Genomic DNA, 118,853 nt, shown 5'->3' with positions numbered 1-118,853 from the left:
GGTGTCCCTGGGAAGGGTGGGTGGGGGGGGCCGTGCTGCCTCGCTGTGGGGGGTCCCGTCCCGTCCCGTCCCGTCCCGTCCCAGGGCGGCGGGATGCTGCGGCAGCGCTGCGGGCGGCTCCTGGCCCGGCTGGAGCAGGCGCTGCAGCTGCTGGAGCTCGGCGGCAGCGTGGAGGAAGGTGGGTGCGAGCAGCCCCTCGGCCTGGGGCACCCCGGGACCCCCGTCTCTGCTGCCAGCAGGGGGCTGGGGGCCACCCCCCATCCCGGCTGGTCACCCACTTGTGTTGCCCCCAGACTACATCCAGATAGCTCAGTGCTTCGAGGCGACGCGCCAGAGATGTTGCCGCCTGGAGCGGGACGGGCGGTGGGCCCGGGAGCAGCTGGCTCGCGTGGAGGCCGAGCGAGCAGCGCTGGAGGTGAAGCTCAAACATGCCCGCAACCAGGTGGAGGTGGAGATGAAGAAGCGGCACCGGGCAGAGGCTGAGCTGGAGAAGCAGGTCGGGGGGCTGGCCACAGGGGTACCCTGTGGGGCTGGCTGTGGAGCCCTCAGCCCGCTCACTGCTGCCCTGTTTCGCTTGCAGGAGCGCAAACTTCAGCTGGTCTTCGAGTCCCTGATGCGGGAGCCATGGGGCAGCGGGGTGTTGAGCGGGGAGCAGTGCTCTGTCCTCAGCGCCCTGGCCGGCCGGCGCCTCGGGGCGGCCCTGGCGCCAGGCAGGAGGTGAGCAGGGCTGGTGGTCCTTGCCCCAGCCCCTTGGGCAGCCCTGGGCTCAGCTGTGGCCCTTTCCCCCTTGCCTCTGCTCGGGCTCAAGGGGCTGGCTGGGGGTGGGGGTGCTCGGGGTCCACAGAGGTGACAGCTCTGGGCTCCTGGGAGCGGCTGTACGAGTAGGTGCTGGCCAGTGGGGGGTTTGCCCCAGCTGGGCTAAGAGCCAGCTTGCTCCGCAGGTCATCTGCAGTGGATGAGTCGTGCCAGTCCCTCCTGTCCCACTCGGACATCAGCTATGACCGCACCGAAGACGATGTGGTAAGGAGCGACCTACTGCAAGTCCCATGGCTCAGCTTCTCCCCATCAGCAAGGGGGTGGTTTTGTCGCATTCCTGCAGTGGGGCAATCCCTTTGCATGGCAGTGGTTAGGGGAGAGCTGCCCCGGGCTGCCACCGGAGCACAGATGCTGGCGGTGCCGCTGGCACCGTGCAGCTCTGCCAGCCCCCAGCCTCCCCGCTGCCTTCCAGGATGTCGACATGACGGTGGTGCGGACCCTGAAGCGCAAAGCCAGGAGAGGCAGGTACGAGGGAAATGCTGGGATGCAGCAGCCCGTGGGGGCTGGTGTTGGAGGTGGGGTCTGTGCCGCTGTGTGGGTGAGGGTCTTCTGGGTCTGCTCTGCTGTCCTGCACTGTGGCTGTGGGATCCTCTGCCCACACAGGTCCCAGTGTGCAGCCCAGGCTGGGGCACTGGCCCTGAGCCACGTGGGGTTAGGGCATCCAGATACTTCTCCATCCCAGCACGGGAGGCTGCAAGGAGCCTGGCAGGGGGTTTAATTTATTGATGCTGGGCTGGGAGCGTCATCTCTCAGCAAACCTCCCACGATCAATAGAAACTCCATTACCCTCCACCATGGCCTAGCCGGGCTCCTCAATAATTCATCCCCACGTGCGGGCATCCCGCTCTGCTCATGCCTCTGCATTGCAGGCCTGGACTGGCCTCCCCCAGCCCTAGGGCTGGCTCTGACCCAGGTGCGGGGCTTGGGTCCCCATGGTGCCTGGTGTGGGGCAGGCAATGCCAGGGGTCAGGGTGAGACTGGGTCCTTTAGTGGGGCTGAGGCCACTTGGCTTGGGTGCACTGGGGTGGGGGGCAGCTGGGGAGGGAGTCCCTGCCTACCCTTCACCCCATCTGCTCTGTCCCCAGCGCGTGTCCCTGGCCCCTCAGATCGGCCCTGTGGTGGTGGCGAAGCGGCACCGTTCTTCTGTGGCACCCCATAACGCCGTGAGTAGGGACCCCAGCACACCCCGGGCAGGGACGGGGTGCGTGGGCTGCCCCAGTGCCAGAAGGCAACGCTGCAACCTTCAGCCCTGTGGGTGCTGTGGGGTCTGGGGGTGCCCAGCTGTCCCCTCGGGGTGCCTGTGCCCTACAGTCTGTATTCCCCCTGGTACCGGTGGGGAGGGTGTGCTGGACCAGTGCCCTGAAGCCTGTATCCCGCTGTGCCCATGGTGACAGCATCCCCGGCTGTGCAGGACGGCAGGGCGGGGGAGCAGGCAGAGCAGAGCTCATGGGGAGACACTGGAGCACCGGGGGGCTGTGGCCAGGCATGTTCTCACTGCCCCCCACCCCAGCAGGTGAGTGTACCCCCCGCACCCCCTCCGGATGAGGCCCCAGGCCCTGCAGGCAGCCTCCTGCCCGCCACTCTGGTGCCGCGACGCCGCTCTCACCAGGGACACCGTGTCTCCACGCGTGCAGGTCACGGGAAGGGCTGGGGAGGGGGCTCATGGGTGGTGCAGGACCAGCTTCGGGGTGCTGCCATCATGGGGGAGGGAGGGGATCTGCTGAGGATGCTTATCCCTACCATGGGGGTACCGGGGTCCTCTGGACATGCCAGGTGCCACAGCCCCAGGGCAGCTGGGATGCTGCAGGGACTCACTGGGAGGTGGGAAGCCTCCCCCTGTCCCAGCTGAGAGCTGGGGCGGTTTGCCTTTCGGGGCCCCCTCCACTGCCTCCTCTCTCTGCAGAGCTGACCACGGTGGGGGGCACCGGCGAGGACCTGGGCTGCCGTGCCCCGGGGCAGGAGAGCCACACCGAGGGCAACTCGGCGAGGCAGCCAGCACCAGCCCCCTTCCCCTCGCCTCCACCGGGCCTCCCGCCACGCCAGCACCAGTTCACCTCCAAAACGGTGTGTGCCCCACCCTCTCTCCCTCCTCTTTGCTGCTATGGAGAAGGGAGCTGGGCAGGGGGAGCAGATCCGGGTGGGCAAAGCTCTCCTACACACACATACCCCAGCTCTGCCCACATGGGGGATGGATGGAGGCGGTGGGGGCTGGTTTGGGGGGAACAAAGGAGTGGTACTGGGTATCTGCAAGAAGGGGTGGTCCTGACCCTGCGCACCCTTCTCCAGGTGATCCGCCCTGAGCCATGTGGTGTCTGCGGCTCCCGCATCCGCTTCGGGAAGGCTGCCGTCAAGTGCCGCCAGTGCCAGCTGCTGCTGCACCCCAAGTGCCGGGAGCAGTGCCCCAGCCCCTGTGCGCCCCGGCCTCGCCACCATGCCTGGCCCCGCGAGGTGAGGCGGGGGACATGGTGGTGCTTGGGGGCTGCTCCGTGTCCCCATGCTGGCCTATCGGCCCTGGGATGCCGGGGCTCTGCCCACCCTGGCCGCTGGGTGCAGAGCGGCTCGGTGTTCTCCCCAGGGCGTGCTGGCTGACTTCGCTCCCCCCACACCGCCCCTGGTGCCTGCGCTGGTGGTGCAGTGTGTGACCGAGGTGGAGACGCGAGGTTTGACGGAGGTAGGGGCCGGGGCGGTGGGGGCGGCGATGCCGTGGTCCCTGCGGGGCTGAGCCCCTCTCCCTGCGCACCAGACAGGGCTGTACCGGGTGCCGGGGGCAGAGCAGCTGGTGCGGGAGTGGAAGCGGAGGCTGCTGCGGGCCGGGGGCACGCTGCCCGCCCTTGGCAGCGTGGCTGACATCCACGTGGTGTGCGGGGTGCTCAAGGACTTTCTGCGGGGCCTCAAGGAGCCACTGGTCACCTTCAGCCTCCACCCTGCCTTCCTGCAGGCTGCTGGTAAGTGGGGGTCCTGAGGCGGGGGGTGGGAAGGGGCTGCTCCTCCCTTAACACCCGTCCCCGGTGCCGCCACAGACATCGCGGATGATGCCGCCTGCAGCACAGCCCTGTGCCACGTGGTGAGCAAGCTGCCCCCAGCCAACAGGGACACCCTGGCCTTCCTCATGCTGCACCTGCTCAGGTGAGGGGCTCATCCTGGCACGGGCTCCCATGGGTCTGTCCCCATGTCCCGGCGCTCTGCCCCTCACACAGGCTCCACGCCATAGAGCAGGGATGCCAGGCTGAGGATGAGGGTGCCCTTGGCAGGGGCAGCGTGCTCACGCCATCTGTCCCACCTCACAGGGTGTCACGCAGCCTCGACTGCAAGATGGACGTCCTCAACTTGTCCCGTGTGTTTGGTCCCACACTGGTGGGACACAGCTCGGCCAACCCTACGCCACTTGCCATCATGGAGGACACGCCACGGCAGTGCAAGGTGAGGGGGTCCCTGAGGTGTGGGCTGTGCCCCAGCTGCTGCCAGCATCCCCATCCTCCATCCCTCCCTGCCCAGGTGGTGGCTCAGCTCCTCTCGCTGCCACCCGACTTCTGGAGAGGCTTCCTGGGGCCAGAGCAGGAGAACCTGGTGCCACCACCAGCCCCGCAGGATGAACGTGGTGAGGCACAGGAGCCCTGACCCCCCCCTCCCTGTCCTTGCCCTGTGACTGCTGAATGGTCCTGGGTGCCCGTGGCTGGGTTGGCACATGATAAGTATCCCCTCCTCTGTCCCACAGAGCCATTCTTCCACCCTATCACCTCCCCAGAGCCCAAGCCGGGCCAGCTGAGCCCAGCTGGCACCTGCTGCCTTCCCAGCACTCTGCGGAGCTGCGTGGGCACGGCGCCCCGGCCCCCGTGAGTGCTGCTGGTGGTGGGTGGGGGGCCCAAGGGAGCTTGCTTTGCACCCCTGACTCATTTCTCCCCACACAGGCAGGGGCTGGCCCCGAGGAAGGTGGGTCGGTTCTTCCCTTCTCCGGTGTAGCCTGCGGCAGCGGCTCCTTGGGGCCATGGAGCTGGCATTGTGAGGACGAGCAAAGCCTGCGGGACCAGGCAGCTGCCCATGGGCTGGCAGTGCTGAGCTCCAAGCCCCGTTCCATGCCCCTGGGGCGTGGGGAGCAGGGCTGGCTCTGCCCAGCCATGGTGGAGGGGATGCTGCCCCAACGCTGTACCTAAGGGCTGGTTTGTATTAAATGTTTGCAGCAAGACAAGCCTGGCTGTGGTTGCTGTCTGTCCTTCCCTGCTGCTTGTCTATCCCCTGCCTGGGTTTGGGGCTCACTGGCATGATCGAGCCTGGCTGGGCAGCAGACAAGAGCTGTACTGACAGCAAGGGTAAGCGGCGCTCCCCAAAACCCCTGCTTTTGCTGGGCAGGGAGGGGAGGGCAGGCAGAGCCTCTTCCCGCCCTCGCTGAAGCCCTCCTCCCCCTGCCCTGGAGCCCGGGAGGTGAGAGGCCCCTCTTGCAGCCCAGATGTTGGCCTCAAGTAATCAGAGCTGCTGCTGCGCAAGGCAGGACAACCTGAAAGCATTTCCAGACTTCCTGGCACCTCAGCAGAGGCCCCCTTAACCCCTTCCTCCTCTCCAGCCCCGAAGCTGGAGCTGCAAAAGCCCAAGCAGGGCCCCAGATGCACGACTCTCCTCCTCCACGAGGGGGAAGCTGGATGAGGCTGTAATGGAGCAAGGGCCCAGGAAGGGCTTGTGCCCCCAACAACTCGGTACAAAGGGAATTTAGGGAAAAGGGGCCTTACACAACAGGGCTGAGAACTGCCCCAGGACCATGTCCAGTAGCTGAGGAACCTTTGCCCATACTAAAAACCCAGGCCAGATGTGGGACATACATAGAATTCATGTACGATCCTGAAAGCAAGTGCTTTGGCTCCATTTCCCCCAGTGCAGGGGTGCTCACCAGTTGGCAAGGGAATTAGCACATCCAAGGCAGAGGCAAAACTGAAGGAATTTAATGTGCTTAAAGCTGGGGAACAGCTACTCCCTGCCCAGGACCACAAGAGAACAGGCACAGGAAGGCACAGGGCTGGGAGCAAGGATTTACTGCAACTCCATCAAGCTGGGGTGGTACCAGATGGATAGAGAATCTCTAATGCAGCACCTTGCTGAAGGTGAGAGGCGTGATGGGGGCCTCAGCAGAGCACAGATCTTGACAACCAGAGGAGAAGACAGGGAGGTAAGTGGATAAAGGGCAGTGCTGGTTATCATAGACAGAGCATGCCAGGATCAGCAGGGAGCTGCCTTCAGTAAAAACAGGGTTTCTTTGAGACACAGCAAGGCAGACTTCTGCCACCTGCATACATGGAAGTTGACTGCTCCAGTGCCCTGTGGACATGGCTGGTGGGAGGAGAGACATACAGCCAGCCCTCCAAGCTACACCCAGGCTGGTGCAAAGGAAGCTGTTGGCCCACCAGGGTGGCCCACTGCCGTCACCCTGAGCCCTGCCTTGGCAGCCTGCGCAGGTCTCAGCCTGACGGGAGCTGGCTCGGCAGGGCTGGCAGCTCTCCTGGCTCATACCGAGCCCTTGGGGGCGGAGGTGGTGCTGGGGGAAGGGGTGCTTTTGCAGCTCCCTCCAGGGCCAGGAGCCTGCCAGTCCAACCCAGCCCTCATATGCCAGTGCCCTTAGGACAGCCTGGTGCTGCTCCATTTTCCCAATGGTAGGGAGGAGCCCAGCTGAAGCTGTTGCAATCACACAGCTGAAACTAGGAACCTCTCACAACTGGCTCCTGCAGGGCCGGTTGCCTATACAGGACAGGTACATTCAAAGCTCCCCAGCATCTGAGGTGGGCCAAGACCTGTCAGGGAGTTGCTGACAGCAACTTTTGCAGAACAGGGAGAGCCTGGTGAGGAGGGAAAGACCGTGCTGGCAGTGCCCTTTGGTGGAGAAACACCCAAGGCTCAGGACCCGAGATGCTGCAGGCAGCAAGTGCTCCCTCAACAGCTTCAGCCCAGGGCTCTCTGCACAGGCATAGAGCCTGGTGCCAGGGCCAGGCGCCATCCCCAAAGCCTTCACCCTGCCCCAGGGCTCATCCCTGGGCTGCAAGAGAAGCAGCATGCGAGGCTGATGCTCACCAGCTTTAATGTCTGTCTGGAGGAAGAGTGAGGCACTTGCAGGGCTCCTGGCCTGCACCTACCCCTCTTGGGGGTGCTGGGAACCTCCCAGCTGTGGCTCTTGCTGTGGGGCACAGCGGGGGGGGGGGTGGCACTGGCTCCCCTCACCCCATCCCAGCAAGCAGCTGACTCACAGGATAATCTGGTTCTTGTAGCTGCGGCTCAGCTCCTTGTGAGGAAGGACGATGGAGTTGAGAATAACGACCTCAGCGGGGATAGTGACACTGCAGCCTGGGGGGAGAGTGTGAGCGGGTTAGCGGGAGCGGGGAGACTCTGCCCCACTGCGTGGGGCTGGGGCAGCTGGGTGCAGGTAGGACGTACCCAGGATTGTGATGGATGGTGTGAGGCGCCCATCCCGGAAGAGGGTCTCGCTGTCGATCTTGGCATAGGGATCATTGGGGTTAGGGTCACTGGGCGTTCCTTCAACCCGGGCCCAGCGCCCAATGGTACTGTCCCAGCCCACAATAGTATTGAGGACACAGGTGTGGTCCTGGGGTGAAAGACAGGGGAGTGAAGGGTGCTGCTGCCTCCCTGCAAGGGATGGGAGTTGACACCCCCACCCTCAGGCAAGCCCTACTTACATGGAGTGAGGCACCATGCAGAACAATGGACTCTCGCACGCGCACACCAGCTCCCACAGTCACGCCTTCCCCAATGGAGACGTTGGGGCCCAGCTATGAGGACAGAGGGAGGCGATAAGGTCAAGGACAACAGCATCCCAGAGCATTGCCCTGCTGCAGGGTCCCCCAGGCCTGCACTCACCACCGCAGTGCTGTCAATGGAGGCTGTTGGGTGGATGTACACATTCCCTGCAACACAAGGCAGCTGCCATCAGGAGAGGCAGCTTGGATCAGGGCAGGTCCTGCCCATGGGTTCCACTTCCTCCCAAGGCAGCTCTATCCCCACATGGGGCAGCCCCCAAGGCAGTGAGGGGTGGCAGAAGGGTACCTCGGATGACAGGGCCTCCAGGCTTGTTCTGGGCCAGTCTCTCTGGGTGACTCTTGCTGTACTGGTTCAGATAAAGGCGGCTAGCATAGATAGCAGAGCTGAGGAAGGAAAAACAAATGATTGTTGTTATCACTCTGGTACTACGAGGGCAGAGGAGGGTCTGAATCCAGCAGCCCCCACCCAGCCCCAGGGCCTTGACTGGGCACCCTCCTCCCCCATGCCTGGTACGGTGGCCCTGCTGTGCCAGCTCTAGCCCCAGCCCTTACCCTGCTGATTTGATCTGGCTCCAGAAGCCATCAGTTTTGTAGACATAGAGTTTGCCGCTCCCAGCCAGTGCCGTGAAAACGTCCTGCTCTAGCCGGATCACTTCTGCACGCTGCCAGCCATTGGAGCTCTCCTCTCTGCAAGGGAGACGCCCGTTAGACACCCACCCCAGTCACAGCCTCAGCAAGGGACCCCAGCAGCTTCCCTCCCCAAATCTGGGGGCTCTGGTGATCCTGTATGCCTTCCTAGCTGTACATTTCTCAAAGGTGGAGACAGCCCCAGCTGTCAAGCTAGGCTTGCCCAGCCCCATTGAGTCCCAGAGCAGCAGCAGGCTGGGGCTCTGCCAGCTGAAACAAGCTCTTAGCCAGAAGTTGATGGTGCAAGAACCCCACCCAGTCCAAGGGGGGTACAAGCAATGGATCCTGCCCCCGCTCCAGAGCCCTGCACAGCTGGATTTTTGCTTGGGTGGTGTCGGAGGTGCCAGGTGCCAGGCTGCTGGTGGAGAGAGCTGGAGGCGGGAGCAGAACACTCCCAGCTGAAAGGCTTGCTCAGCCCCATGTCTGGAGCTCAGTGAAGATGGGGTGGGACGACAGAAAGGGAGAGGAGGGATTCTCAAGCTGGCCAGGAGGGAAGCAGAGGAAAGAGTAGCCTTGCAGAGTGTCTTGGAACAGGAAGGAAAGCATGCGTTATTGCTAGGGACGATCCAGCCCGGAGAGCAGCCAGTGCAGACACAGAGGGAAACTTACCCAAGGTAAGGACAGCTGGTGCAGGACCAGGAAACAAGTGAGTGATGGCAGAGGAGGAGACAAGATAGAGAAAGAATGGAAGATGAGCGTGCCGCTGCAGCCCTGGGCAACAGTGGGGTGGGAGGGACGTGGGGCAGAGGCACTCACAGCACTAGCTCCTGCTGGTTCCTCTGGAAGACCTCACCGATGTGCTGGAAGATGGTGGGTGTGAACAGGTAGATGCCACAGTTAATGATCTCACTGACAAATGTGCTGGGCTTCTCCACGTAGTGCTGGACCTGGAGGCAAGGGAAGAGACGTGAGTCCTGGGGCACAGCCCACGCAGCTGGCATGACACCGGGAACACACGCCCACACAAGGAGGCACAGCACCTGTTGCCCATGCTGTGCTCGGCTCCCCAAAACCCTTCAGTACCTCCTGTGTGTCCGTGTTTGCCACGATACAGCCATAATTCAGCGCCTGCGTCCTGTTGGCCTGTGAAGTGAGGATATGTTAGCAGTGGTGGAGCAGCAGTCATGCAGACACAAAGCAGATGAGACCTGGAGCTTGCACCCAGAGACCCATCCACCACAGGAGCCACTAGCTTCTAGACAAGCCCACGGCAGAGCACTGCCACTCACTGTGGTACCCAGAATGACAAAGCTGTGCATGTCCCCGTGCTGCTGCCGAAACTCCAGCATCTCTTGCAAGGGGAACTCTGAGCACACATCTGCGTTGAGGACAAAGAAGGCCTCAGCACCACCCGACAGGATCTGGTCTCGGAAGTGATAGATGCCACCACCCGTGCCCAGCGCTGCATACTCCTGGAGATACCTGCAAGCCAAGCAAGGAAAAGTGAGGGCTTAGGGAAGCAGGGGTCTGGTGGCACTGCCTGGCAGTGGGGCAGGGAAGGGCCGGCAGGGACTGGAGAGACATAATCCTGCCATGCAGCAATGGGGCTCACATGGACGCTGGCTATGGGAAGGAAGCAGTGGTGGCTTGGACCAGTGCTAGAGAGGCATCTTTGGAGCAGGAATCAGCCAGGGCAGGGACAAGGGCAAGGGAAATTTGGCAAAAACTAACGTGGGAGACCAGCTGTGCCCACCCGTGGTGGGACAGGGCCCACCTGCCCAACGCCTGGGCCCTGGCTGGCAGCTGCCCCCCCAGGGGAGGCGGGTGAGGGGCTGAGCCAGGCCGTGCCACCGTGGGTACCCGAGGGTGCTCCTACCCACCTGATGGGGATCTTGAACTCCTGCTGCGCCGACACCAGGAAGCGGCTGAGGGCCTCGTGGGGCTGATAGAAGCCCATCAGCAGGATCTCCTTCATGCCGGGCACCTGGGGAGGGAGGGGGCAGAGTGGAGAGGGCGGCCCCGGCCCGGGTCTCAGCCCTGGCCCCCCCCGCCCCGCCGTACCTTGGCGCAGGCCTCGATGTGGTGCTGTACCATGGGCACCCCGGCCACGGGGAAGAGCGGCTTGGGCACCTCGAAGGACAGCGGCCGGAACCGGGTCCCTGCGGAGCAGAGGGGGGTCGGCGGGGCCCGGCGCCGGCGGGACGCCCCCCGAGCCCGGCGCACTTACCCTTCTGCGGGCCCCCGATGAGGATCACCGCCTTCAGCGGCATCGCGGCTCCGCTCCGCCACCGCTCTCTCCTCCGCCCGGCCCAGCCCTCCGCTTCCGCACACGTGGCTGTGACACGTCAGCCCGCAGGGGGCTCGCCCCCTCAATGCGTCACCGCGCCGGACGGGGGTGCCGGCGACGCCCGCCGACCGCCAGGGGGCGCCAGAGCGGCGGGAGGAAAGGAGTGCGCCTGCGCGTGCCCGCCCCCTTGTGCAAGGCGTGGGGCCGGCCCGGGGGCGCGCGAGGGGGCGCGCGAGGGGGCGCGCGAGGGGGCGCGCGAGGGGGCGCGCGAGGGGGCGCGCGAGGGGGCGCGCGAGGGGGCGCGCGAGGGGGCGCGGAGAGGCAGTGCGTGTGTGCAAGGGGTCGGCTTTGCACGTGCACGTGCAGGTGCAAGGGCGCCGCTGAGTGCGCGTGGCAGACGTGCAAAGCAGCCGCTGGGGGGGGGGGGGTGTGGTTGCCCGCGCGTGCGTGTGCGCGGGAGCGACCCCGCATGCGGGCGTGCACACGGGAGCGTTGGCGTCAGCACGCCAGGGAGCCCCCGTGCGTGTTGTGCGCGTTGCCCCGGTGAGCGCAAGCGCGAGTGCGCCACGCGCGCACGCGTGCGCCCGCCGCGCTGCGCTCGGGGACGCGCGGGTGCGCGCGCCGGGGGGCAGGCAGGGGGCGGGCCGGGCCAGCCTGTAACCGCAGCGGCCCCGCCCGCGCCGCCGGCCCGGCCTCATATGGGCAGCGGGTATTTATAGCCGGTGGCGGGTCCCCGCCGCCGGGCGCCCCTCACCTGCGCCCGCCGTGTCACTCGCAGGAGCGCGGCCGCCGCCGGGCCCGCCAGCAGCCGGTATTTTCGCTCCATGACGCGAGCGCCCCGTCAGACAGCGGCCCCCCCCCTCCCCGCCCCAGCGCTTCTGGCTCCTGCCCCCGGTTCCCGACGCCCCGCTCAGCCCCCCCCCCCGGAAGCATTCCTGGCTTCGGCACCCTGGATTTCGGGACAGGACCCTCCCGAGGTGCCGGGGGCTGCTCTGCCTACCCCCCCGTCCCCTCCCAGCGAGGCACGGAGGCGGGAGCGGCTGCTCAGGGTCTTTATTGCTGCTCTGGCACGTTGCTTGCTCCAAACCACGGGGACGTTGGCAGCTCCGGGGCCCGGCAGAGAGGCGGGGGCAGGGGTGGGCAGAGGTCTTCTCCCCAGAGTCAATAAATAAAGCCCTATCGCTTCAGCAGCATCTAGAAGGCGGGTGCCCAACCACTGGTCCCCGGCCCCCCCGCCCAGGGCACCCCGGCCATGCCGGAGGGTCCTGCTGCCAGCCAGGGAGGGGGCACGGGGCTGGGCAAGGCATCCGTGGGGCTGCGCCATGGCACCGGGGGGTTGGGTGGAGATGGCACGGGAAGGTGCATGGAGGGGCCCTGGGCACCGGCTGGCAGCAGGGCGCAGGGCGAGGGCCGGAGCCGGGCAGGCAGAGCACGAGCAGCGTGGGCCTGAGCAGGCGCAGGAGGTTTGGGTGGCACGTAGGTGCCCCTTTGCAAAGAGGGGGCGATGCTGGCCAGCCCCCCGCCCTGACGCGAGGCGCAGCTGGCAGCCTCACCGAAGGCACCGGCGTCGGTCCTGGGGCTGCAAACCCACTTGCCAGGACCGGGGCTGGGAGGAGCGGAAGGTGGGGGGCTGGCGGCCCCCGCTCCCAGCCGTGAGGACCGGGCCGCGGGGGGCTGTGAGCAGGCCTCTCTCTGTAGGAACCACTGGAGCAGCCTCAGTCCTCGGGCGCTGGCGTGCGAATCGGGGGGAGCGCAGGGGCCCCCGCGCCGTGGCCAGGGGCAGCTGCAGGCTGCAGCGTAAGGCACACGGCTGACTGGACCCACGTGCCTAGGTCTGGCCGGCGTGCTGGCGGCGATCCCGCTCCCGTGCGGGGCTTCCCTCGCCACCCCCATCCCCATCCTTCCCCTGACCCTCTACCACTTTCTCCGTTCCTCCCACCAAGGCTTCCCGCCACCTGCCCGCTGCTGGACCCCGTGGCTGGGCCAGCTGGGGCAGCACCTCCCCTCTCCCTCAGCACCGCCAAAATGATGCTGGCTGCCAGCATCCCCGGCAGTGGCACGTGAGGTCCATGGGCTTGTCCCGGCACATCCCGGCTCCTCCTTGGCCGACCCATCCCGCGGCCCCTGGAATGTTCCTCTGGCAACTCGGCCCCTCGTGGCCATGGCCGAGGTGCTGGCTACTGCGGCCCTGGCGGCTGGCCGCCCTGGTAGGAGCGGAGTAAGACCTTGTGTTTGGTGACGGCCTCTCCGCGGCGCCGCTGGTGCTCCACCAGGAACTCCTTGAGGCGGTTGGTGGTGAAGGTCAGGGTCTGGCGGCGCAGCTTCATCAGGTAGGCGTCCTGGAGCCAGGCATTAGCAAAGCAGTCCTTCACCGTGGGGCGGCTCCTGGGGCAGGGGTGGCTCCACGTCAGGGGCCACAGGGTGCTCACCGCCACTGCACCCCCTAAACCTGGCCACCACCCCTGCCCTGCAAGACCCAGGGGGTCCCAGCCCTCACTGAGAGCAGCAATGGACCCCGGGGTCATGGGCTCAGGAGATCCCAGCCCTGTCCAGGAGCAGGGGTGGACCCCAGGGGTCCCACTGATGATGTTCTGAGGGTGCCTGTGGGGCAGGGAGCTGCCCCTCTGGCCTGGTCATGGGCACAGCCTGGGGCCATGTGTCCTCCCTGGCTGGGCTGGGCACTCACCAGGGGTGGACAGCGAGGACCTTGCGGATGAAGAGGGCAGCGCTCTGTGAGACGTTGGGGTACAGCTTGAAGGCATCAAAGCGCCCTGCCAGGATGCGGTTCTCTGTCTCGATGGGGTCCAGTTCGAAAAAAGGTGACCGCCCGCTGAGCCTGTGAGGATGGAGGGGGTGACATGGGATGGGGGTGCTGGTAGGAGGGCACCCAGACCCCCTACCCACCCATCCTTGGTTTGGAACAGCCACAGGGTCTTGATCCCTGTGTCCAGCTGGGAAGGATCTGCAGGGCTACAGCATCCCCCAGTCCACCACCAGCCTGGTGTCCCCCATGGCACGGAAGCCTGGGTGGGGCTGCCTACACCTCAGAGCACTTGTCCCCCCAGCCCCTTCTCTTACATGATGTAGGTGAGGACGCCAACGCCCCAGACATCTGCTGCAGAGCCCACCGGGTCGCCCTTCACCACCTCCGGCGCTGCGGGCAGGGGAGCAGGGCTGTCACATACACTGGGGGCCCAGCCCCAGCACCCACAGCATCCACTGCACCCCACCATTACACCCTCCCGCACCCCTCCGTGACACCCCAAATACCCTGACAGAGCCCAGCACCTCCAGGGTTACCCCAGCTGCCCCACAGCACCCAAGCTCTCCCACTGAGCTCAGCAACCCTACAGAAACCCTCAGCAGACACCCCCAGCACCACAAAGACCCCCCAGCTTCCCCAAGGACACCTCACCTCCTCCCCAGTCCCAAGACCCAATGCACGGGCACACATGCACACCTCGGGCACACAAGTGTCCCCATCCACATGCCACCGCACCCCCAGTGCCCCACTCACACATGTACTCCAGGGTGCCGATGCGCCGCCCCAGCTGCCGCAGCACGAGGGGGTTGTAGGTCTGGGCGCTGCCAAAATCGATGATCTTGAGGGCGTTCATGCCTGAGACGATGACGTTGTCTGGCTTGATGTCGAGGTGCACGATGCGGCGGCCATGCAGGTACTCGAGGCCCTGCAGGAGCTGCAGCACGTAGCTCACCACGTCGTCCTCCGAGTAGCGAAACCTGGGGGCAAGCGGCATCAGCGGGCGGCCCTGTGCCGGTGGCTGTTGCCGGTGGCCCTGCGCCCGCCTGTACCTGTCCACGATGCTGTAGAGGATCTCCTTGCCGGCACAGTTCTCGCAGATGAGCACCAGGTAGCGGGGAGTGATGTACGCCTCGTGCAGGGCCATGATGCGCTCATGGTGCAGCGCCTTGAGGATCTCGTACTCCTGCAGCACGCTCTGCTTCCTCTCCGCCTCGTAGGGCACGATCTTGGCCATGAAGTGCTTCCCCGTGGCGTTCTCCTTGCACAGCCGGATCACCCCGAAGCGGCCCCTGCGGCACAGGGCGGCGCTCAGCAACCCCCATGTGGGGTGCTGGTGGAGGGACACCCCCGGCAGAGCATCCCGTCCCACCGCTACTCACCTCGCCTTCTCGTCCAGGAAGGTGTAGGGCTTTTGGGGGATGCCCTGCCGCAGCGCCGTGCCGTCCTTAGCCCCTGGGACCCCGCTCTCGGCCGGGGGCTCCTTGGAGGACGGGGCGGTGGGAGGGGGCTCCTGCACAGGGGATGATGCGGGGGGCATGGAGACGAAGGAGGTGACCATGTAGGGGGGCATCTTCCGCGTGGGTGCGGCATTGGGAGTGGGGGCCAGTGTGGGGGCTGAGCCGGGGGTGGTCGACACTGGGGAAACGGGGGAGAACTTGGAAGGAGACGGAGCCCGGGGTGGGGGAGATGTGTCCGTGGGGGGCACAGGGGAACCCCGAGTAGGGGTGTCTGTGTGGGGCAAGGCGGCAGTCCGAGGCGGGGTGAATATCAGCTCTGGGGGCACACAGACAGTGATGTTGGGCGGGAGCTCGGGGTCTGGCCGCGGCCCCTCCTCGTGGGGCGTGGGGGGCTGGAGGACCCTGGGGGGGACGCCCGCCTGCGCCGCCCCATCTGCCTTCTGCACCGCTCCCTTGTGCTTGCGGGGAGGCGTGGCGGGGGGGGGCCCCGCGGCCGGCGGCTCCAGCTGCCCCACAGGCGTCTGGGTCGACCGGCTGGAAGCCACCTTCTCGGGGACGGGGACAGGGATGGCGATGTCCTTCGCTGGGGCAGCTTGGGCATCTGCGGGGAGCAAAGGGAGGTGTGAGCCAGGCGGAGGGAGGCCAGGAGCAGGGTGCAAGAGGCACCCTGTTCCCCAAAGCCCTGAGGGGGAGATCCCCCAGGACTCAAGGGCCCCCAGAGCATCCTGGAGGCCACAGCCCCACACCCAGCCCCACGGCTGCCTCACGCCCCACGGGACAGGGCTCGCTCACCTGCCGCCTCGAGGTGCACCTTCCCCGAGGGGGTGCTGTAGGGCCCCTGCCCGGCCTTGTTGACACAGGCCACCCGAAACTTGGCGGCACTCCCGGGGGGCAGCTCCGTCACGTTGAAGTAGCAGTCGACGATGCCGGTGCTGACGATCTTCCACTCGTGCTCCCCTGCCGGCGCGGGGGCAAGGTGAGGCGGGGGCAGGCCGGGGACAGGGGGCAGGTTCCTGTCCCCCACCGCTGACCTGGGACCCTGCTGAGCCCCGAGGGACAGAGCACGGACTTTGGGCACTTTTGTCCTGGCTTCGTGTCCCCATGTGAGCCCATCTCTCCAGCTGCAGCTCCCGGGGGGATGGGAGGCAGCCCCACGTACCGTCCAGCCTGCGCTCCAGCGTGTAGGTGCAGGGGGCTTTGCTCTCTGCGGGCTTCCACAGCACCAGCACCGTGTTCTTGTACTTCTGGGGGATCTCTGGGGTGCCCGGCCGCCCGGGGAGCCCTGCGAGGGGACAGAGAGGGAGGGCTGGGTGCCCGGGCAGGGGCAGGGCAGGGCAGAGCTGCTGCAGGGCAGGGGTAGCACAACACGTGGGCTCGGAGATGCTGGAGGTGCCCATGCCAAACCAGCCTGTCCCCCCTCAAAAGTCCCAGTCTCCTGCAGATGCGGAGAGCGGAGCTCAAGTGACCTGCTCCAACCGGTCCCCAGTCCCGGGGCGCATGCCTGGCGCGTGCTCTCTCGCCGTGGGGCAGCACCTCCATCCCCCAAGGTCCGCCCTCCCCATCCTTACGTGCCACAGCCAGCGTGCAGGAGCTGATGGCAGTGCCCAGGGCGTTGGCGGCTGCACACTCGTACAGCCCCGCGTCCTTCCTGGAGACCTTGGCGATGGTGAGCATCTGCCGGCCGTCCTTGCAGGAGACGATGTTCAGCGCACTGTCCGGCTGCAGGGACCTCTTGTCTGCGGGGGGGAGCAGAGGAGAGGGATGCTGCAGTGCTCCCCCCGGCACTCATCCCCCGAGGCAGCGCAGGCAGCCCCCCACCTTTCATCCAGATGATCCTGGGGGTCGGGCTGCCGGCGGGCAGGCAGCAGAGGGTCAGCGCCTCGCCCTCCAGTAGCACCTGGTCCTTCAGCTTGATGTGGAAAACAGGGGGGAAATCTGGAAAGCAGATGGGGGGTCAGGCTGGGGCAGCGATGGGCACCCACCATCCCATCCCAGGGCTGCACCTACCCGACTCGCTGGGCGCGTGTGGCCAGCCGGCGGCGGGTCCCTCCTCCCGCAGCAGGCTGGAGGGGATGCTGGGCTGCGAGGCCACCTTCTCCTTCTTGCCCCGCGAGAGCCCCCAGCGCTCCCAGCGAGACCGCTTCTGGCTCTCACCCCCAGCTGTGGGCACCCAGGGCAGCTGAGAGGGGGCCAAGCCAGGCAGCCATGCCCGCCGTGCCCAGGGCAGCTGGGCCACGAGGTGCCAGTGGGACCCCCCCTCACCACTCACCTTTGGCGGAGGCGGAGGAGCGGGTGCTGCCGTCCGAGCGCAGGGACTCAGAAGAGGGTGCGGGTGCCGGGGGTGGCCCTGGTCGCAGGCTCTCCCCCTCGGAGCTGGCACGGCGGAGCTCCCTGGGCCCCTCGCCCTCCGGCCGCTCATCCGACAGGCTGCGCAGCCGTGCAGAGACCCGCTCCACTGTGGCGCTGATCTTCCTCCGCACAGCCACCACCGGCGACTCGCTCTCCCCGCCACCCCCAGCCTCCGACTTGAGGCTCTCTGAGTCCCTCCGCTCCTTGGAGCCACCCAGGGCCATGCTCCAGGAGAAGCGGCGCCCGCTGGATGGGGTCTCTCCACCCCCGTCCTCCCCCCTACTCTTCTTCCTCTCGGCAGGTGGGGTCCGCTTGAGGAGCACGGACATCCTCCGTAGGAAGCCCCTGTCCTTCTCCACCTCGTGCAGGTCCTGCACTGACTTGGACTTGGCTGCCAGCCCGGCGGGCCGGTCCCTGCGCAGTTCCAGGGGCACCCCGGCCGGCGTGGGACGGTAGATGCCCTCGTCAGGGGCCGGGGGACCAGCCAGGTGCCGGTCCTCAGAGCGGGAGCGGGTGAGGAGCTTCAGCCCCCGGCTGAGTGACGACTCCCGGCCCCGCTTGAACTTGGCCTCGAAGACCTCCTCCGAGTCGATGTCCTGGATGAGCAGGGAGCTGGAGGAGCCGGTGGGCTTCACCTCCCTCCCTGATGCCGGTGTGGGTGCTGGCACGGGGGGCTCAGTGGAGGGGGCTGGTGAGGGCCGGGGGCTTCCTCGGTGGCTGGTTCCTCGCCTTGCACGGCTCCCATGGCTTGCATGACCTTGGCATACGAAGATGTTTTGAGGGCTTGGGTGCTGGGAGCTGGGGGCTGTGGTGGGGCGGGTCCTCCCGCCTTGGCAGCCCCCTCCCCGCTGGCTCCAGCGGCCTCGGTGGGCATCTTTTCTTGCTGCCCCCCAGCTGTGGTCTTCTTCCCCATGGCGGCAGCAGCTGGGCTGGCCCCGGGCTGGCTGCTGTCTTCAGGGACATGCCTCCTCCCCAGGGCAGCCTTGGCGGTGGGTGCTCGGGGGACGGTGGTCTCCACCATGAGGGGTGTCAGTGGGCTGGGGGCATCCGGTGGAGCTGGGGGCCGGGCATCAGAGAGGGCTGAGAGCGATGGGGACTCCTTGAGCCGCTGGGCCTCCAGGTGGGCCACCGGGATCTCCAGGGGTGCGCCGGAGCGGCGGTGCCGGACAACGGGCTCAGCATCGCCATGGCTGAAGGAACTGCTCTTCTGCAGCTGGTGCTCAGCGGGGAGGAGGCGTGGTGAGGTGGCCTCACTGGAGGCTGCCCGCACCAGCCGCGGCACCGCTGGCGCCGGCGGCTCCAACCGGGTTGGCCGTGGGACCTTCTTGTCAGGGCCGACCCCCAGGGTCTCCAGGAGGGGACCCCGCAGGCCGCTGACCTTCCCGTCCCCCGGGCCGCCCCGCAGCAGCCGCTGGCGCATCAGCTCCAGGCGCTGGGTGTGATCGTCCTCTCCCCAGACCCCCTTCCGCCGTGGCAGCTCCATGGAGGCTGCCTTGGTCAGGGCCCGGCGGGGGTCCCGGCCCCCCTCCGCCCCCTCCTCAGCCCCCAGGGGCTGGTGGAGCAGCAGGGCGCTGTCGGCTGAGCCGCCCCTCTTCAGCTCGCCCCGCCGGGCGCTCCCCGGGGACTCCAGGCTGGAGCCCTTCCTCATGGCTTTGCGGGGGTACTCTGGCCGCTTCTGGGCTTCGGGGGCTTCTTCGTCAGAGGAGCCGGGAGCCTCTGCCTCCATGCATGGCCGCCGCGGCCCAGCGCCCCTCGGCCGCTTCCCCAGAGCCACCCCAGGCTTCCCCGTGCCCTGGCTCTGCCACTCCATGGCGGAGACGTCCCCCGGCGCGACCCCCTCCGGCCACGGCCCCTCGGATGGCCCAATGGCCTCGTCATCCGTGGGAATCTCGTTGAGCGACATGCGGGAGCCGGAGAACTCCACCTGGTGCGGCATGGGGATGAAGGGCAGCTCGTCCAGGTCATCCGAGTCCGAGGAGGATGACAGCGCCGGCGACTCCTTGAGGTGCCGGGGCACAGCAATGGAGAGGTGGTTGGACGTGTCCTCCAGCAGCTCTGGGATCGGTCGCAGCACCATGTTGCACTTGTAGCTGATCTGCGAGCGCTGCAGCCGACAGAGAGTGCTGGATCAGGCCCCGGCTGGTGGCATGGCATCATCCCGCCCAGCGCACATCACCCCATCCTGCTCCCCTCCCGCCCCAGCTCCTGCCTTCACCTGCCATTTCCGACGGGAGAGGAAGAGCTTTAGGTGGTCAGTGCTGATGACCTTCCCCTTGGCCAGCGTCTGTGGGGTGAGGGGCCAGCAGTGTCCCACGGAGCCTGCAGCAGGCTCAGGGGAACCCTGCTGCTGCCAGGCACCAGGTCCCTGTCCAGGCTCACCTTGAACCAGGGATGCTCCAGGGTCTGCTCCGCATTGGGTCTCCTGTGAACCGACACCGCCGGGTGAGAACCGCCCGGGCTGGGGGGTTTGGCCAGCTCGGGGAAGGGCAGGAGGGTCAGTGCAGCCCTCGGGCCCCCTGATGGACGGGGGTCCCTGCCCTCCCTCGAGCACAAGGCTCACGCCGGAGGGGTGAGCACTCACAGCCTGTCGTTGACCAGCACTTTGATCACGAAGCCCTTGGCTTCCCGCGTGAGCCCCTGGAACATCCTCTCCTCGAATGCCACATTGTAGTTGCGGATGTTCATCAGCGTCGTCTTGTCGTTCTCCCCCACGAAGGGGGAGATGCCCGTCAGGCTGCCGAGGAGGGGACACTGTCATCAGTCCGGGGGGACATGGGGAGCAGCATGGCAAGGATGGGGCCCTGGACCCCAGCCGCTGTGCCATGGGCAGGAGCAGCCACAGAGGAGGCCGAGTCTGCAAGGAGCCACGTGCATGGCCGCAGCCCCAGCACTGTAACCGGCAAGGGGGCCAGAAGGGGCTCCCTCCTGGGGGGTCCCACCCGGGGGGGTCCCACCCGGGCACTTACCAGAGATAGGCGATGACCCCCACAGGCCTGCGGACAGGAGAGCGTGGTTACTGCACAGCACCAGCCCCCCGGGGCACCCAGTCCCTCCCGGCATAGTGGGGAGCCCACCGTCCACCCCAGGGCCACCCTTACCAGATGTCGGTGACGCTGGAGACGGGGCTCTGGTTGACGATCTCGGGGCCCACGAACTCGGGGTGCCATACTTGCAGTACTGCGGCTCCTCGGGCGTCAGCTCCTGCGCGTTGCCGAAGTCGCAGATCCGGACCTGCTCGCTGCTCGAATCCGCCATGAGGAGGTTTTCTGGCTACAGGACAGCGCGGGGCAGAGGGGAGCTTGGCAGGAGGCAGGGGCTCCCCCCAGGGAAGGGACGGCCCCCGTCAGCAGGACCGAGCCCCCCGCCGCGTGGCAGGAGCCCGTCCGTGCGGGCGTGGGGCGGGAGGGGGTGGGAGACCCCCACACTCACTTTGATGTCCAGGTGCAGGACGCTGTGCTGGTGCAGGTAGCAGATCCCCTCCAGGACCTGCCGCATGTAGGACCGGACCTGCGAGCGAGCAGAGGGAGGGTGGGCACCCCGAGCGTGGGTCAGCCCCACGCCGGCCCTGTGCAGAGGAAGGCGGGGGCTGCAGCCCCCTCTGCAGCCTGATGCAACGAGCGTTGCATGTCCCCGGGCTGGCAGAGCCCCCGGTGTCCCCAGCCTCCCTCCCTCCTCCATCACTTTGCCCCCCAAGGGTTCACCCACCTCGGACTCGCACACCGAGGGCTTCCTCGCCATCCTGTCCAGCAGCTCTTCCTCAGCACAGCTGGGCCCCGGTCAAGGAGCACAGAAACGCCGCGCCCCCCCTCCTGCGCACGCAGCTCCTGCCCGCCCCCCAAAAGCCGCCCCTCATCCCCCACGCCGCGCGCTCCCAGATGGGATACAGCTCCATGACCATGATGACGGCGTTCTTCTTCTCGAAGGCGTCGTGGAAGAAGACAATGCGCTCGTGGTCCAGCTGCGAGAGGATGTGCAGCTCCCGGCGCGCCGACTGTTTGGCCTTGGTCCTCCCGGGGACAAACTTGGCAGCAAAGTCCAGCTGGCTGCTCTTCTCCGTCACCCTCCGCAGGTAGGAGAAAGCCCCCCTGCAACATGGCAATAAGGGCAAGGGGGGACAAGAAGGTGGTGGAGCAGGAGACCTCCCCTTCCCCAAGCAGCTGGGGCAGGTGCCTGCTCCACGGGGAGCTGCCTGCAGCCCCCGCGTCCCTCCAGGACTGTCCTTGGAGAGACCCCAGGCCTGGCTTTGCCTCGGCCACCCCAGCTCCCCACCGTGAGCTGGCACCAGAGCATCCATCAGCGGCTGAGAGCAGCCACAGCACATCAGGGTCTGGCATACCATGGAGCTCAGTCCCTGGGGAGAGAGCCCCAGGGTGCAGCCTGACTCCAGCACCCCTGTCCCTGCGGTGCCCGGGGTGCCCCGCTGCCCACCGTGCTGGCGGCCCCGTACCTCCCGATCTCCTCGTGCACGTCATAGTAGTCGGTCAGGCGCCGCGCCTTGTGCAGCGCCTCCTCCTCCATGGTGGCATCGGCAGCGGGCTGGGCTGGGGGAAGGAAAAGCGCTGGCGGGGGGCAAGCCAGGCACCCAGGGTCTGCCCCCCGGGGCCGGGGGGCCGGCCGGCCGTACCTGCCCGCACCACCAGCTCCGCCTTGCAGGAGACCTCTCCAGCCAGGTTCTTGGCCGTGCAGGTGTAGACGCCGCTGTCGGGCTCAGCGGCGCCCAGCACCACCAGCGAGCACTCGTTGTCCTCGTACACGAAGCTCAGGTGGCTGCTCTCCTCCAGCAGCTCCCCGTCCTGGGGGTGCCAGGGGTGTCAGGGGGGTCCCATCCAGTCCTGGACCAGCTCCTGCCACCCTTTCCCCGTGGATGGGGTATGGGACACATCCTGCCTCACTGGGGGTGAACACAACCCCAAAGCCCCAACACAGCAACCCAGGCGAGGTAGTGGAGGGTGTGGGTCTGGGAGGGCTGTGGGTCAGGAGTGGGGGGGTGTCCCAGCCCACCTTGTACCACATGATGTCCGGCAGTGGTTTCCCTTCCACCACCACAGCGAAGCGTGGCGTCTCCCCTTCCTGGGCATCAATGTCCTCCATGATGGACTCAAAGCGCGGTGCCTCTGCCGAGAGACGGGGCGTGGGGCACCGTGGGGCAGTGTCACCCCCCTGCCACTGGCACGGGGTGTATGGCTGTGGGGCACTGCAAGGAAGTGCCAGCCCATGGTATAGGGGCATGGAGCACCATAGGGCAGTGCCACCCCAGTGCACATGGGAGTGGGACACTATGGGGCAGGCCACCGACGGCATGTGCCTGCAGCACCATGGGGCAGTCACGCATTGGTGTGGGGCTCCATGGGGCAGTGCCACTCATGGCACATGGGCAGGGGGCACTGTGGATTTGCATCTCCCCGTTACATAGGGATGTTGGGTACTGTAGGGCAGTGCCACCTCTGTGGGGCATTGTGGAGGTGTCCCTCATGGCTCTTGGCCATAGGGCACTGTGGGGCAGTGCCACCCTATTATACACAAGTATGGGACACTCTGCAGCAGTGATAGCCATGGCACATGGGTGAGGGACTCCATGGGGCAGTGCCACCCCATGCACACAGTCACGGGGCACATAGGACACTTCTACCCAAGCCAGGTATGGGTATAGCACACCAGGCAGAAGTATCAACGCATGGTTCATGGGTTTTCAGCCCCATGGGGCATTGCCACCCTATAGAGCAGCATCCCCATGGCATATGGGTATGGAGCACTGAGGAGCAGTGCTGTGCTATGGGGCAGTGCCCCCATGGCACATGGGCACGGGGCACTGTGGAGCAGTGCCACCCTACGGGGCAATGCCCACCCCCATGGCACACAGGCTTGGAGCAGCGTAGGGCGATGCCACCCCCCGGCAGAGGGGCACGGCCCCCCGGCGCGGGGGCACCTACCTGCGAGGCGGAGGCGGAGGGTGCAGCGGGCAGCGCCGTGGCGGTTGCTCACCTCGCAGGCCAGCGGCCCCGCCGCCCCCCGGCCCACGCGCAGCAGCCGCAGGCAGTGCTGGTCGTCGTCCGGCATCATCACCTCGCACGTGCCCTCCTGCTCCCCCAGCACCTGCCCGCCCCTGCGGGCACACCAGCTGCCACATCACAGCCTCACGGGCAGCCCCAGACCCACTGCCCCATCGATAGCTCCCACCCCACAGCCCCATGGCTACCTCCTGGAACACAGACAGCCCTGGCCCCATCTCCCACCCTGCAGCCCCCGCAAACAGCTCGCGCCCCATTGCTAGCGCCGAATGGCTCTCAACCCTTAGCACCCCACAGACAACACTCCCTCCGCAAAAATCCCCACCCATGCGGTTCTGCACAGCCCTGGACATCACCCTTGGGTGCACGCCCAGCCCAGCCCCAGGGGAGGACCCCCCACCCACCGTGGGCTGCCCGGGGAGCTGGTGCAGGAGCCCCCTCCTTGTGCACCCTGTGCGGTGATGCTGGCCGTGGGGCAGGCAACGGGCACAGCGCCATGTCCTACCTCCTCCAGCTGACGGTGGCCTCCACGTGGTTGATGGTGATGGTGATGGAGGCTGGCTGACCCTCCACCACGTACACCACATCTGGCTTGTCCAGGATGACCGGGGCTTCTTCCAAGTAGGGACCTGCCACACGCATCATCACCACCTCTGGATCCCACGCCGCCCAGCTTACCACCCCACCATGGATAGAGACCCCTTCACCCCAGCCACCTGTCCTCTCCCCACTGCTCCTCTCACCCCGGTCCAGGAGCTGCACGGGCCCCACAGGCGGGGAGGGCTTGCTGTTGGTCTTGGGGGTGGCAGTGATGACACGGAAGAGGTACTGGGCACCCTTGGTCAGCCTGTGCACCGTGTAGGTTGTGTCCCGCACGCCAGCCACCAGCACCAGCCACTGCGTCGTGCCCAGCACTTGCATTTGCACCACGTAGGTCACCGAGTTGGGGTCTGCAGGGGGAGAGGGTCAGTGCAGAGCCCCTGGCATCGGGCTGGCCCATGCGCTCCGTCACGGCATTGCCCAGCCCCTGCCCAGCCCTGGCCCCCTCACCTATGGCGGTGTCCAGCCACTTGGGCTTGTTCCAGGTCAGCGTGATGGCTCTGCCGGTCACCGAGGCCACGGTGGGGGGCCCGTCCGGGGGGGTCGGCACCACATCTGCATGGGGAGGCGGGCAGGGGTGTGAGCATGGCCACTGCCACCGTTCCTCGGGGCATCTGCCTTATGCCCGGGAGAGGCGGGCTGGAGGGGACGGATGGGGCCAGTGACCCTCACTGGTTCCCCAGCGAGGGCTCAGCCTGGCAGCCCCTGTGTGGCTGCTGCTGCCAGCAAGTCCCACGTGGGCCCTGAGGGTCCAGGGATGGGTCCTGACCCCGCAAAGTGAGGGCTGCACAGCTGACCCCGCCTTGAGGTTGGGTTAGAGACCTCCTGAGGTCCCCTCCAACCTGAACTGCCCTGCAGTCCTATCACCCTAGGACCTCGCTACAGGACCGCTGACGCCCAGCCCCGGGGCACAGCCTGGCAGGGCGGCAGCGAGCGGCCGCACATCCCCGGTGGTGCCCGCCGCTGCTTACCGGTGACGTAGAGGTGCGCGTAGCATGTGGCCTTCCCCACTTTGTTGGCGATGACGCTTTTATAGACGCCAGCATGTGCGTGGCTGACGGCCGTGAACACCAGGCGATGGACATCCTTATCTGGGGGGGACAGGGGGACGTGGGTAAGACCCCGCCAGCAAAGCGGCAGAGAGCTCCCCTCCCTGCCTCACAGGGTGTGAAGGTCTGGGGGGTCATGCCTCCTCCTGGGATGTCCCCCCTTCCTCTGCCCCGGGTGGAGGGACCCCAAGGGGCTGGGGAGGGCAGTGGGGATCCCTACACTGCATCATCTTGCGGTCATCGGTGCTGTCGATGCGGGAGCCGTTGTGGAACCAGGTGATGGAGGGGTAGGGCAGCCCAGCCACCTGGCACTCCAGCACGGCCTCCTTCGACTCCACCACGTCCAAGTTGTGCAGTGGCTTCAGGAAATCAGGCATGGTGAAGCACTCCGCCTCCGTCTCCGCCTGCTCCGGCTCCTCCGGGATGGATGGCATCTTCTCCAGCTTGGAGCTGCAAGAGCCCACACATGCTCACGGTGGGAGCACAGCGCCCCCAGCCCCAAACCCAGGCTTTGCACAAGCCTATTGTCCCCCAAATCCCAGGGGGGAGCAAGCAGGGGGGATACAGACCCAGGAGACCCCTGACTCTTACATCTGGGAGGCAGCAGATGGCCGCGGCTCCTCCACGTAGAGCTCGGCAGAGCACTCCACGTGGCCATGGGCATTCCTGGCGGTCACTGTGTACTGCCCCTCGTCCTCGCTGCCCACGTGCACGATGACCAGAGAGTGCAGCCCCCCGTCCTGCTGAATCCGCACGTTCTCCCCCTCCTGCACCAGCTGGCCTGCACGGAGACACACACTAGCATCAGCACCCCTCCCAGCCCAGGCTGGGCACAAGTCCTTGGGTGCAGCCCCCAAGGGGTTGGGGATTGGTCCCTGGGCAAGCTCTCCGGGCTTGGGAGTTACCAAAATGGGTCCAGGTGACCACGGGTGGGGGAGTCCCACTGATCATGCAGTCGAAACGCGCCGTCCGCCCTTCCACCACGTCCACGTCCTCCAGCTTGCGGGTGAAGAGCGGCTGCACGGAGGCTGCACCGTCAGCCGGGCACTGCAGGTCAGCTCATCTGCAGGGAGAGTGGGTAGGGGTGAGCCCCGCGCGGCATGTGTGACCCCCCCGGCTGCAGCCCCAGCAGCCAACGTGGCTGCAGCTGAGCGTGCCCCACGGCCGGTGGGGCTGAGCCCGGGTGTGCTGGGTGCCAGGCTCTGTCCCTGCACGGGGCAGGGGGCTACAAGTGTGTGTAAGGTGCCCAGGGCTGGGGCTCTGCTGGCAGCGGGGTGCGTCTTTCCTCCCCTCAGAGCAGTACAGATGCCAGCAGCAGGGTGAGGTGGGAGGATGCCCTCTCCTCCCCATAGGGCAGGGGGTCACAGCTGGCCTAGCCCCCTGGGGACAGGGCGGTGATGCTGAAGTAGGCAGCGCCAGCACAACGGCACCCAGGGGCAGCACGGGGATGGGTGCAGGACATGCTCCAGATGAGGGGGGTTTGCAGTGGGGACCGCTTTGCAATGATGGTGTCATCACCCACCCCAGGCAGGGATTGACACCATGCTGAGGCACGGCCTCGCCTCCCTGCACCCAAAACTGCTGCTGCCCTCAAATCCCCTGCAGCCTCCTCCATGGAGCGGGGCAGAGGCATGAGCCGCAGGGTGCTGGGAATGCCGCTGCCCCCCACACCCACTGCAGCCTGGGTTACTGCTGAGGGGCTGCCCAGGGGGGCTGGGGAACAGGAAAGGGACCTGGTCACTCCCCGCTGCGGGGCACAGAGGCTGCGTGCAGCATGCGCAGGCACAGGGCGGTGTAGGAGCCATGGGACAGAGGCCGGGTCCTGCTGCTCTTCCTCAGCTGCCACCAGTGATGGCTTGGTGGGAGAGGGTGGGCGGCCCTGACCCGCTGCCCATTGCCCCTGCCACCCCTCCCAGGCCAGGAGGGACAGTTTGGTACTGGAGCCGCGTTCCCAGAGGCTCTGGAGCCAGGGGACAGGGACAGCTGGGCTCCAGGGCTGCATCCACCTAGTGCAGCCACTGTAAACGTGCATCTCCCTGCGTCTCATGGAGATGCATGAACGCCGGCAGAGGAGCTGAGTGGGGAGGGACAGGGCTGCAGGGGTCAGGGTGCCGGACCCCAAGGGTCTGATGCACACCAAGTTTCCAGCCAGGGAAAGCTCCCCAGCTCCTGGGGCTGCAACCCCTGGCTCCCACCTCCAGCACTCACGGCTACACCCCGGAGGGACCAGAGCCCCAAAACCACAGGCGGGGGTGCTGCCCACTCCCAGCACACCCATAGGGCCAAGCACAGAGCAAGACCCCCGCCCGGGGAGCTGCGTGACCACCGCTTACCTTTGGCAGTGCTGAGCTTGCAGGTGTAGATCCCGCTGTCGTCCTCGTGCACGGAGGTGAGCAGCAGCTTGCACTTGCGCCCGTCAAAATGCATCTTGCATTTGAGCAGGGCGGGCTGGAGCAGCCGGCCCCGGGACAGCCAGTCCACGTCCATGTCTGGCGGGCCAGCCACCAGGCACTCAAAGAGAGCCAGCTCCCCCGCCCCGACCACCACATCCTGGAGGGGAACCACGATGGCCAGGGACTGGCACTCGGGGCGAGCTGCCCGGGAAGGGGGGAGAGAGAGAGAGAGAGAAAGAGAGACGCGTCTCAGCAACTGAAAAGCAACCATGAGAGGTGGCAGGGATGGAGGGGAACATGCGGGGCAGGGTGGGGGGCATGCGGGGAAGGAGCCCGGTGCGGCGGGCAGGGAGTGCAGCGGGGAAGGTCAGGAGGAGGGGGGCGAGATGTGGAAAGCGGAGCTGAGCTGGGGAGGGGGCTGGGGGTGAGGGGAGGTGTCCGTGCCAGGAACACACCACACAGCGCTTTACCAAACAGATTTTATTAGAGCTACAAAAAAAAAAAAAAAAAAAAAAAAGGGTCACGGCCTCGCAGCCCGCCCCCCCCACCGAGCCCCCTCCCCAGGGAGAAGAGACCCAGAGCCAGGAGGTGCTCTGGGCGGACCCCGAGCCCTGGGGCTGCGAGGGATGTCTCACGGTGGCCAGGCAGGTGCCTGGGTGGCCGCCACGAAGCCCAAGGGGCCGATGCTGTCCCTCCCTGCTGTGGCTGGGACAGGGTACTCCCCTGCTGAGGGTCCCTTGGGTCTCCTGTCCCCCATGCTCCGAGGTGACTGTTGCAGAGCTGCCACTGTGCCGCAGCCCCTTCCCTACAGCCCCGGCCGGCATGGGAGCGACCGTGGGCTCAGCTCCCTGCTCCCCTTCCCTGGGCAGCAAGGAGGGAAGTGGCAGGACACGCAGACAGGGACAAAGGGACGGAGCGAGAGACAAGACAGCATCATATAGCTGCCCTGGCCCGGCTGTGGGGGTGCCTGGGGCTCCCCTGCCGCTCCCCTCATCCCGCCTCAGTTACGCCTCCCCCGGCCATCCGGCGAGCCCCTGCCCACAGTCGAGGGCCCGCGCGTCCCCGCGGTGCATCCAGGACGAGGCGGCGGATGGAGCAGAAGGTAATAACACAAGGTGAGGTCCACTGCCTAAGAGGTGTCCAACTAAGAGCCCCGCGGCCGCGGCTCTGAGAGATGCACCCCCTTATCGTACTCCCCCTGCGTACAGACAAAAACCGCAGTCAGCAAGCAGAAGGGTTAGTGCAGCAGCAACGGGGCCGGCACGCACGCACGCACACACACGCCAGCGCCGGCACGAGGGGTGCAAGCGCGTGCCAAGGCGTCGAGCCACCCACTGAGTCCCCCGAGAGGGGCCGGGGCTTGGGCCCTCATCCCCGCAGCCTGGCTCCTGCCGGCCGTGGGGCACACGGGGCTGGCTGCTGCTCCCACCCCTGTGCCGCCGCGCTTTGCCAGAGGCTGGGAGCGGGGTCCCAGCAGGGTACAAGCAGTGCAGCCAAGGCTGGGGTGGGATGGGCGCAGCCCGGGGGGCTCAGGCAGCTGTCAGCGGCGAGGGCTGGGGGGAGCAGGGCACACACAGCAAAGGGCAAGAGGAGGGAGACAGCACCACTCGTCCCCACAGGCTCCTTCCCTGGCCTCGGGAGCCACCAGGCAGAGCCTGGCCCTCGATCCCGAGCACCCCCCCCCATTTGTACACATATATTGGTGTCCTAGGAGGACCACAGCAGGGCTGGGGTGGGACGGCAAGGGAAGGGGGCTGGACAGCCCAGTTCCGTGCATACGGGCTGTCGCTGTAAACAGGCAAGGTGGGGGACGTCTCCAAGCTGCCCTGTGCCTGGCACACAGCTTGCAGGCTGCCTGGGCCAGGGAGGGAGGGAGCTGTGGCACAGCAGAGCCGTGGGCAGATGGCCCCTGCAGGGCCACCAAGGGCAAAAGCCCTCCCTGTGCAGCCAGGGGCAGCGCCCGGCCCCAGCAGTGGGTGCGTCGGGGGCAGGGGCCATGGGGTGAAGCTTGGCTGCGGGGAGCAGCAGGCTCTGGGTCGGGCCAGCAGGCACCCTGGCACAGCTGGGTGGTGGGACCCAGGGCTGTGGGGTGGCACATCTGGATGGGGCAGCAGGGCCACCTGCCTTTTGCTGCAGGGCCAGCCTCTGCGGGCAGCCCCGGGCACGCAGCTCCATTTTCCTGCTCCCGGCTTGCGCCTGCCTGCGCAGCAGCAGGAAAGGGCAGGCTGCCTCGTCTCCTTCTCCTGCAGCACCGCTGAGGAGGGGTCTGCAGTAGCCCCTTCCCCACACAGCTCATGCAGGGCACTGGAGCCAGCTGGCACCTCGGGGCCGGGGCGGGGGACGCGCCTGGGGAGCCTTACCTCTGACCTCCAGCTTGCCCTCGCACTGCTTGGTGCCGTACTCGTTGACAGCCTTGCAGGTGTAGAAGCCAGTGTCGGTACGCTCCACCGCCAGGATATGCAGCGTGAAGAGCCCCCGTGCCCCCTCTGCCTCCTCTGCGTGGTGCCGGCGGCCATACTTCACCGGCTGCCGGTTCCTCAGCCTGCTCGGGATATGGGCAGATCGGCACGGTCACACCTGGCCCCGCATGCTCAGTCTGGCTGTCCCCAAAATCTCCCCTCTCCTCCACCCCCAGTCCTGTTTGGGACTAGAGCTCCAAGCTGGCTGTCTCCAAATGAGGAGGTCACTCTTCCCATCCCCTTCTTCCCTGTCCAGCTGTGACCCAGTGAGCACTGGTACTCACCAGTAAATGATGGGCTTGGGCTCCCCACGGACACGGACACTCATGCTGACATCCTGCCCCTCCAGCACCGACTGGTCCGACAGGGCCACCTGGGGAAGCAGGGTCAGCGAGCACCCACCTGTGCCCGGGGCCACGCGTCCCCACCACTGCACTCAGGGCCATGTGTTCCCTGTCACAACAGCAGCCCTGGAGCACAGTAAGGTGCTGGGCCTGCTGGGGGAGCTGGTGGGGTGCAGGCTGCCCGGGTACTGGGAGCACCACAGATCAGGCGGTAGGAAGGCACTGGGGACCGCAGGGCTGCAGTAACAGGGCACTCCTTCTGCCAGGGAGGTTATCAGCTCACCTCAAAAGTGGGTGCAGCCTTGAAGGTGCTCTCTGGGGAGCCGTGGGCAGCCCCATGCTCGGCTCTAGGCTGCAGCTTCATGGCTGGTCGGTGCTGGGGGGTGCCGGACTCAGGGAACTCTTCCAGAGGGCTCAGATACTCCTCGTCCGAGGTGATGGGGCTGGCCTGCCCGAGGGGGGGTGCCAAGTTCCCATGCCGCTCCACGGCGGGGGCTAGCACAGGAGAGGCTAGATAAGGAGCTGGCAAACAGCCAGAGACCCGCAGGCGGCTCAGGGCACCCCCTCCCCACCGCCCCGCACCCCAGGGGTGCCCGGGGACACCATCCCACGGCACATCCCAGCCCGGCCGCAGCCAGCAGCGAAGGGGTGCGGGGCCGCGCAGGGGGGAGGGGGTGAGAAGCACTCCACGGGACGATAAGGGGACGCGATATCCCGCAAGGCGACAGCAAGGGCTCAAGTGGCTCTTACGCAGCAGCCCGCGCTCCCATCCTTAAGCCGCCCGGATTCCCGGGATGGCTGCCCTGCCCCGAGCCGGCGAGGGCTGAAGGTGACATTGGCAGCGGCGCTGCCCCAGCAGCCCGGCCCGCCGCCTGCCCGCGCCCCCGGGGGGCCGGACCCACCGGCCGGGGCCGGGATGGGGGGACCTGCGGGGCGCAGGAGGCGCCGGGTGGGGAGCGGCGAGCGGCGCAGGGTGCCGGCAGAGCCCCGCCGCCGCGCTGGGGGTGCTGCCCCCCTCCAGCAGGGCTGCCGGAGCGCCCTCTCCCCGCCCCCCCTTACCGGGGGCAGGCGGGCGGGCTGCCCGGTTCAGGACGAGGGCTGTGCCCCCCGCTCTGCGGGCAGCCCCAGGGCGGAGAGAAGGGGGAGGCTCGACCCTGAGCTCCCCCCATGCCCGCCCTCCCGCGTCCCCCCCCGTCGCACTCACCGCGGGGGGCACAGCCTGGGTAGCCCCCGCCCCGACCCGGGCCGCTCCGCCGAGCCGCCGCTGCCGCTGCCGCTGCCGGGGCCGGGGCCGGGGCCGGGGCCGGTGCGGCGGGGCCAGGCGCTCCTCCAGGCCGCAGCGCCGGGGGCCTCCTGCGCCCTCCCCGCCCCGGCGCCGCCCGGCCCCCGGGGCTGGGCCAGCAGCGCGGGGGAGGGCCCGCCGCGGGGCCGGGGGCTGCCGGGCCCCTCCCGGCCCCCCGCCGCTGTGGCCCCGGCTGGCCCTGGCTGAGCCGCCCCGCGGCACCACGCAGCGGGGGGGGCGAGGGTTGGGCACTTCCAGCCCCCAGGGCAGCTCCGAGCCTCTGCAGGCTGCCCAGGGAGTCTCTGGGGATGGGGAGCACCTTGGGGCTGCAGCGGGCTGGGTATCCCCACAGCCAGTGGGGCAGAGGCTGGGCTGGGTAGCCCCCAGCTAGTAGCTTGCTGGACCCCACAGCTAATAGCTTGTGGGGCAGTGGTATCCCCACGGCTAGCAGGTTGGAGGGCAGGCGGGAGTACCCCATGGTTTCCAAGTTGGAGGGCAGGCAGGGGTATCCCCACAATTTGCAGGCTGGAGGCAGGGGTACCCCCACAGTTTGCGGGTTGGAGGGCAGGCAGGGGTATACCCATGTCTAGTGGGGCGCAGGGCAGGTGTGGGGGAGGCCAGACACGGGGCTGCTTGCTGGGCGCCGGGGGATGCTGACGGCCTGACCCCGCTCCCCCCCACGTCAGGGTCCCTCAGTGCTTGCCGGGAGCACGTCAGCTGCTTTGGTTCAGACAGAGCCTTGTAGGGTAAGGAAGCCGGTTTCTTCCCAGGGACAGCAGCGGCCGAGCTGGCAGCCAGCCTGCCGCGGCTTGGGCCTTCCCACCGCCGGCCATGCTCCCACCACCCAGCCGCTGGCACTCACCGGGCCGCACGCTGAGGATGGCACTGCAGCAGGTCGCCCCCACCTCGTTGGCCGCCGTGACGGTGTAGAGGCCAGCGTCAGCTACCCGGGCGCTCCTGACCAGCAGAGTATGACGCTCGCCCTCTGCCTTGATGGGCCGCGTCGTGCTGCTCCGCAGCGGGACCCCGTCCTTCCTCCAGGACACTGCCGGCAGAGGCGAGGGTCACTCGTGGGCTGGAGAGCCCAAGCTTTCCCCGGGGGTCTGTGCAGGGTCCCGGCGAGGCCAGGGGCTCCTCTGCCTGGCCAGCCCTTTGCCTTGGGGAGCAGCCCCGTGTTCCCACGGCCCCTGACAGAGAGCGCGGGGCTGGCCCCTCACCGATTCCTGGCATCCTCCTGCCCTCCAGTGGAGGCTGGAGGAGGGAATCAAAGCCGCTTCGCCCCTGCCTGGCTCTGTCGGCTGGTACCCACCCTGGCTGCCCAGCTGCCCCAGCCCACGTCCTGGCTACAGCATGCCCGGAGCCCATCAGCCCTGAGCCAGGCACCGGAGCTCTGCCCCCGGGAAACCACCGCAGCTGTCCCAAGAGCACCCCAGAGCATCACCCCTCTCTGTCCACGCAGCCTCCCGGCCCTTCTCCTGCTCTCCCAGCAGCCCAGCCCAGCACGAGGGAACGGCAGACACCCTGCCCGAACCCTGCCCTCTGCACCCTGTCCTGGCAGGCAGTGCCCAAGCACTTCACTGCTGCCTCGGGGGAAGCAGGGCCAAAGGGGTGCTCCCAGGGTGGGCACATCACCTCCCCGAGACATCTGGCTTGGGGCTGCATGTCCCACTCCGCACAGCTCAGGTGGCCCCACGGGACGGCTCAGCGGGTGAGACGGGGACATGCAGAAAGCCCCTCTGCCACGCTTGCACCCCCAACCCCCCCGACTCCCCAGCCCCACGGCCGCTCACCTTCTGGCTGGGGGTTGGCTGTAACAATGCACTTGAGCAGCACCTCTGCCCCCACGGCCACCGCCATGTCCTGGATGGGGATCTCAAAGACGGGGGCTTCCAGGGGGTCTTCACCCGCTGAGACATAGGAGTCATCAGAGGACTCTGGACAGGGAGAGATGAGTCCCGTGGCTGTCAGTGGGGTGGAGCGAGCAGGTCCTGTGCCCATCCCTGCCACCACATGCCCCAAACCCTCTCTGGGTGGCATTAGCAGGTCCCCAGGCCATACAGTGGAGGAGAGGGCCACCTCAGGGGCCACCACGGCACAGTGTCTGCAGTGGGACGAGGCGGGAGACCTTGGGGGCAGGGAGCATACAGCTTGCTGTACATCTCCATACAGCATAAGGGATGAGGTGACAGCCTCCAGAAGGAGGAGGGTTGCACAGCCCCTGCAGCCCCCGCTCCAAACTCTCCCCAGCCCCCACGGGGTGCTGGCTGCTCTGCTCTGCCACAGCAGCACCAGTCTTCCAGCTCCGTCCCCTGCCGTGGCCCCAGCACATGGGCAAAGGTCCTGGGGCTGCGCCAGGAGCCTCAGGCACGTGGGCCTGGCACTGCTCCAGCCAGAGCAGAGCCTGGAAGGAGCTCCCGGCGTGGGTGCAGTCTGGTCTCACCCCTGTGTGCTGGAATGGGCAGGGCACCTCTCCCCCGGCCAAGCCGCCGCAGCATCCCCTGGGGATGCTTGGGCTGCACGCCCTGCCTGGACCACCGAGCATGGTCCAGCTGGGACAAGCTGCAACGGGTGCCCTGTGCCTCAGGGGCCCGGACCAGCCCAGGGCTGGGTGCCAGGGGTCAGCACCCTGCGTCCTTCCTGTGCCAGGCAGGAGGGACAGAGATGTCAGCAAGTGTCATGACCTCAAGGGCCAGCAAACTGCTACCCAGGCTGGTCTGGTTGATGCCAACATCCCCAGCCTGCACAGCCATGTCCTCCCACCCCACCCTGTGCTCTCTTGCACAGCCTGGGCTCCCCACACCTCCCAGGGGCAGGCTGGGGGTCCCCCATCCCGCTCAGGGGCTGGCTGGGCCAGCTCTGTGCCTGCAGGAGGGCAGAAAGCCATGCCCCTACCTAGCTCCGGAGAGGTGGGCCTGGGTCGGCGCCCCTTCCCCTTGCTCCGCGTGCTCCTGCCTTCTTGAGCCGTCCGGCCACTCTCTTTCTTCTCTGACACTTTCGGCTGCCTTCTCTCCACCTCCCTGCCCACGCCGTGCTGCCCTGCCCAACTCCTCTCCAGGCGAGCCTCCTGCTCCATCCCCGGCTTCGCCCAGGGCAGGAACCGCACCTCCACGGGCACCTCTGGCCGCCGGTACAGCCCATGGGGCACGGCCAGCCGGGCGGCCAGGGCTTCGCTCACCACCCCGGGGGCACGGGCTCCACCGGCGGGGCCCCCATCCGGGCTCGGGCTGCCTTCGGGGGGACCCGCCTGTGAAAGGGCTGCCCGTCCCTGCGGGGTGACTTGTGCTAACGGCCACTGCTCCTTCTTCTTCACTTCCCCAGTGCCTTCTTGCTGTGGACCCTTCCTGGTGCCTGCATCCTCTGCCTCGGGGGACTGACTGGCCACTGCACCGCCCCGCGCCGGGGCTTTCCTCCCGCGCTGCCCCTCCAGCTCTAGATCCCCATCGGGTCCCACCAACGCCACGCTGGAAAGTGCCAGGTGCTGTATGACGTGCGTGCTCTCCGGCAGCGGGAAGGTCTTCGGCGGCAGCGCCTTGCGCCCACCGGCGCCCTGTGAGGAGGGGGTGCGGGGGGCAGCGGGCTCGCCGGCTGCCGGGGGCGAGGGTGCCGGGGGCAGCCCGGCTTTGCACAGCTCCTGGGAGCGCCGCAGCTGCTGCTTGGAGACCGTCCGCTTGATGCGGGTCAGCTCCTCCGTGAACTTGTGCTCGATGGCGTAGACACGGCCGGCGAACTTGCCCCGCTCGTCAAAGGATGCAGCTTTCTGCCGGAAGGCCAAACGCCGGCACGCCGCTGTGCCGCCCGGCTCCCAGCGGCCGCCTTCCCGCACGTCCTCCCGCGAGCCGCCCAGCATGCCGGCACGGTGCGAGCTGGAGCCGGGCTGGTCGAAGGAGCGCGTCTTGCGCAGGGGCAGGCAGGGGTGTGCGGGCAAGGGGCTGTCTGCCTGCTCCAGGCTCCTCCGCCGCTCCTCGAAGTACTGCAGCCTCTCGAAGATCTTGGAGCCGGCGCGCACCAGCTTGGGGGATGCCCGGACGGAGACGCGGCCGGAGGCGTCGCTCATGGGTGTCTGGGGACGGGACTCTTGCGTGCTGCCCTGTGAGTACCCCGAGGACTTGGGCTTCTTGATCTTCTCCTCATACTCCTCGGGGACGGTGTCCTGGTACTCGACTGGCACCGAAGACTTCTTGCGGGGTGTCACGGGCGTGAAGGAGGGGACGCCAGGGCCACGGGCGGCAGACTGGGACGCAGTGCCCGCAGGCGGCGGCAGGCACGGGCTGGTGCGGGGAGATGGCGAGCTGAGGATGGGTGGCTTGGCGGTCAGCGGCAGAGCAGCGGGGGACCTCGGGGGCTCAGCGCCAGGCTTCGGAGAGACGGGGCCGCTGTGGGGGTCATCTCTCCGGTAGCCCCCCTGGGGGATGCTGCTGCAAGGGGAGAGACAGAGGAACGCGGTTCAGAGCCCACCCTCACCGCCTGGCTGCATCCCTGCTCCCAGCCCGCACCACAGTGCCCAATGGGGCACGGCAAGGGGGGCAAGCGGCCAGGGCAGCCCTGGGGCCAGGATCCTCGAGGGGCCCAGCGAGTGAATCTGGCCACCCAGAGACTAGTGGGAGCCGGCTGGTTTGGCTTAGAGTCCTGGGCTGCTGTGACACAGCAGTGTCCCCTTGCCCAGGGGTACCCGTGTGGGACAGCGGGGTGATGCTGGGACACCCAGCAAGTCCCCTCCCCAGGGCCACCATGCAGGCAGGACAGGGGCTGGAGTGTGCCCCAGTTTGCCGGGGTGTCCTGGTATGCTGGGGCAGCATGGCACAGGCCAGTTCTTCCTCAAGGTGGAGGGGGTCCCCAAGGCTACAAGCCTCCCCCCTTAACCTGCTGCTGCAGGTGTGTCCCCCCCACCCCGCTGCCCCCGGAGGGGTCTCAGCATTTGTGGTGCAGAAATCATAAGATGGAGATGAGGTTCTGGTGGAACAAGCAGCCTCGAACTAAAAAAGGGCGTGATGGAGGTCGAAGGAACAGGCCTGCAGGGATGGGGACCAAAGGCGGTGGGGAGGAACGGGGGCTCTGAGCACGTTGGCAGATCCTGGGGAGGCAGCATGTCCCAGAGCCCGCACAGCTTGGCAGGACAGAGGGACACTGACGGCACAGCCTGCGGGTGGGATGCTCTGGCTCGTGCAGCGGCGCAGGGGTTACCCCCAGCCCATCCTGGCCATGGCAGAAAAGGACCCCACTCCATGTCCTCCCCACTCACCCAAGGGCCTGTACCTCCCCCGCCCAGGTTGCTCCCACCTCCTCACCGGGAACAGGCTGCCTACTGCTCAGAGCCCCTGTTCCTCATCCGGGCATGGCGAAGGCAAAGAAAACCCCGGCAGAGGGGAGGAGATGGCTGCGGGGGTTGGAAGGAGATGGCCCCAGCGCGATGTCCCCTCCGCGCGCTTCCCACGGCTACTTACACGTGGAGCGAGAGCGCCCGTCCTCGGTACAGGCTGAAGGCGCTGCCGTACGGGTCGCTGGCCACTGAAAGGCTATCCTCCGACCCCCAGCTCGTGCCCACCAGATTAGCCCGTGATGCCCGCACCAGCGGCTCCACGCCCAGGTGCCGGACCTCGGCGCTGCGCGGGGCCGGCGCATTTGCTTGCCTTGGGGTTCCCTGCGGCTGCTGCCAGGCAGCGGGGCGGAGGTAGGGTCCCCGTGCGGGGAGGTTGGCATCTGTCTCCTTCTCCACCACGGTCTGCTGGCTGCCCGACCAGCTGGAGCGCTCCTCCGCCTGCGACAGGGCCAGCACTGAGGTCGGTGTCGTGTTCATGGAGGTGTCCACAAGGGTGTCGGACCCACCTGGAAGGAGAGGGGTGAGCCGACACTGGGTGCCCACAGGGACAAGCCCAGCACCCTGCTCAGTGAGGGCTGAGCCACCACGGGGTGTCCCAGGGTGTCCTGAGCAGGCTGCCCCGAGCCCTCTCCCCTTTGCACGGGTGGACCACAGCTCCCACCCGCCATGGAGACCCCCAAAGCTGGGCTAGCAGAGCCTGGCAGCGGGTGCCGAGGCTCGGTGCCAGCCGGGTGCCCCTGCTCACCCGTGGGGGTGCTGAAGGCCGTTTCATCCTGGAGCTCGCTGCGCTGCGTCACCTGGGGGTCGCTGGGCTCATCCTCACCCGTCTCCGAGTCTGGGGGTTGGGAGGGGAAGAGCGGGGGGTGAGGGGACAAGGGGACAGCAGGCCAGGCTGGCGCTGCCCCTTGCAGACCCACCGGCTCCAGGGGCAGGAGAGCAGCGCCCGGGCAGCGCCGGGAGGAGGCAGCGCCGGGGCGGGGGCATGACTGTGACCTGCGGGAACATGCTGCCAGCAGGGAAAGGCAGGACCAGGGGTGAGAAGGTCCATCAGGGCAAGGGCAGGCAGGGGAGGGCAGGCAAAGCGGGCAGGAGTAGCGTTCGGTGATGGGAGGAAGGGGTGCCAGACTGGCGGTGGGAAAGCGGCTGGCAGAGGCAGCGTGGGGACAGGGAGGCAGAGCAGGGGCAGGGCGGCAGGCTGGGGCACAGGGCCTGCTCTGGGGACGGGGCTGGCATCAGGCAGGGGTCTTCCTACCGTAGCTTTGTTTCCTGCAGGAGCGGAAAACTTCGCTTCCATAGGGGCAGCAAGAGAGAGAGAGACATCAACACCCGGTTATCGGCCCGGCCTGCGGAGACGCGGGGGGCAGCGGGGAGCGACCTTGGCCCCAGCATCTCCCCACGCTGCCGTGGGGCAGGGACCCGCCTGGGCAGCGCCCAGGTGGGCCGTGCTGGCTCAGAGAGCCTGGCACCCTGTGCCGGACTTCAGGTCCAGGCATGGGGCCAGGACCGGGTGTTTGCCCATCTCAGGGTCCCACAAGGAGCACCCCATGACTTGCCTGGCCCTATGGCCGGGGCCAGGCGCCCATGGGGCATGCAAACAGGTCTGGCTCCCCCAGACTTCCCCTCCATGTCTCCACTCAGTACCCATGCTCGGTGCGTTGCCGCTCTGGCGCTGCACACAGACCCTCCTTGCACACAGACCGTCCTGCCTGCGCAGTGCACGGCACCATCCCCTCCCCGTGCCACGGCCACACGCTGCCCAGCAGGATAGCCACCTCCCGTCCCCGGAGCTGCCCCATGGGCTGGCCTCACCGCCACAGAACCAGCACATCCCCGCGGTCTGCAGGCCATCGTAGCTTGGGGCCGGACCCGCCAGCCCGTGCCCCAGCTGGGTGCTCCTGGGGGTGCTGGGGCACGCGGACATCTGTGTCCATGTGCAAGCATCCTCCCTCTGGCACGCACACGTGCATACCCTACCCCACCCATGGCAAGTGCTGCATGATACAGCCATGCCCCACAGCACGGCCCCGGTTGGTAAAGCAGAGGTGCTCAGGGCAGAGCATCAGTGAGAGCCTCCCCACGGGCAGGATGCAGCCAGGCCAGGTCAATGCCACCCTTGTGTCCTGTCCAGCAAAGCTGACGCCATGCAGCCAGAGAGGACCAGCCTTTCCTCCTTGCCCCTGCCCGAGACCTTGCAAGCCGCTGCAACAGACCCCTGTGGCAAGGGACGTGTCCCCTGCCCCACCACCGCTGCCCTCCACTGCACTGCCACGGCGCGGTGGGGGGCCACGCTGCTCCCCCCGGCTCCAAACCACCCCTCCGCACGCTGTCACGCCTCCAGCTGCCCCGTGCGCTGCCACCGCACCAGGCTCCCCAGCCTGGCCAGGGCAGCTTGGCAACCCCTGAGGAACCGCAGCTGCAGGGGCAGGAGCAGCCTGGCCTTGTGGGGGACAGCGGGAGCCCTCGTTTGACTGGGACCCTGTTTTGGGGCTAGCAAGCTGCAGCCCATCCTTGCCCAGCCTCTGCTCGCTGCCCCCCTGCGGCGCGGCAGTGGGGCCGGACCCCATCCCAGCGCACTCAGGGCAGCGGGGGGAGCTGGGTCCTGGTAACTCAACGCACCATGCGTGAAGCGCCCGAAGCGCCGCGAGTGGCCAGTCTTCTGCAAAGGAAAAGAGAAGAGAGCGTTACCCACGGCATGGTGCCACGCGCCTGCTCACGCATTCACGCACACTGCTGCCGCGGCACACCCGCACGCACACACCCCGGCATGACACCTGCGGCACCGCTCACACACACCCACAGCCGCTCACATGGACACGCACACTGGTACAGCACACGTGGTGCCGCTCACACCCTCCCGCTGGCAGGGCACACCCGGCACCACTCACATGCACGCTCACACGCACGCCCCCGGCTGCACGCCCATGGGGTACCCACAGGCACACACCCCCGCGCTCACAGCCGTGGACGGGTGTAGGTGGACACGTGTAGCGCGTGCCCAGCCGTGCACAGACACGATCGCACGCACCTGCGTGAGCACACACGTGCGTACTCACACACACACCCCCCTGCCTCGGCGATGGCACTGTGCACCCCAGCCCTGCGCCGCATCCTGTGCCCCAGGAGCGACAGCCGTGGGCAGCGTGGCTGCCCGGGCACCCCTGCCTGCAGCCAGCACCGCCTGCAGCCAGGTCTTTGTCCAGGCAGGTGCCCAAACGCTCCGCAGTCCCTTCGAAGCCACTGCCCACGCCAGAGTGGGGACCAGGCCAGCAAAGCGTCTTCCAGGCGCTGGCCCAGACACCGCCACGGGCACTGGCCCAGCGCGGGGACAGCATCCCCCATCCCTGGCGGAGGCTGTGCCAGCTGCGAGAGAGGCTGCCTGGCAGAAGCGGCATGGGACCGGCCTGTCTGCGCGGGGCTGGAGGCGTGGGAGCCACGCTCACCCGCGCCGTCTGGGCAGGCAGGCGGGACCCGAGCACGGGGCGGCGGCGCCGGGAGCTCCCTGCCAGCTTGGCTGCCCCCTGCGCCGCAGCCCAGGGCCAGGCACCCGCTTGCCAAGGGAGGGACCGGCCGAGGGCAACGCGGCTGCCAGGCCCGGCGTGCTCCCGCGCCACCTCCCAGGGAAGCAGAGGGATGGGGTGATCTCCAAGGCAGGCGGGAGCGGGGATGCGGTGTGCAGACGGGCAGGGTTGGGCTGCCAGGACTGAGCATCCTTCCCAGCCAGTCTGGGTGACGGGGCCTCCCCAGGACACTGACGCCCCGTGCCCTGTCTCCCTTGCGTGGAGTCCCGGGCTGGACAGCCAGCTTTCTTGAAGCCCTTTGCTCTGTCAGCCCCTCATGCCTCCCCACAGCTCCCAGGCAGGGTCACGGACAGATGGACAGACGGCCCCCAGAGCCAGCTAGCCCCAGGGGACAGCCAGCCAAGCGCGGCCAGCAGTTAGCTGCCCTTGGAAGGGCAGCAGGCTTATTTCACACGCCCCAAAGCTGCTGCCACTGCAGCGGCAGCCCCTGCTCGTGGGCAGCGCCGGGGGGCTCCCACCAGCCCCGCCTGCCTGCACGCGGTGCTGGTCAGAGGACCCCGGCTGCACGAGACACATTTGTATTCAGGCTGAGCCAGGCTTCACCTCTCCTCCTCGACTGACTGTGCTGGTTCTGGCTGGCAGCCCGTCTTCCAGGCCAGGGAAAGATAGATGAGTGATTAACTGCACCATCGGCGGATAATTCCCCCATTAAAAAATGAAAATGCAATTGAGTGCCATTATCGGGTGCTCTTGTGGCTTCCCCAGGGACTGGCGCCATCAGCTCCCCATCAAATATGGTCACTGCACCCAGCGGCCTGGGCTGGGCTCCATTGCCTAGAGCCATGGGGTGGCTGAGCCCCCTCCCCTCTGCTCCACAACGGGTCCCTGCGGGATTGGGGCACCCTGCAGCCCAGCCCCTGCGTTGGGTGCAGCACCCACCGGCAGCTCGGCAGGGAGCAAGCACTGGGTGATGCAGGGCCACCCTCGAGCAATGAGGTGGAAAGGGGGCAGAAGCAGCTCGGGGCTCGCTGCCAGGCCAGGGGGCAAGCTGGAGAGGGGGGTGTGGTGTGCTCCCTGCCTGGGATTTCATTTGCACCCTGGGAAAACCCGTGGGGGAGTCCCAGGAGCCCACTCTGTGCCCACCCATCCTGATGTAGGGAGAAGGTCTGGCTGGGATCAGCAGCCGGCTTCAGCCCTGGCCCACGGGGCAGCTGGGTGAGACCTGGCACTGCCTCCTTCTGCCGTGCCAGGCACAGACCCTCCATGCCCAGGCTGGGGCCTGCCCTGGCCCTGGCATGGGGCATCCCTAGCCATGGCCATGGGGCCAAAAGGAGTCACGGGGGAGAAGGGGCTCCTGGGGCCATGCAGCACAGCCCGTGCAGCCTGCCACCGCATGGCATGTGCAGCCCAGCACCACACAGCACTGGTGCCACTGGTGCAGGACAGGTGGGCAGGGAGCAGGGATGGGGTGAGGGGGGAGGCAGTGGGGGAGGGATGGCCTCTGTGGATGTACCGGTACCCCCCATGCTCAGCTAGCAGAGCAGGACCCTGCCCCAGCACACGGGCAAGCCCCTGGGCTTGCTGCCCCCAAGGGCAGATGGGGCAGCCAGGCAGTGCCATCCTGGCCCCGGAGGGACGCCCCCACCTGGCTGCCAGCATCCCTGGGGACCTGTGTCCCCCGGAACGTCCCACAACCTGGGAAAGGGCTGTGGGTGACAGCCCCTCCCCAGCCCCTGCTGGGCCACCAGGCAGGGTGACAGTGGGGAGGCTAGGCACCCGCGCTGGGTGGAGTAGCAGGGTGGGCTTGTGCACCCTAGGGGAGCTGGGGGCGGGGGCTTCCTGGAAGGATGCTCCCCATCCTCCACCCCCCACCTAGGCCAAGTGACGTCCTTGTTCCTTGCTTGGCGGCGGAGTGTGCGTCGGGGCCCGCGGAGGAGCCGTGCCTGTGCCAGGCATGCTCCTGACGCGGAGGGGATGACGCATGCAAAGCCTCGTCTCCAGCTCCGTGACCACCGGCAGCAGGGCTGGGGGGAGCCATGAAGAAGCTTCCATTTGCCACCCCGGGCTCCGGAGAGCAGAGAGGGGAGAGGGTGGCGTGGGTGGAAGCCCCTGGCAGGGGTCCCAGCCCCACTGCTGGCACAGGCGCTGCTGAGCACCTGCCCTGTGGCCCTCCTGCCCGGGCTGGCGAGGAAAGGCGGGCAGCTGGCAGCTCTGCAAGCGATGGGCGAAGCCCTGGGGAGCCCCCGGGTGGCAGCGGCAGGGCCAGAGGGACAACACCATCCCCATCCCGATGCGCTCCCTGTCCCCGGCACTGCCCCCTCCTCCCGGCACCCGCCGGCGCGGCAGCCCGGAGCCCTTACCTGGAAACGCTTCTTCACCCAGATCTTCTTCATGCTTCTGCAGAGCCCCGCTGGCCCGTTCACACCGGCTCAGGCCCGGCAGGACGCCAGCCCGCTCCTGGCGGGGTCCCCGCTGTCAGCACGCCGGGGGGGCAAGCGATGCTCCGAGCATCCTCCACCGCCGGCAGCCGGGGACGGCGGAGGGAGAGGAAGGGGCTCGCCAGGTTGGGCTCTCGGGAGGGCTGGAGCTGTGAGCATGAAGCATCACTGGAGTGCTCCTCCCTCCATCCTTCCCCCGCCTGCCTCCGCCTCCGCCTCCCCACCAGCCCTGCCACACAGTGACAGCGGCGGGGGACAGGCCGGGCACAGGTGGCGGGGGGCGAGGGCAGCCGCAGGGCGGGGGGGAGGGGGGCGGGAGGCTGGGGCGGGCACACGTCTTCCCCGCGCTGGCTTTGGCTCCACGGCACCCAGGGGTCCGAGCCCCCCCGCCCAGCAATGTGGCTACACCACGGTCCCCCCCGCATCGGTCCATCCTGCCCCACCGCCCGGGGCAGGGGCTGCTCTTCTCTGCCGTGCTCAGCACCGGGGGGCACAGCCCACCACCGCGGCTCCCCCACGTACCCCGACGGGGACGAGAACAACACAAGACACCACGCCAGCGCCGCACGCGACTGCCCTCCATGTGCTGCCCCCAAAGTGCCCCCGAACGGGGCAGCTCCACTGCCACAGCTGCCACAACCCTGCACACGGCAGCGGAGCCGCAGGGTGCCGTGGCACTGCCCAGCCAGGATCCAGGCTCACCAGCACCCTGACAGCCTCCGCCCGGACCCCCACATCCTCCAGCCCATCGGCGATGCAGAAAGGTCCCCTTACTGAGACATGGGTGTGGGTCCCAGCACTGCTGACCCACCTGCACACGAATGAGAGCTAATACGGGCACAGTCCTTCACAGCAGCCCTCCTGGCCCGGCACTGCCCACTCCATGGCATGAGCCCCCCTTGCAAACCACTCAGCCTCCAGCCCCAGGCTCCCAGTGCCCTAAGGCAGACCTGGCACCCTGCCCCCGGGTGCCTCAGGACCCACGCAGGATGGCAGGGCTGGACTGTGCAGCCCTGGGCTAGCATCACTGCTCTGTGGCTGACAGGGGAACCACCCAGGGAGGCTAGCCCATCGTCCTTGTCCATGTTGCATGATACACATGAGAACTCTCCTCCTGCTGGGGTGAGGACCCACGGCACAGCTCAGGGCAGCGCTGGGTGCCCGGGACTGAGCTGCGATGGGGCTCCTGGGGTGTGGGCAGAAGCTTGTGAGTGCGGGTCCCTGGTGAGGCTGGTCAGGGCCATTAAAACCCATTAGTGCTCCTGGGGTGCTGGCACAACCCCGGCACGCCTTCCCCAGCCGAGTGTCCCCAGTTCTGCTGGCCTGTCCCTGTTCTCTGGGTGACGTTGCAAATAAGCCGGAGGGGCAGTCCCAGCCCCACAGCCTCAGCAGGGCCTTTCCTGCCTGCTGTGCCCCCCCCAGCGCTCAGTGCCCTGAATCACCAGCTCACCAAGCTGTTGAGCCCTGCAGCACTCATCAGCCCCCTTTCCAGGCTCCTGGGGAGGCTGCCAAGGTCCCAGCCCCACCAGCCGTCCGCGCTGCCCCCTCCCACTGCAGAGCATCTGTGGGGACGCTGCTGGAGGCCTCCCCCACCCAGCGCTTGCCCCCATGCTGCTCACCTGTCCCCTGGGGAGCTGGCCGCCCCACGCAGGGCTGCACACAGGCATCACGCTCCCCATGACGCTTGGCAGCTCTGGCAGCTTCTCTCCGCTTCCCCTCCCAGCCCATGACTCCCAACATGAGGCTTTTCATGGCTCCATAATAACTTGCAAATTACCCAGTACAAAAGGAGCTGTTTATACAACATTTCTGACAGTCCCACAATTCGAGTGATGCTGCGGGGTTTCCGTGGAGACCCCGCACGTCAGGCGAGTCCCACGAATGCCAGAGCTGGCACTAAGGGAATCTCCTGTCAGAGCCAGAGGTCTCTGCCGGCCCCCCATCCCTGGGTGGGGACAGAGATGGGTACACCTGAGCCAGGGCTGGGTAAAAGGGTGGGCTGTGGGGCTCGTGTCTGCCAGGGTCCTTGCACCCAGGGTCTCCCTGCCAGATGCTCTCAGCCAGGCTGTGCATGCCTGTGGTCCTGCCGCAAGACCAGCACAGCCTGTGCCTTTCCTTCACACTCAAGTATGATAAAAGCCTGCTCAGGGATACCGGGAAGGAGCACCAAGGCTTGGGCTTGGCACATGGTGGTGCTGGGGTGAGGGTGCCAGAGTCGCTGCAGGAGGTGCCCGGTGGGAGGTGAGGGCAGCCTGCACCCGGTGCGGCCCCTCTGCCCTGCCCTAGCCCGGGGGCAGCCCTGGCACTGCCCTGCTCCTCTGCAGGGCAGGGGACAGGGCCAGCACGGCCATGGCAGGGACAACGGGTAGAGCCAGAGCAGGCGGCCCCATTGCCACCCAGCTCCGGCGTCGCCTGCAGGACTCGTACCGGCCCCGAGCAAAGCAGGTAGCAAACACCTGCTCAAAACGCAGCACGGGATCACGCTGCCCAGAGTGCCGCGGCTCCCCACGCCTCGCTGGGCCTCCCTGGCAGCCCTGCGCAGATCCTGCCCCGGCATCGCAGCACCGGCCGGGCGCCCCAGCCATCAGCCCCCTTGAATAATTGATGGCGGTGGGTGCGTGCAGCCATCTTGGCTAGGAGGAGGTCTGGGCCTGCACCTTTCACGTGTTTGCACCTCTTGGAGCTGCTGGGGATGGTCTGCGGGAGGTGGGGATGTGCTGGGAGCCTGAGGGGGTGGGGATTATCCCTAGTCCTGTCCCCAGGGGGAAATAAATGCAGCGGGATGGCCCTCGTCATGGGGCAGGACAGCACCGCAGCAGCTTTCTGGCCCTGGGGACAAGCAATGCTGTGCTGTGACCCCGCTCCCGAGGCCTAGGGACACCCCCAGTGCCCTCCCCAGCATCGCCCCTGCTTGCTGCCACTAGAAGGATGCCCAAATACGCGGTGCCTGCTGCAGGCGGAGGATGTGGGGATGCAGGACGGCAATGTGACCTTGGCTCCGGGTGCCTGGGCACAGAGCGGGATGGCAGGAGGCATTTCGTCCCTGCCCTTCAGCCCCGCTCCCGGCATCCCTCCTGTCTGGGGGCTGAGGGGCTGCGTGCCGAGGGCAGGGGGGGAAGCAGGCAAGAGTGCAGGCAGCAGGGTAGAAGGCTGCTTCCCAGTGCCACCATGCCAGGGCACAAGCCAGCGACCCGGTGTCGGGCGGCAGGAGGGGCACAGGGAGCACTGGGCAGCCCCAGGAGGAGGAAGAGGCCATCGCCCCATCACGCAGCCCCGCACGGCGGTGCTATATTTACCCGCCCGCAGGCCCAAGTCTCAGCCGCTCGCCTGTAACACAAGCCCTGCAGTCCGCCAGAATCTGAGGGGACGGCACATTCCTCAGCAAAAATAACCCCCCGGCAGCGGGCGAGAGGGCAGGGGCGGAGGTGACTGACTGGACAGCTGCACCCACCGCTCCGCTCACCGGGGAACAGCCCTCCCGGCCCGCAGTGCCCCGGGACAGGGACCCGGCACGCATGGCCACCGCGCCAGACCCCGGCCTGGGTGGCTGGGGGCAGAGTTGGGAGCCCAGGTCCCTGGCAGCTGCCCGTGGGCTGGCCCCGGTGCCACCGCCGGGGCCAGGGAACGGGCATAGCCCCTGGGTGCGCGGCTGTGCTCGGGGACTGACAGCTGTGCAGCCAGTGCCCCCGCCGGCCCTGCTGGCTGCGGTCATCCTGGGGGCCAGGTCCAGCCCCGTCCGCCCTGCGCTGCCCGGCCCCGGGGACCTGTCCCTGCGCCAGCTGAGACCGGCACCCGGGGTGGCACCGGCCAAGCAGTTCTGCAGAGGCGGCCACTGCACTGGCACAGCCGGGCATGGTGCCCACCCCACAGTGAGGCATGGCTGGAGCCTTGCTGTCTCCCAGGCTCCTCCGAGATGCTGCTGTTGCCATGGGGCTGGGGGCACAGCCAGGGATAGCAAGGGGAAACTGAGGCAGCCCCAAGATTTGGTCCCTGGGGCAGCTGGCGCTAAACATGGGCACGATGCTGCAAAGGAACTAAAATCAGGCACCAAGAAAAATGGCCAGAGGTGCTGAGCCACCAGAGACACTGCCAGCGCAGCCATCCCAACCGGGGTGCCATTGCCACCACCGCGCACCACCAGCCACAAAAGCACACCCACGCTGCCCCGCTGTGACTCTGGGCTGGGCAGAAAGGGCTGTCCAGGGCCACCGTATGCAGGCAGCTCCCCAAATGCAGGTGGGTGCAGGCTGTTCCCTGGGCAGAGGAAAGGTTCCAAGGCAGTTTGATTGCTGAGTGCAGGTGGAGGCGAGTAGAGCAAGACTCTGCGCTGGAAGCCCAAGACGGACACATCCAACCTTGAAACAAGAGGCAGCCCTGACGGGGAGGGTCAGGCAGTGCTGGCACGGAGAGGGAGGGCTGGGCTCTAAGAGGAGATTAGCTCGGGTTCTTAAGAGGTGATTTAATCCGGTTTATGGAGAAAAAATTCAGGAGATGCAGCTGAGAGGTGATACAGGCTTTAGCAAGCCTGGGGGCAATGGAACCACAGTGGGCACTAGGGCTGGCTGGAAGGGTCTAGAAGGTCCCTGAATGGACCCTGGAGCAGCCTGGTGCTGGTGTGAGAAGGGCCAACCCACCCCACCTGTACCTGTGGAGCCGGGGCACGAAGGAGAACCTGCAGCAGGAGAGGGGCAGAGTGGTGGGACATGGAGGGGATGGTGTGCCCCCAGGAGCCCCCCAGGAGCCCCTGTGCCTGGCTGCCCGGCCAGCCCCATGCGTGTTCTCCCCGCTCCCCATGCCAGGCGCTGACGCACTCAGGGGACCTGGGAGAAGAGCAGGAGAAAATCATTAGTGGGGTGGAGCGACAGATTCAGGGCAAGGGATTAGAGAAGCTAAATCGGGCTCGTGAGAGCAAGGGGGAATGCTGAGCTGGTGCAGGACGAGCTGCCGGGGCTGAGCTAGGCAGCACGGACCCCCCCACCCCACCAGCAGTGACCTGAGCCACCTTGGGGAGAGCCGATGATGGCCCCATGGAGAGCTGCAGCCTGGCCCTTGCACTGGGGAGAGAAGGTGGAGGACCGGGCGCTGTGCCCACCAGAGACCACGACCAGCCAGAGGCAAACAGAGCGAGGGTTCTCCAATACCTCCAGACACAGGGGTCCAGGACCACAAGCCCAGAGAAAGACCTCATCCTTCCTGGGGACCTTGCGCACATCCCCCTTGCCCCATCACTGGCCGATGACGTGGCTCACAGGGCCTCCCAGGGAGCAAGGACGGGGTGTCCCTGCCCGGCACAGGGACAGTGCAGACTCCAGTGGAACTGCCACAGTCCCTGGAGAGCTGTGTGTCGGCGCGGAGTGTGGGGAGTCCCCGAGCAGCCGGGGCCTCCTTGTCGGAGGCCGGAGAGCCACGGCACACATCCTGGCAGGGTGTCAGGGCAGGCGGGTGCGGAGCGGTTAGCACGGCTCCTCCATTTCACACGATGACCTGTCTCACCACTCGGCTGCCAGCATGCAGAAAATGGCCTCGGGGGAGCAACACACTGAGTGCCAGCACCCTGCAATGGGGCCAGGCGACAGGGCTGGACACCCCCACCCCCCCATCTCATCACCTCCACACCAGCACCTGGCAGGACATGGTGGTCCCAGGCCACTGCCGCGGCACACCGCAGACACCGTTCTGCCCCAGGGCAAAGCCACACCGTCGGCTGCCGCACTCCTCGCCCAGCCCGGTGCCCCAGAGCCTGCATTGCTCCAGGGACATCTCTGCCCCAGAGCAGGCTTTTTGGGCAGCTGTTTGCTCCATGGCGGTGCACCCATGGCCAAGCGCCTGCCGGCAGGAGCTCCCAGGGCAGGGTGACATTCACCCTGCACATAAGGCAATCCTGGCTGCTCTGTCCCTCCCTCCACTGCTCCAGAAAGGCAGCGGTGAGGGCCGGCGGCTGGGAATCGAGAGCAGGGACGAGTGCGTCAGCACAACGGGAACGGGCACCTGGGGAAATCAGGCGGTGCCGCGCTGCTGGGCAGAGGCAGGGGGGCCCGGGCCGGTGGTGCCGGGGAGAGGTGCAGCTGTGTGCCAGAGGGTGAGAACAGGGGCAGGGCCCCCCTCTCTCGGCCCCACCAGGACGGGCTGCTCCCACTCCGCGGGGCAGCGCACGTCTCCCACTCTCTCTGCACACACAGCGCCATGCGCGTGCCACGCTCCCCAAAGGTGCCAAGCACAGTGACCCTGTGCAGACCCACGGCAGGGCAGGACCCCTCCTGCACACTTCTCTGCTCCTCCTGTCCCCTCATTGGGCCCGTGAGTAGCATGTACACCTTCATCCTCCAAACACTGCTCCTCCAGCCTCCTGGCTCAGAGCAACACCTCTTCTTCCTCCATCGCTCCCCTTCAGCGGCTGCTAAGGCTCCTTCTGTCACCCCGCCCCCAGCACCCAGTGCCCACCTCAGGGTGCAGTGTCTCCAGCGCACCTCCCGTGCTGCAAACCTTCCCGTGGGAAGCCCGGAGCCTCGGGGCTCAGCACCCCGTCCCTGCCCTTGCTGCCCCCACGCAGACAGCACAGCTCATGTCTCAGACCAATGCCACCGGCCAGCACCACATGCTCCCTGACACCCAGGTCTTCAATGCCCCAGGGAGGTGGCAACCATCCTGGGGCAGAGGGGGCTGAGCCCCAAATCTGCCCGGCCCCTGTGCAGGATGAAGCCCACCCATGCAGGGGCCCACAGCAGCCCCCATGCACTCGCTGTGCGCCAGAGGAGCACGCCTGGCTGCTGCACCCAGGAGCAATGAGCAGAGGGGCTACCATGGGGCTCCAGGGGGCCAGCAAAAGCCAGCTCCACTCCTGCTAATTAACCATCAGGCCCCGCCCACTGCAGGGCATAGGCCCCACCCACTTGATGGCCACACCCACTTGACAGCCCCACCCCCTGGAGTGTTAGGCTCCTCCCTCGGCCCCACCCCCAAAGGGTCCCAGTTCTCCCAGTGTAGGCCCAGTGCCTAGTGCAGCTGTGATGGTGCTGCCATGGGCAGCCATGGGGGGTGGCTTGTGCGGGGGCACCGGGAGGTACCGGGGACCGTGTCGGTGGGTGCAGAGGGTGGCACCACCAGTACCATGCACCCGAGCCGCATCTCTCTCTCTCTCCTCCTGCCCCGAGCAGGCTGGGCATCACATGCTCCCAACACCTCCGTGCCCGGCCCTGGCACCCTGCCTGGCCTGGCAGCGGGTGCTGCAGCCACATGCTCACTGCAGGCCAGAGAGCCGCCCCGGTGCTGCCGGCACCAGGCACCCCAGCCTGCAGCAGGGTGTGCACAGCAAAGCCCAGCCCTGGCTGGCCCCAGGCATGCACTGCGGCGGGAGCCTGCGAAGCACCGCTGCCACCCTCGGCAAACCCGTGCTCACGGCTGTGCCAGCCCTTACCTTCCATGTCAATGATGGCCAGCACGGCGCTGGTCATGGCCTCTCCCTGCTCGTTCTCGGCGATGCAGGTGTACACTCCGGCATCCTCCTTCTTGCTGTCCCGGACCCAGAGGGTTCCATACTCGTCCCCGTGTGGGGCCAGCAGCTCCTCATTTCGGTACCAGCGTAGGCTGGGCCGAGGGTTGCCCACTGCCACCACCCGCAGCCGGATGTCGCAGCCGGTGCCGATCGCTGCGTTCTTCAGCTTCCGCGCAAAAAAGGGCGCCGCCGGGCGAGCTGGGCCCTCCTCGGGCGTCCCCGGCTCTGCCGTGACCTTGGCGCGCTTCGGGGGGATGCCGGGACTCGGCGGGGCCGCCCGGGGCTCCCCACTGGCCCTACTCGTGCCACCGCGTCCCTGTGCTCGGTGCATGGTCTGCGGCTCCCCCGTCCACACCTGTGACCCCCGCCGCCCCGAGCCGGCAGCGCCGTGCCCCTCTTCTCCCCCTGTCTGCAGCCCGGGGGTGCTGGGTGGCTGCCAGGGGTGCCGGGGCAGAGGTGGCCCCCCGGTCCAGGTGCCGACCAGTTCGGTGCCTCCACCCCGCCGGCTGCAGCCCCGAAGGTCGCAGCGCTGTGGGCAAGCGAGGGGCTATTTTTAGGTGGGGGCTCGAGTTGCTGCTCACCGAGCCGCCACTCACCGAGCGCCCGGTGCAGTGCAGCACCCACACCCCATGCTCCGCTGTGACCCCGAGCCCGCCCAGCGCCTCGGCACCTGCTCCTCTGCCCGCCTGGGTGCGAGTCCCACGGGTGCCGGCCGCTCGCTGAGCCGTCCTGGTGCTGGGGCCGTGGCGTCCCCCCCCTTGCCCGTCTCGTCCTGCACGGCCCCCGGCGAGCTGCGCTCCTTCTGCCCCCTCTCCCGAAGTGGCAGCTGCCTCTGATATGTCACATTCCTTGGCCGGGCTCCCCCTCTCCGCGCCCGCCGCCCCGGCCCTGCAGCCCAGCTCCGCTTGCAAAGATAGAAAGGGGCCAGCGCCTTTCCATATTAGCAGCGAGGCTCGGGGGGGACCCAGCCTTCCTCCCCCCCTTCCCCTTCTCCGGCGGTGTCACCGGATCGGGACAGAGGGACCCTGGTGGCATGTGGAGGGAAAGGACACCGTCATGCTTCCTGCAACGCGAGACCCCGGGCAGCAGCCAGCCCTGCGGGGCCCCTTTGCCCCATCCCCAGCAGGCAGCGGATGGGGGGATCCCTGCATCCCTGCTCACCCAAATCCACACTGCAAACACAGTGAAACCCTATTTCTCTCACTGAGCCCCTGCCTCACTGTGCTGGGCAGCGTGGGTCCCGGTGAGCCCTCCATTGAAGCCCTGCTTGGAGCAGGAGCACCCTGCTGTTCGGATTTGGGGTGCCCTGTGACAGCTCCCACGCGCTGCGCTTTAGGCAGCGAGCAAACAGGGGCTGCCCGGGCCTCACGCTGCCTTGCCACCCCCGGGCAAGACAGGGCTTCCCCAGCTCCCGGCGCGATGGCACACGTCTCGGCACCTGGCCCCGGCTGCCCTCGCCGGGGGCTGTAAATCTGGGTGAGCAGGACACGAGCGACACGGCGCACGACTTCCCAGCTGCAGACCAGCCCCACTGGCTTTGGCACAGCCCGTCGCCACCAGCCTGAGGGCGCCGGCATCAGCGGAAGCATCACCAGCGAGAAGATCCTGGGATCCCCCTGGCTTGGGTGGCTGGGGCTCGCCGGAGCAGGATGACCCACAGCCCGGCTGCAGAGCAGGTGAGCAAGCCCCAGGGTCTCTGGGGGCTGGAGGAGAAGCCCGCGAGGGACTCGGGGGGCTCTGCCCTGCCTGCGCTGGGAAAAGGGCTGCTCTGTCCCCTGCCGGTGCCCCCAGCCCCAGGGGCAGAGCCCTGGCCCAGCTAGCCCGGGCCGGGCAGGGAGGGAGGTGTCACCCCTGTCCAGGGCCGCCCTGGGGACTGTCCTCGATGTCACAGGGCCACCTGCTGGAGACAGCCCTTGAGATCGGACACTCCCCAGCCCTGGCCGGCCCCGCAGCCAAAACCGGGGTTGGCCATGCTGGCCTCTCCTTCAGGGACCCCCCAGTCCCGTTCCCACTGCTGGCAGCAGCACCTGCCTTGTCCCTAAAACACCACCCCCTGCCAAGTCCACTGCCCTCCCAGGGCTCTGCTGCCCGCAGACCCTCCGCGGACCTTCCGACACCTTCCCCGTGGGACAGGATAACCCTGAATCTCTCTCCTCTGTGGGATGCTTGACCCTGGGTTCACCTGCTGCATCCCCCATCACTGGGGCAACAGAGCTGAAGCCAAGACCCCTACACCCCGACCACGGGGAGGGGGGCACATGTGTTGGTGGGGGGAGAGGGCAAGTGGAGGCTGGAGGTTGAGCCTGGGGTGGGGGCAGCTGTGGGGGGTGGGGCTGATGCCCGTGGGTTGCCAGGGAGGAGGCAGATTTGGGATCGGGGGGGCTCTGCTTGCAGGTCGGTGGCAATGGGAGAGGTTTGGAGAGGTCCCAGGCAGGTGTGGGTCTGGTGCAAGGCTGGCGAGGGTGAGGGCAAAAAAGGGGCAGCTGTGGGGCTGAGAGCCACCAGGCCATGGTGTGAGGCCCTGAGTGTATGGGGGGGACAGGGAATGGTCACCCAGAGCCCCTCCAAACCTGCTCAGGGCTCGGCTGCCGTTGCCCCTGGTCCCAGCAGGGCTCCCCCACCCAAGGCAACTGGGAAAAACTACGACCACAGGTATCAAAATGCTCTGGAGCACCTTCAGTGTGAGGGACACGCACACTTTGGGGGACCAGCAGCCTAGGGAAGAGACAGCTCGGGGGGATGCTGGCCCCCCCCATCCACCCCAGCCCAGCCACAGAGGCCTGTGCAATGCCCCACCGGGTGCCAGCTCCCTGCCACCCCATCCCAGCCCCAGAGATGCGCTGGGAGGAAGGGGTGATGCTCCACTGTTTATTTCAGCCGCCTGAAGAGTCATGTAGACACAGTGGGGTGGGGGTGCAGTGGGGCGAGGGGTGGGGGTGCCTGCCCTGGCCCCCGGGCCTCTCTTCAGCTCCTCTCCTTCTCTCCCCCCTCTCTCCCACTCACTCACTCCTCCTCTCTCCTGTGTCCACCTACAGGTACTCTCTCGGCTCATGAGCCTGGCCCCGTGCAGCCTCCTGTTGCTGGGGGTCCCCACGATGGGGGGGGTGGGCACTGCCCTCCTCTGCCCCACGGGGCTGCCTCTAGGGCTGGGGGGAGCACAGAGCACCAGCCCCACCGGGCCAAGGGGGGGATGCAGGTTGGGAGCACCCTGGCACTGAGCCGGGCAGAGAACGGGGGGCTCAGCCCAGACCCCGCTTCTCCCCATCCCTGGCATCGCCACCATGCACCCGGAGAAATGCCAGCTCCGGGGAGGCCAGCAGTGCCGGCGCTGGGGGATGGGTCCCCACTCCCACGGGACAAACCCTCAGCCCGCGCCTGGCGTGGGGAGGGGGCTGCAGGGGGACCCAGAACCCACTGCTGGGACCGTCTGGCTCCCCACAGAGCTGGCCCAGGCCACTACCTGCTCCTCCCAGCCCCTCCTGCCTGTCCCCTCCCTCCCTCCTGCCCCCCCCCCCCGGCCCGGGCCTGATCCTGACACTGGCGTTGCTGCTGCAAAGCTGCGAAAGCAGAGCGAGCCTTTTGAAGCCAAAGGAGAGAGCCCGGGGGGTGCGGGGGGCCTGGAGGCGGCTGCGTGGGGGACCCCTCGGGCAGTGCCGGGGGAGCGCCGGGGGAGAGGTGGGGGACAGGAGGGGGGCTTGGCGGCAGGACGGAGGCAGGGATGGAAGGTGCCGGTGGGCTGCCGGAGCAGCCTCCTCTACAGCACTTCATGCTGCTGCTGGGTCGCCTCGCTCACCACCTGCCGGGAGAGAGGCACGGTGAGACGCCGTGCCGTGCCAGCACCGGACCCCCGAGTGCGGGGACGGGTGCCGTGCTCGGCACCCCCACCTCCCCACCACCCCCCGGTGCCACCCTGCGCTCACCTCCCCGTCGCGGGTTTCGATGGTTTTGATCATCACGGTCTTTTTGGTGTGCACCTCGGAGCCACGCTGCTCTGGGCTGGTCTCTGCGGGCGGGAGGACACAGGGGATGGGACCGTGGGGACGTGTGGCATGGGGGCACGGCCGTGGGGCTGGGGCCACTGGGGGGCCTCAGGAGCCTGGCTTAACCCCCCTCAGCTGATGGCAACACCCAACAGAGTGCTCCCACACCAGGGGTGCAGTGTGGCACCTGTGGGTCCCCAACCTGCCAGCCTGGCAGCACCCCCCCAGGAAGGAGATTTGCACCCACGCTGGGGGGGGTGGTGGGACACTTGTCCCGGGTCCACCCTCCTCACAGGGCAATGCTCACCTCGGAAATTGAGTGCGGAGGCGAAGGTCTGGTGCATGGGATGCTGATCCTGCAGGGACACAGAGGGGAGAGCTCAGCGCCAGCCAGCCCCAGCCCTCAGGCAGCTGCTCACAGGGTGTGAGCCCCAAAAAACAGCTGACCCTTCTAGTCCCCCCACTGCTCACCGGTTCTCCTCGCCCTCCAGCAGCTTGCGGTACGTGGCGATCTCCACATCCAGGGCCATCTTGACATTGAGTAGGTCCTGGTACTCGCGCAGGTGCCGGGCCATCTCGTCCTTCAGGTGCCGGATCTCCTCCTCCAGCCGGGCGATGGTGTCCTGGTAGCCTCCGGCCTCCCCCGCGAAGCGCTCCTCCATCTCCCGCATCTGGCGCATCAACGAGTCGTTCTGGGGGACAGGGGGGCTCAGTGAGGGGGAGGGAGGACCGGAGGGGCCGAGGGTCAGCTGGGGTGGGAGCTGGGAATGCTGGGGGGTCCTAGGGGAGAGCCAGGGACCTGGGGAGAGCCGTGGCCAGCCCTGGGCTGGGTCCAGCTGACATGGGACCGTGATGGGTGGCTGTTGCCCTCCATCTGCCCACTGCTGGGCAGCGGGGTCTGGCGGGGGCAAGCTGGGCAGGGACTGGGCAACCCCAGCACTCTCTGCCTGGGTGCCCAGGCCCCCCAGCGAAGCCAGGCTACCCCAGCGGGAGGGTGCGGAGAGGTGCAGGAGCACCGGGCAGCTGCCCTGGGGGTGGCACTGCCACGCTGGTGGATGTTGGCTGGCTCCTGTGACCGTGACCGTGCCGGAGTGGGACCGTTGTGCCCTGTTTGTTTGCAACCACCTTCTCAGCCTGCAACCAGACACCCCGAGCCCTGTGCCCGCCTGCCTGGAGCCTCTCTGGCTAGGGCACCTTTTGCAATCTGCTCCTTGGCCGCGGGGCTCTGCCAAAACACCTCGCAGAGGCCCAGACTGCCACTGGGGGAGGCACAGCCCAAATCTGGGGGACAAGTTTCCCCATGGCAGCAACTCAGAGAGCTGGGAAGGGCCCTCGACCCCAGAGATGTCCCAGAGGTCCCCAAGCAGCCCCAGAGCAGCAGGTCCTTGCAGGAAAGCTGGGGGTCTCCCCAAAGCTGCCCATGGCTCACCGTGCCCTTGAGGGCATCGATCTCGCAGGTGTAGGACTGGATCTGGTGCCGGTACTCCAGCATCTCCTGTTTCGCCTGTCGCAACGCGTCGTTGTTCTTGTTGGCCGCCTGTGTCAGGTCAGACACCTGGGGAGAGACCAGGGTCAGCGGGCACAGCCACCGGGACGGCCGGAACCTGCCGCGCCAGGGCCAGCCTGGAGCCCACCGCCCCCCACACCTTGGACTTGTACCACTCCTCCGCCTCGGCGATGTTCTTGGCAGCGATGTTCTCGTACTGCGCGCGGATGTCCCGCAGTGCAGCCGTGAGGTCGGGCTTGGAGATGTCCATGTCCACCTGGATGTGCTGCTCCTGCAGCTGAGCTTGCAGCTCCCGGATTTCCTGGCAGGGCAAGATGACACCTCAGGGCACCTGCTCTGTCCCCCAGCCCCACAAGTGCCTGCAAGAAAGGGGGCTGCCCTGACCTACCTCTTCGTGCACCTTCTTGAGGAAGGCAATCTCCTCCTGCAGGGACTCGATGCGTCTTTCCAGGTCAATGCGTGCCAGCGTGGCTGCGTCCACGTCCTGGGGGGGACATGGAGAACAACGGTTAGTAGAGGGGTTGCGGGGGGAGCATGGAGACCATGCATTGGGGCTGGAGGGTGCAAAGCTGTGCCCAGGGCCATGCCCCGGTGCTGGAGCCAGCCTGCTGGGGCGAGATGGGGGTAGAAAGGGAGGCGGGGGTCCCACACTGCACGGGGGGGCAGGTACTCACAGCTCTGAAAGCAGCCAAGTTGTTCTCAGCCTCCTCCTTCAGCTGGATCTCCTCTTGCAGCCTGGGGGCAGAGAGGGGAGGTGAGGGGTACCCTGGCGCCCAGCGGCGATGTCCCCCCGAGCTGTCCCTGAGCCCAGCATGACCCGGTGGAAAGACGTCGGATTGTCCTGTGCTACCGGCGGGCGGCGGGAGGGCTGGCGGGGGGCCAGGGGCTCTTCCTCCCATTCCCTATTATAGTCAACGCCGGAGAGAGCACAAAGGCATGAGGTCAGCTCAGTGCCACGCGCGCTGCCCCGGCCCTTATAGGGGAGGGTGTCCAGCAGCCGGAGGGACGGGGTGCAGGGTCCGGCATGGGGGGCCCATGGGATGGCCGCCAGCTGAGCTGTCCCAGGGAGAGCAGGAGGACAGGCGGGTCTTGGCGACGCTGTGGGACAGGGGTATGAAGGGGGCACCGCTGGGGCGTGAGCTCAAGGTTGGGGCTGGGGGGCCAGGCTGTGCCAGGGGCTGCTGGTCAGGGAGAAGGCGGCGGGCAGGAGACGGAGGTGCCCGGATGGTGCTGGCACACGGGGTGGCAGGAACCCGACACCTGTTTGTTCTGGGCCCTGCTCCTCCCCTGACATTCAGGGATCCTCCGTGCCACCACCCCCAGCCTCCCAGCATCAGGGGCTCTGCCTCACTGCAGCCCCACCAGCAGCCCACCGGGGCTGTGGCAGGGGAGACAGCAGGCTGTCACCCCCAGCAAATGGGGACTGGGCGTCCCCGGGGCACAGGGTCCAGGAGGAAAGGCACAGACCAGCATCCGAGCAAGCGGCTCCCCCCGAGCACCTGCCCCTACAGCCAGCTGCCCCCACACTGGTCCCTGGGGGTCACTCAGCCTGGCCACCCTTGTGGCTATCCCCTGGCCCCAGCCCCCTCCCCGGCACCAGCCAGGCCCATGGCATCCTTGGGGGGTCCCTGCCGCCCCCAGGGCACCCACAGACCCATGACAGGCTTGGAGCATCCCTGGCCTGCGGAAGTGCAGCCGCTTCCTCCCCTCCCTCCTTTGCGTCCGGAGCTGGCAGAGCACCCCCCGGGTCATCCTCCCCCTCGCTTCCGCATGCCTGGCTGGCTCTGTCTGTCTGTCCGTCCCGCAGGGCTCAGCTCACCCATGGGCTCGCCAGCCCTCCCTGGTGTGAGCAGGGATGGGGACCCGGGGGGAGGGCACTCCGATCCCCCAGCTCTGGTGGTCGTGTGCCATCACAGCCTGGCCTCGGCCCCGCTGGGGGTGGGGGGGCATGGGGGACACCCCTGCCTGCCAGAGCCGTCCTGCCTGCTGGGTGCTCCCCGGGAACCTGGCGAGGGCTATCAGCGGCCATCCGGAGTGCCCTGCTGAGATGCCCAGGCTGTGGGCACCTCCCTTGCCTGGCCCCACACCAGTGGGCCAGCTCCCCCCTGCCTGCCCCACGCCGTGCCCTTCTCCCTCCCCAAATTCGCAGCCATCTGCTGCGGCGGACCTGGCACCCTGCAAAGTGCCCTGCAGGTGGGTGCTCTCCTGCCCCAGGGGACGGGGAGAGGGGGACAGAGGAGCCACGGTAGGTTCCGAGCCTCGGAGCACGACAGCAGTGAGCACCCGAGGGGCTGCCAAGGAGAGCTCTGCCACCGCGCGTCCCTAGGAATGGAGGTGCAGGGACGGACACCCGCAGGGACACGCTGGGGCCCCTCCTCACCTCTGCTTGAGCTTCTGCAGGTCATCGAGCAGGTTGTCACGCTCAACCTCGACACGGGCCCGCTGGCTGGTGAGCAGGTCCACCTGGCGCCGGAGCTCCCGCAGCTCCTCCTCGTACATCTCGGCCACACGGGTGGGCTCCTTGCCCCGCAGGCGGTTCACCTCGGCCACCATGAGGGCATTCTGCTGCTCCAAGAAGCGCACCTTCTCGATGTAGTTGGCGAAGCGGTCGTTGAGCTCCTGCAGCTCCACCTTCTCGTTGGTGCGGGTCTGGAGGAACTCCTGGTTCATGGCGTCGGCCAGGCTGAAGTCCAGCAGCTCGCCGGCACCTTGGTAAGCGCTTTGGTAGGAGCGCAGGGGCGTCACGCGGGTGGTGCGGAAGCTGGACAGGCTGGGGACAGCCGAGGTGCGGGACACCTGGTAGACGCGGGAGGTGACAGAGCTGCCGCTGCTGCCCTTGCCCCCGAAGGAGGCACGGGAGAAGACAGGGGAGCCACCGCCGAAGGTGCGGCGGTAGGAAGAGACCCGCTGGCTGGAGGAATAGGACTGGCTCATGGTGGCGGCAGCGTGGGGCGGCGAGGCCGGAGCAGGGAGCGGGCGGCGGGGCTGGCGAGCGGCCGGCGGCTCGGCGAGGCGTCAGGAGGGGACCCGCGCTCCGCTATTTGTATCCTGCTGACATCACCCGCCCCTCCCGCCGCCGGGCAGCTGGGGGATGCTGCTGCGGGGGGGCGGCTGCCAGCCCCCGCCCACCGCCCCTCACCTGCCCGCACCACCGGGCCACGTTGTCCCGGGCAGATGACAATGATGCCGGTGGAACCCCGGGTACCCCCAGACCCCACCGGTGTAGCAGCCTCCCCGCTAACCCCCACCGCACTGCCCCGTCCCTGGGGGTGCGAGGGGAGGAAGGAGGGCAGGCTGGTGGTGCCACCCACAGGGGCCCTGGACGGACAGACAGCCTGAGCTGACACAGGGAGGGGGAGGAAGGGGACTCAGCCCTTCACACCCTCACTTGCCCCTCCTTGAGCCAGATCCCATGCCCGAGGTGTCCACAGTCCCCAAATTGTCCTTGAGCACCCCAAAATGACCCCAATGCTGCCTTGATCCACCCCATGGCAAGAGCACCAGGCTCAGGTCTCCATTAGGGGCCAGCCTTCAGCCCCCCCACCCAGAGAGTGGTCGAGGGAAGGCCCTAGGGAGGGGTGATGTGGGGGGACCCCTCCCCTGAGCATGCTTGTGCTGACCCCCCACCCAAACCCCCCTTTCTGATACGGTGGGCTGAGCGCTGGCCCGGGGCTGGGTGCTCTTGGGGTGCTGCTGAGCGACCCCGAGCAGGTGCTGGGTCCGGAGCGGTCCCGGTGACGTCACCCCCAGGTCCTCACTCCGGCACATTCCCGAAGCAGCAGGCACCCAACCAAAATAGCCTCTGGAGCTCATACGGGTGGGACATATGTGGTATTTATAGCCAGCAGGGGTGAGCGGGGAGTGGGGGGGAGGCACCCTGTTAACCCTTCTTGCGCCAGGCGTACGGAGAGCATGGCTGGATGGGGACCCTGCCTGGAGCAGCCCCAGCCCCTCCCTGGTCCCCGTCACCCCGAGAGCAGGACAAGATTCCCGGGTCATCCCGGGGTGCTGCAGGCTCTGTTCTGCCTCCTCAGCCTCCCCCTTGGCCTGGCAGTACTTTGGGGAGCAGAAAGCCCAGCCCAGGTCCCCAAACCTTCGCAGAAAGAGGAATACCCCAGTTCACCCCAGGACTCCCACTACAGCTTCCCATCTCCTGGACAGGCGCTGGGCCAGGGCAGGGACCCCTGCGGCCACACACAAACCCATGCCAGCTAAAGAGGACATTTTGACAGAGGGGGGCTGTGCTGGGGACCCCCCTCAAGAGGGTCCCCCTTGCCTGGGCAGCACCCCCTCCTACCCAGGCCTGCTGGCACACCTGGTGACCCCCAGCCCTGCCCAAGCCGGGCTGTTTTGGCTGACGTCAACTGGCACAGCCCCAGCGCCTCTGTCCCCTGGCAGAGGGGATTGCCGTGCCACTGGGCACCGGGTGACTCAGCGGCAGGAGCAGCGCTCAGCCCGGCCCTGCCCCGCACCTCCCGGCCCCCCACCCCGGCTGCAACGCAGGTGCCGAGCGGTGCCAGGGCTTGGTCACGGCAGCACCCTGAACTGCGCCGGCTCCTGCCTCCTCCCTGCCACCCCCTGCCACCTGGGGGGCCAGCAAAGGTCTGGGCCCCGTGGCCATGCAGGTGGGCAGAGGCTCGATGCCGCACATCCAGGCTGCCCTCCCCAAGTCCCCCATCCCCAGAGCCCCTCCTGGCCGCCTAGTCACAGTGTAACGCCGCGGCTTCCCGGAGGGTGCAGGCTGCCTGGTGGAGCCTGCCTTTAAAAGGGAAGGTATTTCCAGATGGGGTTGTTTCATCCCAGCGCAGGGGGGAGGGTGGAAGGAAAGGGGGGCTGGTGGGGTGGGGGGAGAAGATGGAAAAACAGACAGCATCCTTCCTCCTCCTGGCCTTGCTCCGAGCACGCCCTGCGCATCCCTGAGCCCCACACGTGCTCCCTGCCCGCCCCGTGAGTGCTGGCAGAGTGGCATGCCAGCCCTTGGCTGGGGTGCAGAAGGGCAGGTGGGTCCCCATACCAGCGCAGGGGACCCCAGGGTCTGGGCCAGCACAGTGCCAGCCGTGCCGTACCGTTCATACACCCCTTCCCGTGACCCCATCCCAGTGCCCCGCTGGCTGGGGTGTGGGGTGGATGGGCCCCCCAGGAATGGCGTGACCAGCGGTGCTCAGCACCCTGCCCTGGTGCTTCAGGCAGGGCTGCAGTTTTGCAACCCCTCCCCGCAAAAGGCCTGGCAAGCCCTTGTCCCCGTACCCATCCCACAGAGCAGGGAGGTGCAGAGTTGGGGTGCTCCTAGGAGGGGAAGTGGCTCAGAGGGGTTAACCAGGAGCATCCTCCTGACCCCGCTCTAGGACAAACTGAAGTGGCCTTTCCTCAGCTGCCGTGACAGCCTTCCGGGATGGCTCTGTGCAGGCAGGGGCCCCATGTCTGGCAGAGGGTGGTCAGACGCCTTGGACTTTCCACAGCCTCTTAGGAAAGCCCCATCTGCATGCGGGACCCGGCGGCATGGGAAGCAGGGGGTGAGGAGCAGGACCTGGAGACCCTGCCACAGAGTCCCATCCCAGGGATGTGGCTCCAAGTGGTCCATGGCAGCTGAAGCCCCAGGGGCTACAAAAAGTGAGGAGGGTGCAGAGAGCAGCGGTGCAGGGGTGCCTCCTGTCCTGCCCAGCCCCCTTCAGCCTCCCTGCAGCTCCATCCCAGGACAGACTGACCCAGGCTGGCGGAGCCTGGGAAGTGGCCCCAGAGACTCCGCGCTGGCCCGGCCCCAGCTCCCGCCAAGGCCTGGGATGAGGCTGCTGCCGGGAAGGCGTTGGGAACTGGAACGTCAAACAACTCCCTCCGGTCATGACATCCCTGTGAGCGAAGCCAGCTGCATCCCACAGCCGCCCCTCCTCCCTGGACCTCCCTCCCCATTGCTCCCCCAGGATTTAAGCTGCCTCAGGAGCCGGGAACAGCCTCCCCAGGCTGTGGGCATCTTGGGGCTTGGAGCCGGGCAGGATGTGAGGATGGGGTGCTGGCCCCTCCTCTGCCCTATACCCTGCCACTGGGGCCCTATGCCGCCCTCACGCCTGGCCCTGGCGCAGGGGTGAGTGGAGGGATGGGAATGAAACAGCAAGGGCATCCATCCCCCTCCCTCCTGGCCCCCGGCCGTCTCCTTCCATCCCGCTCCTTTTACAGCCATGAGCCTCCCAGGCGCCTTTACCCTAAGAGGGAAGGACTGTGCGGCCCATTCCCCGGCGCTGACGGACCCAGGGCGCGTGCTATTGTCTAAATAGGAGATGGTTCTCCTTCTCTGCCTGGACTGCAGCCCAGCCTGGCCCGATGGGGTCCCGGGAGCTGGTGGGTGCCCTACAGCCCCTCACCCGCTGCTCACCCCAGCTGCCCCCATGCCTTTGCCACCCCAGAGTTCAGCGTGGGTGCACAGCACATCTGGCTGCCCCTGATCCCCACCCCTGTGTCCCCAGGTGAGGGGGATGCTGGGGAAAATGGACTGTCTCCGAGTGGCACAGGGATGCTGGGAATGCCTGGCTGCCCCGCAGCATGTGTGGATGCTGGGGGTGTCCAGCTATACCACGTAACCTGTATGGATGCTGGGGGGAGTTTGCTTGCCCCCCTGGGTCTATGTAGGTCCTTGGTGTGAGTTGCTGCCTCCGTGGTCCACAAAGATGCTGGGGGTGACCTGTTGCCCCCAGGGCCATGTAGATGCTGGAGAAGACAAGCTGCCTCTATGTCCATGCAGATGCTCAAGGTATATACCTGCCCCCATCACTCATCTCCAGCTAGCCCTGTGATCTGTGGGGTTGCTGGGGGTGCTCGCCCATCCCTGCAGCCCGGGGGCAGGCTGAGGATGTTCACCTTCCCTTGTGGCCCATGGAGATGTTCATCTGCCCTGTGTCTATGGGGATGCTGGGAGTGCCCAGCTGCCCTCGTGGTCCACGTGGATGTAGGGATGACTGGCCACCCTTGTGGTCCATGAGCATGCTGGGGTGTCTGTCTGTCCTCCCACAGGCCTCGATAGCATCACCCATGCCAGTGAGATGAGGTAGCCGTTACCCACTGCATCACCGGCGGCTCATTTAAGGCACGGTGGCCATTCGCTCAGCCTCCAGCAATGCCCGGGCAGTGATTTCACTTTCCCATGCTCAGGCACGTGGGCCGGGATGGGGGGAGGACCGCTTCGATGGGTGCCATCCCTGCGTTCATCCTGGCAGGGCTGGCGGGGAGGGGGGTCCAAACAGCCAGGCGGGCAGCGGGAGAGGGGGGCGGCACTTCCTGGAGCTCCGGCTGTGTTTACAGGCTTCTGTCCCGGGCCATCTCTCCGTTAACCCCTTCTAGCAGGGCTCAGCTCTGGCTGCCGATTCCCAGAGCCACCCCTCACCCCCAGGGAATGCTTCCTGGAGCCAAGCCTGCACGGCATCCCACCCTGGGCTCCCAGGGGATGTGGGAAGGGGTTCGGTGCCCTGTCCCCACCGGTCCTGCCCCTGCCAGGCACCCCTGGGCACATGCGTGAGCACAGCAGCAGTGTGCAAGCACCCTGAGGAGGACCTGGCACTGGTTTTGGGGGGCTGCCTGGAGCTCCCTGCTGCACTGGGGGGCCTGTGGGGCAGAGAGGGATGGGGACAGGAGCATTGCCTTCCCAGAAGCGTGGTGACGGGGTGGGGGGTGGCCATGGCAGGTGCTGTGCAGCCCCCAGCATCCAGCCAGGGGTGAGTCAGAGCCCACCCGGAAATAGCCAGCGGGAGCTTTTTCTGGAAGCCACGCTGCTCCCAGAATAGCTGCGGCATGCCAAGGCGCTGCCCTTTGCTCGCGCCTGCAGGGCTGGGCAAGGGCCACACCCGGCCCTGCCACTCACCCCCCACTCCGGCCACCCCAGCTCCAGGCACCCCCTGCCCCTGCACCCATCCCCCCTGGGACCCACCTGCCCTGGGCACCCAGGCCCGTTGGGTACCCACCTACTCTGGGCAGCCACGGGCTCCAGGCATCCATGCTGCAAATGTCGCCAGATGTTCCCCCGGCATGGCCTGGGACCACCCGGCAGCAGCCGGCACCGAGCTGGGTGCCTGCAGCAGTGGTGGGTGATGCTGGCAGGAGGAGTGGGGCGATGGCTGCCTGGCATCCGTGTCCCTTCGGCAGGAGGGTGCAGGGCAGGGTGGGCACATGGCTCAGCTCTGGGACGGGGTGCTGGGTGCCTGCTCCCGTCTCAGCAGGGCGCTGGCCCTCTGTGTTTTGCTGTGGTTGACATGGAGACCCTCCAGCTGTCTGCTTGTGGGGTGCCAGGAGGTGGGGGTGCTTGTTCTCTTTTGCGGGGGGGTGAGGCAGGTGCTGGGGGCTGGGAGCATAAATCCAGAGCTGTCGTGAGCTCCCGGCACGGCAAGTCCCAGGGTCAGGGGCAACAGGACCGCCAGTTTCCAGTCCCCAGGACACGAACGGCATCTCCGATCAACAGGGTGACCACGCTGGTGACTCAGGAGCTGGGAATCTGGCTGGCACCAAGCACCTGGGCCCCATGCAGCTCTCACAGGCCGCCACGTCCCTCCTAAGGCCTCACACCCACCACCAGGAAGACACAGGATCCTGCTGGGAAATGATGCACGAGCGCTGATGGAAACCTAAAACCCCACTGCCGCACCCAGCCCAGGCAGGGGACCCAGCCAAGGGCAGGAGCCACCCCAATTTGTGCAAGGCCCAGGTGTCCTATCCCCTAGATGTGCCCAGGCTGTGCCCCTGCTGGGGCTGGCAGGCAGCTGGGGTGCTGCTCTGCCACCATGCCAACTCCCAGCACCCGCCTGTACATCACTGTCACTCAGGGACATGGGTCCCCAACATGGCACCAAGGGCTTGTGTCTTGTTCTCTGTGAGGGCCGAGCTGCGCCCAGGCGGAGGAACAGCAATGATGGGGGGGCTGCAGCTGGGCTTACACCACTGACTCACCCCAAAGATACCCAGCCCTTGGCAAGTACTTGCACCCCTGGGCAGCACAGGGACGTGGGCCAAGCCCTGTTTCCGGGCGGCCCCTACTCACCCGGTGCCGGGAGCTGGGTCACCCCGGGGCAGCAATGGGTGACCGTCCCTGGGGAGCCCGTCCCTGCCCCTTGGCTCCCGCCCCAGCCCCTCCTGGCTGTGCCCGGCTTCCACCCACCCAGCCCCCAGCTCTGCCCTGGCTTTGGCAGGCGCCAGGTTTGCGGGGTGTGGATTGCGGGGTGCAGGGTGCGGGGTGCAGGGTGCGGGGTGCAGGGTGCGGGGTGCAGAGTGCAGCGTGCGCGGTGCCGGACCGCCTGGGCGCACTCCTCCGCGCCAGCAGGGGGCGCACGGGGCGTGGCGGCGTGGCGGCGGCGGCCATGCAGGTACCGGGCGGGCGCGGGGCGGGGGTCGGGCCTTGCCCGGGGCTGGGGGGGTCCCCGGGCCGACGGGGGGTCCCGGCCCGGGGTGGGGGTGGCCTCGGTTCTGTCCGGTGACGGCGGTGCTCGCAGGCGGCGGCACAGGGCTCGAAGCAGGCCGCGCAAGCGGCGGCGCAGGAGCTGGTGAAGTTCGTGAACCGGAGCCCTTCGCCCTACCACGGTGAGGAGCCGCCGGGCCCGCCCGGCCCCCCTTTCCCCTCCCCCTCCCCTCGGAGCGGCCCCCTCTAACGGCTCTTCCCCCCGCCCCGCAGTGGTGGCCGAGTGCCGCAGCCGGCTGCTGCAGGCCGGCTTCCAGGAGCTGAAGGAGACGGAGCACTGGGAGGTGCGGCCGGCGCAGAAGGTGGGCCCGGCCAGGGGCAGCGCGGCGGGGCGGTGCGGAGGGCGCCGCCGGCCGGCCCTCACCCCTGCCCCTCTGCCCCCAGTACTTCGTCACCAGGAACTACTCCACCCTCATTGCCTTCGCCGTCGGCGGCCGGTTCCAGCCCGGGAATGGGTTCAGCCTGCTGGGGGCCCACACCGACAGCCCCTGCCTCAGGGTAAGGCCAGCCGGGTGCCTTCCCCGGGGCTGGGGCCTTCTCTGGTGCCCTCCAGTTTCACGCCACAAGCAAAAACTACCCTGACCCACCCTGTGCCCCACAGCAGCGTTGCTGGGTCCCTACACCTCCCAGAGCAGCCCGTGCTGACCCCCTGCCGTTGCTCCACCTGCTGTTATTGCCTCCGTGTCCCCTGTCCCACATAGCACTTCTCAGCACCCTGTGCTGACAGGGTCAGCGATGAGGCTCCAGGCATGCTCTGCCCAGTCCCCGCCAGTTACCCAGTCCCTGGGGCTTTGCGGTGCCAGCAGTGGCAGCTCTGCTCTCGGCCAGGTGAAGCGGCGCTCCAAGCGGGGGCAGGTGGGCATGGTGCAGGTTGGCGTGGAGACCTATGGAGGGGGCATCTGGAACACCTGGTTTGACCGTGACCTCACCGTGGCCGGGAGGGTGATCATAAAGGTGAGCCTGATTTGGGATGGGCACAGTGAGCTAGCTGTGTGCCCCCAGCTCTGAGTCTGTGACTCCCACCCAGAGTGGGACCTACGGCAACCTTTCAGCCCTGCAGGCCTGGCCCCAGCAGTCCTCCTGTGTTTCAGGACCCGGCCACGGGGCGCCTGGAGCAGCGCCTGGTACGTGTGGAGCGGCCTGTCCTCCGCATTCCTCACCTGGCCATCCATCTGCAGCGCAGCATCAATGAGAACTTCGGGCCCAACACTGAGCACCACCTGTAAGGCCTGGCTCAGCCCCGATCCCTGGCCAGCCCTAAGGAGGGCTGGGACCCAGCTGGAGTGGTGCCCAGCCTCAGCTCTCTCCGTTTGGTGGTCATTCATCACAGTGGGGAGGTCTGCAATGGCTTTTCTTAGCCCCGTAGAGTCCTCCCAGGAGATGCTTTCAAGCCTGCGACTTGGGAAAGGACACTGGGGTGTCCTGAGGTGGCACAGTAGATCTGTGCTTGAAATATGTGTCCTTGCTCCATTCAGCATGGTAGTTGCTCCCTGGAGGAGCAAGGCAGGCACCCCAGGAAGGGTTGGGGTTGTGTGTGACCCAAGCAAGAGAGGTGAGCAAAGCCCTGGGAGCTAACGGCACCATTTCCCCACAGGGTTCCTATTCTGGCCACTGCTGTGCAGGAGGAGCTGGAAAAGGAGGTGCTTATGGAGGCCACACCTTGTGATGCTGCAGCCCAGGTGAGCCAGGTGCCAAGGAGTAGTAGGGGCGCTTGCTAGGACCTCACACTTGTCACGTTTGATTTCCAGTCCTCAGGGACCTGCCAGCATGTTCCCCTTCTCCCCATGGACTGCTGGTAAACCTTCCATTCTGCCCCAGAGCTGTGTGCACATCTGCTCAGCCATCTCACCAGTGTTCCCACCCTGTTCTGCAGCGATTGTGTAGAAAGGGGGTGCAGCCCCCGTAAAGTTGTCACAATCTCTCTGGGGAGGCAGGGCAGGGAGGGGGGATTGCACAGGGGACAGAGAGTCCCTCGCTGTGCTCTGCGAATGGCCCTTCTGTCCTGTGTGAGGCAGGGGCTTGAACGTGGGATGTATTGGTAGGAGGGGGGACCGTGACAATGTGAGTGGGGTGTGGTACAGCTCTGCCAGGGGGAACAGGGAGCTTCCCCTGCCATCCACTGCCTGCACTTCCCGCAGCTCTGCTTTCTTCCCAGGCAGAGCGGCACAGCCCTGTCCTGCTTTCCCTGCTTTGCCCCCAGCTGGGGGTGAAACCAGAGCAGATTGTGGAGCTGGAACTGTGCCTGGCAGATACGCAGCCAGCGGTGAGTAAGGGCAGGAGCCTCCCTCTGCCTGCACACAGCCTGTGGGCTGGCACTACACAGGTTTTACCTGTCACGCTTCCTCTGCCTGGGGCATGCCAGGGCTGGGAGCTGAGCGGAATTAGAGGAGGCAGCTCCTGAGGGGCAGAGATGAGGGAACTGGAAAGGGGACCCAGTGGCAGGTACTTTTTGGTGACCCGGAGCCTGTCCCCTGCTTCTCCTGGCTCTCTGCCTGCAGACGCTGGGTGGTGCCTTCGATGAGTTCATCTTCTCCCCCCGCCTGGACAACCTGCACAGCTGCTACTGCGCCCTGCAGGTGAGGAGGAGGGGAAACAGAGCTTGGAGGCCGCAGCGTGGCCCCCATGCACCCCGGCCCAGCTTAGCGGGGCCCTGGGCTGGCCCAAAGCTCTTCAGGGAGGCCTGTTCCTCTGGGGTATGTCTGGCTCATTGGAGGATCTGGGGTTGGATAGGGGCTGCCAGCTTTGCTGGGTCTGTGGGGTTCCCAGCAGCTCCTAGGGGTGACTCCTGCACTCGCTGGGCAAAGTGTGTGCCCACAGTTCCATTCCTCAGTGCTTTGGGCTCTCCTGGGGAAGTTCCTGCTGGCTCAGTGCTGAGCTTCTCAAAATGGGGTGGCATTCAAGCTGGTGTCCTTTCTCCTCTAAACCTGCAGGCCTTGATTGACTCGTGTGCAGCACCCTCCTCCCTCTCCCAGGAGCCCAATGTGCGTCTCATCGCACTCTATGACAACGAGGAGGTGAGGGGCACAGCCATGGTGTGACGGGTACAGGGAGGGTCTCCCTGTTCTTCGCCTTCCCCCAGGCATGCCTAGCAGGAGATAGATCTCAGGCCTTGGTGGCGCAAGGAGGCGCTTAATTACCCCCCCGTGGAGCATGGCCCAGGCAGTGGTGGGAAGCACTGGTGTGGCTGGAAGCTGCTCTGCTGGCTTTGGGGAGCCCCCTGTCACTCAGCTGGCCCCTGAGGTGCCGGGGAGTTGCGCTGTGTGGGTCATGCTGATGGTGGTCCTTGGCAGGTAGGGTCAGAGAGTGCACAGGGTGCGGAGTCCTTGCTGACGGAACTGGTGCTGCGCCGGATCTCGGCATCGCCGCAAAACCTGACAGCCTTCGAGGAGGCTGTGGCCAAGTCATACATGATCAGCGCCGATATGGCCCACGCTGTGCACCCTAATTATGTGTGAGTAGCCTGAGCAGTGCTGCAGGCCCAGGCACATATCCCTGTCATTCCTCAGGGAGTACAGACAGGAGAGTCCTTGTTGTGGCCAGGAGGGAGGGCTGTAGTATGAAACTCCTCTTTTGCAGGGACAAGCATGAGGAGAATCATCGTCCAGCTTTCCACAAGGTGAGGGCAGCCCTCTGCTTTGGGCTGGGACGGGTGTTGTCCGTCTATCCTGCAGTGCTGTGAAGCACCCAGCTGCTCCCCGGAGCATGGTCCCAGGGCGCAACTCAACGGCACTCGAACGGAAGATGTTTTTCCCGCAGCACGATTTGGCTGTGCCACGTGTCTGGTGTTAATCACTTGGGACCACAGCGTTGGCCCTGGAGCCCTTCCCTGCTCTGCGCTGGGGCTGTCCCCATGGCAGGGCTGTCCCCATCCCCACAGATCACCTGGGGAGGGGAGAATGGACTGGTGGGTTGGGGAGGGACAGCATTGCCTGCACAGTATTTCCAGAGCTGCCAACTGTCCCCGGTGCCAATCACAGGCCTGCGTTGCCTTCCCCTGTGCAGGGCCCCGTCATCAAAGTGAACAGCAACCAGCGCTACGCCTCCACGGCTGTCACTGAAGCAGTCATCCGGGACATCGCAGCCCGTGTGGGTGTCCCTCTGCAGGTGAGCGGGGCTGGGTGAGCCCTCCATGAACGTTACCAGCTTGGGCTGTGGCCCTGCCCCTGGGTTCAGGAGAGGGGGCCTCTGCCAGACCCCCACCCCTCAGTTACTGAGCTGCCTGCTGCTCTGGGGTGCCAGCTCCAGGGCTGCCTCAGGGCACAGGCTCAGGAACAGGAGGGGAGGGCCTGCCCTGAGCATGTCCCTTCTTTGGGGGATTTTTGCACCCTGGCTCAGGGATGGTGCTGCCTACCCATCCTGGCTTACCTCCCTTCAGGCCCAGGGGCCTGTGTGGGAGGCTGTGGGGCAGCGTGGGGAGCTGCTGAGGCCATGTCCCCGTGCAGGAGTTCATGGTGCGCAACGACACACCCTGCGGCACCACCATCGGCCCCATTCTGGCCTCCCGCCTGGGGCTGCGTGTGCTGGACATCGGCTGCCCGCAGCTGGCCATGCACTCCATCCGGGAGATGTGCTGCACCTCAGGTGTGCTCCAGAGCATCACCCTCTTCAAGGTGAGCCCCGTGTTCCCTGGCCTTGCACCAAAGCCCTCTCCCCACTGCTCCACACCTCCTGCATCCCCGTGTCCTCATCCAGCCTTGGAGCTGAGCTGGGCCATTCTGTGGGGCTCCCCACCCTTCTGGGGCAGCGCAGGTACTGGCTGCTTCCGGAGGTGCTCCTTCGCAGCCCAGCCTTCCCTGGCGACCGCCATTCCCAAATGGTTCCTATGGCAACCAGCGCTAGCCTTGAGTCAGTGATGGGTTACTATGGTGACGCGGTCCTGCTCTCAGCGAGTAGCTGCCTGCTCTGACGCCGCACGCGTAACCTGGCAGGGAGTCGCTGCCTGTCCCCCCCGACCCCCAGCCACCCTGCGCAGCCCACCCTGACGACCTGTCTCCTTCCAGGGCTTCTTCGAGCTCCTGCCGGCGGTCAGCAGCAGCCTGGTGGTTGACTGAGCGTGGTGGAGGGCAGCTGGGGGTGCAGCCCTGGGGATATTAAAGCATTTCTGTCTTACCAGCGAGTGGTCCATGAGCGTGGCTGGGGCGGGGGGGATGCACCTGGGGACTCCAGTGGCTCCCCACTGTGCTCTCCTCTGGGGCCGGGAGCAGCCCCCACAGCACCCTGTTGGGTGGGGGGTGCTGGGGGTCCCAGCTTTGGCCCCTGCCTCCAGGGAGAGCTGGGGGGGAGGGTGTCCTCTGCCTCCTGCAGTGCTGGGGCTGGCCCCATCTCCAGGGAAGGGGGGGGGGGGAGAGAGGGGAATCAGCCTGCCCTGCCATGGCCAAGGGGATGCTGTTGGGCCCTGCTTGGCGCTGGCAGCCCCAGAGCTGCTGCCGGGGCCCTGACCAGGGTGGGAGGGCCTGCCCACGGCCCTTCTGCCCTTCCCGGGGCGGTGCCGCTGGGCGGGGTGTGAGGGTGTGGCACGGTGCCCCCCGCTCATTGGGCTCGTCTCAGGGGCGTGGCCGGCGCGGGAGCCAGTGGGGCCACAGGGCTGGGAAGGGGCAGGCGGTGATTGGCGGAGGCGCTGCTGGAGCGGTGGCACACCCCCGGGGGGGCGTGGTTCGTCTCCAGGGAGGTTGCAATTGGCGCGGTGCTCGGCCGTCTCCCCGCGGGGCGCGACGTAATTGGCCTGGCTCGATAACAGGGGGGCGTGAGCTCGACGTGGGGGGAAAAGAACCCCGGGACTCTGATTGGCTGCGGCGTAGGGGGGCGCGGCGCAGCAGCTGTGTGCCGTGCGCCATTCGCGGGGAGGTGGCGGTGGGCAGGGCACGCGGCGCGGCGGGGCGCGGGTTGGCGGCGGCGGCGGGGGCGCGGCCGGCGGGTGCGCCATGGTGCGGCCGTGAGCGGAGCATGGGGCGGCGGCTCCTCCGGGCGCTCCTCTGCCTCCTCCTCCTGGCCGGCCGCGGGCTGCTGCGGGACGGCGGCGCCTCCGCTACCGCAACCGCCGCGCACGGTGAGATCGGGGGCCCCGGGCAGGGCCGTGCCCCGGGCAGCGCGGGAAGCGGGGGGCGCCTCCCGGGGAGCGGCGGCGCAGGGGGCTTCGCGGCCGGCGCTGCCACCTCTGCCGTGGATGCTGTCACGGCGCGCAGTGGCAGGCCTGGCCCGCGGGAGAGGGCAGCCTGGTGCCGGCACCGCGGGTGCGTCGCTGGCACCGAGGGGCACTTCTCTCCTGGGGCTGCCGGGGCCGGTGGTGCTGGCCTCGGGGCACCCCGTCGGCTGGAGAGTTGCTGCCGCCCCTCGTGCCGGTGGGACGGGACGGGAGCGGGGCGGTGCTCGCTTAGAGACCCTGCCCGGGGCAAAGCTGGTGCCTGGGGATGCCGCAGGGATGGGGAGCCCGGCACAGCGGCCCTGAGCGGCGGCTCCCGCCGGGACCCCGATGCCCTTTAGCCGCCCTCCGCCGGTGAGCGCGGCTCGGCCCGGCCCGGGACGCGAGGGCGGGCTGTTGCACCTGCTCTCCTCCGGCTCGGCCCATGCGGCTGCTGCCCGGGGCTCTTGGGGACCCGGGTGCGCTGCAGCTAGCAGGGCTGCAGCCCGCCGGCACGGCACGGCCCCGGTGGCCGCTGACTCACTACCGGGGGCTGCTGCATCCCTCGTTCTCCGGCGGGACGCCTCTCCGTCCGGGAGCAGGCGGGGACGGTGCCGGAGCAGCTGCGGCCGATCCTCCGTCCTGCCTGGGAGAGCCTCCCGGGGCCGCCGCCCCGCCCGGCGGGAGGCGGCCGCGCCGCTTCAGCACCGCGGACAGCGCCCGCCCGGCCCCGCCGCCCCCGCGGCTCCCGCGCTCCGCGCCCGCCTCGGTCCCCGCACCGGGGGGACCGGACCCGTGGGTGCCCAGGTTTCGGGGACCCCCATCCCCCCGGCGGGCTCGGCGGGCCCCTCCCTCCCCTCCCCCCGGTTGTTTTCTCGTTCCTTCCTCGCCATCCGGGGCTGAGTCATCGCCTGCTGCCGTCTCGCTGCTGACGGTCTTGGACCGAGACGGGGGGGGGGAAAGGAAGGGGGAAGCCGCCCCCTGCCCAAGTGCTGCGCCGCGAAGGGGGCGGAGAGACACACACACACCCCCCACCCCCCCGCATGCGTGCTTTGGGGTCCCCCTTACAGGGAGAGTGGGTCGCTGGTGTCACGGGGTGCAGGGCTGTGTCCCTACCTCATCGTGCCACATGTGGGAGGGCAACAGACGTGGTCTTGCAGGTCTCTGCCCCCTCAGCCTTCCTTTCCTAACTGCAAGCACCCCAAAAAACTCCAGGCCTGTCCCTGCTCCCCAGAGCCAGAGTCAGGCTCTTATGCAGTCCTCACCTTGACTTTGGGGGGGGGGGCGGTACCCAGGACCTGCACGGGGCTACCAGGCTGTGGTCCCCCCACCCCATCACCACACTGCACCCTCGTGGCACTTTCTTGGAGAGTGGGTGTTCCCAAGCAGCTGGTGATGAGCAAACCCTGCTGGAGCCCCCCTTGGATGCTGTGCTGACTGGCCTGTCTGTCTGTCTGTCCCAGGCTGTCTGTTTGACCGGAGGCTGTGCTCCCCACAGGAGGTGTGCGTGCAGGGTGAGTGGCTAGCAGGGGGTACGGGATCCCTTCTTCCTTCCCAAGGGAGTGTGGAGGGTGCAGGGCTGCCTGGGGGGAGGGGGGGACATGGCAGGAGAAAGGTGGGGCCGTGCCCAGAGACCCTCACCGCAGGGTGTTCACCCATCCGGCCCCACCACCTCCCCTCTCTTGCAGATGGGCTGTTTGGGCAGTGCCAGGCAGGCTCCGTGCAGGACAGACCCTACTTCCAGGTCACCTCTCCCGTGCTCCAGCGCCTGCAGGATGTCTTGCGGCATCTCATGGCACAAGGTGAAGGGGGGAGCATGGGGGGAGTCACTGTGGCCTGGAAAGGAGAGGGTACCAGGCAGCATTGCCTAGTGGCACTAGGGCTAGCTGAGGTCCCGCTGGCCCAGGGGCCAGGGTGGGCTGAGGAGGAGTCCAGCTGATTCTGGGAGGAGCGGGGCCAAACCTAGGCACAGGGTCAGGACACCAGGGTGGCCTCCTGTGCGCTCACCCCGCGGTCCCCAGGTCTCCGCGTCTCACAGCCCTCTCCCGCGGCAGGGCTTTCATGGCAGGACGGCATCACCCAGTATGTGATCTCACAGGAGATGGAGCGCATCCCTCGCCTTCGCCCGCCGCCCTCGCTGGAGCCAGTGGCCCGGGACAGGTAGGGCAGTGCCTGCCGCCAGCCTGCGAGCAGAGCCCAGCAGGGCAGTGAGGGCTTTGGCCCCCAAATGGGGTTTTGGTGGGGGACGTCCCCCTTACCCAGGTGAGTCACCCCAAGTGCTGTTTGCCTCCAAGGTTCCTGCCCCTCCGCAGCTCCACCCGGCGAGCCCCTTTCCCCGCAGACCCCGGCCTGCCCGTGGCTCAGCATCTGGGGCAGCCCCCGCCTCTGCTTCCCTCCCCCCTGGTGCAGCGGTACCTGGAGCACCTCCTGCTGCCCCCCCCACCCCCGCTGGGTTACGAGGAGGCTCTGCTCAATCCCTACTCCTACCACAAGGTAAGCCATGGGGGCGAGCCCTCTTCTCCCGGGTGGAAAGGTAGAGATGGGCAGGGGGCTGCTGCACTCCCAGCATCCGCCTTCTGCCAGTGCAGGGGTGTCCCCCGGCTCGGAGATGCTCTGCGTGGGGTGGCAGGGGACCTGTGGGGTTTGACCGTGATGGCTGTGTGTTTTGGTTGCAGTTCGGCTACCAGGATGGTGCTCACCAGCTCCCCAGCGGCTCAGCCAGGCAGAGCCCTGAGACCACCTTGCTGCTGGGCCGGGTGCCTGCCCAGGCCCTTTTTGGGGCCAGCCCTGTGCCCTCCTATGGTGGGCAGCCAGGAACGGATGTGGGGCATCTCTTCCAGGACTTGGGCATGCTTTCCCTGCCCAGGGAGAAAGCCGGCCGCCCAGACCCTGCCAGCACCAGGCTCCAGCACAGCTTGCGGCTCCCCGGTGACTACAGGGACATGGAGGAGAGGGAGCAGCCAGCGCCCCTGGCTGCCCAGCCACCCCCTGCACAGACGGGTACCATGTCCTCCAGCCAGGCACGAGCCCTCGTCCCCATCCTGTTCCCACAGCCACATTCCTCGTGGCTCAGACTCTTCCCTCCTCTCTGGTTTCATGCCCATGGGCAGCGTATCCTGCCGACCCCCTGCCCCAGCTGCTGCGCCCCCGGCCCGTGGTCCCCGTGCGGATGCAGAGCATCTGACCTGACGCTGTGTCCTCTTACAGACGCTGCCGTGAAGAGACTGGCCTCCCTCTTGGCCAGCTACGGCCTGGGGCTGCCGGAGCTGAGCCCCCAGCAGCTGAGCAGTCTCTCCACCGTCCTCCAGCTGCTCCAGAGCTCTGGTGAGCGGAGCGCAGGATCAGGGCTGGCAGCAGTGGGTGCCAGCACGCCCTGTTTTGGGGTAGAGGGTGTTGCCTCTCGGGATGAGTGCTGCAGGACCTCTGCCTCTCTCCTTCCCAGGTGTTGCTGGCCCTGAAGTGCCCACAGCGAAACGGGTGGGTTTGCAGCAGGGCGGTGCTGGAGGAGGTACCACGCCACAGGTGGGATGTGGGGAGAGTCTGAGGGGGGCAGCCCCTCAGGGCTCTCCTTGGAGGTCCCAGCTTCTCCCTTTCCCTACCTCCAGGTGACAGAGGGGGACATGCAGCACGGAGAGGAGCCAGTGCCCCCTTCCTCCACAGTGCCGCCCCCCAAAATCCCAGCCAGCAGCTCCCCAGGGGATGGGCCGAGGGGCAGGGCAGTGTCCTCGCCAGCACCCCGGGCTGAGCCGCAGCGGGGACACGGTGGGGATGCGCTCAGCCCTGGGAAGCCGATTGTGGTGGAGAAGAAGAGCTACACGGAGGCGAAGGACAGTGAGGTGCAGCGGGGCACACAGCCACCGGACGAGTACGGCTACATCGTCACGGACCAGAAGTGAGAGCTGGGGGTCGGGCGAAGGGGTGTGCGTCTCTGGAGGGTCTGTATCCCCCCCCTCCAGCTGTCAGGGCTCCACATGCTCTGCTGAGCCTGTTTGGGTCTCTGGTAGGGCTGGGTCTCTGGTGGTGTCAGCTCCCCCATCCCCTCTCCACCTGCAGCCCTTGTCCCACCCCAAAGCCTTCCTCTCTCGGCCCCTGCCAAGGCCAGAGCTGCAGGGCGAGAGGCTGGGACGGGCTCAGCCAAGCGTGTGTGCACACCCGTGTGCAAGGAGGGGGGGAGCTCACCCCCATCACCGCACATCCCTGAGCTCCTACCTCCTGCCCACCCTGACACCCCTGCAGCCAGCACAGCCCTCACTGGACACATGGGACTCCCTGAGCCTGCCTGTCCCCCGTCCCCGGCCGCAGGGAGCGTGGGCTCTCCCCTCGCCCCCACCGCCTGCTCCTCACCCTGCCACTGTCCCCGCAGGCCCCTAGGGCTGGCCGCTGGCGTGCGGCTGCTGGAGCTCCTGGCCGAGCACCTCCATCTCTCCACGTCCAGCTTCATCAACATCAGGTGGGGGGAGTGGGGCCGTGGGGTGCTGCTGTCACAGCCACCCTGGGCGGGGGGGGGGCAGAAGGGACCGGGCTGCGGTGGGGAGGGGGTCTGTGCTTCCCAGTCTCATGCTGTGTCTCCCCCTCCCCACCCCGGCAGCGTTGTGGGCCCTGCGCTCACCTTCCGCATCCGGCAGAATACCCAGAACCTCTCGCTGGCGGACGTGGCCAGCCAGGCTGGTGAGTTGGGCAGGGGTCCCCTCTGGTCCTGCTCCTCTCTTTCTCCACCCAGTTATGCGGTGCCCCTTCCCAGGGACCGGGAAGAGGGGGCTCCCACTATATATCCCAGTGCTCTTGGCTGAACTGGGCGGCTCTTGGGGATATCCCTTGGCTCTGTCTCTGGGGGGGTCTTTTGGGTGGAGGGGAAGCACCCCTCTGACCATCTCCTCTCCATCCGCAGAGCAAGTGAAGGCAGAGCTGGAGGCAGAGCTGGGCCTGAAGATTGTGCAAACAGGAGTGGGAGAGGTAGGAGTGGGCATGCCTGCCCCTCGGGGCTGGGGCGGCCGGGGACGGGGCCATGGCTGTGCTGCCGCCGGGTTCGAGCCGGGAAGCCTGCTGTGTGCCCCCCAGCCCTGAGGCACAGGGCTCTTCGTGAGTGAGCCGTCCCCGTGGGTCTGTGGGGCAGCCGAGGAGCAGAGGTTATCTGGGACGGGCCGGAGCAGGACCGCTCCAGTGACCCCCTCCCACCCGGCAGCGTGATGCTGCCCAGCCGCCTGCACTCCCAGGGCACTCGGCTCTTTCCAAAACAAAAGCTCCGCAGGGTTTGAAGGTAGTTTGGGAGGGTCTCGTAGAGGCTTTTCGCCCACTTCATCCAAGACCGGGGAGCTGCAGGCTGCACCCTGCAGGGCTCATCCTCACCCTCGCCTCCCTCCAGCATGAGCGCCCCATCTTAGCTGTGCCCAGAGCACCCCAGAGACCATGGTTAGGCAGGCAAAATACCATCATGCCCCCAGAGAACGGCAAAGCAGCTGAAGGCAGGGATGAAGCAGGAGCCATCTGCTTGGAGAGGGGCACCCCCTCCCTGTGCTCCTCTGGGGACCCCCAATAACAGTCTCCTGAGCATGGAGCAGGGGCTGGAGATGGGGGACTGCAGCCGGAGGGGAAGTGGTGCAGCACACCCCCAGCTCGGGGTCCTTGTTTCCCATCCTCCTGCTCTGTGGCTGAAGCCATGGGCAGGGAGGAAGGAAGGGGGGACCTTGGAGGAGGAGGCCATGGAGAAAGGGGTGGCCTGGCCACCGAGGCAACCTGTCTCCATCAGCAACATGCGGAGCGTCGCTATGGCAATGCCTTTTGATGTGGCAAGTGTCAGGAGCTGGGGAGAGATGGCAGAGATGACAGAGCAGGAGCTCAGAGAGGCCGAGGCAGCTTTGCGAGTCCTCTTCTGCACGCACCTCCCCAGTCCAGACCAGCTTGTGCTTTTCCTTCATCCCCTCCGCAGGCTCTGAACTTGGTGGGACTGGTGCAAGTTTTGGGGAAGGAGAGATGTAGAGAGGCAGGGGGACAGCAGGGCCCGGACAGGCCTTGGGAGGAAGGTCCCTTCTGTCCCCCCAGCCCTGCTGGCATCTCCAGACCTTCTGACACCTCCAGGGGCTCAGGACTGCTCCTGCTTGGGTGCCCCAGGGAGCTGGGAGCTGCTGGCCCTGGCAGCAGTCAGACTGGCCCCCAGGCACCGGGGCTGGCAGGGCTGGGGGGCAGGCGGCAATGGGACGCCTGGGGTGGGGGCATCCCCAAGCGATGATGATGATGATGACATAGGTGATGATGGTGCAGTGTTCCCTCGGTAACCTCATCAGGCTTGTAGCCAATGGGAGGCCATGGCAGTGAGGTAATGCTGAGCTCTGGCACCTCATTGGGCACAGAGTATTTGGTGGTGGTGCCCCGGCATCCCCGTGCTGCCCCAGGACCTGGTGTTGGGGGGCAGCATCCTGGTCACCAGTGGCTTTGGGATAAGGCCCTGGGGAGTCTCGGCTTTGGGGGCGTGCACGACTCCTCCAGCAAGGGCTCAACACCATCGCGTCCCAGCATGGGACTGGTAGGGGTTGGGCTGTTCCCACCCGGCCCCGGCCACAGGGAGCGAGCCCTGGAGGCACTGCCTGCAAGATGGCAGGGGCTGCTCTGTGTCCCAGCTGAGGAGAGCAATGGGGAGGATGTGGCAGTGCCGGCACATCCCCTGTGTCCTGCTGTGGAGCAGTGGCTGCACAGGAGAGCCAGCCCCTTTTGGGGAAGTCCCCCTGGAGCAGCGATTGCCGCCCTCGGCCAGCGCTGCAGTGGCCCATCCTTTGCTGTTAACCCCTTGGGCCAAATCCAGCCCTCACTGACCTCCAGCTGGGCAGAAGCTCACTGAACCCAAGCTCCGTGGGGCTACTGCCCACCCTGGTGAGGGGCAGCCCGGGCTGGGGCTCCCCTGGGGAGCAGCCCTGGGTGCTGGGAGCTTGGCCAGGCTCTGCCCCCTCCCGCAGCCCCCGGGACACCGGTGTGAGCAACACCCCATGCGACACGCCGGTGGGTGCTCCGTGCCTCACTCCAGTGACACCAGCTCTGCCCCAGCTGAGGGTGCTGGGAGAATCAGCGCAGGACCGAGTGCCCTTGCTCTCTTTTAGCCCCAAACAGCCCCGAATGTGGTGCAGAATGGGGTCTCTGCCTGCCCCCAGCCCCATGCAGATGCTCCCCGCTAACCCTTGCTCGGCTCTGCCCCCAGCGAAATGAGGCTGCTGCCTACTCACGCCCGTCCCGCTTCGGGGACGGCTTCCACTCCGTGCTGCTGACCTTCATCGCGCTGGCCTGCGTGGCAGGCATCGCCATCGTGGCCGCCGCAGCCTTCTGCCTCCGGCGCCATGCCAAGCAGCGGGAGAAGGAGCGCCTGGCCGCCCTGGGGCCTGAGGGTGCTGCCGACACCACCTTCGAGTACCAGGTAAGACCCCACGGGGTGCGGGACCCTGCGGGATGTGGCACCACTGCATCAGCATCGCTTGGGGTGCGTAGGGCTGCCCTATGGCAGCGCTGTGGCTGAGGGAGAGGGCTCTTGCTGGGGTCCCCCAGGAGCTCTGCCGCCAGCACATGGCTGCCAAGTCTCTCTTTGGCCGCACTGAGGCACCGGCAGTGCCGGCGGAGACCTCGCGGGTCAGCAGTGTCTCATCCCAGTTCAGCGACGCCCCACAGCCGAGCCCCAGCTCCCACAGCAGCACGCCTTCCTGGTGCGAGGAGCCTGTCCAGTCCAACATGGACATCTCCACCGGACACATGATCCTGGTAAGCAGGCCTGGCGGGGTGGCAGCCCCCCTCCCCAGGCCTCCATGTACCCCCCGCCCCAGGCTGCTGGGCTGACCCCCGCTTCTCTGTCCCAGGCCTACATGGAGGACCACCTTCGCAACCGGGACCGGTTGGCCAAGGAGTGGCAGGCTCTCTGTGCCTACCAGGCTGAGCCCAGCATCTGCTCCATCGCTCAGAGCGAAGCCAACCTGAAGAAGAACCGCAACCCCGACTACGTGCCCTGTGAGCATCCCGGCTGCCCTGCGCCAGGGACCAGCTCCCAGGGCCATGGCAGGAGGGTGGTGTGGGGCACAGGGATGCTTGGGGCCACGGCAGGCTGCGGCATGAGCGTGCCCCCAGCTCCCCCTGGGACACTCACCACATCTCCTGGCCTCCGTTTCCCCAGATGACCACGTGCGGATCAAGCTGAAAGCTGAGAGCAACCCGTCCCGCAGCGACTTCATCAACGCCAGTCCGATCGTGAGTGAGCACCGGGGCTCCTGCCCTGCCACACGCTCCATGATGTGCTCAGCCCAGGCGAGGCTCCCACCCTGGGGCGGAGCTGGACTGAGCCCACATCCCTGTGGGCTACGGATGAGAGTGATGTACCTGCCCCATTGCTCAGACGTAGTTAAAATCCATTTCCCTCCTGGCTGCGGCACTCAGAGATCCCTCCCCAGCTCTCCCATTGCCCCTGGAGTATCCCCCCTCTGCTCCCGGTGTCACCAACCCCTGGCCCAAGAGCGTGCAGTCTGACACCCCTTTTTCCCCCTCCAGATCGAGCACGACCCGCGGATGCCAGCGTACATCGCCACGCAGGGGCCGCTGTCCCACACTATCGCTGACTTCTGGCAGGTGAGCATCACCCGGCTGTGCCAGCCCCTTGGGGACCTTCTGGCTGCTGCCCACCAGATGTGGCACAGCGGCTAGACTGCCCTCCTGCCTGGGCTGTCACCCAGTGGTCACACCCCCAGTATCTTGCCCGCAGATGGTGTGGGAGCACGGCTGCACCGTCATCGTCATGCTGAGCCCGCTGGCCGAGGACAGCGTCAAGCAGTGTGACCGCTACTGGCCGGATGAAGGCTCCTCGCTCTACCACATCTACGAGGCAAGTGTGGCTGGTAGCCCAGGGCAAGGAGCATCCTCCAGCCCCCATTTCCCCAAGCACAAGCCCCCCGCCTGGTGCTGATGCCCACCAGCTGCCTCTCTCGGGCAGGTGAACCTGGTGTCGGAGCACATCTGGTGCGAGGATTTCCTGGTGCGCAGCTTCTACCTGAAGAACGTGCAGTCGCAAGAGACCCGCACCCTGACGCAGTTCCACTTCCTCAGCTGGCCGGCCGAGGGCATCCCCGCTACCACTCGGCCCCTCCTGGACTTCCGCAGGTGAGCTCCCACCCAGCGCCGTGCCAGCCCTGGGGGAGCCGGTGGTGGTCCCGACTGTGGGGACTGGTGGGGGAGGACATCGCTGCTGGTGTGTGGCATGGACTGGTGGGGGGAACAGGGGCCTGCCATGCATGGGGAGGAGCAGAAGAACCAGATTCTGGCCAGCTTGGGATGATGCTCGGCAGAACTTGGTGGGCAAGGAACTTCCGGCAGAGGTTGCTAAGGCTCTCCAGCCTTCACGCTGAGGGTGGGACAGTGCTCTTTCCCCAGAGCCGGCATGGGGGACAGCACTGCCTGGCACCCTCCCCAGCCATGGGTGCAAGAAGAAACCTCTAGAGCCAGCCTTGAACAGCTGTGACCCATTGCTCCCCAGGGCTACAGCCAGCGGCGGGTCCCCAGCTAGCCTGGGGCGAGAGCTGTGGGGCGGGGGCTGCTCCCAGGAGGTTTGCAGGCAGTGCCTGCTGGGGTCTCAGGGTCCCTGGGTGGTGGTGGGCTCCTGCCAGTGGCTGGCCAGTCACCGTCCCCAGGGCACATGGGGCCAGGGACCCCGCTTAGGGCAGCGGGGGGGTCCCCGAGCACGTCCTCCTCCGCTCTGCTCACGCTCTCTCTGTCTGTCTCTGTCTCTCTCTCGCAGCTGCCGGCGTCATTTTTGTGATTTGCAGCTAGTAATCTGGCTCCAGTTGCATAGTCACAAAAGTGATCGTTGGCAGCCGTGCCTGCTGCATGGATAATGCCGGGAGCCCCGCCGGCGCCTGGCCCCCAGCTTCGCGCCCCACCGGACCAGAGCTGCTCCCTTTGGGGGTCCTGACGCTGCTCCCCTCCCCGGGCTGGACACCCAAGGAGCTGGGCTCCTCTCCCTGCCCCAGCCCCTTTCCACCCATGGTCCCCATCCCATGCCCAGCACTGCTGGGGAGGCAGGAGGAGCCATGAGCCGGACCCTCCGGACCTGCTGCTCCCCCCGGCTCGGCACAGCGAGGGGCACCTGATGCAGCTTTGTCCCAGGAAGGGCAGGGCACTGACTTGCTCCCTCTTGTCCTTGCAGGAAGGTGAACAAGTGCTACCGGGGTCGCTCCTGCCCTATTATCGTGCACTGCAGGTACCGCTGGGGAGGGAGGGGGGAACGGGCCGGGGGGGTGGCTGCGAGGCTGGGACCTGCTGGCCAGGACCAGCCCCTGGAGCCCATCGTCCCCCCGGTCCAAGCATCCATGTCTTGCAGTGACGGTGCAGGCAGGACCGGGACGTACATTCTCGTCGATATGGTCCTGAACCGAATGGCCAAAGGTAGGTGCAGGCCCGCACCGCCTCTGCCCTGTCCGGGGGGCGTGGGGCCATGTGCTCGGCCCTTGGAACCCCCTCCTAGCACCCTTCTCCCCCTCTGCCCCAGGGGTGAAGGAGATAGACATAGCTGCTACGCTGGAGCACATCCGAGACCAGCGGCCTGGCATGGTGCAGACCAAGGTACCCCCCAAACCGGGGATCCCTACCTTCCCTGAGCGCGCACAGCCCCCCAGAGCCGCGGACCCTCGCGTTCCCCTCCTCTGCCCCCCGCAGGACCAGTTTGAGTTTGCGCTGACGGCTGTGGCCGAGGAAGTGAACGCCATCCTGAAGGCGCTGCCGCAGTGATGGCAAGGAGCCCTCCCCTCTCGTCTTCCCCCATGCCCCCCCAGCTTCAGGCGCTCCCCTCGCCCTGCCCGTGGGGCTGCTCTCCCTGTAACATGCTGTCTGTGCTGCTGGCTCTGTTCCCCCCCCACCCCAGCCCCCCCTGCCCCTCGCCCCAGGGACACAGGGCTCAGCCCCTCTGCGGGCGGGGCCCGGCACCCCATTGCCACCGCAGAGGGGACTGGGCTCATGTCCCCTGTCCCCCGCCGAGGAGGGGACCAGGTGATGCTGTGGGGAGATGGCCGTGGGGCCCCCCCAGCCACTCTCCTGCACCCCAACCTGGTAGTCCTGTCTCAGCTCCCTCCCTGTGCCCATGGAGGGGGGCAGGGGTGGGCAGGGATCCCCCACCCTTGGGGGGACCACTGGGTGCAGGGGGGCCTGGCCCAGCCCCAGGTCCCCTCCGTCTGCTCCCCGCCTCGTTATTCGAGCCGAAGAGAAATTTCTAGAGAAATATAATTTTGTATCTTGATGTGAATAAAGTTCTCGTGTCGCGTTCGTGCAGCTGCAGCCAGGCCTGGCCTCTGACTGTGTGTGGGTGGGGCGGGCACTGGGAGACCCCCCCATCCCTGCACCCCACAACCACCAGACAAGTGCAGATGGGCCTAGGCCCCCCCCACCTGCGGGCAAGGACTGGGGGGACCCTGCAGCCCTCAGCCCAGAGACACCCCGCAGGCGGCAGCTACTGCAAACAGGTTTATTGACGGCTGTCAGCAGAAGGGGGTCAGGGACGGGGGGCTACAGCGAGGAGGGGGGCAGAGCCCAGCCCCGCTTGGCTGAGCCCAGCCATGCTGCCCCTCGCTGCCTGCCGCCAGCACCCCCCAGCAGCCTAATCTACAGCAGTCCCACTCCAGCCCCCCATCACCACCCTCCCCACCACCTCATGGTGCCCGGGGCACCCTTCCACCCCCCAGGTATTGCTTGGCCATAAGCCCTGTTGTGCACCCCCCTTCCCCCCCCCACGTCCCACGGAGCCAGAGGGTGCTGGGGAAGGGGGTGGCAGGGGGTGGCCGTGCAGGGACAAAGCGGAGTCCTGGCTGGGAGAGCCTCCATGGGCGTGCGCGGTCCCCGGGCGCAGCAGCCTCAGAACACACCTGGGGAGACAAGCGGAGGGGGGGACACAACAGCACCCGTGAAACCCTCCTTGGCCCAGGGCTGGGGAGGGGCAGGGAGGGAGGGAGGAAGGTCCCAGGAGGAGGAGGAGAGCCAAGGCAGGATCAGGGCAATGGCGAAGGTGCGAACGCCTGTGAGCATCACTGAGAGTCACTGCTGCTGCGGGAAGCAGGGAGGGACAGTGCCCCCAGGCCAAGGCGGGGCGGGGGGACACACACAGTGCCCTGCAGGGAAGGGGGTGACCAGGCAGGGTCTGCGATGGGGGGACAGAGGAGGAGGAGGAGGAGCGGGTAGAGGCAGGAGCGACAGCATCCAGAGGGGACAGACACAAGGCACCAAGCAGAGCCTCCTGGCAAGGAGGGAGAGCCCCGACCCAGTATCCCCCAGCCCGACCCAGTAGCCCCAGCCCTGGCAGGGGCAGGCAGCAGCCACTGAGGCACCGACTGGAGCCCCCGCCCGTCTGCAGGGCAGGGAGAGCGGAGCTGGCAGAGCCGGGCACGCCTGCCCGTGGGCACCCCACCCTTCTAGGCTCCAGGGCAGGGAGCTTCCCCTCCTCCCAAGACCCCACTAAGGACCCCTCTCCCAGCCACGACCCCCAACTCTGGCAGCCCCACCCCACCCCGGGGTGCCCCCAAGCCGCCCACCCACCTGAGCAGCAGCAAGGAGACAGGGCAGGAAAGACCCTCTCCCTTGCTGGGGGAGGCAGGGGCCAAGCCCCAGGCAGTGAGCCCCTGCCCCCCCTTTCCCTGCCCCGTGGCAGGGGGCACAACCCCAGCCCCACGCTCAGAGCAAGGGGCAGTGCCACTGCTTTGCTTTGGGGGCAGGTTCGTGCCCTGCTGCGGCACGGCCGCCAGCCCCCAGCGGCTCCTGCTCCGGCCCCCCCTGGGGACCGCGGGCTCTGCAGGCGGAGGACGGGGTGCCGGGGCTGCCCCCCGGTGCCGGTAGGGCGCCAGGGCCGTGCCCACCTGCTCGGTGGTGCCCCGCAGCCTCCATCTCGGAGAGGCTGTAGGCCATGGCCAGCTGTAAGTCCTCGTCCTCATCCTCGCTGTCCGTGTAGAGGCAGACGGGCGAGGAGCTCGCGGGCCGGTGCGGGCCGGGCGGCGGGGGCGAGGGGGGTCGCGGGCTGGGGAAGGATTGCTGCTCCCGCCGGCTCAGCTCCAGCCCCAGCGCCATGTCGTCAGGGACGCCTGTGGGGACAGAGGTAGGGGACGGGGGTTGTGTCCGCCCCAGCTCCCCAGAGCTCAAAACCAAGCCTGGATGAAGCACCCCCCGGCCACCCCACAGGAGGAGAGGGGTCCCCAAAGGGAAAGGGCGCTAGGACGTGACACTGCCAGACCCCAACAAGTCGGTCTGCGGTGCCGCTTCTTACCATCGATGTGGATCGACTTCAGCTCCCCGTCCTCCTCCACTTCCACCCGCTCCCGCCCGTTCTCGATAATCCTGCAGACAGACAGACAGACGGATGGACAGTCAAGGGCCAGGCAGCCAGAGCACTGCAGCGGCAAGCTGCAGGGTCCGAGGCCTGCCGATGAGGAGGGTCCGCGGGGGCGAGGTGGGACGGCATTGCCCTCACCGCTTGGTGGTGATGCGCCTGCCGTTAACGAAGGTGGTGGAGGTGGAGACGGAGCGGAAGCCCAGCCCTGCATCAGCGCCAGAGCCGAAGGATGAGGCGAAGAAATCTGGAGAAGGGAGCAACAAGGTCGGTGCCAGGGTGGGGGGCAGGATGAAGGCAAGGGACGGACCCTGCGCAGGGGGATGTGGTGTCCCGGGACTCCCCTGCCGGGCAGGGGCTGGCAGCGTCTCCTACCTGAGGATCCTGGGAAGGAGGAAAAGAAGTGGCCTCCCCCGTGGTGCCGGGGGCCAGGTCCTCGCAGCTCAGAGAAGGGCAGCATCTCATCTGGAAGGCAGGGCCCCCCCGTCAGCACTGCCCGCACGGCTTAGCGAGCCAGGGGCAGGCCACTGCCGTGGGGACCCCCCGCCGGGGTCAGCCATGCGCTCTGTCCCTGAGCGCAGTGGCTGCCCCGGGGACAGAGAGGTGCCCCAGAACCGGTCCCCAGCCCCACTCCCCCCCCCCTGCCCCACACACACCAAAGAAGTCGGCGAAGGGGTCTCGCCCGCCAAAGAACTCCCGGAAGACATCGTGAGCGCTGCGGAAGGTGAAGGTGAATTCGGGGGCCCCAGCATCGGCCCTGGAGCCCCCTGGTCCTGTCAGAGGGAAGAGGCTCAGAGTTAAGTGAAGCCCTGAGTAGGAACCCCCCGAAGGGCGGGGAGCTCTGGGGGGCGCAGACCCACGCTGGGTCTTCAGACAGGGCTGTATCCAGAGCTGCACTAATCCCCAAGGCCCTGCTCAGCCACGCACCTGCTCCCATGAGTCCGTCCTTGCCGTAACGGTCGTAGACATCACGCTTCTGCTCTGGAAGGAGAAGAAAGGGGGCTGCGGGGAAGCTGGCTGCCAGGCATGGGCAGGAGCACCGACACCCTCCCCAGCCAAAGGAGGTGCAGAACAGCAGGGAGCAAGAGGAGGGGGGTGGCATGAGCCCACGCCACACCGGCACCGCTCCCAAACCCAAGTTGGGACATGGGGTGAGGATGCACAAGCCTCAGCCCTGCTGGGGAGACCTCATGCCGGAGGCCAACACCTCAGCATCTCTCCCAAGAGCCATTTTGGGGGATGTGTGGGGACGTAACTAAGCCCTGCAAGTCAGGTTTTGGTAAAGCTGGAGGGACCCACTGCCTCCCGGGGACGTGCAGGGATGCCACCCGTGCGAGCCCAGCAGCAGGACACCCCAGCGCGAGCAGCCCCAAGGGCAGGGGGGGACATGCGAGGCAGCACCGTGGCCTCTTACTGTCCGACAGCACTTCGTACGCCTCGGCGATCTCCTTGAACCTCTGCTCAGCGTATTCCTTGTTGTCTGGGTTTTTATCCGGGTGCCATTTCAGCGCAGCCTTCCTGTACCTGCAGGGACGGGCAGCGATGGGCATGCAGCAGCCCTCAGGCAGCGGGGGCTCCCAGGCCAGCAACCCCCCTGAGTGCACACCTCTGACCCTGCGGGCAGGGGCACCCCAAGGCCGCTTCACCCAGCGGCCCACAGCCTCAGGCATCAAACGGGAGCTTTCCGGACTGGTTCTGCTTCTCGAGCAATTATTTGTGGCAGCCCGTGCCCGCCTCAGCTGCCCTCGGCACCTGCTCTGGCTGATGCTCACAGGTTTGTTCTGGAGCCTTCCTGGGCTCCACCGTGGGCGTACATGGACCAGGGGCTGCTGGGGGGCTCCTGGGGCCAGGTGAGCACAAGCAGCCCTTTCCTCCTGCCTGCAGATAGCTGGGGTTAACCCAGGCTGCCCAGCTTCCCTCACCCGCTCTTAGGAAGCCCCCCCAGCAGGGACCTCTGTCCCCCCCCCAGCAAGCCACCAGTCTGCACCTATTCCCCTTGGGTGATGCCTCACCCCAGCGAGAGCAGCAAGACCTGGGCAGGGTGCCAGGCGGGAGCTGCGGGAGGCCCCGTCCCCCCAGGGCTCCCCTGCAGTGCTGGGGTGCAGCACGCGACCTGCCAACGGGACCCACGTCCCTGCCGGACGACACGCTGCTCCTCACCCTGAGAGCTCGAGCCCCCCGACCCTGATGCCAGCAGAGCCCCCACACCCCAGCCCTCGGCCACCTCCAAACACCAGCGAGACCCACCTCCCGCCTCCATCCCCAGCCCCAGGGCTGAGAACAGGGACAAAGGGACCAAACCCCACCAAAAGATGCCTTTGTGCAGCAGCGAAGCCCAGCCCTGCTCTGGCCTCTGCACAAAGGAAACAAAAGCTGGATTGTCACCTCTGGAGATGGGCCCTGTCCCCACTGGCCCCACAGGGACCCCTCGCCTTGCTGGCGTGGGGCGTGGGCGGGTGGCTGGGTCACGCCTGCCACACACTTACGCCTTCTTGATGTCCTCGGCGGTGGCATTGCGGCTCACCCCCAGCGCTTCGTAGTAGTCCACCATGACGTGCGGCTGTCCCGCGGGGTCACTGCCGGGGGGGAAAAGGCAACATCAGGGGGTCCTGATCAGGCAGTGCCAGGTGGAAGAGAGCAAGGGCGGGCTGCCTGCCCTGCCCAGATGCCCTGGCTGCCCCACAGGTGCCCCCGAGAGCGGCTCAGTAGCAACCCACACACAGCTCCCCAGCACCCTGCCTGCGCCTCGGCCACCTGGGTGCATGCACAGCCCCGGCCGGGGACCCCTTGCTGCTGCCGTGCCACTGTCCCACCTGCATCACCCCAACTTGCCCAAGCAAGTGGACAGGGATCCCTGCTGCCGGCCCCACTGCCCCCCAGCTGCCCCAGCTCCCCTCCCGCCCCGCCGGGGGGCTCTGTCCTGGGGCAGGGGGGAGGCAGCGGGAGCACCCGCTAAGGTGCTTATCGGCTGGAGCGGATTAAGGGCTCAGCAGGGACTCCGGGGGACCCCGGCGCGCTTCAACCGGCCAACCCGCTCCGCATCGGGGACGGCAGCGGGATGCCGCCGCTCCAGCCCCCCCTCCGACCCTCGGGTGCCGCCACCCCCCACCACCCGCCGGTACTCGCCCCCGCCCGCGCTGCCCGGGCGCATCAGCTGACGGGGAGGGCGGCGCTGGCACCGGCAGCCGTACGGCACCGTGAGGGCGGCGGGGCGGTGCCGCCGGGGACCGCCCCGCCCGGCCCGGCTGTAAACACGGCGCTGCCGGGGCTGCCCGGCCCGGCACCGCTGCTGGAAGTTTCCGTGTGCGTGTGTGTCCCTTCGCCGCCACCGGCGCGCAGCCCTGGGCTGCGGCCAGCGGATCGAGGCCACCGGGAGGGGCGGGGGCGGCAGCACGGGAAGGGAAGGGACCGCACCGGATCGGCCCCGCTCCCCCCCGCGCCGCTCCCCCGGTGCGCCACGGCCCCCCGTGTGCGCCACGGTCCCCGGTGCCCCCTTGCGCCCCGCTCCCGCCGCACGCCCCCTCCGATCCGGTGCCCACCTGAGCGCCGCAGCCGAGCCCTCCCCGCCGCCCCGGGCCGCCCGCGGCCGGCGTCGCGCGTCCCCCCCCACCCGGGCCGCCGCGGGGCCTGGAGGCGGGCTCCGCCGGCCGACGAGCGGCGGCTGCAGCCAACCGCGGCGGCGCCGCCTCGTGACGTCACGGCTGCCGTTCAGGCGGGTGAGGTCATAGGGAGGCGTGCTTGAGTGCGGAGTGGGGCTTTTCCGTTGCCCGGCCCCCGTCCCCATGCCCACCTCTGCCTCCATCCCCATCCGCGGCCCCGAGGGGCTCCTGCGCCCCCGCCCCGCTGCCCCCCAGCCCTGCCAGGCCTCCCCTGGGCACGGCTCCGGGAGCGGGGCCGGCTTGCGTGGGACCCTCCGTGGCGCTGCGGGAGCGCCCGACGGGGACTGCCTGCCCCTGGCTGCGCGCTGGGACCCCGGGCTCCGCTCCGGCCCTCCCCGCTGCAGCACCGGCGCGGGGGGGGGGGGCACTGACCTCGCTCGCTGGCCCCAGTGGTGTAGCCAGTGCTGCGGGCGCAGCGGGACACGGCCACCGCCCCGGGGTAGCCCCCGGGCTCCGCGTGCCCCTGGCCTCCTGCCGAGTCAGCTGCCCGGCCGGTCCCTGCTGGAAAGGCCAGCGGGAGGGGACAGCGGGAGGGGACAGCTGGGGTGACTCAGCGCTTTGCCCAGGCCGTCCCACCCGGGGGAGGACGGAGGGGTGCAGCCTGCCAGGCTGGCGGGCACGGGTCCCTGCCAGGAGCCCTGGCTGCCTGGCACCGCTATGGCCACGGCAGAGCATCACCAGCCCCGCGCCCTCTCCAGCCCTGCTCAGGCAGAGGGGAGCTGGGAGCAGTGGGCTGCCCCGAGCACCAGGGTGCCCAGAGGCCCGGAGCACCGGGGCTCAGGGGATGGCCAAGCACCAGGAGCTTTTGACGTGGAATTTTCCTCCGCATGGCTCCCCGCCTGAGCAGACCCATCCTCAGGGTGATGGGCAGACTCGAGGCACTCACCTGCACCCTTGTCCTGGCCATGGAGATCATACTATTCTCTCTTGCTGTCTGGATGGGAGAAGGAGGGAGCCTGGTCTCCCTGCAGGGCCAGAGCCTTTGGGACCCCCGCCACCCCTGCACTGCAGCTGGGCTATCTTCCTCACCTCCTGTAAATCCCTAGCTGGGAAGCCTGGCAAACTTTCCCAGTGCCGCTTTACCTGCAGGCTGGGCAGACCTGGGTGTTGAGACAGGTCATTCCCAGCACTCCTCAGGGATCAGTTTCAGGACAGCCATTCCCGAGAAGAGCCCCCCTCAGCGATAAGCAGCGGGTGGGTGAGCACTGGGATGGGTGAAATGCCAAAGGCATCTCCTGTGCCAAAGAGCATCTTCTCTCCAAGGCACGGGAGACCTGTCCCCTGCCGTCAGGCAGCACTTGATGATTTCCTTCAGTGACACTTGGAGTATTCCCTGTTGTTGCTTTTTTTTCTCCTGGATGCCATCGCAGCACTGCCCTCCCGCACCTGCCTGCCCAGGAGCAGGGAGCGGGCTCCCTGGGGTGGCTGCCTCAGGCCAGGGTGCCCTCGCTGGCTGCCAGGGGCTCCGATTTGGCCCTTCTGCACAGCAATGGGTGCAGGGCTGGCCCGGGGCCAGGCTGGCCCGGGCACTAGATGGAGCCACAGGCTGCCTCACAGGGACCCCATCCTGCTGGCCGGGAAGCCGAGGAGATGCCACCAGGATCTAGCCGTGTCTCAGCACTTTGCTTTCCTTTCTCTGGTTTTTGCAGCTGATGTGGGGACCAGGAGGCCCCAGAGCTGCCCGGTCTCAGCCCGCTCTCTGCCCACCAGACAGGGAGGCCTCCGTGCTGGGAAAGGAGAGGAACCTGCATGCTAGCCGGGACTCTGAGCCAGGGAAACACATCGCTGCCACCTTCATGGCACATCCCTCACCTGTGAGATCAGGATATGCAGTGAAAAGGACTTACACCTCCCTAATGTCCTTAGAGGAGGCCGTGCAGAATTGGGTACGGCACTGGTAGGAGAGAGGACGCTGTGCCAACCGCACCTCGCCCCAGAGCTGCCACAGTCGCTCCCCTACCCAAACCAGCAAAGCCAGCCACCTCGCAGCAGCTGAAGAGAGGCGGCCCACCACCCGCTGGTGCCTCGCAGGGCGCACACCTTCAGCCACAGCACCCTGCCCTCTTTTCCCTGCCCCTTCCTCCTGGGTCTGCCCAAAGTCCTGGTGCACCTACCTGCCAGCCTGGCTCACACCAGCTTCGGACCCAGTGCACGCATCTCGAGTACGTCTCAAGAAGACCCTTATTTCTTTACAAGTTCTGGGTATCGCTGTGTTGCGACCCTGGTTTTAGCGTTCTAGGATCGCAAAAATGCTCATGAAATACTCGAGGCTTTCCTCAGAAAGAGCTCTCAGGTGAGTAAAGCAGGACTCCAAAGGACCAATGTATTTTATCCTGGTTACCCGATCTCTTAGGAAGCCAACTGAATTGCATCATAAACTCGTGCTATATTATTATGCAAACCACATATTAAGAGAGAGACTTTTTCAGTGCTGCGCAACATTTCAGCTTTTGATTTCCTCAGGAGAACACAAACCCTTTCACAGCCTCCTCAAAACTAGCAGTTGCGTATTACAAAATGGTATTCTTGGCGATTTTTGGGCTGTGGAGTGATGTGCTTGGCAAGTCGCGTGCCCACTCCTCCCCTCCTCGCAGCCAGCCGTCTCCCCTCCCCTTCTCTCCACTCCCCAAGGGAAGGTCCCCATTCCAGGGCAGCCGTCTGGAGATGCATCAGGGAGGGACCAGGAGCCAGAGCCAGTGGAACGGGGTGAGCAGTGGTTGAGCAGAGCAAGGCGGGCTCCCTGGGCCACCTTCCTCTGCCTGCCCATCCCCAGGAGAGACAACAGCAGCGGCCATGCCGTGTTCCCCATCTCTCGGCATGGCCACTGGGTCAGTGCAGCCCCCAGAAAAGGGGTCAGTGAGAACAGTGGGCTTGCTCACTCCTGGCAGGGCTGCACCAGGGTGTGGACCCCCAAGCTCAGGGGGCTGGTGACAGCCGAGGGCATCACTTGAGCGGGGCATTTTTAAAATCCACATTTGTTCTTTTACCCCCAGTCCTGGTGTCTCATCTGAACAGCCCTGCCCAGCTCCCCTGACTTCCCTGCACAGCCCATTTCTCCACACCCTCATGTTTTTGATGCTCCTCACGTTTGTCTCGATGGCCATGCTCTCAGCCGCCTGCCCATCTCTTTCCTAATCCACTTTGTTCTCATCCCAGCTGGCTTTTCTAGAATTGCACCTTCTAGGAGCTGGGGAGTATCCAGGGAGGCAAAGTCATCTGGCTGCTTTTAGTCAGTGTAGCAGGACAGGGAAGCGAGAAACAGCAAAGTCAGGGTGACTTTCGTTCAAGCAGGGCAATGACTTTGGGCCGGATTTAGCAACGCGATAGATGCAGGCTGTGCATCCCAGGCACCGCCCCGCGGGAGTGCTCGCCTGCGCCGACGCCGGGGCTGCTGCCCCAGCCAAAACCCAGGCAAAACCGAGGTGCTTGCAGATTTTAAATCAACAGAGTCAGAGGCTGGCGGAGGTGGCAGAAGCTCATGACTAAATAGGTTTTCCACGGGCCTGGGCAGCAGCTGAGCTTCATGGTAGCGAGGGGTTTCACCCCCGTCCCTGGCATGTGGTTGGGAACAGGGTGGGCTGCGGAGCCTGGATAATTCCGTCACGCACAGGAGCAAGGCACCCCACATCCACCCGTGGCTGAGGCTGGGGACTGCATGGTCTGACCCCAAGGGAAGGGAGATCAGGGCCGATGAAAAGGCAGATGCCACACACCCTCTCCAAATGCTGGGGAGCCCTTCAGCCGCGGAGGGAAGCAGAAGCTGCAGCTGACGCAGGACAGGAAGGGATTTTATTGCGAAGCAAAACCTGATTTCACTCACGCACACCAACATGCTCGTGCCCACACACTCCCAAGCACCAAGACCCCCGCGTCCAGCTGGCTTGGCCAGGATTTTCTGCAGTCCCTGGCGGGACTGAGGTCACCAGCTGTCTGGTCCTCACCATGCCCTCCAGCTTCATGCCCAGCCTTGGCCCATCGCCTCCGTACTAGGCATGGCTCAGAGGCAAAAATGAGCCAAACAGGGTGAAAAAAAAAAGGACGAGGGGTGAATGCATTTGCACGAAAAGAAAATAAGAAAAAGCACAAAAGGATGCTGGTAAGCAGCCTTCTGCTGTTTTCCATAGCTGTTGGTGCCTAAATATCAGTGCAACACTGTGGATGCAATGGAGAAGCCTGCAATTTAGATGCCATCTGTAACAAACCAGAATGTAAAGCATCACCTGCTAAAATTGACATTTTCAATTCATCAAGCCCACACGGAGAGTATTAATGGACCTAACTGAGGGTCTTATTGAGCTGCTGATGGTAACTTTTAAGAGAGCTAGGAAAACTGGGGTAATTCCAAAGGACTGAAGGACAGAAATCACACCAGTTGTTAAGAAAATAAACTGGTTGACCCAGAAAACTCTAGATTAATGATAATACCAGAAATAAATAACAGAAGAATTAATTTTGATTCTGTCAGCAGAGAATTAAAGACTGAAAAATGCATTTAGTACTATCAGCCTTGTCTCAGGGAAGGCAGGTATTGCTATGCAAACTTGTCACCTTTCAGCACGATTACATGACTGGCTGATTCAGATCAACACTGCTGGCGTGATATCCTTAGCGGGAAGCTGGCAGGAGATAATGATAACAGTATTTGCATAAATCACACTATCGCCTCAAAGAGGGATGGAATAATCTGTTTTTCATGTCCACGGAAGGAGGCTCACAGCTGCTACCAAAGGGCTTTCCATACCTACTTTTTGTGTTGTCCCAGAATATTTACCTCGGCACTCGAAGCCAGCCTGTTTATATTCCTGCATTGCATTCCTAAGGACACACCAGATGCATCAACAGCAAAGGTGTGTGCTTGTTAGCCAGGAGCTATACGGCCGAGGGCCTTTGTAGTGGGGATCCCCACGGGTGGGTGCAAGGCCCACAGTGATAAGAAATGTTTGCTAAGAAAAATTTGGGATAATACTAAGCTTGGTGGGGTAGTAGCTAACTATTAGAACTGCCACGCTGCAGCAAAATTTGCTTTAATACAGTGAAATGCAAAGTAATTCATTTAGGAATTTGGAGGAAGGGGCAGTCTTGTCACTCATTACTCTGCACGTCCACTCGCCACCCTCAAGCTTTATCAGCGGTAATCTGGGATTCGTTTCAAGACCATTAATTAAAGCGCTGAAGCTGGCGGAGCCTGGCAGGGATGCCCACAGAAGCCTGGCAGCCCTTTGCTGAAGATTCGCCGTGGCCAGCCGGCACTTGGGTACCCCAGGCTGCCTCGCCAGGCACCGCGCCGGCACCGCTGCTCGCTCCCCGGGGCACCCTGCAAGCCGGTTACATCTCTGCCTCTCCCCGGAGCAGACCTGCCGCCTCCGGAATTGAGCCAGGATGGTTTGGTGAGGTGGGTCTCCCACGGTTAATCGACTCCTGGTAAGGATGCTGCCGAATGCGAAATCCTGCCGAATAGCTGTTGTTTTACATGCACAGCCCCTCATCGTCTGACATAACTCTGCTAGGAACCTCTCAGATACGTGTTCGGGCCGGGCGCCCTCAGGATGGCCATCGAACGCAAGCTCTCAGCCCGGTGACCCGAGGCCACCGGCTCGCATTGGGAGGAGCAGGGAGGGCAGCCCCGGTTTCGCATACCGCGCTCTCCCCACACACAAACAGCTCCGGGCGGGAGCACCCTGGGAGCCATTGCCCGGCTGGATTATTAAATGCTGCTTTTATCTCATTAACCATTTCCCTCTGACATCCACCGGTGCTTGGCCGGCCGCCCGCACCTCCTTTCCGCTTTTAACGACTCTACGGCGATCCCCGAGGCTCCGGGCTGGTTTCTGCAGGTTCGCGTTATATACAACCCGCTTCCACATGCCAAACACCCCCCTTTTGCACACATCTGTCCAGCCATCGCAGGCTCAACTGCTCCCCGAAAACCGGGGCGGAGAAGAGCCGCTGGCAAGATGCTCCTGCGCCGGGAATCCTTTGCTTTCCCAGGGGACGTCGGACTTGCCCACCTGGCAGTGGTTTATCTACCTCGAAGGAGCGGATGCACCTGCAGAGCTGCCCAGCGTGAATCTGCCGTGTCCCCTCCGCTGCCTGGAGGCCGGGGGCTCAGCCGCAGCCCCGCCGACGAGGCGCGCGCTCCTGGGAGCGGGGGGGACGGCCGCTGCCTCTTGCCCCGTCGCTGCCAGCTCACGCAGGCACGCTCTGCGGCGTTGCAACAGAACTGACCACGGCTTTGTTGCAATTCCTGAGGACTTGCAAGACAGGAAGGCGTAAAGGGCTGGGGACGGAGACTGACTCATTACCGTGCCTACGGTCCTGCCCGGGGCACACAGAGCCCCTCCAGCCCGACGGGATAACCCACCCCCCTCCAGGAGCTCCTACCATCACCCAGCCGTGCGGAATTCATTGCACTCCTGCTTCCAGCTATTCCTACACTGCTTGTGCCACCACCAGCTCTGAGAGCTGCTGGGGAAGAGGAAAAGCAGCGCTGGCCCCTCCACGCAGCCCGCCGGTGCTGCGCGCTGGCATCCCCTGCGAGCATGGGGACGCCTCAGCAGGCTCAGCTCCTCCGTCACCTGCCTGGAGGCAGCTTGTTCACACCAGGCATGCTCAGAGCCCTGACATGAAGTCACTTGCAATTAGACAGCTGAGGTTTTATTTTGCTCCCGTGGGTGTGTAGCTGCCTTTCCCAGGACATGAAGAAGGAGGCTGCTCACCCAGGGCTGCTGCGCCTGAAAAAGAGCTAGTCCCAACTCGTCCGCTGGTCCCTTTTAGCCTTGCGGGTTGGGGCTCGACGTGTGTGCGGGGCTGCCTGCGTCCACGGGAGTGCCTCCCTACTCTTGCCACTGCCCGGTGATTCAGGGCTTAGGACTGTAGCGAGATCTGGAATTAGCTTTATTGTTCCTGTAACGCGGCACACGCTCCGGGCAGTGCAGCAGGCGTTGCACAATTGACTTCATTTTATCTGAACCAGCAATTACACTGCTGTTGCTCAGCTCCAGCAGAGAGAACTTCTGTCAGATCACTACCGTGCTCTGCATCCCAGCAGGTCTTCAGGAGGAAATGTCGCACCTGGGTTATTGAAGGCGTCCACTGATGAAGATCCCTTGACCCTGAGACAATCATGCTTTACTACCCTTACTGCTAGCAAGCCTTAAACTTGCATCTTCTTGCCCTGAGAATGCAGAAGCGTTGGTCCCCTTCCTATCTGCATCTGCCTTAAATGTATTTTAAGGCCTTTATTGAGTCTCTGTTTGTTCTTCTAGGTAGCCCCCATTCTTTCAGCCTTTCACTGCAGCCCATGGCGTCTAGCCTTCCAGTCACTCTTGTTTCGTGTCTCTGGATCATCTCCACCTACTCCAGATGAAGGATCAGGTGCTCAGTGGGGCCTTTCTGACCTTAAGAAGGCATGCATATCTTAAAGAATGGCAAAGGGAGCATTTTCTGCCCATCTCCATGCTGCACTAGAACATTTCAGGGTGGCAAAATAGGTCTCAACTGCTGTCGTGCTACAACTGCAGTGGCAAACATACAAAGCTGGGCCATCACCGGGCGCAAGCTGTGCTTTAGGGACCCCACACAGTGGCTCACTGGGACACTGCTGGAGCAGTTACCATCACACGGGACTTGCTTGAACTCACAACATCTGCAAGATGCAGTCAAGCCCCAGGCTTTCAACAGACTCATCGGTTTCACCAGCCAGCGTTGTCTGCCCTGTGCTAAGGCAGAGCTGCCTTTCTGCTTCGAGAAGGCTGCCACCAGGACTCACCCTGCAGCAGAGCACTGCCGGGTCTCCGGGCTTTCCCGTCCCGCGGCTGGGTTTGCTGCCCGAATCCTCGGCCAAGCAGGAGGCAGCGCGCGGCCATATGGGGCTCCGGGAGCCGCGCAAGCTGAAGGAGCTCCCTCCTGTCTGGTTGCTCCTGGGCTGAGGGTGCTGCCGTATCATCCGGTGCGGCCACTGCTGGAGAGCAAACTGCACAGTGCTCTGACGGGCTGGAGGCGTATCCTGGCTCCTCCACCTCCCCGCTGAACCACGCTGGTAAGAGGATTGTGGGCAGGGCAACTGTGCGAGGATGGAGCGAGGGGTAAGCAGGGCAGGCACGGATGCAACCTCTTTGGGAAACTCCTGGCTGAGGTTAAAGATGCAGGCAGGACCCCTGTTCCTGAAGCACCCCTCATCATCTGGTGCTTGCCTTGTGTCCCCCCAAGCTAGGCTTAAAGTGGGGGGCACTGGGCTTGCTTCCCAAACCCACAGCACAGCTGTGGTCTCTTCTACCTTCCCAGGACAGTCGTGTCCCCAAAGTGCCCTGTGACACTGACACTGTTTGCTCTGCCTGGAACAGCCTGGGTGGAGCTGAGGTCTGAAAAGTGGGAACAATAGTTAGGGCTTTCCACAGCCAAGAGAGCAGGGAAATGGGGTGTGGATGGGATGTACCAGGCTGGACTCTGAATGGGTCATCTCCTCCCCAGTTTCACCTCTGGGTGCTTTTAGGTGTGGCAGACTTTAACACTTCTGGAAGACAGCTATTTGAGATGCTTGCTTTGGGTAACTGCAAGCTCTGCTGACAGTGGTTCCTGTATCAGCAACAACACCTCTGGTCTGGTGAGAAGTGAATTGGACACTAAAAAAAAAACCAAACCCATAAAATTTTCATACATTGTAGTAAAGAGCTTTTTATAATATGTAATATGTCTCCCTGTCCTCACGTCGAGGTGTCCAAGAGCTGGCTGATCTCCTGGGCTCCGTGGGCAGCGGCAAGCGGGGGTCTCCCCTGCAATGTGCAGGGCTCTGCCCTGGGGTATTTTCAATCTGTTTTCCCTATTCTTGCATCAAGAGATGATTGAATTCTGACTCACTAGCCTCAAATTTGCCTTGCTTGCTTTTTGTACCCCTCTGGGTGCTGGTGCAGGGTCCAACTTTGTTCTGAGCGATGGTGAAAACCCGAGCAATTCTTGCAACCTAGTGATTTCTGATGTGGTCTGAAAACATTTGCAGGGTCTTAGATATGTGGGTAACATCTCTGAGAGAGGGGTCACCTCGGGATGAATCTTCTTCCAGCTGGAGCGAGCTCCACCTCCACCGTGTGCTTACATGCTGCTGCTACCAGCATCTGGCATGCTGCTGAGCAGTTAGACACCGACAAGACGCAGCCCATTGGTGCTCCCTGGATTTAGCCAGCTGTTCTTAAGCATTTCAAAAAAGCTTAGACATCTGTTTGGGCTTTTCAGATCAGAGGTACGTGGAGCTGCGTAGCTCTGAATGACTCACGGCTCTCTTGTCAGTCATTGCTGCGCTGCTCGTTCAACACAACAGCACCCGAGTGGTTATTTTCACCGTGAGCGTGCATTCGCAGCAATGATGAATCAGGGGCATTTCATCCTCAACTCTCTACCAGAATGGTATGTAAACAGATCCAGGCGTCTCCTGGGGAAGTATCACATCATTTTACACCCTGAGGTGCCACCAGATTGTCACACAAATCTTCCGAAGTTGGGGGAACCACGCAAGCCTTGTGTGGCTGCCTGACAGGCTGCTCACTGCCTCGCTCTGCCGCTTGTGCTTCCAACTGCTGCTGCAAAGTGTTCCTGCTATAAAAGCCCCAGAATTAATTGGCAGCGTGCAAGTAAGGAGGGTGCTAGGAGACACCCAGTCAGAAGTGACACCTTGGCACAAAGCATGCATTTCCATGAGCACCTTGGTAGAGATTTTCACAGGGAAAGATGATCCCATCGCTCCTTTTCACACCAACTAACTTCTGGGGCTCAAATTTTGATGCCTCAGTGCTACCAACTACTCCCTCAGTCTCATGGACTGTCCGCATCAGCATGGTCTGTATTATCTAGTGATCTCTGAGGTCACTCAAAGGACATTAATACCACAGGGAGGAGTTGAGGCATTTCCAGAGTTATCTAGTCGCCACAGCATCCTGTCCAGGTTCAGCAGCACTCACAGTCTGGGTCATCTTTGTGGAAGAAAGCCTTTTCCCACCAACTTGATAAAACACATTCTGATCATTTGGCTCAGACATTTCTGCAGGTCTCAAAACGTGTTGCTTAGACACCAGCACAGGCTTCACAGCAGTACCGCTGCTTGCTGTCACTTTACACATCTTCATCAGTGAAGGTGACACTTTCCAGGTGACTCAGGCACAAAGAAAGGCCACTGTGGGTGGATAATTTAGGTCCAGCTTTCAACTTTGAGAACGAGCTGAGAGATGACAGCGCCTTTCAGTGAAAACTCATTAAGTCGCAGGGCTCGGGCAGAGGCAGGGCTGATTCTGCATGGTGGTGGATGCTGTGAGCAATTTGGAGGGGGGAGAAAAGGGTGGACATGTTATCCATTGTAGCAAAGCCAGACATCAGTGAAGTCACCACAAAGAGACCCCCTTCAAGGTGCTCCAAGCTCTCCCCATCCCCTCACCGGTCATTTCATAACGTTTTGTGAAATCAGATCAAAACCACAATGGTAAAGCAGAGCCAGGCTGGAGGAGGAGCCCATCAGCAGGCAGGGCTTTTGGACACAGCCCCAGCACACACCTGTCCTTGAGGGGCTTGCAGCAAAGGACAGGATAGAGTTTTCCTGCTTTTTCCTCATTGATCTCCAAAGAGGCCGGGAAACCTTGTGCTTTTCTCTGAAGTGTTTCCTCTGCCTGTGTTTTCTCCAGAATTTCTCTTGGGTGTTGCCTGGGGACCTTGGATGGCTGGCAGAGGCCCAGCTCCATGCTCACCTATCAGCACCTCCACCCTGCAGGAGGAAAGACCTGAGCCAGGTTTTCTGCTGACTTTCCTTCCTCGGCTCCCAAAGTCTGCCCTGGTTAATGCCTGGATGGTGCCTCGCACCAGCAGGACACCCAGTGAGAAGGTGCCATCCCTGCCCCTCAGTGGAAGCCCCTCTGCCAAGACCGGCAAGCATAGCAAGAGCAACCCTTGTTAGGGGTTGACCTTGGAGCAAAACCCTGCCCTTCCCTCGAGGGAACCCCGAGGTCTCCCGTGGCCCCTGCGAGGCGGGATGGGGGGGCCCAGGGGATGCTGCTCCTCGGTGGCCCCACCAATGTCCCGGCCGGCTGCCGGGCAGCACAGCGCATCTATGCAAATGTGCGCAAACATGCGCAATGCACGCAAATTTATGCAAACGCACGGAACTGTCTCGGGCGGGGCGGCCCGCCCCGGAGCGCCGGTGCCGCCCCCGGTATAAGGCGGCGGCGGCGCGGCCGTCCCGGCCGTGCGAAGCTGCGGCAGCCCGGGGACAGGCAGGTCGTGCGGCGGCGGCGGCATCATGGTGAGTGCCGGCCCCGGGCTGCCCCCCGTTCCGGTGCCGCGGCGCGGGGGAACCCCCGCGGGGCCCTTCCCGGGGCAGGCTGTGACCCCGATCGCTTGCCGGGGCGGGGGGGCTCCCCCGGGAGCCCAGAGGTGCGGGCAGCTGCCGGGGGAGTACCGGCTGTGCTTGCCCTGCCTCTGCCTGGCCTCAGCCTTTTCCGAGCTGCTCCCTCCCCGGCACTCAGCAGCCTCCCTCCTCCGAGCATCCCCTCGCACCCGCCTGACATGTCCGAGGCAAGGAGGCCACCAGCCAAACCCTGCCGTGTGCGGAGGCGGGCGTTGGGGCTGACCCTTTCACCATTCCTCCCTTTTAACAGCCCCGGTTCCTGCCCACCTCCCGTGGTAACATCTCCGGCTGGGGGGACTGCACCCGACCTGCCAGCCCCCCCGGCTGCGGACCCACAGCTGAGCCCCCGGGAGCAAGCCATGTCTTCACCGCTGCCCCGCACCTTGGGTGCCAGCCCGTGGGTGGGCATCAGTGTGGGTGAGCCTCCGGGCTGCCCCGCTGCTGTGGTCCTGCCGTGAGCTCTGGCTCCTGAGCTCTCCGGCTGCTCTGGAGAACATCCCAGCCCCAAGGTGCCCGGGCACCCTGCCTGCTGCCCACTGTGGTCCCTGCCCTTCCTGAGCCAGAGCTTGCCATGAAGAAGGCAGAGTCTGCTGGCTGGTGACCAGCGCTGCTGCATCCCCAGAGCTGTGGGGCTCTGCCCAGCCTGCTGTCAGCATTGGGTCCCACAAAGCCAGTCCTGGCTGCTGCATGTTGGTGGGATGAAGTACAGTGATCAGCATAACCCTCTGCCCCCACCTTGATTCGCAAGGTCCTTGGTCAGGGAGGACTCCTTTCTCATCGCTTCTTCCTTGTGGCTCTCCAGAGATGCTTGCAGCTGCGCCAGTGTTTGCTGTGCCCTTCTGCTGAGGATCCTGGAGCTTCCTCAGGACTTACTGTTGGCTCCTTGCGTTACAGAACCTTTATGGACCTTCTGGGAGGGATAAGGGGGGTGTCACTTTGCTGCTCCTTGCACCTCAGCTTTGGGAAAGGTGGGGTTATAGACTTCTGGCTCTCATCATCGCTATTAAGGGCTTATTTTTCTGTCATCCCTGACTGTCACTGCTTGCGTCTCAAATGCAACATTGAAAGCACCCTAGATGCACAGAGCCAGGACTTGCTGCGACCTGTGCAACTTCCTCAGACAGCAGTCGTTGCTGTGCTCCTGAGCACAAAATGGCTGGCTCCACCGGCTTCCTGCCAGCTGACTCACAGCGGGGCACCCATGGCTCTGGAAATCCGGTTTGGTTTGGATGCTCCTCTGCCTCGGTTGTGCCTGATGACGCATCCAAGTCCCGGGCGACAGCAGGGCTGAGGCAGTGAATATTTTGGTTCTTGCTCAGAAGGACTGCAGCCTCTGACATGCCTTACCTGGAGGGAGCGAGGCTGCAGAGCCCACCTCAGCCTCGCTTCCCCTGAGGGACCTGAGGCTGCCCTTGAAAGCCCTGATCTAGGGGACTCTCCCACCTCAGACCTACAGTTCAGCTAAGGAGAGCAGCTAACGCTTCCTCCTCTTCCAGAGCTAATTTAGGGAAGCCAAACCTCAGAGCATGGCGACCGTTCACTGCTGCAAATCCCCCCCTCCTTGCTGGGCGCCCATCCTCAGTGCTGTCAGCGGCCAGCACCTGGGTGATGCTCTGACATCTCAGCCCGCAGCCCAGTTGCTGGAGTAGCAACGGGCTGTGGCAGCTGCTGCAGGACTCCAGCTCTTAAGCCAAGTGGGTGTTTGGGCAATGGAGAAGATGCTCACTAGGTGCTTCCCAGGGCTGTGGGTGGGGGCAGACCAAGGAATGTGCTGGCCTGGTGTCCCTGGCTCCAGCAGATGGGTCTCCATCTCCCTGGGCACTGAGGGGTGGTCTCCACCTCCCTGAGGTGGGCACTGTAGTGATGGGAGGCAGAGCACCAGTTTTGGCAGAGGACAGCAGATTGGGATGGAGACAAGGCACCCAAGCTATAGGGCAGGGTGGATTGCACAAGCTGACGAGGGCCTGGACTGCCCTGTCTGGGCTGTGACCTCACCACCTGCAGTGACTGCGTTTGCAGTCCCAGCTGGGATCTGACTCTGCCTCCCCCTCCCCAGCGCGAGTGCATCTCAGTCCACGTCGGCCAGGCCGGCGTCCAGATGGGCAATACCTGCTGGGAGCTGTACTGCCTGGAGCACGGCATCCAGCCCGACGGGCAGATGCCCAGCGACAAAACCATCGGTGGAGGGGATGACTCGTTCACCACCTTCTTCTGTGAGACTGGGGCCGGGAAGCATGTCCCGAGAGCCATCTTTGTGGACCTGGAGCCCACCGTGATCGGTAAGTGCCCCCCTGTCAGGCAGTGACTGTGATCACTATCTCTGGGAACAACCCACTGCGGGACAGTCCCTAGGGTGGTTCCTGCCACCTTTTCCCAGGGCCAGTTAGAAAATCTCTGACATTGTGATAATCGTTCCTAGATGAGGTTCGGGGAGGAGTCTACCGCCAGCTCTTCCACCCCGAACAGATGATCACCGGCAAGGAGGATGCTGCCAACAACTACGCCCGCGGGCACTACACCATCGGCAAAGAGATCATCGACCAAGTACTGGACAGGATTCGGAAGCTGGTAGGTGACTGCAGTGTGTGCCCCTGGGCTGGGCTCCACCATCCTGCTGGGGGTGGGAGCATGGGGTGAGCCCTGCGGTGCCCTGGGATGGTTCTACAGCTTTGCAAGCAAAAGTTTGAAACTTCCCTCCAGCAAAGTCAGTGCTTGGAGCAATCTCATACATCACTCTCTGCAGGCTGACCAGTGCACAGGACTCCAGGGTTTCCTCGTGTTTCGCAGTTTTGGAGGTGGCACTGGCTCTGGATTCACCTCCCTGTTGATGGAGCGACTCTCTGTTGACTATGGCAAGAAGTCCAAGCTGGAGTTCTCCATCTACCCTGCACCACAGGTCTCCACTGCTGTGGTGGAGCCCTACAACTCCATCCTCACCACCCATAGCACCCTGGAGCACTCGGACTGCGCTTTCATGGTAGACAACGAGGCCATCTATGACATCTGCCGCAGGAACCTGGACATTGAGCGCCCGACCTACACCAACTTGAACAGACTCATCAGCCAGGTTGTCTCGTCCATCACAGCATCACTGCGGTTTGACGGGGCCCTGAATGTTGACCTGACCGAGTTCCAGACCAACCTGGTGCCCTACCCTCGCATCCACTTCCCCCTGGCCACCTATGCTCCTGTGGTTTCGGCTGAGAGAGCTTATCATGAGCAGCTGTCAGTGGCCGAGATCACCAACTCCTGCTTTGAGCCGGCCAACCAGATGGTGAAGTGTGACCCTCGCCACGGCAAGTATATGGCGTGCTGCCTGCTGTACCGTGGAGACGTGGTACCCAAGGACGTCAACGCCGCCATCGCCACCATCAAGACCAAGCGCAGCATCCAGTTTGTGGACTGGTGCCCCACTGGCTTCAAGGTGGGCATCAACTATCAGCCGCCCACGGTGGTGCCGGGCGGGGACCTGGCCAAGGTACAGCGTGCCGTCTGCATGCTGAGCAACACCACGGCCATCGCCGAGGCCTGGGCCCGCCTGGACCACAAGTTTGACCTGATGTACGCCAAGCGAGCCTTTGTGCACTGGTACGTGGGCGAGGGCATGGAGGAAGGGGAGTTCTCCGAGGCGCGGGAAGACATGGCCGCTCTGGAGAAGGATTATGAGGAGGTGGGCCTGGACTCCTACGAGGATGAAGAGGAGGGTGAGGAGTAGAGAAGCCCCTGCCAAAAAGGACCATGCTCCTTCCCCGTGTTACCTGCAGAAGCCCTTTGCAATAAACGGTTTCAGAGCATCCATGTCTCCCACTAACCCCGCAGCTGTATTGGTTTCTTGCCCGGTCAGGTGTGTGGTGAGCGCTTCAGCTCTGCTGCTGCTATGCTTCTTCCTGGCACCTGTGGGCATGGGGTCCACCATCTGGGAGTGCCTCTGCCCACTCCCTGCCTGGCCCTGCCGGTGCTCTGCCATCCCCCTGGGGCACGTGGCCCTCGCCGCCTGCCCAGCTCATGTTCCCTGTTGGCCATGTGCTGAGCCCGGTGGTCAGGAGTCCAAACGTCAGGTCCTGGCTCCAGCTGCAAACGGAAGATTTCTGTTACCCATTATCCAGCACGCTGGGTCCAGAGATTAATTTTCCCTGCTTACCACTAATGCCATATTGACCCACAGAGGCTGTCCTCCCCTGCCCTCCTCCTCCCGGCATGCACCCGTGTTAGCTGGAGGGGAAAGTGTGAGCCAGCATGGGCTGCACTGATTCCTGGAGCGTGGCCAGGCGCTCATCCCACTGCACAGGGCTCCTGGTGCCGCTCCCCATGCCTGTGACCAGAGCCTTGGGCTCAGACTGAGCAGTGCCTGCTGCTGCACCAGGGCAGGAGTCACTGCCCCTCGCGCTGGGCACTGCTCTGATCCCACTGCAGAGACACCTTCTCACCTCTTCAGAGAGACCTGACTGCTGCCAGAAGCATGTAGGAGTTGGAATTGTGCCCTCTTCCTTTTTTTCTTAAAGATTATCCTGCATCTCTGATCTGGATCCTGCTGCAGGACACAGCAGTGTCCTCTGGCATGCTCCCAAGCAGCAGAGCCCCTGTCCCCACGGGCAGGGATAACTGTGTGAGCCCATGCCCTGGCAGCAAGGACAGAGCCCTCTCCCTGCTGCATGCAAGGCTGGAGCATTGGGCTCTGTTTTCCCTCCAGCCGGGCTGGTGGTCCATGTACCCTCAGCCGCAGGATAAGCCCTGGCCCCTGGGAGGGAGCCCGTGTTAGCTGGGGCTCAAACGAAGGTGCTTCTCTGAGTGTAGTCACAAGTCATTAATAGCAAATGGACTGCAACGATCCTTTTTTTTTTTTTTTTTTTTTGCAGCTGGGCCAGCCCCCCAGCCCAGATTTGTCACGCTGATCTGTGGCCTTGTGGAGTTACTGCCTGCCTGTACCCCCTGGGAGGGAAGGGCGGCCCTTGGCCAGGGGGTCCCGAAGTGCTGATGGCAAAGGGAGGTTTGGTGCCACACTGGCCTCCAGCCCATGACCTGTGTCTCCTGTGTTTCTCATCCTTTCTCCTGCTCTAGAGGTCCAGGTGGTCTCGAGGTGTCCCTAGATCCCAGGGACCTGGCAGTGCAAGGGAGCTGGTGGCAGAGCAGGGTAGGGGCTGCTGTACCTGCCCTGGCCCCCATCCTGGTGGCTGAGCACCGCCTGTACCCCCTGAGGGCTGGAGCCCAAACCCCCAGCTTCCCTCCCGGCAGAGGGGGGAGAGCAGCCCCGACCCCTGCACCTTGGGGTCCCTCCGCAGCCCAGAGGGACCCAGGCAGGCTCCCGCTGCCCCGAAGTGGGTACTCCCGCCCGGCATGCAAATGTACACAAATTAAGGGGCGTGGCGTCATCAGGCCCCTCCCACCTATAAGAGGGCGCTGCGGAGGGGATTGCAGCAGCCGCAGCACCGCGCCGAGCCCCACCGCACCGAGCCGCCGGGAGAGCCCGGACCCCCCACCCGCAGCATGGTGAGTGCGGGCCGAGCGGCGGGCACGGCGGCGGGGACGGCTCCCGGTAGCCGGCCCGGGGCACCGGGCATGGCGGAGCCGCCGCGACGCGTCCCCTCCTTCCCCGCCGTGACCTTGGGCAGCCCCACCGGCCCCTGCCCGGGGGCACCCGTGCCCCCTCGCTGCTTCTGCCCGGTACCCCCCCGCCTCCACCGGTCCCGGGGCGCCTGGGTCCCTCCTGCCGCCGCAGCGGGGTGTGGGGGGGCATGGGGATGGGGGGTGACCCCTCCGGTGGGGAAGCGTGGCGCGGAGGGACGGGGACAGCTGCCGCGGGTGGAGGTGCCAATCGGGCACCGGGCGCTGGAGCTGGGCCCTCGACGGGGCTCCCCCGGCGGCAGCGGGCGTCCCGTCGGGGCTGGCGGCGGGGAGTGGGCGGGGGGGCTCTCGTCCCGTCCCGCGGGGGTCTGGCAGCGGCGGAGTGGGCCGGGGCCGCTGTCCAGGCCGGGCAGTCACCCCTGCCCTCGCCCGGGGCCGGGGCTATATTTAGCGGGGAGGGAGGGAGGGGGCCGGGGCCGTGCCAGGAGGCGCAGCGCCGCGCCCCGCCCGCCGCGGCACTGACCCGGCCCCGCCGGGGACCCTGCCCGGGCCGCCCTTCCTCCCGGCGGGCTCTGGCTGCCCCTGGCCCTCCCAGAGGAGGCAGGAGTCCTGTCCTCTCCCGGCGCTGGACCGGGGCACAGTCCCCATCGCGGCTGGGAGCGTTGCGTGGCTGGGGAACAGGGGAGCAAAGAGCCCCGGGGTCCCCCGGGCTGAGTTGTGGTGTCCTGCCTCGGGGAGCGGGGGTTCTGGCAGTAGCAGAAGAGGGATGCCAGGGATAGGGGACCGAGGATGCCGGTGGGTATCCGAGCAGGCCTGCACCTGCAGGATGGGAGCGCAGGAAGCACATCTTTGGATCACAGCCTGCTCCCCGGCACTTCTGCCCACACGGGATTTGCAGCACGGGATTGGGGCCGTGTAGCCCGGGGAGTCTCTGTGCTGCCTCACAGATTGCTGGGCTTTACTGCCAGCCCTCTCCTGGCTGTCCCCCACTGTTCCCGTGTCCTCAGGGCCCCTCGGCCAGGGAGGCTGAGTGCTCGCCTGGCTCTGGAGCAGGAGGCTGGGGTGTTCCCTGTGCTGGCTGCACCTCATGGGTTAAGTACGTGCCCCTGTCAGCTCAGCACCTTGCCAGGCTGCTGTGGTGCAGGGAAGGGGCTGAGGCTGCCGGGGAGGCTGGCAGGGCAGCTGGGGCAGGGGAGCTGTGCCAGCCTTTGCTCCCTGCACTGCTGGAGCACAGCCCTGTCCAGAGACCGTGGGTCTGGTGGCTCCCGACATGGGCTGAGTGAGAGGGATGCCAGGGCCAGCTCCTGACCCAGCATGGTGCCTGTGCATGGCCGAGGGCAATGACAGCCATGTGGGGACCCTTAGGGACACGTGGGAGGTCACCCAGCAGAAAATGTGTTCCCTGGGGCTACTGGCCAGGGCAGGTCCTGTGCAGGTGGCCATGGGGCACTGGCACCAGGCAGTGGTCCCCCTCCCTGGGGTGGGCTGGACAGAGCTGTGCCAGGGTCTGATCCTGCCTCCCCCTCCCCAGCGCGAGTGCATCTCAGTCCACGTCGGCCAGGCCGGCGTCCAGATGGGCAATACCTGCTGGGAGCTGTACTGCCTGGAGCACGGCATCCAGCCCGACGGGCAGATGCCCAGCGACAAAACCATCGGTGGAGGGGATGACTCGTTCACCACCTTCTTCTGTGAGACTGGGGCCGGGAAGCATGTCCCGAGAGCCATCTTTGTGGACCTGGAGCCAACCGTGATCGGTGAGTGCTGGAGTGTGCATGGCCTGGGGATCTCCCTGGGTGGGTAGCGAGCCAGGTTCAACCTGAGGCCCCTCTTTTCCCCAGGAGAAGCCACAAACCTGAGCACCAGCTTTTGTTCCTGAAGTGTCCTAGAGGCAGCAGTGCTGGCAGTCTCTGCTGCCACATGTGCACAAAGAGAAACCAGCCCAACCGGCACGGCAGCTCCCACTGTGCCGCTGCTCGCTGCGGACAGGCAGCTCCAATGGGTGGGAGAAGCTGAGCTCCTGTGCAGGGAGGTGGCAGCCACCTCCATCTGCCAGAGAAACCTGATGCCCATGGTGGCCCTGCTGACGTGTGGGTCCTTGGCCGTGTCCCTGGCAGGCGGAGCTGAGAGGAGGGCAAGGGATGGGTGCTCGCACCCGCTCGGCTGCTTGGCGGTCAGCCCAAACCTACAGCCTGTGCCAGGCTCAACCTTCCCCTGCTCCCTCCTAGATGAGGTTCGGGCTGGAATCTACCGCCAGCTCTTCCACCCCGAGCAGCTGATCACCGGCAAGGAGGATGCTGCCAACAACTACGCCCGTGGGCACTACACCATCGGCAAAGAGATCATCGACCAAGTGCTGGACAGGATCCGGAAGCTGGTAGGTGACTGCAAAGGGGGGACGTGTCCCCCTGAGCTGGGCTCCAGCATGTTGCTGGGGCTCAAAGCACACTGCAAGCCTTGATATAGCTTGGGAGGGCTCTGCAGCTGCCCATGGCAGGGATGGACCAGCTCCTGAAGGATTTCTGAACAGTCAGATGTTCACAAGGAAATCCATCTCAGAGTAATCATCACATGCATCACTCTTCACAGGCTGACCAGTGCACAGGACTCCAGGGATTCCTCGTGTTTCATAGCTTTGGAGGTGGCACTGGCTCTGGATTCACCTCCCTGTTGATGGAGCGACTCTCCGTTGACTATGGCAAGAAGTCCAAGCTGGAGTTCTCCATCTACCCTGCACCACAGGTCTCCACTGCTGTGGTGGAGCCCTACAACTCCATCCTCACCACCCACACCACCCTGGAGCACTCGGACTGCGCTTTCATGGTAGACAATGAGGCCATCTATGACATCTGCCGCAGGAACCTGGACATTGAGCGCCCGACCTACACCAACTTGAACAGACTCATCAGCCAGATTGTCTCGTCCATCACAGCATCACTGCGGTTTGACGGGGCCCTGAATGTTGACCTGACCGAGTTCCAGACCAACCTGGTGCCCTACCCTCGCATCCACTTCCCCCTGGCCACCTATGCCCCTGTCATCTCTGCAGAGAAGGCTTATCATGAGCAGCTGTCAGTGGCCGAGATCACCAACTCCTGCTTTGAGCCGGCCAACCAGATGGTGAAGTGTGACCCTCGCCACGGCAAGTACATGGCGTGCTGCCTGCTGTACCGTGGAGACGTGGTACCCAAGGATGTCAACGCCGCCATCGCCACCATCAAGACCAAGCGCAGCATCCAGTTTGTGGACTGGTGCCCCACTGGCTTCAAGGTGGGCATCAACTACCAGCCGCCCACGGTGGTGCCGGGCGGGGACCTGGCCAAGGTACAGCGTGCCGTCTGCATGCTGAGCAACACCACGGCCATCGCCGAGGCCTGGGCCCGCCTGGACCACAAGTTTGACCTGATGTACGCCAAGCGAGCCTTTGTGCACTGGTACGTGGGCGAGGGCATGGAGGAAGGGGAGTTCTCCGAGGCGCGGGAAGACATGGCCGCTCTGGAGAAGGATTATGAGGAGGTGGGCCTGGACTCCTACGAGGATGAAGAGGAGGGTGAGGAGTAGAGAAGCCCCTGCCAAAAAGGACCATGCTCCTTCCCCGTGTTACCTGCAGAAGCCCTTTGCAATAAACGGTTTCAGAGCATCCATGTCTCCCACTAACCCCGCAGCTGTATTGGTTTCTTGCCCGGTCAGGTGTGTGGTGAGCGCTTCAGCTCTGCTGCTGGTGCTGCTATGCTTCATCCTAGCACTCTGCTCCAGCTCCAGCTTGTTTCCCCCGTAGGTAAGAGCCCCCAGGCCCGCTCCCCGGGGCCACGGCGCACATCCTGCCCTGCTCGCCGCTCCAGCCGGGGCCGGGTGCTGCTTCCTCGTGTGGTATAAGGCCCTGTGGTACATGGTACCGCATTGTATCCTGGAGCCCAGGGGAGCTGATTTAGCCCGAGCGGGAAAAGATCTGCAGCTGCTGGGACTTCTCCCCATGTGTAGCCTGAGGGTGGGTGGGCTGATCTGGAAGGAGAGTGGTTGAAGCAGTGGGAGCAGCCTGGCATCCCTGACCCTGTGGCCACAGCATGGGGCAAGGAGCACGCCCGGGTCTGCGGTGCAGCAGGTACACCCCGCAAGGGCACCCGGCGCGGCATGAACCCCCGCGGCTGCTTTACTGCTGTGTTGTGGTGAGAGGATTAAAGGAGGGGAATGCTCCCTGTGAAACTGCTTGTCTGCATCTCTTTTTTTACCGCCTCTCTGTGGGCAGCCCAACTGCTGCATGTCCCAGTGAGCCTCTCCCGCCAAGGGAGGTTGTGCTGTCCCCAGGCTCTGCTCGCCCCCACCAGAGCAGGGCTGCTGCTCCTGCCTCCCAAGCTCCCTGGCCTGGGCACCCGCCTCCCTCTCCTTGGGCAGCCAAGAAGTTCTGCCTGTACCCCCACCACCACCTGCCTGCCCGCCCGTGCTGTGCTGAGCCCCCTCCCGCAGTGCCCAGCCCCAAACAGCGGCGCCTGGCTCCAGCTGCAGAGCTGTGTTAGCTCCCATCAGGAGTGTGCTGGGGCCAGGGATTAACTTTCCCTGCTTACGGCTAATGAATGCTCCGTCCGCGCTGCCCCGCTGGGGCTGTCCTTCGCTGCCCTTCCCCTCCGGCAATGCTTGGCTGCTCAACCCAGATAGCATGCCCTGTTCCTGTGCCCCGGCGGGACCCCCTCCCCACAGACAAGGACATGTCCACACCTCCGCAAGAACATCTTTTACTCCAAACACAAGGCAACATAGGTGCCGAGAGCAGTGGCAGAGCGGGGGCTGGGTCCCCCCTGCCTCGCTCCGGCGCCACACCGGGACCTGGACCGCAGCTCTGCCCTTGGGCAACAGCAACCCTCCTGGGGCGCAGAGCTGCGGGGCCACAGCTGCCGTCACCCGGGAGCTTCCACAGCATCCTCCTGCGCAACCCCGGGGGCGGCAGCGGCCGGCGAGGGCCCCGTGTTTAGCAGCAGGTCACACGTCCGCAGTCCTAGGGCACAGACGGAGTCCCAAGCAGCAGCATCCAGGGCACAGACCACTCCAAATCCAACACACCTCCAGCACAGAGCAGCAGCTCTTCCCCGTGCAGCAATCCTCTCTGCAACAGCTCCGCGGGGGAGCAGGGACGAGGGCAGCTGCTTTTCCCCTGGCTCAGCCTCGGGGCACACCGCCGCCGCGGGGTGGGACAGGCTCAGATCTGCGTGGTGTCCTGGCCCGCCGGCGCTGGCTGCAGCCCCTCCAGCTGGTGGAGGATGTCGTTTATGCTGGGTCGCTCCTGGGGGTTCAGAGTCATCATGGAGGAGAGCAGGCGCTGTAAGGCGGCCGAGTACCTGGAGGAAAGATGGTGAGGGGCGTCTGCATGGTACACGGTGCGAGGGGCTGCCCATGAGCCAGGTCACCCCCTGAGCCTCTCACCTGGTTGTGGTGGGCATGGCAATGGGGTTCTGCACCGCAAGAGCCACGCTGTCACCCTTCTGGAAGATGGCGTCGTAGGGGCCCTCCCCAAACATCATGCAGTACAGCACGCAGCCTAGGGACTGGAGAGCAGTAGGGTCAGGGCAGCCCCGCGGTGGTGGGACAGGGGTCAGGGGGCCAGACCCTTACCCAGATATCTGTGCCTTCATCTATGACACACTGGCTCGGCACTGTGAAGAGCTCGGGGGCACGGTAGGAGATGGTGCAGCGCTGGGCAGCCCAGTCCTGCAGAGAGGAGGATGAGGATGGGGATGAAGGGCCCAGGGCAGGGATGGGCTGGTGGGGTGGTGTCCCAGGGCACCCACCTGCACAGCCATGGCCTCCCGAGAGCTGTTGACTTCAATGCGAGCTCGGTTCATGGAACCCAGGTCCATCAGCACAGGCCGGTCATCCTCATCCAGCAGCACGTTTGTGGGCTTGAGGTCCCTATAGGGATGGACATCACTGAATGGCTGCTGGGCCCCCTGCCACCCCGCCGCAACTGGGGCTGCCAGCCCCCCACCTGTGTGCGTAGCCCTTGCTGTGGATGGCTTGCAGCCCGCGGCAGATGCCATGGAGGATGAGGAGGATCCGCTGCTCCGGCATGAAGGTCCCTTTCTCTCGCAGTGCTTCTACCTCACTCCAGAGGGTCCCCCCCTGGCAAACACAAGCAGCTACTGTCGCTCCTGGCAGCAAGAGGGTGGGGGCGACCGGGGGAGCACCCCCTCACCTTCACATAGGGCAGGAGGAGCCAGGCTTCATGCTTGGTGCCCTTCTCCACCATGCAGTGGGCCACCAGGCGCAGGATGTTGGGGTGGTCGAAGAGGCCATGCATCTCCACCTCGTGCAGGGCGGCCTGGCGGTCCTCCTTGTCGTGGCACAGGATGCGCTTCAAGGCGTAGAAGCGCCCGTCCCGCAGCCCCTCCACCAGGTCCACGTAGCTGAAGCCCCTGTGAGGAGCCGAGCGTGGCGTGGGCTGGGTGTCACACTGTCGGGGCCTTGTGCCCCGCCTCAACTGTGAGCACCCAGGGGAAGGGGTGCCTGCACCCCTCTCCACGGGAACCCCCCAGGCATGCACATTCTCCTCACCATGGGGGCACGTGCCAGGCACCCAAAGCGTCCCCCCTCTGCATGAACAGCCCCACTGGGCTCATCACCCCCACTCCCATGGGTCCAAGCACCCTGGGCATGACCGACCCCTGCCACCCAGCACGAGAATCCTCTGCCATGCACAAGCACTCCTATGCTCAAGCATCTTCCTCCACCATGCCCAAGTATCTCCCCCGTGCCCAAACACCCCCTGTGCTCTAGCATCTCCCACCATGTCCGAGCACCGCACACACACTCGAGCATCCCCCCCCACGCCTGAGCATCCTCCCAGGCCCCAGCATCCCCCCATGCCCGAACATCACCTGCATCCCGAGCATCCCCCCATGCCCGAGCATCCCCCGCGCCCGAGGACCCCCGCGCCCGAGCCCCCCGTGCCCCAGCCCCGGTGCAGACCCCTCTGCCAGGCGGTGCAGCAGCAGGTACCGCGCACCCCCCAGGCTCACGGTGCCGCGGGAGCAGACGCACAGCGCCTGCCCCATCGCCCGACCGCGTCATCGCCCGCCGCCGCGCGTCATCCATTGCGTCACCCGCCGCGTCACCCAGCGGGCGGGGCGCTGCAGCTTTTCCGATCCGCGGTGCCGCGGTGGCGGAGATTCGACGTTCCGTCCTCCTCCGGAGCGGGCGGGCTGCGGGTGGAGGGGAGCAGAGCCCCGCATTGTGACCGGGGTGGAACGCGGGTGGTCCCGGCGGCAGCGGCAGCCCCGCCGCTCCCCGGAGCTGGCCCCGGTGAGCCAAGCCCCTCGCCCGGGTGGGCAGGTCGGCGGTGCAGGGGACAGAGGTGGCGAGGCCACCCCAGCAAGGGCTTGTCCCCAACACCCCTGTCACCAGCTCCGTCACCAGGCACCGGCCCTCGGGGACGTTTTCCTTTCCTGCAGACGGCAGCGGCATCCCCCCCGCCCCTTCCCCCCCCCCCCCCCGAGCTATAACCAGGGTGTCCGTCAACACCGCTGATGAAACAAGTGGGTTGAGCTCCCTCGAAGGCGTTTTGTTTAGTGGTGACACTTTTATGAGGCTCCTTGTCCCTCCGCATGTGTCACCCACCACCCCGGGGGGCACCAGGGATATGTCCACCGTGCCAGCTGGGCTTTGAGGGGGGTGATGTGCAGCTGGCCCCGGCGTGGGGGCCAGAGCTGCTCACCCCCTGTCCCACGCTCTTTCCCAGCAGCGCTGCTGTTCCTGCTGTCTGCACTTAGGACCTGGAGAAGCGCCCAGTGGAGAAGGATCATGTGATGGTGGTGTCCATGTCCCCCTTCGTCCCCCATCCAGGGCCCATCAAGCGTCCAGCGAGGACAGGGCTGCTGGCTCTCACCCTGCTGCTGGTGGCAGGGCTCCTGCACACCCAGGTTAGTAAAGACAGGTGGAAAATTTGGGAGAAGCGTGTGGGGCTGCGTTGCAAAGGGTCCACTGGGACAGCTCCAGTATCTGCCTTGCTTTCCTCCCTGTGTCCCAGCTCTTCTTGCTATGGCTCCCTTCAGCTGTGGCCCATGTCCCGCACCAACATCCTGCCTGTGCTCTCGGCTCCCTGCCTGCCCTCCCAGCACCTGTCCCCCAAAATGGAACCAGCTCTGCCACAGGGTGTTTGATTAGCGGGGGGGGGGCCAGAAAATGGCTGCCCTGCTTGTCCCTCCTGCTCTCCCTGGACAGCGTGGTACCTTTTTTGTCCCTGCACCAAGGATGGGGAGGGTCCCCCCCAGGAACCAGCCCCCGTCAGTCTCTGTCCCAGGGAGCGTGGGAGGGGATGGCTGGGCTTGGGGAGGGTTGGAGGGTCTGCAGCGCTGCAGCACTGCCCCTCTCCCACAGGCCTTCCCCCCAGCGCGCTCCTTCCAGCTGGATTACGAGAAGGACTGCTTCCGCAAGGATGGTGCCCCTTTCCGCTACATCTCAGGCAGCATCCACTACGCCCGTGTCCCGCGCCCCGCCTGGAGGGACCGGCTCCTCAAGATGTACATGAGCGGGCTCAGCGCCGTGCAGGTGTAAGCGATGGGGACAGCCCTGACGGCACACAGCCCACAGCCGCTGCAGCCCCTCGGGGTCTCTGGTGTCCCCGGAGTAGGGACGAAGGCAAGGGTGTTGTCTGATCACAGGGAGTGGGGACCAGCCCTTGCACTGGGCTGACTGGGACCCCCAGGACCTCCCTGTTGGTCCCCGTCTAGCCCCAGTTGCCATCTCCAGTCCAGGCTGGAGTCCAATTCCCGGGAGCCTGTGGAGTTGGTTCCCCATCGCACCGGGGTGCCCTTAGCCCCCACGTGCTGATCTCCCCTCTCACCCCAGCTACATCCCCTGGAACTACCATGAGCCGCTGCCGGGGGTTTATGACTTTGCTGGGGACCGGGACATGGAAGCCTTCCTGGACCTGACAGCTGAGCTGGGGCTCCTGGTGATCCTGCGGCCGGGGCCCTACATCTGTGCGGAGTGGGAGATGGTGAGCCTCAGCCTGGCACAGAGGGGTGAGGGGTGGTCTGGGAAGAGCACAACGGGGCTGGCCCTTCTGGCTGGCCCACTGGCTCTGGTGCCATGCCAGCCGTGCCCAGGCTGCCGCCCCGCGGGGCACATGCTGCTCTGGTGCCGAGCATTAACATTGCGCTGGCTGGGTTTCGGCTGTGTGCCAGCCCGGGCTGCTGAGCGGTTTCTCTGGCTCCCTCTCTGCTGTGCATGTTTCTCCAGGGTGGCCTGCCTGCCTGGCTGCTGTGGAAACCAGACATCGTCCTGCGCTCCTCCGACCCCGGTGAGCCTTGTCCTTACCGGCTGGTGCCAGGCCCGGCACGCCGGTCTCTCTCCACGCACCCGCCAGCCCTGCCTGCGTGGTCTCTGCCATCCTCTTCTCCATCGTTTGGGAGCCACGCAGTTCGTCCTCCGCCTCTGCTTCCCCACTGCGCTCGGCACTGCCCCATCTCCTCCGTCCTCCTCGCAGCAGGGCTGGCGGCGGGTGGGCTGGGGTGGACACTGCAGCCGGGCTGAGCTGCCCTCTCTGCCCCCAGCCTACCTGGCAGCCGTGGACTCCTGGCTCCATGTCCTGCTACCCAAGATCAAACCACGCCTGTACCAGTATGGGGGGAACATCATCAGTGTGCAGGTAGGGTGCTGTGGGAGCCAGTCCGCTGCCCTGCTCTGGGTCATCTTTGGATGTGCCCCAAAAAGCCACCTGTACCTCCTACACCATGACCTCATCATGAACAGCTCTTAGATAAATCTCTCCCGACCTCTGGAGCTGGGTTTAAATTCAAGGGCTGGGATTCTGGGGTACCCACCACCACCCCAGTTGTAGTTTGAGGGACACTGGCAGAGCTGGGGGTCATGATGGGGCTGGAAGGTCATTCTCAGGACCCACCTGGGGGTTGTCACAACATCTGATGATGTTGGGAGGGAAGGAGGGAGCTGGGTGCTTGTCCCAGTGGGTGGTGGGACCTGGCTGCAGCCCTGCCATGTGCATGCTGGGTGCCGGCCCTTGCCCTGCTCGCAGGTGGAGAACGAATATGGGAGCTACTATGCCTGCGACTATGGGTACCTGCGGCACCTGCTGAGCTCCTTTCGGGCGCTGCTGGGGAGCGAGGTGCTGCTCTTCACCACCGACGGCACGCGGGCGGAGGAGCTGCGCTGCGGCACCCTGCAGGGGCTCTACGCCACCATCGACTTTGGGCCAGGTACCCCATGCAGGAGGAGAGGGGCTGGGGGTCCCTGCTCCGTCTTGCTCCAACCTCCCTCCCTCCCCCTCTGCAGGCTCCAATGTGACGGAGGTGTTCGGTGCCCAGCGCCGGGTCGAGCCGAAGGGGCCCCTGGTGAGCTTGGCGTGGGCACCATGGGGGGAATGACCCACAGTGGCTATGGGGAGGCAGAGGGGCTGGAGGGGGCGCGGTGAGGCAAAGAAGGTGTGCTGGGGCCAGGCTGCAGGAGGACGGGGGGACGTGGCTCACAGAGGGGTGCCGGGAGCCCCAGCTCCGCACAGGTGACAGTCCCTTACTCCCCCAGGTGAACTCCGAGTACTACACGGGCTGGCTGGACTACTGGGGGGAGGCGCACGCCAGCACCAGCTCGGCGCGGGTGGCCCAGGGTCTGGAGGACATGCTGCAGCTGGGAGCCAGCGTCAACATGCAAGTAGTCAGCTGGTTGGTGGGGGGCACAGCCTGGGGGGGCAATGCCCCCCCGCCTCTGCCGGCATTGGAGTAGGCATCATCACTCGCCTTTGTCCTGCAGGGCTCGGGCAGCGGGAGGCAGGCAGGGCTGGGAATGCTGGTGTAGCGGGGAGGGGGCAGCACCTGGTGAGCCCCCACTGAGTCTGTGGGGTGCTGACAGGGCTCTCTGGGGTGTCCTGTAGGTACATGTTCCATGGGGGGACCAATTTCGCCTACTGGAGTGGTGAGTAGGGCCCTGCCCTGTGGAGGCATGCTGGAGGGCTTTCCTTGACCATCCTCGAGGAGCCTGCTTCGGACTCCCGTTCATTCCCACGGGGCAGGCTGACATGTACCCAAGGGCCCCTGAACCCAAGCTTGTCCCCCCTGGGCACTCCTTTCGTCCCCAGGCAGTGGCCCCCAGGTCTGGGTCATGCCCCCCTATTGCCTTGCAATCAGCCTGGGGTCCATGCCCTGGGCTCTGCCAGAGCCCCTTCCTCCAGCTCCCATTGCTTCCCCGGCTAGGTGCTGACTTCAAGGACCAGTACAAACCAGTGACGACCAGTTATGACTATGATGCCCCCCTGTCGGAGGCCGGAGACCCCACTGAGAAGCTGTTTGCCATCCGCACGGTCATCAGCAAGGTGCTGAGCCTGGCAGGAGGAGGGGGACAGCACTGGGCACCACTGCCTGTGCCAGGGAAGAGGGGGAGACAGAGCGACCTGGCAGGGTGGGGGATAGCTCCCTGCTCGCCCTGGGGGGCAGCTGACAGTTTGCTTTTCAGTTTCAGCCCCTGCCAGTTGGTCCGATGCCACCTGCCACCCCCAAGTACGCTTACGGCTGGGTGGCCCTGCGGAAGGTGAGCGCCTGCACCCAGGGCTGTGCTGCCCCTGCCTGGCACTGCCCGGCTGCCCAGCCCTCTCCCTCTCTTTGCAGTATGCCAATCTCCTGGATGTCTTGGATGTGCTGTGCCCTTCCGGGCCCATCTGGAGTCAGTTCCCCCTCACCTTTGAGGCCATAAAGCAGGTGAGGGGCTGGGTGCAGTGGGAGACACTCGTAGGCTTGTCTGCCCTGCCCTGGCTCTGGGGTGGAGGAGCAGGGCTCATGTCCAGCCCCATTGCCCCTTCTGTGCTGCTCCACGGTGTCCTGCAGGCCCATGGCTTCGTGGTGTACCGCACGCAGCTTCCCCGGGACATCCTGCACCCAGCCATGTTGCACACTGCTCCCCACAGCGTCTGCGACCGTGGGTACGTGATGCTACAGCAGGTGAGGATGCAGGAGCACACCCGTCCCTGTCCCAGTGCTCAGGAGGGCTGTGGGACCTGCTGGCAGTGGGCCTGTGCCATGCCAGAGTCTCAGGGACAGCCGGAGTGCTGAGAGCCCCACTGAGACCTTGTGGGGTAGCCTTCTGGCCTGAATTTGTCCCCTCTGGGGGCAGAGGGCAGTCCTGGGCTGGTTCTGGGAGAGCAGGCAGCAGGATGCAATGCTGGCAGGCTGCTGGCAGCCATTGGGGCGCTGGGACCCGGGCACGGGGCAGCAGCGCAGATGCTGGTGCTGCAGGAGTACCAGGGGACGCTGGAGCGGGACGGACAGACGGCACTGCATGTGACAGGCAGGGCAGGAGACACCCTGGACGTGCTCCTGGAGAACATGGGCAGGATCAGCTTCGGGGCCAACATCAGTGACTTCAAGGTGAGGGAGAGGCTCCGGGGGCGATGGCCAAGCACCCCCTCTCCTGCCACCCACGACAGACCCCAGCCATGGAGGGGCCACCCCCAGACCTGCTCCCTGGTTAATCTCACACCATCCCCTCCCCTGGTCCTGGCAAACCCACTGGGACCAGGATAAGGCCGTGAGACTGGCACCCCTGTCCCAGTTACACTGCCGTGGCAGCCAGGGCTGTGGAGCCACTCTTGAGGGGATCCCATTGCCACTGCTACAAGGGGCTGTGGAAGCAACCATCCTCATGCCCAGGGTAGACCCTGCTGCCTCATTTTCCCTCCTGCTCCACCTCAGGGCTTGCTGGGGAACCTCTCCTTGGACTCCAGTCCACTCAGCAACTGGCTGACCTACCCCCTGGCCATAGACACTGCCATCCGGCAGGGCTGGCCCCACACCGCCCTGCTGGAATCAAGCAGCGGGGGCAGAGCGGGGCCAGCCTTCTACACAGGGACCTTTGAGACCCCTGGCATCGCCTGGGACACCTTCGTGAAGTTCCCAGGTTGGAGCAAGGTAAGGTGCTGTGTAGCCAGCAGAGGGGGTGAGGGTGGAGAGGGGAATAGCTCAGTCCCATTTCCATCTTCCAGGGCCAGCTGTGGATAAATGGCTTCAACCTGGGCCGGTACTGGCCCCGCCGCGGGCCCCAGCAGACCCTCTTTGTGCCTGGCTCGGTGCTGCATGTTGGCCGCCCCAACAACATCACAGTGCTGGAGCTGGAGGGGGCACCCACCACCCCGCTCTTGCTCTTCCTCGACCACCCCCTTTTCAACAGGACCCTCAGCCACAGCACCGTGGCCACAGAATAAACACAGGGCTGCTGGGCACCAGCACTGCCTCTTTCCAGGGCTGCGGAGGTGGCGGGGGGCTGATGACACACACGGGCAAGTGGAGGGGCTGCAGGGCCCTAGGAAAGGAACACACATCCTGGCATGAGTCCTCTGGAGCCAGGCAGGCTCTGTGCTAAGCAGAAAGGGGCCCAGGATTGAACTGGTTTTGCATGTTAATCCCACACTCATGCTTATGCTACTTCCCCCATGCCTAGTGGGTCAAGGCACCTCTTTATTGACAGTGCAGACAGAGAAGGTAGTTGCTATCATGATACAGCTGAGATGCTCATGGCATCCAGGAGAGGAGAGGGCAAAGCACAGCCCAGAGGGTTCCCACAGGCATGGCTGCAGGTAGCTCAGGGCTGTAGGGTCTGGATGGGGCAGGATCTGTCCCACCGCCACAAGCAGCAGCCTACAAGGTAGCCAAGAGAAAAGCTGGCAGCAGGACCCCCAGCTACAGCCAGGCCACAAAACAGCCCTGGCACCTCTCACTATCACATGGGGACCTCTCAGCTGTAATGTCCCCAGAGTCACCACCCAGAGTGACATTCATGTCCAGACCCTTGCTAGAGTTGCCCCAGAGAGTGACATGGTTAGCTCACTCCCTCTGACCAGCGCTGCTCCACAGGCTGTCACTCATTGCACAGCCAGGGCTCAGCCGTGTCCCTGCCACATGGGTCCCTGGCAGGTGGCAGCAGTCCCCAGCCTTATGTGTGGCCAGCCTGGGC

The 118,853-nt window shown here is 65.7% G+C and overlaps 11 protein-coding genes across 12 annotated transcripts; 6 read left to right on the top strand and 5 right to left on the bottom strand.

Annotated features, from left to right (window-relative positions):
- Window positions 1–93: 93 nt before the first annotated feature.
- LOC309406449 (rac GTPase-activating protein 1-like) lies at window positions 94–4,776 on the top strand (the record flags this gene model as incomplete). Its single annotated transcript, XM_082001617.1, is given in 17 exon segments — window positions 94–178; window positions 294–496; window positions 581–717; window positions 942–1,020; window positions 1,229–1,268; window positions 1,271–1,281; window positions 1,902–1,979; window positions 2,330–2,444; window positions 2,669–2,880; window positions 3,103–3,264; window positions 3,392–3,487; window positions 3,560–3,761; window positions 3,837–3,942; window positions 4,104–4,236; window positions 4,312–4,414; window positions 4,532–4,649; window positions 4,725–4,776. Coding segments are annotated over 17 exon segments (1,932 nt in total).
- Window positions 4,777–7,036: 2,260 nt separating this feature from the next.
- GMPPA (GDP-mannose pyrophosphorylase A) lies at window positions 7,037–10,465 on the bottom strand (the record flags this gene model as incomplete). 2 transcript variants are annotated; one of them, XM_082001811.1, is made up of 13 exons in its annotated part: window positions 7,037–7,137; window positions 7,228–7,396; window positions 7,488–7,580; window positions 7,669–7,715; window positions 7,855–7,952; window positions 8,121–8,255; window positions 8,865–8,879; window positions 9,012–9,142; window positions 9,279–9,338; window positions 9,485–9,677; window positions 10,076–10,179; window positions 10,257–10,354; window positions 10,423–10,465. In XM_082001811.1, 13 exons carry the CDS (start codon window positions 10,463–10,465, stop codon window positions 7,037–7,039), a joined length of 1,287 nt encoding a protein of 428 aa, XP_081857937.1. The 2 variants fall into 2 exon arrangements, with proteins under 2 accessions (XP_081857937.1, XP_081857938.1); XM_082001812.1 differs by lacking the exon at window positions 8,865–8,879.
- A 2,194-nt stretch (window positions 10,466–12,659) lies between these two features.
- SPEG (striated muscle enriched protein kinase) lies at window positions 12,660–51,146 on the bottom strand (the record flags this gene model as incomplete). Its single annotated transcript, XM_082001509.1, is given in 46 exon segments — window positions 12,660–12,867; window positions 13,169–13,318; window positions 13,561–13,636; window positions 14,000–14,223; window positions 14,296–14,535; window positions 14,626–15,304; window positions 15,496–15,660; window positions 15,863–15,985; window positions 16,272–16,439; window positions 16,522–16,638; window positions 16,711–16,863; window positions 16,973–17,752; window positions 17,755–19,156; window positions 19,268–19,336; window positions 19,432–19,474; window positions 19,634–19,786; window positions 20,019–20,045; window positions 20,151–20,214; window positions 20,217–20,322; window positions 20,482–20,559; window positions 20,758–20,818; window positions 20,937–21,137; window positions 21,500–21,593; window positions 21,677–21,845; window positions 22,054–22,166; window positions 22,983–23,155; window positions 23,566–23,689; window positions 23,804–24,010; window positions 24,111–24,215; window positions 24,632–24,751; window positions 24,930–25,159; window positions 25,301–25,490; window positions 25,615–25,734; window positions 25,737–25,772; window positions 27,043–27,303; window positions 29,463–29,644; window positions 29,846–29,934; window positions 30,189–30,400; window positions 32,050–32,232; window positions 32,978–33,121; window positions 34,080–35,602; window positions 36,629–37,010; window positions 37,250–37,339; window positions 37,757–37,791; window positions 39,121–39,160; window positions 49,875–51,146. Coding segments are annotated over 46 exon segments (10,518 nt in total). The 5' UTR covers window positions 50,284–51,146.
- Window positions 51,147–53,706: 2,560 nt separating this feature from the next.
- On the bottom strand, window positions 53,707–58,451 carry DES (desmin; the record flags this gene model as incomplete). The annotated part of the gene is given in 10 exon segments (XM_082001344.1): window positions 53,707–53,748; window positions 53,873–53,955; window positions 54,240–54,281; window positions 54,284–54,288; window positions 54,404–54,624; window positions 55,362–55,487; window positions 55,579–55,740; window positions 55,828–55,923; window positions 56,114–56,174; window positions 57,820–58,451. Coding segments are annotated over 10 exon segments (1,392 nt in total). The 5' UTR covers window positions 58,374–58,451.
- Window positions 58,452–64,771: 6,320 nt separating this feature from the next.
- On the top strand, window positions 64,772–69,920 carry DNPEP (aspartyl aminopeptidase; the record flags this gene model as incomplete). The annotated part of the gene is made up of 15 exons (XM_082001185.1): window positions 64,772–64,777; window positions 64,904–64,991; window positions 65,083–65,171; window positions 65,254–65,367; window positions 65,698–65,823; window positions 65,961–66,091; window positions 66,464–66,548; window positions 67,025–67,132; window positions 67,368–67,445; window positions 67,800–67,883; window positions 68,160–68,320; window positions 68,446–68,485; window positions 68,872–68,973; window positions 69,312–69,479; window positions 69,870–69,920. The coding sequence occupies 15 exons, from the start codon at window positions 64,772–64,774 to the stop codon at window positions 69,918–69,920; spliced, it is 1,431 nt and encodes a 476-aa protein (XP_081857311.1).
- Window positions 69,921–70,812: 892 nt separating this feature from the next.
- PTPRN (protein tyrosine phosphatase receptor type N) lies at window positions 70,813–81,730 on the top strand (the record flags this gene model as incomplete). The annotated part of the gene is made up of 23 exons (XM_082001729.1): window positions 70,813–70,915; window positions 72,451–72,501; window positions 72,676–72,789; window positions 73,042–73,147; window positions 73,282–73,480; window positions 73,663–73,987; window positions 74,195–74,311; window positions 74,430–74,509; window positions 74,593–74,879; window positions 75,351–75,437; window positions 75,576–75,655; window positions 75,876–75,940; window positions 78,174–78,386; window positions 78,515–78,724; window positions 78,820–78,967; window positions 79,131–79,204; window positions 79,502–79,579; window positions 79,713–79,832; window positions 79,941–80,107; window positions 81,150–81,203; window positions 81,324–81,388; window positions 81,492–81,565; window positions 81,659–81,730. 23 exons carry the CDS (start codon window positions 70,813–70,815, stop codon window positions 81,728–81,730), a joined length of 2,889 nt encoding a protein of 962 aa, XP_081857855.1.
- Window positions 81,731–82,732: 1,002 nt separating this feature from the next.
- DNAJB2 (DnaJ heat shock protein family (Hsp40) member B2) lies at window positions 82,733–86,859 on the bottom strand (the record flags this gene model as incomplete). Its single annotated transcript, XM_082001455.1, has 9 exons — window positions 82,733–82,857; window positions 83,842–84,063; window positions 84,246–84,316; window positions 84,450–84,555; window positions 84,684–84,773; window positions 84,965–85,081; window positions 85,236–85,289; window positions 85,723–85,832; window positions 86,795–86,859. The coding sequence occupies 9 exons, from the start codon at window positions 86,857–86,859 to the stop codon at window positions 82,847–82,849; spliced, it is 846 nt and encodes a 281-aa protein (XP_081857581.1). The 3' UTR covers window positions 82,733–82,846.
- A 14,589-nt stretch (window positions 86,860–101,448) lies between these two features.
- LOC309406287 (tubulin alpha-5 chain-like) lies at window positions 101,449–103,108 on the top strand (the record flags this gene model as incomplete). The annotated part of the gene is made up of 3 exons (XM_082001401.1): window positions 101,449–101,629; window positions 101,770–101,918; window positions 102,094–103,108. The coding sequence occupies 3 exons, from the start codon at window positions 101,449–101,451 to the stop codon at window positions 103,063–103,065; spliced, it is 1,302 nt and encodes a 433-aa protein (XP_081857527.1). The 3' UTR covers window positions 103,066–103,108.
- A 3,207-nt stretch (window positions 103,109–106,315) lies between these two features.
- LOC309406200 (tubulin alpha-5 chain) lies at window positions 106,316–108,564 on the top strand. Its single transcript, XM_082001291.1, has 3 exons — window positions 106,316–106,666; window positions 107,138–107,286; window positions 107,499–108,564. The coding sequence occupies exons 1-3, from the start codon at window positions 106,354–106,356 to the stop codon at window positions 108,468–108,470; spliced, it is 1,434 nt and encodes a 477-aa protein (XP_081857417.1). The 5' UTR covers window positions 106,316–106,353; the 3' UTR covers window positions 108,471–108,564.
- Window positions 108,565–110,056: 1,492 nt separating this feature from the next.
- STK16 (serine/threonine kinase 16) lies at window positions 110,057–111,952 on the bottom strand (the record flags this gene model as incomplete). The annotated part of the gene is made up of 7 exons (XM_082001860.1): window positions 110,057–110,239; window positions 110,325–110,446; window positions 110,514–110,609; window positions 110,690–110,810; window positions 110,887–111,020; window positions 111,094–111,313; window positions 111,867–111,952. The coding sequence occupies 7 exons, from the start codon at window positions 111,950–111,952 to the stop codon at window positions 110,101–110,103; spliced, it is 918 nt and encodes a 305-aa protein (XP_081857986.1). The 3' UTR covers window positions 110,057–110,100.
- A 553-nt stretch (window positions 111,953–112,505) lies between these two features.
- On the top strand, window positions 112,506–118,104 carry GLB1L (galactosidase beta 1 like; the record flags this gene model as incomplete). The annotated part of the gene is made up of 16 exons (XM_082001840.1): window positions 112,506–112,816; window positions 113,274–113,446; window positions 113,745–113,895; window positions 114,138–114,198; window positions 114,452–114,546; window positions 114,934–115,114; window positions 115,191–115,249; window positions 115,440–115,576; window positions 115,786–115,826; window positions 116,105–116,223; window positions 116,364–116,438; window positions 116,516–116,605; window positions 116,732–116,845; window positions 117,140–117,271; window positions 117,596–117,811; window positions 117,886–118,104. The coding sequence occupies exons 1-16, from the start codon at window positions 112,703–112,705 to the stop codon at window positions 118,102–118,104; spliced, it is 1,977 nt and encodes a 658-aa protein (XP_081857966.1). The 5' UTR covers window positions 112,506–112,702.
- Between the last annotated feature and the right edge of the window lie 749 nt (window positions 118,105–118,853).

Source organism: Phaethon aethereus, assembly GCF_964289735.1.
Source record: "Phaethon aethereus genome assembly, chromosome: 6".
In the NCBI taxonomy this organism is placed as follows: domain Eukaryota; kingdom Metazoa; phylum Chordata; class Aves; order Phaethontiformes; family Phaethontidae; genus Phaethon; species Phaethon aethereus.
This window is presented reverse-complemented; position numbering and strand designations above follow the sequence as displayed.

What these genes read in the sequence shown, in the direction of transcription:
- LOC309406200 (XM_082001291.1), top strand. Translation starts at nt 106,354, where the DNA reads ATGGGGCACTGGCACCAGGCAGTGGTCCCCCTCCCTGGGGTGGGCTGG. An exon ending in CCTGGAGCCAACCGTGATCG is followed by an intron (nt 106,667 to 107,137) that starts GTGAGTGCTGGA and finishes GCTCCCTCCTAG; the next exon opens with ATGAGGTTCGGGCTGGAATC. An exon ending in TGGACAGGATCCGGAAGCTG is followed by an intron (nt 107,287 to 107,498) that starts GTAGGTGACTGC and finishes CACTCTTCACAG; the next exon opens with GCTGACCAGTGCACAGGACT.